At 46.7% G+C, this 121,896-nt stretch overlaps 2 protein-coding genes and 1 long non-coding RNA gene across 3 annotated transcripts; 1 reads left to right on the forward strand and 2 right to left on the reverse strand.

The window, feature by feature from the left end:
- Nucleotides 1-22,272: 22,272 nt before the first annotated feature.
- PROSER2 (proline and serine rich 2) lies at nt 22,273-63,133 on the reverse strand. The gene is made up of 4 exons (XM_036845098.1): nt 63,032-63,133; nt 44,696-44,915; nt 26,876-27,128; nt 22,273-25,167 (listed from the first exon to the last, which is right to left on the reverse strand). The coding sequence occupies exons 2-4, from the start codon at nt 44,831-44,833 to the stop codon at nt 24,194-24,196; spliced, it is 1,365 nt and encodes a 454-aa protein (XP_036700993.1). The 5' UTR covers nt 44,834-44,915; nt 63,032-63,133; the 3' UTR covers nt 22,273-24,193.
- Nucleotides 63,134-63,194: 61 nt separating this feature from the next.
- LOC118890817 lies at nt 63,195-102,282 on the forward strand. The gene is made up of 4 exons (XR_005018836.1): nt 63,195-63,727; nt 64,009-64,097; nt 67,846-67,899; nt 100,142-102,282. It is a non-coding gene; the product is annotated as an uncharacterized LOC118890817 (long non-coding RNA).
- Nucleotides 102,283-103,698: 1,416 nt separating this feature from the next.
- On the reverse strand, nt 103,699-121,629 carry ECHDC3 (enoyl-CoA hydratase domain containing 3). The gene is made up of 5 exons (XM_036843996.1): nt 121,262-121,629; nt 116,329-116,450; nt 114,847-114,944; nt 110,444-110,644; nt 103,699-105,269 (listed from the first exon to the last, which is right to left on the reverse strand). The coding sequence occupies exons 1-5, from the start codon at nt 121,429-121,431 to the stop codon at nt 104,958-104,960; spliced, it is 903 nt and encodes a 300-aa protein (XP_036699891.1). The 5' UTR covers nt 121,432-121,629; the 3' UTR covers nt 103,699-104,957.
- Nucleotides 121,630-121,896: the final 267 nt, after the last annotated feature.

Consider the following 121,896-nt stretch of genomic DNA (forward strand, 5'->3'; position numbering starts at 1 on the left):
AGAGGTGCTCCAGATGGCACCAAACCGAACTTGAGTCCACTTGCCTGGGGTGCAGCAGAGCCAGTCTTCACCACTGGGTTGTGGTGAAGGAAAGTACAGCCTTTATTTCAAGACTCCAAGCATGGAGAACAGGCAGCTCATGCTCAGAAGACCTGAACTCCCTGATGGCTTTCAGGGGAGGGGTTTTAAAGGTAACGTTTGGGGTGAGGGTTGCAGCTTGTGGACTTTCTTCTGATTGGTTGGTGGCGGGGTAACAGAGTGATGGTTCAGGAATCTTAATCATCAGCCTTCTGGTTCCAGCCAGTCTGGGGTCTGCATGTTCGTGTGTGTGTTGGGGGTCGGGGCTGGGTGTGTCTTAGTTTCTGCAGAACAACTTGAAGATGTGCATCAGATTGTTATGTGTATCCCTTGAGGAGGAACTAGGACTCTGTTTCATAGCTGAACTCTTGTCATTACTTTTCTTGCTTATCTGCTTTTCCTTTGTTTCTGCATTCGCTCACTTCCCTAATTAGTAACTGCTTGAGTTTGCTCTTTGGAACTCAGGGAAGGCCTAGGAGACTAAAGCCTTTTTCTACAAACAAGAAACGGAGTACATGGAGGGGTTTTTGTACCCGGGAGGGCTCCACTGGGTCCTGCTCAGTTTCACAGAGAGGTCTCAGGGCTGCGGGAGCCAGAGACCTGGCTTTAGAGCACTGTGGCCAGCTGTGGACCAAGGGAGTGTTACTTAAGATCGTAACCAGAGGATGGGTGTCTGTTAGCCAAAGGCCTTGGTTGCCTCTTTGGGCCAAAAGACGCAACCAGCAAGGTTGGGAAGGAGGTCACCAAACAGACATGGCAGTAGTGCTCGGCATAGAGGTGAGCTGGAGGTGGGGACGAGGGAGAGAAAAGACACAAGGAGAGGGACACTGCCAAACAGAGTCACCACCCCTACACAGACACACACACACACACCCTCTCTCTCTCCCCCCCTCTCTCTGATACCCCATCCCTTCAGCTCCTCATGGGCTCTGAGGAGCCCTCTGAGGTCTGGAGGCCTTTACTAGTGAAGAGATTGGGGTGGTGTCTGGGGGCAGGTGAAAGATGGCAAAGATCTACTCCTGAAAGAACGCTGTGGAAGCAGAAACTCACTGCCAGAGATGACATCGAAGACAGAGCCCCCGTAACCCCCAGAGGCAGGGACTGGGAGTTGCTGAGTTTCCCACTGGGGTTCCAGCCATCTTACTGACTCCAGGATGGCAGAGGGGAAGGGCCTGTCTGCCTGGGCTGCCATAACCAAGTCCCACAGACATTTGTTTCTCACAGTTCTGGAGGCTGGAAGTCCAGGGTCAAGATGTCGGCAGGGCCGGGCCCTGGTGAGGCCTCTCTCCTCGGCTTGCAGTCAGCCACCCTCTCACGGCCTTTCCTGTGTGCATCTGTGGGAGTGAGAGAGGGTGCTCTAGTGTCTCTTCCTCTTCTTATAGGGATCCCAGCCCTGTTGGATCAGGGCCCCACGCTAACAACCTCATTTCACCTTGGTTACCTCCTTCAAGGCCCTATCTTCAAATAAGGTCACATTGGGGATTGTTTGGGGCTTCAACACATGAATTTAGGGGGACATAAATCACTTGTAAGAGGGCCTAAGAGACCCTCTAGTCCAGCCCCCTTATTTTAACCCATGAGGACACTGAGGCTCAGAGAGGTTAAGTGGTTTGCTCAAGGTCACACAGTTGGCTGGCAGCATAGCCAGAACTGGAAGTCAGGCCCATCATCTTCCAGATGTGTGGGGGCAGGGACAGTGTCTTCTAGCTGTTGAGGGTGTGTGGTGAGGCCTGCGGAGGCGTGCCCTCCGGAACCAGCCCTCTGTTTATGTGAGACAGGAGCAGAGGGGAATAGGCCCACCCAAAACCAGAAGGATTTAGCTCAGACCTCAGAAAGGCTTCCTGTTTGAAAAAGTGGGGAGTCATTGCCAAGTATGGCCAGTGGCAGTTATGGGGCTTCTTCCTCTGAAAGTGGCAGAAAGCTGGGCAGAGGGGCAGGGGAATGGACTTATAACTGCTTCAGGCTCCTCCTAGACTTAGGATTCTTTGATGACAATTAGGGAACTACTCAACCGAAACCACTTGAATCCAAAAGTATTGGCAGCAGGAAATAGTCACCGAAAAAAATCTCCCTCTGCATACCTTTGGCCCAGCAGCCCGACCTTGGGGGTGAGGGCAGGGCCTGGGCCCTTACAGGGCTGTTTACCTTGGTTAGGCAATGCAGATAAGTGGCCTTGTTTGTGTTTGCAGGCGGGCCAGCATTTGGGTGGGCAAGGTCAGGCCGGAGCGGAGCAGAGCGGCGAGGAGCTGTGGGAAGCCGGCTGGGCTGGAGGTCAGGGGCTGAGGCTGGGGCTGGGGGAGGGGAGGAGCGGCCGCAGCCCGGCTGAGAGGCCCATCATCCTCTCCCTGTCCACCTTCTGCTCTCCTGGCCTGCTTGCTCTGTGTCAGTTCCCTCTCTCTCTCTTAATCTCTCCACAACCCACCCCTGATAACAACGTTCTGTACTGACCCAGACCCAAAAGGCTTTTTTTTTTTTTTTTTGAGAAAATGATGTCTTCATTGAAAAATGAATTTGGGCAATCCCTTTCAGACCCACAAGTGCCATTTTTAGGAAAATAGGGAATTCTGAGACCTGCCCTGTAGGGTAACAAAAAGAGCATTTGCCTCTCTGAGCACTGTCACTCCTGACTTGTGGTGGGAGAACACCGTCTCTGGAGAGGCCTGCTCTTAGTACAGCCTTATTGCGACCTGTGCGCAATGTTTTCTGGCTCCGTGTAATAAAGCCGTAGCCCCCTGGAGAAGGAAGAGTCAAGAAGGGCATCTGTGGTGGGGTGGAGGTGGGGAGGAGGGGGCTGCTGTCTGCTGCTGAGGTCCCCGCTCGCCCCCAAGCCTGTGCAGCCACAGCTAACATAAACCACACCTTCTCTATAAAGAGATTCCAAGACTTTTAGAACACACACCTCTTGGCACCTGTTACTGTGTTGGGAGAAAACCATGCTCTGTGGCACCCATGCTCCACCCCCCCGCCACATCCCCTATGGACCTGCCGGCCAGCAGAGGAACCGCCGGGCCTGGTGGGGTTGGCTGGCTTTATTTTGGCCGTGCCCACCCTTAGTGGGCAGGGGAGGGGAATGAGGAAGGGGGTGTCACGTCCAGTGACGGCGGGACCCAGGTTTTGGTTCAGTTCCGGCTTCAAACACTTGGCCCCATGGCCCTGGGAGGCAGCCCTGGGTGGAGACTGTTGATTTGGGAAGAGCAGTCAGTGGGCACGTAGCCCTCGTTCCCTGGCACCTGGTTTACTAAAGAAATGAGTGCATTGAAGACCAGAGGGGCCTCTGTGGATGGAGGAAGGCCCTGCTTCCTGCTGAAGCGGCAGAATCTGTTCCCATCCTAGGGCTCTCCTTTAACTGGGGTCAGGGTGCCTCTACGAGCAGGGTGTGACCTCGCCTTGGCCCTCAGGTCCTGTTCTGTGTGTCACTTAGATCTCAGGGCTGCTGGGATGGAGGCTGTAACCCCTTCTAATGAGCTCTTGTAAACCATTGACCTACATCTACCTAGCTGGGGACAGGATATTTGCGTGGTGCCCCTGACCTGGCCAGTTGACCTCGGACGTGGGGACGCAGCCTCACCAGCCTGTGTGTCCCTGGAGCCTCCTCATCCCACCTGCAGGGCACTGGGTGTGGGGGGCAGCAGGTGTCAGAAGATGGGTTTTGTGCCCAGTGTTGCCCGGTCACTTGCTGGCTCTGTGACCTTGGACCTTGGCCTCTCTAACCTTCAGCTTCCTCATCCTTCAGCAGAGATAATAAAGGAACTACTGCACAAGTTTGTCACAAGAAGGAATTAAGGTGACCCACGTCCAGACCTTAGCCTGGGAACTCCTGCCGGGTATTGGTCAGAGCGCAGCCCACCTGAGGTGGAATCACACCCGAGGCCGAGATGCCCGCTGCTTACTCGGCAGTGAAGACAGCGAGTCTGCGTTTGGACGTGAGGGGGTCCAGGCTCAAACTGTATGGCACAGTCTTACCTCCGAGGGATACTTGTTGGCCCTAAACAATAAACTCAGCTCGAATAAGTGGACTCCGTGCCCTCTCCCGTCACAAACTCAGCCAAGGGGTGTCAGGGAGGCCCCCTCCCTTCCCAACAGGCCCAAAGTCATCCTCAGCTGAAAGGGCTTCTGGGGTCCCGGCGATGCACGGGACAGGCTGCTCTAATCTCAGCTCGAGCCCCTTCCCGAGACCCCCGAGAACTGGGTGTGTAGCTGGCAGCCAGTGTAGCAGCCGGAAGTGAAGACAGCACAGGGAACATTCCGGCAACCCATCCTCTGGGCCCTAAGTGTAAATTCTCACCGCTGGGAGCATGATGTCATTTCTGGCCTGGCCTGGAAGTCACCTTTTGGGTGGGTCTGGCCACCCCGTATCAGGGCCTCCTGTTCCCTAAGGGCAGGGCCCTGGGCAGCCCAGAAGCTGAGAATTAATGTGGAGCCAGAGGTGCCTGGAGATTGAAAGGATCTCCCGGGCTGATCAATACTGTGGCCTGAACTCCCAGCCAGGTCCCAGCGGGTCTTGGTCTCCCTGGGGCTTCCATGCAGCCCTCTCCTGACAAGGGGCCTCAGAATGGAATGTTCTGGGGCCAGCAGGTGTGTGACAAATGCTACAAATGCTTGCTCACTGATGTCAGAGGATCAGGGCTGGCCCTGGGCCAGACGCAGAGGTGAAGGCTGACTTTGCTAATCCCAGCTTTCCTCCCTCCTCTTTGTACCTTCTGCTGCCCTTACACATCCTGGGCCTCTCTTCCTTGCTCCTCTTTCCTGACCTTGAAACTTCTCCTCTGGAAAGAGGAGTGACTACAGACTAGTAGTGATTTAGACTACAGTGTAAATGACTGGCAGCCCTTCAGTGCTCTGCCACCCCCCTTTCTCTCTATCCTTTTAACAAGCTCCACATGGCCTCAGTCTTGGGCTTCTGAAACTGGGATCGTGAATCCCTGGGGATACCTGGGGATGTTCCGGGGTGGGGGGGGGCAGACAAAGGCAGAGGATAACCTGCTGCACCTCCCTGGAACATCCATTTTATTCGACGACGAGAAAACAATTATCTATGAAAATAAACATAGGTGTGTTACAGAGTAGGAAAAATTTGCCTGGATTTTAAAGACAACACAGAGTCTACTCTCCAGTAGTTAAATTTGCAGTAGTTAAATGCAGCAGTTAAATTTGTTTCCTCACGGCTCGGAGGAGCACAGTTCCCACCTGATTACTCTAGCCATGGACTGTGGGAACATCGGTGATGACAGGACAGCCCCTCCCGGTCACTTACCATCTTGTCGACAGGTTGGTAAGTCTTGCTCTACGAGACTTACATGCTTCTCTGTACATTTAAAGAATATTTTTGAGATGAGGGTTAGACTTCGTATAAGTGTAAAACCCATGTTACCCTTACACAGAGCTTTTAGGGCATCCACCAGATTGCCCTGTGTTTCTGAGCACGTGTTTACTTAAAGGTTTAAAAGTTTTAAGAAGTACAAACATGACGGCACCAGGTGTAAAGCTCTGAGCAATCACAGGTGAAAACTGTTCATGAAACCTTGGAGAGCGCAGGCTACAAGGACAAAATAAAACTACAAGGAGCACGAAGGTGGACTTGAGAATATGAAAGAAAAAGGAGAACGCTTGGAAATTGGGGAAGAGGGCCACCACCAGCAGGTCACACAGAAGAGCTGGACAGGGAGAGCTGGGGAGCCGCGTGAAGGCTCTCAGCTCTGCAGCAGCCCGGCCTCCGTCCTCCTCCTGCCTCTACCCTCTGCCTCACGTACGCCCCGCATCTCTAAAGGGGGAAAGTTCCCTAGAGTCCAGCTGTCTCAAAGTCAAAGCCACAGCAGTTGACTTTTGAGAGAATCTGCTTCTGTTTTCCAAAGTTTATATTTGCTCTCCAATGACTTTTGCTGCAGTGAGATTGCTCTGAAGATTCCCAATATTATAATCAGTCAGTGGATGTTGGAGGAATGAGATGAATCACGCTGATGGTGAGATGGGTGAATAAGGAAATAGACACAGTAGTGTTTTGTTAAGGACTGCTTTCTGGAACCCGGGCAAGGATGGACCTCGCCCTTGGGGGCACTGGCGTCACCCTTTGGAATCCCCCCTCTTTCCTCCTGAAATCCCCTGGTGTCCCAGCGTGCCTCCGTTCAGTGCCCCTCGGCACCCGTGGGCTCCAGGACTGATGGTGATGACATTCCTCGTGATGCCTGAAGGGCTTCCCGGGCTATTGCTCTCCACCCAAACCCTTTGATTCTAGCGTGCACCAGGCACCCTTCCCACCTCCCTCTGTCCTTGGCTGCGTTCTGTCAGTCACGTGGGTCACGATTGGCCACAACACAGCATAAAGGGCAGGAAAGCCCCACAGACCAGTAAGGCCCTCGCAGAGCCATCTCTGGATTGAGAGCTGGTGTGAATTCTCTGGGGGGCAAGTGGGGATAATCATTTGTCTCCCTCCTATATGTAGAGAAGCCAGACCCAGGAAAGCAGAGAAGAGAAACGAAGGAGAACACGCATACACAGAGAACCTTCTAGAGATGCAAGACATTCACCCTCCATGTCCCTTGCTCAGCGTGGGAACGGTTTCCTCACCTACACGCATGAGGAAGCGGAGGCCCTGAGAGGTGGAGGAGTAGGGGTGGCTGGTGCTCACAAGGACCAGCCCACTGTGGCTCTCCTGCCCCGTCCCGTAGGCATGGTGATCTCCGTTTTATAGCTGGGAAACCCAGACATAGAGACACCAGGTGACCCCCCCCCCACAGGCCCAAGCTCATAAACGCTGGAGCTGGGACTGGAGTCTAGGAGTTCTGACTCCAGAGCCCGTATAGTTCACTGCCGTGCTGTACCGCCCTCCAGGCCACAGGGCTTTTAAACACAGGACTCTGAGTTCCCACGTCTCTGGCCTCTGCCAAAGGGGTCCTGAATGCCCAGTGTCTGAGGCCACATGGCGCCTCCCTCGTACAGAAGGATGCTCCAAGTGGCTCAGCCAAAAAACGAAGGCAGGGATGCAGCTGCCAGGCATGTGTGCAGCTGTCCCCTCAGCCTGGCCTCCGAGGGCAGTATCCCTGCTGTCCCCAGGCATCTGCCTGGGAAAACTCTATTCAAGCTTAAGGCAGATTGTCTTTTCTAAAGATGACTGCCCTCTTTGATTTGATTTCTCAAGTAGTTTGACTTTAGGGGAAAATGCTGTAAGAATCTCCAGCCTGGTGTCACATCTGTGTTTCTAGAGCCAGCCCGCCTGTGCTATCACATCCCAGCCACGAGACCTTAGCAGCTTTTCTTGTTTCTCCTTCTGAAGGACAAGCCCGGCACTCTGGCGTCCAGCTCCGTGTGAGCCGGGTGCAGTGAGGGGAAGTCGGTCTCATGGGGCCTGACCCCTCCAGGCACAGACAGGACGGTCTCTCATGGTCAAGGGCTAGAGCGGCGCGGGCAGCCTCCGTCAGACAGCACGTGTGTCTCCTCCTGTCTCCATGCCTGCTTCTTCCGGAGACGCCTCCCCTGAAATAAATGTCTTTGTCTCATTGTCCTTTCGTAGGTAATATCCACCTGTCTCCCGGAGCAGGCTTTTCCTGAGGGATTCCTTCTCCCCAGAGCTCTCCCCCATGGGCTGCAGCGGGAGCTTTTCTTGCTGGGAGGACCTTGAAAACGGGCAGAAGGTTCCCCAGCCGTCTGGGTTGAGCCCTGACCATCAAGTGCACACCTAACTCCTATTATGTTTTTCTTTCCTGCTTTCCATGTGGCAATTTCCTGGTCAGAAAAGGACTCCAGGGTGCAATGCAGGGTCAGAGTGGAAGCGGGGCTCCATGGAAAGGTGCGGGGTGGCCGCCCCGTGCTGTTCTCCCCACTGTCTCTTCCTCCAGCCCCACTCATGGAATGAGCGACCAAAGGCCCATCGCACTACCTGCTCTGTCAGAACCATCTTGTCTGCGAAACGGGGGCAAGAAACCCTTCCAGCCCCCAGGCAAGGGACCAGACTGTCTGATCTCTTGAGTTCCTTGCCATCTCTGAGACCTGCAGTTCTGTGAAGACTGATTCATTAGAAACAACCTCTCACACTTTTACAGAAAAGTGGCAAGTACGGTATAGATATGTTTCCAGAAGCATTAGGGAATAAACTGCTGACATGATGGCCATACCCCTGAATACTTTAGTGTGTATTTTCTACACACAAGGACATTCTCCTCCAACACCACCGTCAAATGAAGAAGTCAGTCTGTCCTGTTCCTACCATCCAGTCTTCCCAGTAATGTCCATTGTAGCAAAAGGGTCCAGTACAGGATCCTGTGTCCCATTTAGTGGTCGCATCTCTTTGATTTCCTTGCCTGGGAGGCGTTCCTCAGTCTTTTATTGATTTACATGATCTTAATGCTTTTGAGCATCACAGACTCAGTTGTTTATAGACTGTCCCTCAGTTTGAGTTTTCTGGTATTGCCTCATGCTTAGATTCAGGGTCTAAATCTTGGTAGGAACGGAAGTGGTACCTGTTCTCATTGCTGCACGATTTTCCATTTGTTCCATCACTGATGGAACCGACCCGACCCCTGATTAAGGTCTGTCTGCCGAGCTTCTCCACTGATGTTAGTTTTCGTTTCTAATTGTTAAGTGTTTTGTGGGGAAATACTTTGAAACTATGTAACCTAACCAGTTACTCATCAAATAATTATGGTTAATAATTAATTCTAAATATACAGGTAAATATAACTCATTAATGTAATTAATCAATTAACATACACGTGGACTTGTGGTTTCCTATTTCATCCAGTGGGTTACGACTCATTATTATCATTATTTATCCTGATGCTCAAATCATCCCAGATCTGGTCCATGGGAGCCCGTTCAAGCCGACCTCTATGTCTTTTTGACATGTCCCCATCACTCTCTGAGCACTCACTTCCTCACTTTCTGGCACAAGCATATGTTCTAGGCGCATCTTGTGGTTTCCAGTCCCAAGCTCTGGAGCCGGCCACTCCTCCCAGGAGCCCTGACGCTTTTTAGTGAAGAATGAATGGTGACGAATCTCCTCTGAGCCTTCTCCTCTGGGCTCGACTTTGGGCTTCCCTCTTTGTCCTTGGAGAATCCAGTTTGAGCAAGAACCGTGCTAGGTCAGTTTACCTAAATAGCCCCCCTTGGTATCTGGCCACCCTCACTATGTGATCAAATTCCTCATCCCTAACCTGGTTTCCTATCACCCAGCCTGCCTTCAGCAAGAGTTGTGTTGAGCTGATGTAGCCTGGACACCCCTGACGTTTCCCCTTAGTGATGTTCCGTCCTCTGACCCCCACCCTGCTCCTGGGGTATAAGCCGCCACTGGTCCTCGTTGGAGGTGGAGTTGAGTCTGTTCATCCCCCACTGCAGGAGCGAGTGGCTCACCTCCCATCTCTAACAAGTGTCATGAGTCATTCTTTCTTTCCCCATGGTGCCTGGGCGCCACGTGGACTCGTGGATACTGCAGTGTCCGTGGACTGAGCTCAGGAACGTATGTGTGTGTAAACACACGTGCATCTGCACGCAGTTACATCTGTGTTTATTCCTGCTTCTGTCGACATCACTTGAATACCTCAAGGGCACACCAGTATCTCCGATTCCGACCTGACACCAAAGGGTTCCTTACAGTTTTCTCAGCGCCTTCTCAGATGGCTCCCACTGTCCTTAACATAGCGACCTCCTCGGTCACTCTCGTTATGTGACCAGCCTCTCATCATAACACCGCTCCCCCCTGAGGATGCCACCCCCTCCCCGACCTCCCCCAGGCTCTGAGGCCCTGCGCTGGACCACCTACCCCACAGCGGCCCTCCTCCTTGCCAGCGTTGTGCCCCCTACCCGCACAGACACCTAACCTTGCTCAGCCCCACCCTGTGGCTCTTGGATGACATTGTGAGGGAAGGGAGAGCCTTTGGTAGCACAGAACATTCTAGCCGGGGTGACGATTTCTGAGACTTAGAAACCAAAGATGACCCCTCATATGGACTCCCTGGGGACTGAGGCTTTCCGGCTTGGATCTCCTGTGACCCCGTCTGTTCCTCTTCACAGGAAGAGTCGTTTACAGCCTTCAGGAGAGAACCTGGTCCTCTCCTCCTTCTGGGCTTCAAGCCACACGTGTGACCTTGAGAGGGTTACATTTTAATGATCCCACCACCTTCAGGTCTGGCAGGAAATTTTCCACATCTTCCCCTTGGCTATTCATGCTTTTTGAAAGCAGGCCGGTGCCAGCAGCTTTGGGCCTGCATGGCTGAGAGCGGCCCACACACGGGGCCCCACCCAGGGTCCCGGATTCCGGCGCTCCTCTCAGCAGTGGGCTGAGGGGGTGCCGGGTGATTGGGGGGTTTCCCTCAGACCCCCGTGTGGTTTCCCCTCCTGGGCTATCATTTCTCTTTCCCAGAAGAGAGACACACAATGTGCCAGTGACAGAAAGAATCCCGGAATCCCTCGCACAGATAATCGGAGACTGACAGCCCCAGAGGTCACCAGGGCAGAGGCCCGTTTACACGAGGCCAACAGAGCTGAAAACCCAGGGCCCCTCCCGGGCATGGCCGCTTCCAAAGCCTGTGTGATTAGTCATTACCATTTCATAGTCTTTGCTTTAAGGAGGGGCCCCCAGATTGTCTAAGCTGTGGGCCCCACCACCTGGCCTACCCTGGGTCCAAGGCCACGTGCACCACGACTTCCAGCTCCTGTGAGTCCCAGGGGGTGAGAAAAGACCAGCGCAGGACGCTGGGTGGGAAAGCAGTCAGTGTCATGAAGAACAACCCTGCCTGGGCTCGAATCTCAGCTCTGACAGTTACCAGCTGAGGGATTCCGGAAGTTACCTAGCCATGCTCCAGTGGTACCTGCCTCACCCCACGGGGCTGACGTGAGGATTAAATAAGTTCGTCCATATATATGAACTCTGTCTGCCTATCTATCTATCTATCTATCTATCTATCTATCTATCTATCTATCTATCTATCTATCATCTATCTATGAACTCTGTCTATCTATTCATCACATTCATCCATCATCCATCACAACTATCTATCTATCTATCTATCTATCTATCTATCTATCTATCTATCTATCTATCTATCTATCATCTATCTGTCTATGAACTCTATCTATCCATCCCATCCATCCGTCATCCATCACAACAGTCTATCTATCTACTCTGTCTATCACCTATCTACACAGAGAAAGGCACAGAGAGAGTCCCCAAACAGCACTCCAATGTATTATCCATCCATTAAGCTCTCTTTATAAAACGCTGCCATGAAAGTCACAAGTCACATGTCCCAAAGCCTGAAGAGCCCTTGATCCTCCCCTGTTGCTTCAAGGCCAAATATTGTTCCCTAACTTCTTTGCCTTATTTAGGGAAGGTTTGAAAGACTCTTAAGGTTTCAGAGCATTTCGATTCCGGAACCGTCCGTCCTGCACTGCTCACCCAGAGAGCAGTTTGGCCGCATCCTGCCACACGCAGGGCTCACTGCTGGCGGGTAGTAGGGGGTGGGGAGCAGGAGGCTGCAGCCTGGGCCCTGTGCTGCCTCCTGGCTCTGTCCCCAGGGAAGGGCCAGCCATCCCCTGTTCCATGGGGGAGAAAATGAGAGCACGGCAGGGCCTGGGAGGGGTTAGCGTTTTAGGCACTTGGGAGGGTTGCTGGCTGGGAAGAAAGTGAGGTGGACATGAACTGGCTTGTGGAAAAAACCACAAACGCAGCCTCAGAGTCACTGCCCTGGGAATTCCAAGCCGCCTACGGGAGATCGACCATGCGGGGCATTTTCACCCCTTTTGCCCCTGGTCCTGCCCACTTCTCCCTTGTTGTCAGAAAGCTGGGGGTCAAACGCTTGAATTTCACCCGCATTTACCCTTCTTCCTTCTCAGCCGGCTTGGTGAGACCAAGAGTGAGTAACAGGCACGCGGGCTCGGGTTCCCCTGGGGGAGGCCAGCCTGCCCAGCCCTGGGGGCCTCAGGGCTCAGCCCCTCCCGCACAGAAACTGTCTCTAGGTGCCAGCCCCGCACCTTCACTTGTCATCCTAGCCCCCCAGCATGTGCCCTCCACTCTCCCCACCACCATCTCCTTCCCTCCTGCTTTCTCCTCCAGCCTGGCTTCTCTGCCCACCAGCACTTTCTTGCTGACTCCTGCTCCAAACTGAGGTTCTGGGTGCTACCGAACCAAACTTGGGTCCCATCACCCGCGCGCAGCAAAGCCAACCTACTGACACCGGGTTGTGGGGAAGGAGAGTGCAGCGTTTATTGCAGGCACCAAGCAGGGAGTCCAGGCAGCTCATGCTCAAAAGGCCCAAACTCCCTGATGGCTTTCGGGAAGGAGTTTTTGAAGACAGGGTGAGGGAGAGGGTTGCGGGTGTGTGATCAGCTCGTGGACGTTCTTCTGAGTGGTTGGTGGTGAGGTTATCAGGAGTCACCAACATCAACCTTCTGGGTCTATCTGGTCTGAGGTCTATGTGCTTGTGGGCAGCATACATTTAACTTCTTCCACCTGGTGGAGGTTTCAGTATCTGTAAAACTACTCAAAGGATATGGCTCAGAATATTATCTATAGCCCTTGAGGAAGAACTGAAGGTCCTTGATGTTCGCTAAACTATTATTATTTTGTCTTGCTTGACTCTTTTCCTCTATTTCTGCATTTTCTCACTTCTCTGATTAAATTTATTCTTTGGAACTTGGGGAAGGCCTAGGAGGCTAAAGTTTTTCTACAAACAAGAGGCATGGTGGCGGGGGTGGTGGTGGTGTCTGTCCCAGGAAGGCCCCAGAAGGTCCTGCTCAGTTACATGGGGACCGAAAGGGCTACAGGTCTTCACCTGTTATCATTTTCATCCCACACGAGACGCTTTTGAAAATAAAAGGGGATGGTTCCAGTGGGCGAGGCTATGGGGTCACCCTGCCCCAGTGCCATCACCTCATACCACCCTGACCCAACTGATGCCCTCCCCAGGACTGCATGGTCTTCCTTCCTTTTCCTCCTGGAATACCAGCAACACTTGCTTTCACTCAGCTCAGGCAGACCTCCTGTCTTCCCTGACCTGCTCCTGGTCGTGGGCCACAGCCAGCTTCTCCTGGTTGACTGGACTGACTGTTAGATTTTCAGGAATTTTTTCAGGTCATCTGTCATCATCCTTTTTTTATTTATTTATTTATTTATTTATTTATTTATTTATTTATGGCTGCATTGGGTCTTTGTTGCTGCGCACAGGCTTTCTCTAGTTGCAGCGAGTGGGGGCTACTCTTCGTTGCGGTGCACGGGCTTCTCATTGCGGTGGCTTCTCTTGTTGCAGAGCACGGGCTCTAGGTGCGCAGGCTTCAATAGTTGTGGCACGTGGGCTCGGTAGTTGTGGCTCGTGGGCTCTAGAGCGCAGGCTCAGTAGTTGTGGCACACAGGCTTAGTTGCTCTGCGGCATGTGGGATCTTCCCGGACCAGGGATCGAACCCGTGTCCCCTGCCAATGCAGGCGAATTCTTAACCACTGCACCACCAGGGAAGTCCCCACAAACGTTTATTAAGTGTGGATTGTGTGTCAGGCATTAGGCTATTTAGATAGTAGAGTGAGTGTGTATAATATAACATGTATAGTATAATAGAATATGTTTAGTATTAGTATGGTATTATTACAGCATAGCATCCTATGTATAGTATAGTATAGATAGTGTAGTAGAATACGTGCCCTAGAGGAGAGTAGTAGCATAGCAGAGCATAGTACTCTTTTTGTCTTGTTCCTCCTGTGAGGGCTTGGCAATTTCCTCTTTCTTTGATTGCAAAGCGGGATTCTGGAACCATCCGGTTGAAGACAGAGCCCTGAGTGGCTGGGATGATGTGAGGGCTGAGCGCGCTCCTGCCTGGTGATGACAGCGCCTTCACATTCCTCTGCCCTGCCCATTCTCCTTGTTAGGCATTCCGCCCATGCCTTGTGCTTACCTCTCTCCCAAGCACTGTCCTTGGCTTTGTGTGGTTTCTGTCTCCTCAAGAGCAGGGTGTGTGTTGTGCTTTGTTTCTGTGCGGTTGTGTCCCCAGTGCCTGGATAGGTGCCCTGTGTTTGTTGAATGACTGCTAGACCACAAGGCCATATGGGCAGGGACTGCCTCCTCTGCTCTGAGGCCCCGCCTCACACGAGGTTTCATCCCAATCACTGTGGAGACCGACAGCCCCTCACGGTGCCCTCCCCACCTAACTGCTTTAGTCCCAACTTGCCTCTGGGTCTGCACCGGCAGTGCCCTCGGCCTACAACACTGCTCCCCTTGTAGTCCCGTGAGCCCTATGTGCCCTTCAAGTCTCAGCTTGGCCACCTTCCCTGACCACTGCCCTCTCCTCTGTCCCTGGGCCCCGGATTTCCACTTTACAATATTGCCTTCTTGCAGTTACCTTGCTTACTTGTCTGTCTCCTCCCTGTACTGCCAGCTGGGGAAGATGGCACCGGGTGTGCCCTGCTCACAGCTGTCTCCTCAGCCCCTGGGACAGCATGTAGTAGGTGCTCAAATACTCGTAGGATGAATCAATGGATGGTGATCACGACCAACATGTGACTACTTGATACACTCAAGGGACACCCCAAAGCCGCGTGGCAAGGATGCAGGAAGCGTGGCCTGGCCCCTCTAGGTGAGGGTTCCTGTGGATCATCTCCCCCGTGGCCGCCCTGGGCAGGACCAAGAGAGTGGCCCAAGTCTACTATTCTTTCTGTCTCTCTCTGTCTCTCTCTCTCTCCCTCCAACAGGATCACCTGCTTTCTAAAATTTAAAAGTAACATATACTCATTGGAAGACTTCAGAGCTCCTCCGGTCTTTTAATGTTCAAACACCTATTCAGTGTGAGAGCTGTTAACTGAACACCCAGTATGTGCCAGATGCCACACTAGGCACTGGGGATGGTCCCTACCCTCCAGGATTTCACAGTCCAGCACCTCTTCTGCATCTCCGCTCACTCCCCCACCTGTGCACCTTAGAAGATGGAGCCTGTTTTCTGTGTACTAGCCCAGGCCTCTGAATCACATGGAGGGCTTGTTCAAACCGGACTCCTGGGTCCCACCTCCAGAGTTCCTCGTTCAGTAGATCTGAGGTGACTCTGCTAATTTGCCTTTCTAACATATTTCCTGGTGATGTTGATTCTGCCAGTCAGAGGACCACACTTTGAGAACCACTGCCCTAGACTATATTGCTCTTAACAGTTTTTGGAAGTTTTGCACACCCATTATCTCATTTAGTCTTTCAAAATCTCTCACCTGAGCACCTTAAGTGCATACAGCTGGTGAGAGCTGAAGTCGAATCATAAGCCCAGGTCTTCCTATGGAACGCTGCCCTCACTAAGAGGTACCAGGTGGCATCCGAAGATCCCCACCGCCTTAGGAGTCCTGAGAAGGTGGTGATGGGTCTGGCTGGAGGAAGCAGGGGCTGAGTTTGCAGGGGAAGGCCCCAGGAGGACATTTCTGGGAGGGAGAGAGGGCCTACCATTCCATCCTGGAAGGAGACTGACTGGGAGCAATATGGGCTGAGAGCTGCCTGAGGAAGAGCTACTGGGCCCATCCACCTAGAACGTGGAGGAGGGTGGAGGTGGTGCTGCAGAGGAAGGGGGGCCACCCTGGGAGCCTCCTGACCTGAGGCAGGTTTAATTGGGGCCTGGATCATTCCACCTGCCTTGTGGGGGCTGCTCTGGAAGCTCTGGCTGGCGAGGCCACTGCCCTCCTTGGGGACGGGCTGGGAGTGTGCTGGGCAGGACAGAAAGTCCGAGGGCTCGGCCAGCCCGGCAACTCAGAAAAAGCACCTCCTCCTCGGCAGCCTTGTGGCAGCCAAGGGGCCCTGGCTGCACAATCCCCCAGTATTCCCTGGAGCCTTTCGTGTGCTGGGCTGGGCCGGGCACTTCCTCCTCTGGGAGGAGGCCCCGGGGGGCGCTGGGGGAGCCCAGCTCTGAGAGGAGCTCTGCAGGGAGAGGAGAGAAGACGTGGAAAAGTGTGAGCTTGGATGGGGAGTCCTCCCATGTGTATCTAAGCAGGAAGCCAGACCTGCCCAGCCCCGGAGAAGGAAAATAAACTGGAGACCTATTTTTAGAAAGTGGCAAAACCCTGTTTCTCAATAGGCAGTGGAATTTAAATCTAAAACTCACTCCTTTACTGAAGTAACCACTGGACTGCATGTAGGAATGGGACCATAGTGAATGGTAGATTCTGAACCAGGCTGTGAGGCCAGGACCTGCTCACCCCTCCATGCTGCTGGGCTTGATCAGAGCCATTCTGGAAGCTCTATAGGAATTCCCGTTCCGCCTTTGTGGTGGTGGTTTTGATGGTGATGATGGTGATGATGATAGTGATGGTGATGATGGTGATGGTGATAGTGATGGTGATGATGATGATGGTGATGATGGTGATGGTGATGATGGTGATGACGATAGTGATGGTGATGACGATAGTGATGGTGATGATGATGATGGTGATGGTGATGATGGTGATGACGATAGTGATGGTGATGATGATGATGGTGATGGTGATGATGGTGATGACGATAGTGATGGTGATGATGATGATGGTGATGGTGATGACGGTGATGACGATAGTGATGGTGATGATGATGATGGTGATGGTGATGATGATGATGGTGGTGTGTGGTACTTAACATATGTGGTCTCATTCACTCCTTACAACAACCCTATGAGGTGATTACAGTTCACCCCATTTTCTCCGATGAAGAAAGTGAGGCTCAGAGAGGGAGTTTAAGTCTTACAGCAATTGCAGGGCTGGGTCAGGTCAGGATAATGACAAAGCCTGCTCTATGTGAACCCATCATGAAATCTCAGAATTGGAAGGAGTGCCGCTGAGTGCAGTTCTGGTCGCTTTCCTCTGCAGGGCACTTGCCCCGTGTCTGCACACCTCCACGGAGGTGGGCGCTCATGCTCCTGTGAACCAACCACTCTTTGCGTTTTCAGTCGGCTCTTAATGCTATGAATTCCCCGTGTTGAGTGGAAATCTCTCGTGGTGTGATCTCTGTGGCCACACAGAACTATCTACTGTGACAGCTCTTAGCCTCTGGGGTCACTCTCACGGGCTCTCTAGTCTCTTCTGTTTGCGGGTTTGACACACTCAGCCCTGTCAGCTGTCTCTGCCCTTTGTAAAGCGTGGCCAGAGTCAGTGTGGAATCTGAATGTTACACTTAGAGCAAAATATACCTTTGAAGGTGGATCTGATTTCTAGAAACAGCCAATGGTCTTTAGGAATCAAGACTCTGTGAGGTGGATGATTGAGATGAGAAAAACTTTTGGTTTAAAAGATCGAATTGAGCAATTATAAAATCTGGCCCAAACTGTCACTGAAAGGATTTATTCCTAGAAGAAATTTACAAAAAAATAAACAATAGCAACATTATTAGATGAAGTGTAGACCCTCCCAAGGCAAGGAGATGCTCAGTTCTCTGAGAGCAGGCACATCCCAGTAAAATGTAGGCAAAAACTTCAAGAATGCTATTTATAAGTATTGGCAGAAGTGTCATAACTTATGACATGATTGGAGAGAGACCACCAGTTCGTGCTGCAGCTGTGTCCCAACTGCAGTGTGGCTGGGAATTTACGGTGGTGAAATAGTCCAACCCCAGCGGCACCGAGGCTTCCCCACTCTGAGCTGGTGGCCTGTTGCGGGGGTGAGGCCAAGGCCGGTGTGGGCAGCCGCCCTGCCCAGAGCCCCGTGGAGCCAGGTCCTGGACTTTCCCTGAAGCCTGGTTGCCTTTCCAGTAACAAGCATGACTTCAAAGGACTGCCAGGGAGCAGATGGGCAGTTACGCCAGTGAACTCACTCAGCCGCGTGCGTGGGAGTCTTGCGCTGGGGGGTGTTGGAAACTACCCCTGGCAATTCTGGGCTCCAGAACCAAGTCCCGAGGGAGGGGAAGGAGGCGGGATGCAGCCAAAGGACCTGCTTTGAACTTGATCCCCCAAGGCAGAGGTCACACGTGGTGATTCAAGGCACCCCTGCCCGGCTGGCAGGGAGGCAGGGAGGCCCAGGGATGCCACCTGCCTTACTTTCCTCTTTCAAGTCCCACGCAGCCCACTGGCACGCTCTTTCCACCAAGCCTGACTTCCAAACAACACAGGCTTTACCTGCCCACTGGCACGCTCTTTCCACCAAGCCTGACTTCCAAACAACACAGGCTTTACCTATCTCTCCTCTCATCCCCCAAGACAAGCCCCGGCCCTATGGGCTGAAACGTAAGGAGAGTACAAATCAGGATGAGCATTGTGAGAGCCGGGCACACGAGGGCAGGCCAGGGAGGGAGGGGAGAAGCGCTGAAGGAGCGAAAGAGGACGGTGTTCAGGAGAAGGGAAGGTGGGGGTGGGCGTGTGGACGGCATTGGCCGGCACAGCGTGGGTGGCTTCACAGAAGGTGGGGGAAGCAGGGGGTTTGCAGCCCGCACAACTAGGGCGGCCCCCGTGGCCCCCACGAGGCCCTTGTGAAGAGGAGAGGGGCCCGTGGTCACGAGGACTAAGTGATGTTTAGCACCTCCCGCAGTGTCTGTCACATTCAGTACCACTTGGGACACCTCCTAAGCTTCACAAAAAAAGAAAACGAGTTTCAGGTAACTTGTTTCACATTTATAAACACTTTCATTCAGTTCATTTGGCCATTAAGATGGGACTGACAAAACAAAGAGCTTTACAGAGTTTCACAAACACATGGACAGGGAACTGGGAAGAGCACGGTCACATGTGGCCGGAGCTCTGGGTTTGGAAATCAAGCCCGGGGAAGGTGAGGCACCTCGGCTGCTACTGCGTTACCTGCATGCACAGTCCTCCCTGCACCTTCCTGCTGTTTGAACTTGTCTTCACAAGACAGAGGTTATTTTCCCCAAATTCAAAATGCTTAGACACTGAATAAATGGTCCAGGAAACGGTTGCACAATAGAACTAGTTAGAAGCCAAAGAGACCCTTGTAGCACAGCCATCACAGCGATTTGTCAGGGATATGGTTCCATGAGGAATTATGTAATATCTTTAAAGGCCACAGAGGCCCGAAAGCATCTTTAGTAACAAGGGCAAGCCTCTTAGGCATGTCTCAATACTCAAAGGGAGTCTAGCCGCACAAAAGCGGCAGAGTATGCCAAGGGCAGAAGCCAGCCAGCCACTGAGAAGCCCTCGGGCACACACGTGCTCGAGCTGCCAGCTCCCTGGACACATGGAGTCCCTGTTGACTCAGCCCCACCCCTTAAAGGCATTTCCAGAACTTAGGTTACTACTGCCCTTGGCAGCTCTGCTTCATGCACAAATACTTGGAGGTTGAAGTTTACGAAATGTGACCTGTTTATCAATGACTAAGTTCCATTAACCTCAGCTTCCAAATGTGAATTCTTACCTCCGGCCCTGGTCGGACCATCGCAGTGGCCGCCTTTATTGGGGGCGGGCAGTGGGGCAGACGTGGGGGGGGGGTGCATCACAGAATCCTGAGCCTAAGCCACCAAGCTAGGGGCTCCCACACCCAGAAAGTAAACCCGGGGCCTCCTCAAAACGAGGATGGGTTTACAAAACGTTCCCTGAACTTCAGAAGTCCTGCTCAGCTGGGGAAAGAGCTGGCCTCAAGGATCCTGAAGAAGCAGTGAGAATCAGTAACGCCTACCCTGAACTCAACCGGGAGACAGGGCGGCTTCCTAGACCCTAGTGCGCCCCCCAAAGCAGGAGGGCTGATGGCGGCCTATGGCAGACAGATCCAGGGGGTTGCCAAGGAATCAGGAGGCAGAGGGCATCCCAGGATCACAGGATTCCCTGGGCACCCCCCGCTCCTTAGGGCGATTTATGGTTCTGCCCAACTAGGTCAGAGAATACTGGGTTTGTCTGGCGTTCAGGCTCTTAGGTTATTTCTGGAAACCACCACGTTACCCCCTCTTACCTTGTTGTTGAAGAGGACGTTCATGCAGTTTAGATGATAAGACGCGAGGCTGAAGTACATCATTAAGAGCCAGGCTTGTACCTGGTGGGGCAGCCTCACTGGGCTCCAGGGGTCATCCGTGCCCCCGCTAGAAGGACAGTAAGCAGGAGGGAGACGGAGCCTGCTGGTGACAGCAGTGACTGGCATCTCTGAAGTCTTACGAATTTGGAATGTGTAGGAAAGAGTTTTATTATATTTTTTTGAGTCAAGAGACATTTTAGAAGGATTGCAACCATCACTCACAAAGGTTTTTATGCTGAAAAGAGCGGGATGGGAGGTGCCCTTTGGCCACCGTCCTGTGGCCCAGCCTCTTCTCACGCAAACAGGTGGATTTGTTCCCCAACAGCGTGTTTTTCTTCTAGAGAAGAGGGTGCTTCTGGCCGGGGAGGGCCAGCAGGCGCAGGAGAGGACGTGGTCAGCGAGCAGGAGGCACGGGGCGCTCCCTGGCAGGGTCCAAGCAGGGCTCCGACTTTCCCAGGCCTCGGCAGCTGACAGCCCTGCCTTCTCTCTTCTCAGATATTGAAAGCGGGGCCTGTCCAGCGAGTAGATTAGGAAAGGATATGGGAACTCGTTCCCCATACTTTGAAGCAGGGAAAAAGAGCCTTGTTGTGAAGAGAAGAAACAAAACCTGTTCGGTGACTTGTCATTTCAATGAAGACACAAACCTCACACAGGTGAGCATTCCCCACGCGCCTCCCCTTCCTCCTGGATCACAGGTGGGGGGAAGAAAACACCGAAAAACTACCTCTGCTCCTTCAGAGGACATGGTGACTTGGTGACAAACGTTTCAGAAAAAGTTTCTTGATAAGAGTAAATTGTTTTCATATTTATCTTGTTTCTCTCTCTTCACTCCTCTTGAATAAACAGAAAGAACTGATTTCTTAGATCATCTGCATAAAAAACATAACCATCAAATCCTCTGAAAGGTCAAATTCCTCACAGCCAGAGCTGTGGGAATTCAGTAAAAAAAGAATACCATTCTTTGTATTTTTCTTTTCCATTATGGTTTATTACAGGATATTGAATATAGTTCCCTGTGCTGTACAGTAGGATCTTGGTGTTTATCCCTTCCGTATATAATAGTTTGCATCTGCTAATTGCAAACTCCCAATCCATCCCTCCCCTACCCCACCTCCCCCTTGGCAACCAAAGATCTGTTCTCTGTGTCTGTGAGTCTGTTTCTATTTCATAGATAAGTTCATTTGTTTCATATTTTAGATTCCACATATAAGTGATATCATGTGGTATTTATCTTTCTCTTTCTGACTTACTTCACTTAGTATCATAATCTCTAGGTCCATCCATGTTGCTGCAAATGGCATTATTTCAGAGAATACAGTTCTGAGTTTTTTTTTTTTTTTTTTACAAATAAAAAGGTCAGTCAATCCTCAGGGTTCCATAAGGCCTGACTTATCAACTCCATGAAGCTCTTCACGAAAACTTGTTTCAAATGGGGAGCCTACATTGGGAGCTACCCATCAGGAACTCTGAGTAAAGAATCCTGTATTGTTGAAGTCAGGGGGTGGGGGGAGGAGAGCAAGAACGCAGCTCTGGGGGAGCCCTCTGCATCTTGAGAGACTCAGAGACACTGGAGGGACACCCGCACCTCTGCCTTTTCTCCCCCACAAGCCTTATAAGAGGAGAATGACCCTGGGGAGAGAAAACCGAAGACCAACATTTCTACCGATTTTGTGAAGATAAGCACGCACGCTAGCCAAATAGAGGAGGAGGAGGAGGAGGGCACTGGACCAGACTCTGTTACCCTGGTAACTGCAGGGCATTACCCTTTGCAGAGGAGACTCTGGTTTGGCCATTTGAACATACCTGCCTAAAAGCAGAGGAGAATTTTTTTTCCTGATTTTAAGTATTAAGGTAAAGAGTTTCATCTTTATCTTAATGGAGACTAAAATGGACTGATTTACAAGCATCACTTGAAAAAAAAACCAAACTGAGCACTTAAGATTCATCTTTCCTTTTTGTTACAAGTTTGCTTTGAAATATGGTCCTTAAGGTTCCCTTGAAGATGACCCTTTAAGAACGTCCTATCACAGAGTTATTGCAAGGAAACAAATGCCCCTCAGAAAACGAATTGTTTTTGTTAAGGTGATACATACGAATATAGGTTAGTTCATTAGCAGCTATAATTTGAACCTTGTACAAAATATATGGCTTTAATTACTAGGGTTTTGGGCACAAGAAATGGCCAGAGTAACAGTCAGTATAATTATGAATAAGTAGGTAGAAAAGATTATGAACAAACAGAAGGAAAGGATATAACCATTTAAAAGAAAATACCTGAGAATAAGTATAGAATGCAAAAACAAAGTTGCTTATACTTAAGATCTCTAAATTTATTTTTCAAAAATGCCATTATGAGAACAAATATACTAACATATAGTCAAGTTCACCTTAATCACAACGAAGTCATAGGATAAGAAAAAAAGAAAGAGTCCTCAAATATAAGGGATATTTAAAATGTTAGCCATATCAAGACCCTCTTTTTAAACACTGTGTAACATGGCATCTCGCTATATAAAAAGGAAATAACAGGGCCCAAGAATCCTTTAAACAAATCCAACATAAACAGGAGTAAAATAAAGACTATTTTTAAGAACCTGTAAGATCAAAGCACCTATTTAAATTAAGACCATCAAGAATCTATGAGATTATTTCAACAGGACAAGGCCTGGGCAAGACACTAAATACTGTCGTTCTAAGGAAAACATTACAATCATTTTATGTAACTTACAAGGCAAATTAATACTATGAAAAACATCCTTCACAGCACATTTAGAAGTTTGAGTTTAAATAATACTCAACAGGAAAGAAACAGATTCTGTGACAGTGGCTGAGACATACAACAAAAGGGTGTGACTTTCAAGTGTGGTCCTTCCGGGTCTATTTTAAGAGGTTTTAGACTCCAGCCTAAAATAGTTTTGATAATAATGCTTGTGGTTACAACTCAGCATGTAAGACATTGTCTGGGACAAAACCAGTTCTTTTCATGCTGTGTAACTTAGTTTGCTGTTTTTTCCCTTTTAAATTAATCCTGAGATCTTGCTCACAGAACATGGGGGATGTTAAGAATCTTTTGTTTCTTCTGTTTAACAGCCACCTTGGAACATGCAAAACTAAAATTAGGTGATAAATTAAAATTAGGTGATAAATGACATCTTTAAGAGCATACTTCACTAACAAAGGAACACTCTTGCTTAGTTGGAAGCTTATTTGGACTATTACTTTAATTGGGAACAGAACACGTTGAGGAAAAAGCACTTTGGTTCCCCGAAAAGTTATGGAGATGTGTCCTTAAAAGACTTCCTTATTAGGAAGTAACAATTCCTGTGTCATTATCTCAATACTGAGATGGCTTGTGTATCAAAAGAATAGGAAGTGCTTGCATCCTGTAGTTATGTAATAGGGTTTTAAGAAGTTTATATGTAATAATGAATGTGTGTGTGCACATCATCTATATCTGTATATAACATATATGTACCTATAAACACATATTATGTACATGTATATACACAGTACATGCTCATATATGTATCTCCCAGTAACACAGACTCTGTAGTCTGATGAGACTTACTTTCTTAAAACTACCACCTTTTCCAAACTCAACCTTTCCATTCCACTCCCATAACTCAACGTTACAGTAAATCATACTCTAAAGGCTTCAATTTTCAATTAAAAAAAAACCTGGGCAAACCAAATTAGACCAAGAAACAAAGGCATATTTAGGCTAACATACTGTCTTTCACCTTTCAAAAACAAACAAAAAACCAAAACAGTATTTTAAGACACTATGAAAATTGAACAAGCACTTCTTTATTTTGTTGGAAAGGAGGGAACGGTCCCTTTCTTAGAGAAACGAGTATGAGAGATCTAAAGTGGCTTTCGTGTCATGCACTTCGGATAAAAGGTTAGATTAGAGACTCAATATCAAAAAAAATCAGACCCAATCCCCCTCCTCCTAGATCCAAAACACATAAGGCATTTACAAATCACTGAAACCTGTAGGTGTTCAAGGTTATTCTCCGAGCTCTTGGAAACGGGAAGATGTGGTGCGGGACGCTCTCGTTCGGAAGGATGTCCCAGCTCGGATGCGGGCCAGAGCGGGGCAGCCAGTCTGCTGACTCCCGGGCCCCCATCGCTCGTCCTCCACGGGGTTCCGCAGTCCGGGCTTTGCTACTGCGCTGTGCGCATGCGCACATCCATGTTCGGCCACACGTACCTGGTCACCCTAACTCCCCCAGCGCGGCCCACTCTCCGTCACAAGTTCTCCTTCAGGAGGCCGAGCTTCCGCAGGGCCTCCCGACGGGCCTCCTCCGTGGAGCCGCGGCCCGAGAACTGGACAGTGATGCCCTGGGGTCTGAACCCCACAGCCCGGGGGAGCGAGCTCGACCGCTTCCTGGCGTCCTGGCCGCAGTCCGGCTGCCGGGGCGCAAGTTTGCTGGGGAGGGCTGGGTCCGGACGGAAGGTGACCGTCTTCCCTGTAGAGACAAAGGGCCCGGGATGGCTCTTGAGGATGTCGTGGAGGCTCTGGAAGCCGTTGGCCATCGGCAGGGGCTGTTCTGTCTGCACGCCTCTGGACTGCTGGCCGCCGTGCGCCCCTGCCCGCGCGGGAACAGCCTCCCGGGCCGGGCCCGGCTGGCTCTGCTCCGGGGAGACACTTCTCCTCTGCTCGGCGGGCTCGCTCCTCTGGGCCTGGTCCTCCGTTTCCCCCACGGAGAGGAAGGAGACCCCATTGATGTTGGCCAGGACCTGGGCTTTGCGCTCCTGCACGTTGACCGCGGCCTTGGAGATGGTCTTATTGAAGGCCTTCCCCGCGCTGTTGGTCACGCTGATGTTGCTTGGGAAGCGGTGGATCTTGGGCGCCGGCTGTGCGGCGTGTCTGTGCCACAGCGAGTGTTCTCCGTGTCGAGGGGCCACGGAAGTCAGCGTCCTCCATCCTGCAGGCTTGCCCTCTTTGGTCGGGGATGTGGGCGAGAGCCCTTCGTTCCCTGCCAGCTTCTCAGACATCTTCTGGGCAATGACGAGCGGAGTGGGGACCGAGCGGGCCAGTTTGGGGTGCTCTGCTGGAGGAGAAGGGGGCTCTCTCCCGGGGTGGGCCGGGGCTGCTGCGGGGACAGGGCAGGGAGGCGGCAGGGGCAGGGCCTCGGGACCTGGGGGGTCTGGGGGGGGAGACTTCTCAGCATCCTCTTTCCTGAGGACACGGGTGTCTTCCTTTCCAACAGCGCCAGCCCCTGAAAAGTAGCAAGGATCCTCATAAGCTACCACCATATGCAGAAATAAATGCATCACGTTTCCTTTTCACTGAATTTACAAAAGTCTCAAAGGGATTCAATACCAATTTCAACAGTACCTCTTGTCAGCTAAACTCCCTCTACCCTATTCCCTGGACTAGCGAAAGAGAACATAGTATATGATTCTCATAATCACCTGACGAGAAAGAATGAATTAGCAGTGGTGAAAGATGTGCAAGCCAGAAACAGTCAGTACCTGGGAAGCATACGGTAAAAGCAAGTTTCTAAGGAGCCATCATCCTGAGACATGTAACAGGAGGAAACAACAGCTTACCTTACGGGGGATTTTACAAAGGGGAAATGGTGGCTGGGAAGTTTGTGGTACCCACCAACCCCTCCCTCAGGTCTTTCTAGATGAAGGATAATTGGATGTGTCACTTTCCTCTAGAAACAGAAATGTTTCCTGACAGCCTCCAGTACAGTTTAATACACCAGCGTATGATTCTTTACTATATCCTAACATACGTGATCACAGATCACCTAACACTTTTCTGCACTAGTATTTATACACCCGTGTCTGCTGCAAAATTGGGAGCTATGTATTATATTTATCTTTGTATCCTCAGAATCTCACACAACGCCTGCCACAGAGTGGGCACTTAAAATTGTTATGAAAACATCATGTTAGAGAATTGATGGGCAAGTGGCTTACTTTCAAAAAAATGTTTTCCTTGGCACAATTATATGATCTGACATTTTTAAGGGATCAGTGGTTCAAATTAATTTTGGGAACTAAACTTCAAAGAAGTGATAAAAAGGGGAAGTTCATATTAAGTCTCTTCTTTGAAGAGCTGGCTGCAAACTCAGCCCCATATTTGGAACATATAACCAATAGTACATGAAATTCTGTGTAATACACAGCCTTGCTTACAAAAAATAAAGGGGTGGGGATATATTTCTAGAGGCTTGTGACAAATGGAAGTATTTTGTAGTCAACAGAGCAAAGATATTTTCCCTCCTATTTTTCCCTCATCTTTTCCAATCCTTATCCCCTTGTCCACATTTCCAATATCTTTTCCAACCAGGAAAAAAAAAAAAAATTGGAAGAACGTTTTCACCTTGTCTATGTCCCTCTGGTTCTATCACAGAACTCAAGGGGCAAAAAGCATACCTCTCCTCTGATGCCACCCTGAATCAAGCAAACTTTACAAAGCAGATGCTGAGCTGAATTTTTGTTCTGGTCATTTTTGTTTTCCTGAACCAACTGACTTTGCAGTTCAAACACTCCCACCTTGGAATAGGGGTATAATCTTGCACAAGAATTGAGATTCAACCTCAAAGGCTAAAGTACAAATCCTTTGTATATTTTCTTTGTAGAATGGGATTGTTTCCTGAAGCCATTTCCAGTTTTCTTTTTTCTTTTATCCATGTATGCAATGTTTGTTTCCCCAATTAGTCTCATTCTTTATTCTCGCCCTTTTGAAATTTCCCTTCCATGTGTTTTCATCCTAATATGCCATGAAAGCACCTACTTGGTTGGACAATCAGACTACCAAGAGGATGCTTCTACCCTACAAAAATCTGATCAGCCCCACAAGCTACTATACTGGCTGGAAACACAGAGGACACGACAGAAAGGAGGGCCTCTGTGTCTGGTACCACACGACAAGCCACGTCAGAGGTGGGGGACCTGTTCTCTGGTCCTCACCTGCTGCCTCCGTCACATCCCGAGGGCTCTCGGGTTCCCCGGCTCCAGGGCCCAGCTGCACTAAGTCCACGACATCCTCTGGCTCGGAGGGACCAGAAGTGCTCTCTTCCAGAGACCGCGGAGAGTGGCCCTGAGCATCACCATCACACAGCACCTGCTCCTCAAAGTCGCCTTCCAGGGAATCAATCGTCTCTTCAAAAAACAGGAGGACGTCCTTTTCCTCATGTGTGAGGTACTTCAGGCTCTCATCATCCTGTACAAAAGGTTTGGACATGAGGAATAAAAGCAACAGTGGTTTCACTGAAGGGAAAAAAACCCCACAACAATGTAGGGATCAATACAGAGCCTGGGGTGGAATTCACGGCACCCTCCAATTTCCCGTCTGGGGAGAGTGCACCACCCAGGCAACCCCGCTGGCGCACCTCTGCCTGTGTGTCCCTCACCATTCGACCTGCATGAGAAAGAAGGTTGTCCAAAAGGTGTAGCAGATTACGGATCTTAGACACTTTTGTTCCTCGTGAGCCAATGACAAGAAAGCAATTCTTCAGTATCTCCTTGGAAGAGGTCTTTTCAACTTACTGCTAACAGATATGCTTGGTTTCCCCGTAATAGCAATGGGGGGGAATCTTTAGTTAAAGACAGTGGAGTGAACTCACATATTTATCTCCTCTCCCTCCAGAAACCTCACTAAAACAAAAATGGGCTTTATCTTTTTTTAAAGATACAAGTCACAAAAACAAATAGAATAGGAAATGAGGTGATAGCAACAACATTTGGGAAGGTAGACAGCAGAAGGACAGGTGGTGACTGACTCAGAGGATCCAAGAAAGGTGAATTTTAGTCAGCAGCTGGGGGTGGGGCCGGAATCAACCTGCTGTGGCATGGAGAGCCCTCACAAGGCTCAGCACAGCGTCGGGGAGGTGCTGGGCAGTTCTGGAAGTCTGGCTAAGATGACATTTAAAAGAGCAGAACTGGACGAGAGTCTCTTTCAGAAGCCATCAGGTCACCCAGGCAGAAAACTAGATGTTTATTCTTAACGAAGGTAAAGCCGGGGGGCATCAAGCCAAGTTCGTGGTAAAGAACCGTACTGAAAACTGGGAGTCAGGGAATCAAACTGACCCTCTGGACAGAGGATTGGAAGGGTCTTCTCTGGGGAAGTGAATGGTCCAAGAGCCAAGAGGTGGACACCTTGGGCTCCCCAGGGAAACAGCTCAGCAAGACCACTCTACCAGTGACATGAGCGTCGGTCAACAAACCCCAGCACAGAATTCTTAATCAGTTTCTTAACATTCTACTCTTAAGTGTGTTCATATAGCTAATGGTCACCAAGCAGCTGAGAAAAACCTTTAACATGAAAGACACGTCAAAACAAGATAAGAAGGAAAAAAAGGCAACTTACAAGAAACAAACTATGCAGGATGGTGAAAATTCCAAAAAGATGATCATGGACATCGTCAGAGGGATCAGAGGAGAGACTGAAACCATAAACAAGAATCTGATGCTATTTTTAAAAACTAGAAGACAGAAAAGAGCTCTTAGAAATTAAAACTATGAAAAAAAATGAAATAGAAGCCTAGAGATAAAGTAGAGAAACCGGAAAAGTACAATAAAAAGTCAAAAAAAAATTGTTTTAAGCGGAAAACTAGAGAATACGAGTGGGAGGGCCAACATCTGAATAATGTGTTCCAGAAAGAGGAATGAGGAAAAATAGAGGGGAAGAAATGATCAAAGTAAACAAGTAAAATTATTCAAGGAAATGTCCTTGAACAGAAGGATGTGAGTTTCCAGATCAAAGGGTCGTGAGAATAACCTGATGAACAGGAATAAAACAGACCTATGCCAAGGCCCATCCCTTGAAACTTCAGCCATGGGAGACGAGGCGAGATCCTAAAAGCTTCCCAGAGTGGAAAACGGGTCACATAACAAAACATCAGGAGTCAGAACAGCAACAGACTTCTCAGCAGCAGCTTTGGAAGCCAGAAGACAATGTTGTGATTCCTTTAAAATTCCAGATGAATTCAGAACTAGAATTCGTACATAATCAAGTTAAAGTTAGAGTAGAATAATGGTGTGTTGGGGTTTTTTTAAATTTATTTATTTAATTTATTTATTTTTGTCTGCGTTGGGTCTTCATTGCTGCTTTCTCTAGTTGTGGTGAGAGGGGCCTACTCTTCGTCGCCGTGTGCGGTCTTCTCATTACAATGGTTTCTCTTGTTGCGGAGCACGGACTCTAGGCGCGCAGGCTTCAGTAGTTGTGGCGCACGGGCTCAGTTGCTCCGCGGCATTGGGATCTTCCTGGACCAGGGCTCGAACTTGTGTCCCCTGCATTGGCAGGTGGATTCTTAACCACTGTACCACCAGGCAAGTCCCAATAATGGTGTTTTTAAGACACACAAGGTCTAACCAGCAGATCTCCCATGCATGCCTTTCTCAGGAAGCTACTGCAGGGGGGTGGAGGTAGGGCTGTTCCCCTAGACAAGGGAGGAACCAAGAAGAAAAACCTGGGAGCCAGAATATAGGAGAGAATGAGAGAAAGCGAGGGAACCCCAGGATAACGGTGCTGTCCCCAGGATGTCAGCTGTGCAGTGAACAACCAGCCTAGTTCAGAGCAAGCCATGGGGCCACACAGAACATGAACAAAGCAAGCAAATAAAACCAAAGCAATTATCAACCACAGGAAAAACTAAAGTTATGAGACAAAGCATGTATCTGTGAGTCAATTCCTCTATAGCAACACACACACACACAGACACAGGTATACTAATTATATCAGTATTTATGGTAGCAAGAAAATGAGAAACCACCTAAAATGTCCAACAATAAAGGTATGGTTGAACAAATCAGGGCACATTCACAGATGGAATATTATACAGCCATTTTAAATGGTGTTGTCCAAAGAATATAATGTTAAGTGAAAAAAAAATGCAGATAAGCAAGAGTTGCCTCGATTTAAATATCAATATATGCATACTTCATATATCCACAAATACAAAAAGTACTGAAAGGATAAAATGTCAATAGTGGGGGAAAATGAAGGTAAATAACAAACAGGATAGAGTTAAAAGTCATTGCCTCCAGTGAGTCGGAAATGGGGGGGGGGGGTACAAGTAAGACTAATGCTTTTTATAAACCTTATAAAAGTATTTGAGTCTCTACGATGAAAATAAATTTTGATAAAACAACAGGAAAAAATATAGTGGAAGCAAAGGTGACTAAGAGTTGGTCCATGTGGTATAGAATAATGCACTTCATACCATGATCTGAGAGGTCTTCAAATGCCCACCTATCCAGGCCCATCACAGAGCCTGCAGTGTCCAGAGGTTTAGAGACTTTTCTTTAGTTTCAGGCACAGTATATACTTGTCTGGGGGATGATTAGCACAAGAACACATGCAAATTTCTCAAACTAGCTTGGCCATGTTAGCTGAATCCTGAAGGAAGTCGACTCAGGAAAAGGGGACTGTCTATGGCATGGGTTCAGTAAACAGGAATAACAGAATATTGCTGGGGAGAGATACTACAGCATGGCTTAGGTAGCAGAACAGAACACTGCTGGGAAGAGAAGCAATATATACCTATATACAACTGCTGGGTCATAAGATACGTGTCTGCTTTGGTAGACATAGCCTAACAGTTCTCGCAAGCGGCTGGACCAACACACACTGGTTGGTGCATGGCCCTGCATGTGGTAGCATCTCCTTCTGATATTCAGTACATTCCCAAGAAGACAGCAGTGTTGAGATTCTTTTCCTCATAATACTTAACTGGCTGTTTGGAGATCCTCTTATGAAGTGCCTGTTCAAGTCTTTTGCCTATTTTTCTATCAAGTTGTCTTTAAAGAAATAATTTGTAGGAGTTCTTTTATGCATACTTGATACAAATCCTTTGTGGGTGTATTTATTGCAAATATTTTTTCCTACCCAGTGGCTTGCTTTTTCTCTCTGTTAATGGGGGTCTTCTGGAGACTAGTCCTTAATTTTAGTGTAGTACAATGTATCAGTCTTTTCTTTAGAGCTTTTTGTGTCCTATTTAAGACACCACTACCTACTCCATGGTCATGAAGATATCCACCTGCTTTTATTTATTCTAAAAGCACGGTTGTTTTTAAACTTCCATATTTAGTTCTACAATTCATCGGAATGAACTTTTGTGTATGGTGTGAGGTCACAATTCGCTGTTTCCTACAATGATACCCAACTGTTCCAGCAAAACTGCTTGAAAACAATATCGTTTTGGGACTTCCCTGGTGGCGCAGTGGTTAAGAATCCACCTGTCAATGCAGGGGACACAGGTTCAAGCCCTTGTCCAGGAAGATCCCACATGCCTCGGAGCAACTAAGCCTGTGCGCCACAACTACTGAGCTTGCACTCTAGAGCCCACGAACCACAACTGCTGAGCCTGTGTGCCACAACTACTGAAGCCCACGTGCCTAGAGCCCATGCTCTGCAATAAGAGAAGCCACCACAATAAGAAGCCTGCACACGGCAATGAAGAGTAGCTCCTGCTCGCCACAACTACAGAAAAGCCTGTGCGCAGCAACGAAGACCCAATGCAGCCAAATAAATAAATTCAAAAAAAAAAAGACTATCGTTTCCCCACTGCAGGTCCCCTTGGTTGTAAATCAGGTGACAGTGCATGAGTCCATCTGTTTCTAGATTCTCTTTTCTGTTCATTTGTGTACTTGTCTGTTTGTACAATGATAAAACACCATTTTAATTATAACATTATAGTATGCCCCAAGTTTGAAGCCCTCCTGTTTTGCTGTTCTTCTTTACGTCTGTGCTGGCCCTTTTTATTTCCAGTATCAGCTGGTCAGTTTCCATATACACATAAATATACACACACACCCATGCTGGGATTTTGATTGGACTCCATGGAAGTTCTTCAAGTTGAGTAGAACTGATGTCTTACAATATTTTTTCTATCCGTATGGTATACTTATTTAGATTAGGGGCTCTTAAAGTGTGGTCCTTCACCCAGCAGTGGCAGCAGCACCCGCGAACTTGTTAGAAATACAAATTCTTGGGCCCCATCTCAGATCTACTGAATCAGAAACTTTAAGGGGTTGGGCCTTCAATCTCTTTCAACAGACCCTCTGGGTAATACTGATGAACTAACGTTTGATATGCCTTGATCCGGTTCTTTATTTTCTCTCAATAATATCTTGTAGTTTCCAGTGTAGAGATTTTACAGATTTTGTTATCTCTCCTCCTAAGGTATTTGATGTTTTGCGATGCTATTAGAAATGGCATCACTTTTAACATTTTCTAAATGTTTCTGGTCTATAGAAATACAAGATATACTGACCTTGAAATAAGCAAATTTAACAAATTTGCTGCACAGTACTAATAGTTTATCTGAAGGTGCTTTTCGGTCTTCTACATAAACAGTGGTGTCTATAAATGAGAGGTTTTTATTTCCTCCTTTCCATGCCTCATGCCTTTCGTTTTCTTCATTCTGCCTTATCGTACCACCAGCGTCCTCCAGTTAGTTGAACAGAAGTGGCATCTTCGTCTCGTTCCCAATGTTGGGGAGAAAGCTTTCAATATTCCACCATTAAGCACAGTGTTTGCTGTAGGTTTTTAAAAGATGATCTTCATCAGATTAAGAAAGCTCTCTTCTATTCCTAGTTTGCTAAGTGTGTTTGTCTTTAAAATAATGAATGGGTTTTGAACTCTGTCAAAGGCTTTTTCTTCATTTATTGCAGTGGTTCTCAGCTGGGGATGATTTTACCCTCCCTGGGGCATTTGGCAATGTCTGGAGACAATTTTAGTTGTCACAATTTTCTCCCTTATTCTGTTAATGTACTGAAGTATGGTGATTGATTTTCAACTCTTAAACCAACCTTGCATTCTTGGAATAAGTCCAACTTGGTTGTGATGTTATTAGCCTTTTTATACAACACTGAATCTGATTTGCTAACATTTTGTTTAGAATTTTTGCATATATATCCACAAGACAGATGATAATTTTCCTTTCATTATAATCAGATTTTGTATGGATTTCCTTTTTTAAGTTTGAACTTAGGAAACAGTGTGCCCTTAGATTTTAGTTCGTGGCATATCTTTCTGTTCCACTTCTTTTGAGATTGGGTGGGGCTGGGGGGGAGGGAACAGAGTGATTTTAAGGAAAATTTTTCTCCAGTTCAAATTGTAACAGTTTCGTATTAACTAGATCTCTGTAAGTTTATCAGTTTACATATCTAGCAGTTGTGTAGCCCTTAAGAACTTCAATTTTTCCCTCTAATAAGAGGATCCGTGTGAAGGGACATTAGAAGAGTAGCAGGATACTACAGGGGAAAATGGGCACAAGGCATTCCTTATTTAATACTTTTTATTGAGCAATGAGCCAAAGAAGAGAGGAATAGGTTTTAACAAAAGAACCAGGGTTAAAATCTTATAAGTCCTTCATGTCTACAGAATATATGACTAATGGGTTTACACTTCATTCTGAGAACTCCAGGATCTGGCCCTACCTACCTTTTAAATTTATTTATTTATTTACTTACTTTTGGCTGTGTTGGGTCTTCGTTGCTGCGCACAGGCTTTCTCTAGTTGCGGCGAGCGGTGGCCACCCTACCTACCTTTTTTTTTTTTAAATGGTAGGTTTCTGCTTTTAAGATTATTTTTTTTTATTGATTGATTGATTGGTTGCTATGTTGGGTCTTCGTTTCTGTGCTAGGGCTTTCTCTAGTTGCGGCAAGTGGGGGCCACTCTTCATCGCAGTGCACGGGCCTCTCACTATTGTGGCCTCTCTTGTTGCGAAGCACAGGCTCCAGACGCGCAGGCTCAGTAGTTGTGGCTCACGGGCCTAGTTGCTCCGTGGCATGTGGGATCTTCCCAGACCAGGGCTCGAACCCGTGTCCCCTGCGTTAGCAGGCAGATTCTCAACCACTGCGCCACCAGGGAAGCCCCTACCTACCTTTTAAATGTCACTCCTACTCCTCTCCCCTTTATACTCTATAGCAGGGCTGGTAAACTTTTTCTGTAAATGGCCAGATAGTAAATATTTGGGGCTTTGCAGTCTTAGTGGTGGCAACTATTCAACTCTGTCAACGCAGTGTGAAAGTTACAGGTGATATGTAAATGAATGAGCTTATTAGCTTTGTTACAATAAAACTTTATTTACAAAAACAGGCGGGGGGCCACATTTAGTCCACAGAGTGGGGTTTGCTAATTCTTGCCCTATAATCAAATCAAATCACTTGCTATTTCCTAGACCTGTTTCTCTGTCAGCAATGCCCATGACTGCACAGCCACATCTCACCTGTCCTTCCTGGTCCAATTTAAATGTCACCACACCTCCAGCCTACTCCCATAGCACCCACTGAATCATGCATTCAAATATTTGAGCATCTAGTAAGCATCGGGCAATGTATATACGAGGGTGTAAATAATGTTCTTGCTGTCTGGTTTAGCCCGTCTAATGAGGGCTTCAGACAAGAAAGTAGACAAAATGGCTATGACAAGGTGACTGTGGCGAGTTAGGAAAACATAGTATGGGTGTCAATTCACACTTTTGGGGCAGGGGGTCTGATATGGAAAAACTCTGGAGATGTAATGATTGTCAGTAATCTAAAAGAAGTGGGCGAGAGTTAAACAAAAACGGACCAGGGGTAGTTAGATACGTATTTTGGAGAGATCACATTGGCTATAGTGTGGAAAATAGGAAACAGTATGGACAACTGAATATGGAAACAATTTAGACAAAAGTTAAAAGTCACCTAAAGTAGAGCCATGGTGATGGGAACAGAGAGAAGCAGATGGAGTTGAGGGTTATTTAACCGGAAGAATCGACTCTTCGTATAAAATTCTATTTTTTACTGTAGTTGTTCATCACTCATGCATTTCACCTTTGCTGGACTTTATATGTAGAGGAAAGAGCCATGTCTGAGGCATCTGTGAACTCTGCACAGAGCTGAGAGTTTGTCTCGTGTCCAGGATGCAGTCACTGTAACCGCAGTGTCAGCTGCCTCCTCACCATGTAGGTCTGTCTTGGCCCTCTGGCCACCAGAACATGAAACTTTCATAAAAAATCCAGTGACGCTACTCGTTTTGTGACTTTTCTAGACTTATTGCAGGTTGGCGGGTGGCGCAGAGCATCCTGCCTCCTCTTTCCTCCTCTTTCCTCTTAATCTAGCCTGAGTCTCGCTAGATTACCCCACGCCCATCATTCAGCACACACCACACCAACCCTGCTCCTCCCAGAGTCACCCTAAGACATTTTGCATTTTTCTTCTCTCCATGCAGAGAAGTTCAGCTCGGTGATTCAACCACCACCATGACAAAAAACCCTGCAAGTCTAAAATGAGTAGGGCTCTTAGCATGACAAAGATCCCTCTAGTTAATAATTACATCCACCATGGATGTTGTTAGGGTGATGTGATAATGGTAACAACCAGAACCAAAAAAGTCTTAGCCCCAACTATTTGTTGAATTAAACATCTTGGGGAAATAAATTAATGCTCTCTACCCTTTTCCTCCTACTTTGACCTTCCCAACTCAGTGTTTCACTAGGGTTATTCTCAAGATTTTAGATAATCTATTGATACTTTGGCTGGGTATAATGATTTCTCTTTGGTTAGACAGACAGTAGAATTAAATAGGCAACTGACCTGTAACACGCCATCAGCTTAAGACACACGCCCATTTCCCAATTAAGTGAGCGGCAAAAGTGAGAATGGGGTATATAAACCCCGCACGTCCAATCCAACCTCAAAGCAAGGAGTCCCAACATAAGATTTCATTTGGAAAATAAGCTTAGAAAGGGAAGCTCCTATTCAACCATTTTATGTTGTGCGACAAACTACAGGACTCACGGGCTGACAGATGCAACACTGAGATCAATCAGTCCAGCTCCCTCACCTGAAGGTGTGAAAACCGGGTGCAGAGGCAATGTAATGACTTTCCAAGGGTCGCACAACTATTTTGTAGAGCGGCCAAGGCCAGAACCAGTTCTCTGCTTGCTTTCTGTTCTGTTCTACTTATTTCCCTTTCTTTTTATAAATTTATTTATTTATTTTTGGCTGCATTGTGTCTTCATTGCTGTGCGTGGGCTTTCTCTAGTTGCGGCGAGTGGGGGCTTCTACTCTTCGTTGCGGTGTGCGGGCTACTCATTGCGGTGGCTTCTCTTGTTGCGGAGCACAGGCTCTAGGCGCGCGGGCTTCAGTAGTTGTGGCTCGCGGGCTCTAGAGCGCAGGCTCAGTATTTGTGGTGCACGGGCTTAGTTGCTCCACGGCATGTGGGATCTTCCCGGACCAGGGCTTGAACCCGTGTCCCCTGCATTGGCAGGCAGATTCTCAACCACTGCTCCACCAGGGAAGTCCTCATAGATCAGTTTTAACCAGGCTGGTCAGCGGTCAGAGTCCCAGGTCCTGGCAGACTCAGATTCTTGCATCGTCAACTATCCAAGGTGTCTCTCGAGCGTTAGAGGCTGGAGGACAGGCTGGGTGACTTGTTCGTGATCAGCCTGGCCTTGAGTCTTGACCTAAGGGGCGGGGCCAAACACGCCGTGGACTCTGTTGCCTAATTCCCCAAACAAGAAGCTGCCCTCCAAATGAACCCCGACTCTGCCTGTACCTAGGAGAGGAAAGGAAGCAGAAACAGAGAAAAGCTGCAGTGCCAAGGGCTGGTGAGCCAGGAATTCAGGGTCAGAAAAGGGGCACGTGGACCTTGGCTGAGAGAGGTCCTGTCTACACCTCTATTCCCAGGAGATGCTGCCACTGCCTCTCTCAGGCAGGGACGTTAAAGAGGAAGACGTGGGCCTCGGGGAAGAGGCAGAGCCTGAAGGGCAAGGCAGCGAGCACAGGCACGTCTATGGAGCCAGGAAGCAGATGAGAGGTTGCCCAGGGCCTAGGGCAGTTGGAGGGAAGCGGGGAGTGACTGCTAGTGGGCATGGGGTTTCTTTTGGGTGATGAAGATATTCTAAATTTGGTTGTGATGATGGTTGCACATCTCTGTGAATCTACTAAAAACCACTGAATGGCATACTGTAATGGGTGAGCCACAGGGTATGTGAATTACACCTCAATAAAGCTGTTACAATACATTTAAGAAAAAAAAGCAAGGCAGTGGCCCAGTGGCCCCATGTGAGGAGGGAAGAGAGCTGGTGCCCTGGCCAGGGTGGGCCCCGCTTGACCACTGGTGCTATTGGATGAGAGATTTGCTAACTCAGTTCCCAAAGAACTAAGCAGAGAGGAAATGAAGATAAGAAAACATAGCAGCTTTCTTGGAAAGGGGTGAATGGAAGAGAACGAACATTTGTCCCTATTATTTGGAAGGTAGTAGGCTAACAGCAGAAAAATTTTTTTTTAATTCCCTTTCTATCAATGAAGTTTTTAATGCGCCAATTTGGGATGTGGAATAAAGGGAAGTTCTTTAAGGCTACAAATCTCCTGATGCTAAAAGAACGGTCTAGAAAACCATCCCTCACCTGTGCTACCCAACCTACCATGCTGACTGCAGGTGATGTCTACAAGCCTCTCAGGGAAACACTGTTTTGCTTCAAGAACTTGGGAGTACATACATTTCTACCCTAATCTATGTATTATGATGGTGAAGAAATAATTTCTAATGTATTCAAACCAGAAAGTTCAAAACACCAAATCTACTGCATTTCTACCCTAATCTACGTATTATGATGGTGAAGAAATAATTTCTAATGTATTCAAACCAGAAAGTTCAAAACGCCAAATCTACTGCATTTCTACCCTAATCTATGTATTATGATGGTGAAGAAATAATTTCTAATGTATTCAAACCAGGAAATTCAAAACGCCAAATTTACTGCCGTAACTGGAACGCACGCTGAACAAGTCTCCCACCAGGAGGAGGACAGAGTCCCGGCCTGGTGCCATCTATCCTGTCCTGCAAAGATGACAGCAAAATTGTCCCTCTAGTCCCGATGGAGCTCTGAGAGGAACACGGTCCTGGCTGGATGACCAACTCTTACAACAAATGTGACCAGCAGTGATAAAAGTCAGCGATCCTAGACATACCTATGGGAGTACAAATGTGGGACAGGAGATTTGTTTATAGGCAAATGGCAGAGAGGAAAAAACCTTTGTTTGTTTGGCTGAACAAAAAAGTCGAGAAGGCTTAAAACACTCATACTAAAATAACCCCCGCCTAAAAAAGGCACTGAATTAATTCAGTTCTTAGGCTTTTTTCCTTTTGTTTCGCTTTTCTTTTAAACAAAGAAATTGGATTTAACGGCAGATTAAGACAACAGTGGTAACTCCTTGTGAAGGAGGAAAAAAAAAAAAGAACCAGCAGAACTTATCTGTATCTTCAACCAAAAAAAAAAAAAGAAAGAAAGAAAAAAAAATTTTTTTTAATAAATTAATTTCATTTATTTATTTCTGGCTGTGTTGTGTCTTCATCGCTGCTCATGGGCTTTCTCTAATTGTGGCAGGTGGGGGCTACTCTTCGTTGCAGTGCACGGGCTTCTCATTGTGGTGGCTTTTCTTGTTGCGGAGCACGGGCTCCAGGCACACGGGCTTCAGTAGTTGCAGCACGCAGGCTCAGTAGTTGTGGCTCGTGGCTCTAGAGCACAGGCTCAGTAGTTGTGGTGCATGGGCTTAGTTGCTCCGTGACATGTGGGATCTTCCCGGACCAAGGCTCAAACCCGTGTCCCCTGCATTGGCAGGCGGATTCTCAACCACTGTGCACCAGGGAAGCCCAGAAAGAAAATTTAAGAAAGATTATGATGGCTAAAAATATTTCTTGAGATGAGTCAAGATGTCTTAACCCCCAACTCTCCCAGGTAGGCGGCCTTGGGTATTTGTTCGGGCAGAATGTGAGTTGATGGTTACATTCTCTTTCTACAAACACCGAAATGATCTCCCTGACACTTGAGCAAGGCTTTATTGACTTAAAATCCCAAGGTGATGAGAGACGCCCCCCAGGAGCTGAAACACAACCTAGGGGCAGCGAGAAGAAAATAGGAATCAGCGTCTTCTGTGCTTCCGACCCCCCTGTGAATGCCACGCTTTACTTTGGCAACCTCATAAGAAAGACCATAAGTGCATGTGGCCTTTCCCACGGTTTCATTACAAGGGCTTAATTAGGGTTATTTCTAACTAGTCCCTGTTGTAATTTTTCACTATGGTTAACGTAAACCTCTACTTGTGGCCGGAAAGAGACACAGACAAGCCCGCGGGGGATGAGATATGTGTGCAGTTTTGGTTACAGATGGAAAGAATCATGGCTTTGAAGGACAACGCTGGGCTCCCTGGCCGCCTTAAACTTCTCTGAACTGGCAAGGTCATAAAGCGGTCCCGACCGAGACGGAAACGCCTTAAGCGCGTGGCGTCGTGCGTGAGACCCCACATAAGCTTGTCACACGTCCCAGAGCTCGGCATGGCTGTCGTGTCACTGAACTGCGAGTTCCCAAAAAGATGAAAACCGAGTTTTATTCCATCACCTATCCGATCTGGTATGTAGCAGCCGTTAACTGCATGTTTACTGAACTGAACTCTCCTCAGAGCAGTTTAGCTTTGTTTTAAAATAGCTGCTCTGTCCAGGAAGTTTCGGGTTCAATCTGGGGAAGAAGCCAGAGACGAAAGGACAATGTGGTTACTACTGGCCAGTCTGCTTCTCCTTCCCACGCCTCTGTTCTGTGTCTTCTCCTTGAAACTGTCTGGTGACAAGCATGTCTGATTCCTAGTGTCCTGCTTAGACTTCAGGCGGAGCCAGCCATGGAGACGGCTTCGCCCCCGCTCGCTTTACCTTCTTCTTCCACGACCTATGGGTGAGGCCAAACGACCTCAGAGGCTTTGGAGAAGGAAGGGGTGATCAGGAGCTGACGACCGCTGTCTGATCACAGGCTTATTATGTGACTCGAGGGCTATAAGATTTGTCTGCTAAGGGACCAGGCAGGGTTTCAAGACAGTTCACTGAATATCAAATCTCCAAAGACTCAGCAATGAATTTGGATCATTGGTTTTGCCCAAGTTAGAGATAAAAATGAATAGGAAGTACGCTTGGGGATTTGGGCTGTTTCCAATCCACCCTCAAAGTGGCACACACATTATGAAATTCCTTAATTCCTATGGGTATTAAGAGCATCCCCTCTTTTCAGCTAGTTAAATCATATTCTTTTCTGGAGGAAGCTTCAGGGTGCCTGCAGGGCAGAGCAGGCTTCAGACCATGTGCAGAAGAAGAACCTAAGGATCCTGGCATGAGGCAGTACTGGTCCCTGGCAGTGCACCCCGGATGTTTGATGAGATGTGTGTCTGAGATATTGGCCTTAAGAGCTTAAGAATATGTCACGTTATACCCAAAGCTTCCTTTGTCACCTTAAAGAGCTATCATTTATGAATGTCTCTAAATCCTTCCTGAACCTTTTATTTTGAATCCCCATCACCTCTCGAGGTGGTAGGTTCCAGAACTACACTACCAACTGTACTGTACTGAAGGTGTCCTTCTTACAGTTCAAAGGAAAAAGAGACCCTCTTAGTCAAGTATACAAGGATTTTGCCAGTTTGCTCTTTTTTTAAAAAAATTATTTATTTATTTATTTATGGCTGTGTTGGGTCTTCATTGCTGCGTGTGGGCTTTCTCTAACTGCGGTGAGCGGGGGCTACTCTTCGTTGCAGCGCGCAGGCTTCTCATTGCGGTGGCGTCACTTGTTGCGGGGCACGGGCTCTAGGCACATGGGCTCAGTAGTTGTGGCATGTGGGCTCAGTACTTGCGGCACGTGGGCTCAGTAGTTGTGGCTCGCGGGCTCTAGAGCACAGGCTCAGTAGTTGTGGCGCACGGGCTTAGTTGCTTCACGGCATGTGGGATCTTCCCAGACCAGGGATCGAACCCGTGTCCCCTACATTGGCAGGCGGATTCTTAACCACTGCACCACCAGGGAAGTTCTGGACAGTTTGTTCTAGTTCTAGCTATACATTTTGCTAGAAAATGTTCAGAGGAAGAATTCCTTACAAGAAAAACAATACACGTACACAACCACAACTAGCCTCTTGAGCGATAAAAAGTTCACATACTTCACCCTCCTAGAACAGCCTGGGTCATGACGGCGGCCATGTGGATAGCCACAACAAAACTACCTAAGCAGCTATTTTAATTTTTAACTTGTACTGGCTCAGGAGAAAGGTTTCTAAAAAGCAAAGATCTGTCATCTTCCAGGCCACACTTCAACTAGTGTTTAAAAACTTTACAATACTCTCATTTAACTTTAGGCATTAATGTTTTATCTTCTTTTTAAAAATAACCGTTGCTTAAAAGAAATACACACTTCTATAAATTGGAACTATCTTTTACTTAAAGAGCCCTCCAAGGGGTGCATTTAATCCCATACAATCTGGAGGCCTAAAAACACTGTTACTGACAAATCTTTTATGAGGTCAGGGAATAAAGAACAGGGAGTGGGGAAACTACTACAGTTGACTGTCGTTCTAAAAAGACAAGTCATAAAAAGACTGAGGATTTAGAATAAAAACATATAGACCCTCCCCAAATTTAGACTGCCTTTTACCATCCCATCTTTACTGGTCAAAGAAGGAAATTCAGAAGGCTACTGATAAGAGATGGACAGATGGGAAAGCATAGATCCAAACAAGATGATGGGGCAGGATGAAGTGGAGTTATTCTCTACCTGGGGCTAACAGGGCACTCACAGGAGCTTGTACCAGTAATTAGGAAGCACTGATTAGATGCTGGGCATTTCATCTCTACGGGTAACCCTTGAGGAAGAATTATTATCCCACTCACTCCCCACCCTTTTAAACTAATGAAGAAAATAACTAATGAAGAAAGTGATTAAGTTACTTTTCCCAGGTTCCAGAGGGAGGCACGATTGGATTTGAACCCGGGCATGTCTCCAGTATCCTGTGTTTATTACTATTCTGAGCCGATTTTCAGGATACTTTTTAGTATCAGTAAAGAAAGCAACTTGAAAAATGCATACGGATTTCTGGAAGGACTTAAGAGAAATTATAAATATCTTGGGGAACGTCCTTCTGATCTGTACTCGACTCCACTGTGGAACCTACTTAGCCCAGCACTAAGGTTCACAAAGCCCTTCCAGCACAGGCGGCTCACAGGCATAACAGTGCTCACCTCGCCCATCCTGACCTCCTGAGATTTACATGTGTAAGAGATTTATAGTCTTTTCTGTCTTTGAACCTAAAGATAATTCTCGTATCTTACCAAAAAATACATCCATGATAAAAAAGTTTTATAATAAACCATTTCTCCTTGTGACTCTGGAGCTGAAACTTAGTAGACCTCCTTTCAAAGAAGAGCTTTTGCCTCTGAAGATGAATTCCTGGGTCTGACGTTCTCACAGAGTCAAAATGATGCATATTCTCCAAATCTGCCAGGTGATGGAATGAACACCCCACCTGCCTAGACGGACACTCTGTGAAGAGCTGTATTTATATGGTGGTCTCTTGTAAACTCCCCGAATTCATTTCACAGTCTCGCTTCTTCTAGTTCAGACATCTTATAGCTGCTCTGGTGCCTTCGGTCCCTCTAAAAGGCTCTGTTCCTTTTCTCCTACACCTTCATGGTAGGGAGTGTGGTGCGCCCCCCAGGTCACCCTGGGGATGAAGGACCTGGTCCCCCATCTGTTGGGAATGCTGCTGGCAGGCGGCCCTCAGTCCCCTTTGGGGACTGTCTCCAACTGAAAGGAACTGTCTTGTCAAGGTCGTGCCTCCCTCCAGGGATGTCCTCATCCCAGGGCTGATGGTGGAGTGGGTATCCAGGCTCCAATCTCGGCCCAGCAGCGCCAGGGCCTCCTGAGGAACAGCTAAGGCCTCTGTCGGGTCTGCCTCACAGCCCAGCTTCTCTCTCTGCCCAAATCCTGCTTCCTCTTCCTTCCAGATGTTGAGCCCAGGAACAGCCCTAATAAGCCTCCTGTGCTGTAGCGTTGTCCATCTCAGAGTCTGCTGCCTGGGGAAGCAAATCTGCAGCCTATTCTGTCAGGGTGGACCACAGCCACTAGAATGCAAGCTCTGCCTCTGTCCTCACCTCCAAGAACAGTGCTTCAGTATTTGAGCAAAGGGATAAATCACCTACATAGAACAGATGGAAGGCAGTCCTCCATGGACGGGTTTGCAGAGCTCAATCAAGTCCTTTCTGTCTTTGGAGTATATAAGTTTGACCCACCACAGAGGATGTGGTGAGAGTGGGTATGAGTTGGTTCATGTGAAGAATGGACCCTATATGACTACAATGGAGATAGAAAAGTAGCAACTTTCCTGCCTCAAATTCAGCGCACTTGACACACCTGGGGTTATGGTCTCTCCCAGGAAGAGACAGAACAGGTATTACTTCAACTTTCTATCAAAAGAGACCATGGTACAAAGGATGTTAAGAGATTTGCCTCAAGTTCAATAAGAAAATGAATGTGAAAGGCAAGAAAATAATTCGAGCACTGACTCATAATGCACTATACCCATTTCCTCAGAGACCGAGGTCATCTGACGACCATTCTCGACTTTATTCCCTCCCCATGCACACAGGGCAGCCCTTTAGACTATGGTTCCTAAGTTATCCACGCCATGTTTTAGAAACACCCTCTACATCAGAGCAGAGCTGCTTCCTAACTGTGCTTTGGAGAACAGACCCCACTAATGACCGGAGTATTAATCTGTATGTCTTTCTACCTATTCTTTTAACATTTTCTTTTCTTTTTTTTTTTTTAATTTTACTTATATTTATTTTATTTACGGCTGTGTTGGGTCTTCGTTTCTGTGCGAGGGCTTTCTCTAGTTGTGGCAAGCGGGGGCCACTCTTCATCGCGGTGCGTGGGCCTCTCACTGTCGCGGCCTCTCTTGTTGCGGAGCACAGGCTCCAGACGCGCAGGCTCAGTAATTGTGGCTCACGGGCCCAGTTGCTCCGCGGCATGTGGGATCTTCCCAGACCAGGGCTCGAACCCGTGTCCCCTGCATTGGCAGGCAGATTCTCAACCACTGCGCCACCAGGGAAGCCCCTAACATTTTCTTTAAATACAGTTTTTAAATTAAAAAATTAGTCCCAAATTCTCTATTCTTAAGGATTTATAGATTCTCAGATATTCAGAGAGTAATTTATAATATATTTTTCCTTTGGCGAATCAAATAATATCTATTACATACTTACCATGGTGATTGAAAAAAAGAAAATATGCAAGTAGGAGCCTATAAAATTCTATTGTTACTATTAACTGCCCTCTGTACACTTCTTTCTTATGTTCAGCATAGCTGGGGTTAATTTTAGGGATCGGTGTATCTTTAGAAAATTTGTGCTCCCATTGAAGATGGGCTGAGATGAACAATGGACCATTATTATTGAGATCCAAGGTGGACTCTCTCCTGTCCTTCCCTCTACGAATATGAAGGTCTCCATCCCGAAAGGTGAATACCCTGAGGGGTGGGGAGGGCCAAAAGATCATCTCTTAACTTTAAAGACTTTTTGTGAAAGTTCCCAAAGCTTGTTGACACTTATGTAAAGGTCTGGATGCCGAGAGAAAGGGATAGGAAAGCATTTATATTTGTGAAGGACTTAAACATCTGTTTTAAAGTGAATTTGATGTTATCCTGTGAGGTGTTTCCCTTCTTCCAGTCATTGGACCTGAAAGGCAGGTGCCCTGGCCTGGGCTGGTGGCCACCTTCAGGCACGGCGTGCTCTGGGTCTTAGCAGCCAAGTTATCACTGCTCTGGATTTGGTGCAAAACTTAATACGATTCACACTGAAATGCCGCTTCAGAGAGCGAGTATTCCAAGACGTCAAGCTAGTTACCCCAAAAGAATGTTGTAAGATACTCCTGACAGGGGGGCGAAATCAGCCAACATTCAAGCACACAGAGCACCAGAGAAACAGGGACTCACCAGAGTGAGACTTCTGGAACGAGAGCTGCTGGTCCGACTCTCCAGACTGCTCCCTCTGCTCAGGTCACCAAGCCTGCAGCCGGGCAACAAGTCAGGGTCCATCTCCCAAGAGTCTGACTTCTGGTGATGGACAGGCATCCCCACAGTAACCCCAGCCGCTGGCTCAATCACAGGAAGTGGGGAAGGGGCCGGTGTCCCATGCCTAAGTAGTGGGTCACCTCTGGAGGAGTAAGCACAAGGTGACAAGGGTTAGTGAGCTCAGACAGCGAAGGCCTCATTCCCCCAGGACGAACAGGCGTCACGAGATACAGTCGGCTGGTCCACAGCCTCGACCATTAGGGCTAAGATAATTAGGACCCCTGAAGTCAACTTGTTTGGTGATGCTCATTTCCATTTCTCCTTTATCTCCTTCTCCATTATGAAGACGTAAGAATTATTTTTATTTTATTTTTTATTGAAGTATAGTTGATTTACAATGTTGTGTTAAGTTCTGCTGTACAAGCAAAGTGATTCAGTTATACATACATGTATATTTCTTTTTATATTCGTTTCCATTATGGTTTATCACAGGATATTGAATATATCAATATTTTCCTGTGCTGTACAGTAGGACCTTGTTGTTTATCCCTCCTATATATAATAGTTTCCATCTGCTAACCCCAAACTCCCAATCCATCCCTCCCCCACCCTTCTCCTCCTTGGCAACCACAAGTCTGTTCTCTATGTCTGTGAGTCTATTTCTGTTTCGTAGATAAGTTCATATATTAGATTCCACATATAGGTGATATCATATGATATTTGTCTTTGTCTGACTGTATGATAATTTCTAGGTCCATCCATGTTGCTGCAAATGGCATTATTTCATTCTTTTTTATGGTTGAGTAGTAGTAAGAATTATTTTTAAGGAAAGATGGGTGTACTAAAAATTTCTTTGGTGCTGAAAATTTGATGAAATAATGTTCTGGCGCCGTCCTCTGCTCTTCGGGTCTGTACTTTCACGCTCCGTCACACTCAGACTCAGGCTTTCCCTGTACTGCTTATAAATTCTATTCTTTTCTGCCTCAGACACCACAACATTATGGTTCCCTTTCCAGCCTCGTTACAGTTCAGAGTTGAGGTAAAGTGACAAGAGCTAACAAATTACTAATGGAAGTTTGGTTGACATCTCTGAAATTCCAGACTCTTTGGAGGCCATGATGCTACTGCAGTTTCTACATAAAATGCTAAGGTCCCATCAGTTAATACCATCGGGAAGTTCATGTTCCCACTTTCAGGAACAAGGACACTGAAACTGTCCCCCCCCCCCCCGAGCCCTAGTCTCATACAGTCCTCTGACTGTTCCAGCAGGAAATTCAGCTCAGTCCCTGAACAACAGACAACTAAGTTCAACAAAACCTTCCAGAAGACCAAAGAAGGCTAGTAGGGAATAAGGGAATATACCTCCTGTCCATTACATATGACCTGATGTTACGGCAAGTGAGGAAATAGATGCTCACCCCTCCCTAGACTGAAAGCACCACCAGGTGGCCTTATGAGCCCCTAAAGAATCCTGAGGGGCACGTGAGCTAAAACCACCATAGGTGCCATCTGGGGGGCGGGGGGGCGGGCAGTGAGTCTTCCCCTGACAACAGTGAGAGGAAACATGGGAAGCGAGGTACTGATTCACCTCCAGTGAGGGACCCGGGGGACCGTGTGCTCGGTGGGGCAGGACCTGGAACTTGGCTCCGGATCTGTGCAGTGAGACAGCACATGGGTCCCTCCGTGGGGCGGAGGGTGGTAACTGCCTACACCATCCAAGAGCACGCCTTTCTCCTGTGCTACTAGCATTTTAAAAGCTATTCTGATGCTGTAAAACTGTAGTGTTTAGACTTCTACAAATTATTCCCTTGAAAGTAGATGAGGAAGCTAATCAGAATTCTCCAGAAGGCAGAGTCTGTTGGGGAGAAAGTGGAAACCTTGGTTCAATATCCTTCACAGGCTCAAGCTGTCAATCTTCTTTCATCTCTTAAGGAATTGAGAACCAGGGGCTCCCTGGTCCTAGTTCCCCATGAGCCAAAAATATAGAATTGCGTGGGTGAGCCACTATGGGGAGTGGATTTCTGAGCAGGGGTGGGCAAGGTCTGCACTGGAAAGGGGAGAGCGTGAGATGAAGAAGCAGGAGCAGATCCGTCTGACAGAGCGGCCAGAGCCGTGAGTCTGTGAGGTCATGACCACCTCACAGTATCTAGTCTCCTTGCCCAAACAAGGGCTCACTTTTTGTGCTTGCTAACAGTGCACTTTAGAAAAGGGAGGCCAGGGTCAGACTAAGAGGGCTCCATAGATGAAGAAACGGACTTCTCCCAGAGGGCGCAGAGCAGGCTCACTACGGGGGCGCCACAAGCTAGCGCCACGAAGGGAAACTAGAGCCGCGTGTGCGTGTTTCTGTTTATTCTCTTGGGCTTCCTGTGTTTGTTGCTCGGTATTTACTAGCAACATCCTTTTCTGGTAAGGTTGAAGGTCACAAGTGATCTACAGTCTTGGTAAATCTCTGTCTGCCGAGCATGGCCGGTCAGGGCACAGCAGCCATCTGAGTTGATGGTGCTGGTGGAACTGGTGGAGCTGGTGGGGCAAGGGAACCTCCAAAGTGAGTGCACTGGAGCCAGAGAGGAAGGCAGCTCCTCCTCTTCATCCTCCCCTGTACATTCCAGAAAGACCTAGAATGGCCTGGATGGAAGACATCCAGCCCTCCTCCCAGTATCACCCCAATCCGTCAAAGTCCCAGATGGCCACAGTCAGGTCTGCAGAGCAGCCCAAGGAGCTAGGTCCTTCCACTATTCACCAAACCCCAGAGATGAGTCATCTTGTCAAAGACCCATCCTCAGGCACAGTGGCTTTCAGCCTCATCACACAAACAGCTTTGGGGACATCTTTGACCCCTCCCTGTACCTGCCACTCACAACCAACCAGCTGCCCAGCCCTGTTGAGTTTTCCTGCCCAATGTCAGTTGGATCCACTTCCTTTCTGGTCCCCCTCCCGAGTTCAGGACCATTTTTACCACATCTGACTGTTTTTGCTTTTTCCACTCTTGGCCATCCTTTTGCCATATTCTTCTGCTGGATTAATCTTGAAACACCACTGTGATGTCACCACTCTCCTAAAAGCAATCACCTTCAACCCACTCCCCACAGGCTGCAGAATCAAAGTTCGTCCTATCAATCAATCCTTGCTTCACTTAGAACCCTATATTCCTTTCTAGTCTTAGCATGTTCTTCTCTTGTTTACTGTTCTCCTACTTCACATGGGGCAGATTCCAGGTACTAGAGAAAGACCGATGGGTAAGAAGCATCTCCTCCCCAGAGGAACTTAACCCAGGAACGGGTCAGAACCAGATCTACTGAATACATCTGTGGGGGTAACAGCTGAGCATGTGCATTTTTATCAAGTTCCACAAGGAATTGTGCCACATGGCGCCAACTCTAATGGAGGACGGATGCATCACCGTGTTCAGCGCCAAGATAGGGCACATGGGAGCAGGGAGAAGGTGCCCATACTCCCCGGAGGGCTCAGAGACTTTCAGAAAGGCCAGCAATAAGAGATGTTTGAGATTTCAGGTTTAAACAAACCGTGCTGGGCATTCCAAACACAGAAAGAGAGTAAGCAACACATGGCCTTATTGAAAAGTCGTGAGTGGCTGGGGTGAAGCCCTGAAATGAGCTAAAGCACAACACAGAATGAGCTGGAAAAGGGAGAAAGTGCAAATAGAGACACACGGAGAAGTGGACCCGAGTGAGGAGGGACTTGAATCTTGAACTTCACCCACAGGTGATGGGGAGCCCTGGAGAGAGGCAGCATCACATTTACAGGTTAGAAAGATGACTCTGGCAACAGTTGGGAGGGCGACAGCACCAGAGGGGAGAACCTAAAAGCAATCAGGACAAGCGATTTAAAAGAAGGAGGAGGCCGCTCAATATTCTCCAGGACACATTCTGGAGTGTGGAAAGAGCTAAAGGACAGATCAGAGTCTAGTATACTTCCATGTGTATAGGGAAATAAATGAAAAATATCTATGTTTATGCTTTGATGTGCATAGAATCCTTCTGGAAGGATACACGAGAAAAATTCCAACAAAGGCTGCCTGTGGGGAGGGAGAAATGGACAGACAGGAAATAGCTGGAATCATTACAGTAAGATCAGACAAAGGAAACAAAGGCAAAAGTGAATTACTAGAAACAAAGAGGATTACTTCAAAATGATAAAAATTTCGATTTACCTGCATGTACCTCAAAGATAAATAACATGAGGTAATAAACCCACCATTATAGTGGGAGATTTCTGCACACCACTCTTAACAATAGATAAATCCAGCAGACTGGGAATAAAGAAGATTTAAACAACACAATTAACAAGTTTGATCTAAGCGACATTTACAACATACTAAGTGAAGCAACTTCTTAATACGTATTTTTTCATGTTCACATAGAATACTTATGGAAACTGATGGCATCCTGGGCCAGAAATCAAGTCTCAGCAAATTTCAGAAGACTGGTGGTATCAGAAAACACATTATTTTACTACAAAGCAATTAAATTAGAAATCAGTGACCTAAAGATAATCAGAAGAATCCATGTCATTAGGAATTTATATTTCTAAGTAACTCTTAGAAATATTATTAGAAAGTAGAAAGTATTTAGAACTACATGATAATAAAAATACTGCATATCGAAACCTGTGGGATGTAGCTAAAACATCACTTAACTGCTTACAATGTTAGAAAAGAAGGCTGGAATTTAATGAACCAAGCAAGTAATGTTTAAATTAGAAAAAAACCAAAAGAATAAACACAGAATAGACAGGGGAAAAAAAGAATGTGAAATTAGATAAATAGAAAAACATACAGTAGAGAACTAAATTTCAAAATTTATTGTTTTGAAAATGCTAATAAAATTGACAAACTTCTGGCAGAACTAATCAAGAACAAATAGACAAACAATATCAGAATGAAAAGGGAAACATAACTATAGATGCCACAGGTATTGAAAAGGGGGTATTATAAACAATTTTATGCCAGTAAATTTGAAAAGATAGATGAAATGAACAAATTCCTAAGAGAAGATCTCCTTAAACTAAAACCAAGAATAAAAGAAAAAATCTGAATAGTCATATAATCATTAAAGAAAATGAATCATTATATAAAAATCTTACAACAAAGAAAACAGCACATCCAGAAAGTTTTACTAGAGAGTTTTATGAAACATTCAAGAAATAAATAACTTTAAGTTTACACAAACTTTTGCAGAGAAGAGAAAAAGTAGAAACAAACTCATCTCATTTTGAGGCTATTGAAACCTTGATGCCAAAACCCAAGAATGTATAAAGAAGAAAAAATTATAGGCTGCTGTCATTCATGAACATAGATACAAAAAGTCCTAAACAAATTATTAGTAAGCTGGATCTAGAAAGCAAATAATGACCAAGATGACTTAATCCCAAGAATGCAAGGTTGGAATACGTTGATTTTCCAACATACAGTACAACATTAATTGATTAAAGGAGAAAAATCATACAGTCATCTCAATAGATGACAAAAAGCATTGGATGAATTTAATATTATGCATAATTTAAAAATAAACTTCACAAATTATGAAGAGAGAACTTTTTTAACCCAATAAAAGATATCCATAAAAATTATAGCAAACATCATATTTGATGGCAAAACATTAAAACCACTCCCATTACCACCATCCCATCCTCTGTTCTATATTGTATCTTAAGTCATAACCCACATATAAGGCAAGAAAAAAAATGTATAGGGATTGAAAAGGAAGATGTTATTATTCACAGATAATTACGGTCATTGTAGAAAACTCCAAAATTCTGTCAAATTATTAGAATCAGTAAGAGTTTAACAAAGTCACTGGGGATAAACCAATATACAAAAAAAAAAAAAATCAATTTCTATATACTAGCCATAAACAACAACTAAAAAGATACCACTAAAAATAGCATAAAATTGTACTTCCATGGTGGCGCAGTGGTTAAGAATCCTCCTGCCAATGCAGGGGACACAGGTTTGATCCCTGGTCTAGGAAGATCCCACATGCCGCAGAGCAACTAAGCCCGTGCGCCACAACTACCAAGCCTGTGCTCTACAGCCCAGGAGCCACAACTACTGAGCCCACGTGCCACAACTACTGAAGCCCGCACGCCTAAAGCCGGTGCTCAGCAGCAAGAGAAGCCGCGGCAATGAGAAGCCCACGCACCGCAACGAAGAGTAGCCCCTGCTCACCCTAACTAGAGAAAGCCCACGTGCAGCAACAAAGACCCAACGCAGCCATAGTTAATTAATTAATTAATTAAAAATAGCATAAAATAAAGATGCATATATGTATATATACATTATATTACTTGGGAAAAGATTTAACAAAAGATGAACTCCAAGAATAAGCAAAAACAAGGTAAATCTTTTACAATGGAATACTGTTCATCAGTCAGAAGCAATCAATTGGACGATGGCCTGGATGGATCTTGAAATGTATGGAGTGTAGCACAATCCATGTGTATACATTTAAAGCACACACAGCACTGTATTTTACATCCATAACCAGGGACACATCCCAGTGGTGCAGATGGGTGGATGGGGGGTGGGGCACACATCGACTGTACTATAGTCTACACCTGGTCTGCTCCACGACACTGTTTTCTTACACACCTCTTACTGCCCGAAAAACAATAAGGAAGATTTCCTGCAGGTTTGAATAATAATGATTTATCAGATCATTTTATCACCTGGGAAACTGTGAAAAGTCCAGATCTCAGGAGATGACACAGGACAGATGAGTTTGGATTTAATGAGAGAAGCAGAGGAGACACCCATAATCTAGAAACCCTGGGGCAATTTAGGAGGGAACCGCTGAAGGCAGTCTGGCTTAACTAGGAAGGAGAAACCCTGAATTTAAACTTTTCTTGGATCATAATTTAGCTCAAAATTAGCCAGGGAAAGGTTGACCAGATCCAATTTACCTAAGAATCTAAACTGGAACAAATAGATAAGTTCCCTTACATTCAACTACTAAGCTTTGTCCCACTTGGTGGGGGGAAGGGAATCACATCTTCTGAGACTTAGATTCCCTGCAGACATGCTAAACAAAATCACAAGGGTGATTATTGTCTTTGCAGTTCTGAAAATGAAGGGGAAAATGATCCTCCTTAACCAAGTGATGCGGAACTAATTTTGCTTAGCATGTCTGCGTTACACTTTAAAAAGAGAACTGCTCCAACTCACAGCCAAGGCAAACGCTTCACAAAAGGAAAGAAAGGTTGGGTCTTAGGGTTCTGAACCCCATGGGCTATGATCCAGGCTTAGAGACCCCGACTCCTGTCTAGACACCACTATGAACCGCCACAGCTACGGTACAGTCAGCAGAAGCACAGCTTAGCTGGGAAAGGAGGAGAAATGAGCTTTTTAAAAACACCCCCTTCTCATATTGGGCCATCCACAAGGGCCAGACCCATGTGCAAACCTACATCCCAGTCTTTCATTATCTCACTCTCCATTCACAGGAATGTTGGGAAGATTTGTTCCCAAACCTAGAAAAAGAATCTTAGGACAGAAATTACCTTGAAGACTATATCCTGAGAAATCCCAATATGATGATTTAACAGCCAAGCCTCTTTCAAAAAGATATGTTCTTCTTGACCTTCAAGGACATTAAAAATGAAGGAGCTTCCCAGTGGGAACTGTTTCTGAGTCATCACAGCTCATTACCACTCATGGGCTTTTCCTATGGTTAAGCAGTGTGCGAAAGTAAAGAAAGCCATTTTTCATGGAACGTACACACTCTTAGATGAAATAATCAGAAAACACAAAATAGCCATTGTTGGCCTTAATGCTGGCAGTTCTTGACAACCTTTGTTTGTCTGAACATGTACTGATGTACTTTGCTCTGATTTACACAAACAAAGAAGACAGGGGTCCTACTTTTATAGTTTTCTATAGCTTCTATAGTTTTCTGTCTGGTTCTCTGCTCATTCTTGTTTTTATGGGAGTCATGTGCATTAACAAAAATGAGTTTTATAATGAGAAATTACCTAGAAGATGAAGCTGTAATTGATGCCAAGACTCTTTTATATTGTTTTATTAACCTAATCCATAAGTTAAAAGGAAACGGAGTCCTGATATTCTTTCTTTTCTACTATTCAACTTAATTACGGCTTGAATAAAATTCTTAGACTAAATTAATCATTTCATTTCTCCCCCTAAAAATAATTTATAGATGAACTCCATAGAAATGATTGTGCTCTAGTTATGACAACACACCTGATAATGCAACACAACTCTCAGTCCCACCTCCCATTTCACACATAAAGGACAGTCTCTGGCCCCTCCCATCCCTCTCAGTACCAAAGATGCACATTTAGACACAAATGTACAGAGCTGACCTGGTAGGCAGGTAAAAGTCATTTGGGGTCCTGTAGTTCATTTTCTTCCAAGTTTTCTGCCCTCAAAAACTTTGTTAAAAATAAAACAGGGCTTCCCTGGTGGCGCAGTGGTTAAGAATCCACCTGCCACCGATGCAGGGGTTTGAGCCCAGGAAGATCCTATATGCTGTGGAGCAACTAAGCCCATGCACCACAACTGCTGAGCCTGTGCTCTAGAGCCCATGAGCCACAACTACGGAGCCCACGTGCCATAACTACTGAAGCCCTCGAGCCTAGAGCCCGTGCTCCGCAACAAGAGAAGCCACCGCAATGAGAAGCCCGCGCACTGCAATGAAGAGTAGCCCCCACTCACCTCAACTAGAGAAAGCCCGCATGCAGCAACTAAGACCCAATGCAGCCAAACACAAATAAATAAAATTTTAAAAAATAATAATAATTAAAAAAAAAAGATTCAGTGCAACATTCACCAGTGAATTGCAAAGACCTAATTAACCTTTCTGAAATTCTGGATTCCTTTTGGGACCACAGGCCTATCAAAGTGGGCACCGTTTTCATTTTCCTAACCAATCCTGCCAAGGAGCTGTAAGAACTTAGGGCTTTAAAGTGTGTCTGCAATCTGGCCTCACCTTGTCTCTTCACACTTATTCCCACAGTAGGCACCCTTTTATCCAGCCGGGTCTCCTTCAGGCTCCGCTCGGGTGTGAGCCACGTTTGGACTGCTTCCCTGTCCCTCTCCTCCCCATCCTCAAAGCCTGGCTCATGAACGATGGCAAACCCCATCTAGCCTTCCTTCAGGATGCTGCCCTTCGCCTGGCTCGTCCAGTACCTACTGCTTACTCTCCACCACGTGTTAACCACATGATGCCACCTTTGTCCCTCTGATACAACTCATCACGTCAGATTTCATTATGCTCGCAATTCCTTTTCCTCAGTTAGACTAGACTTGCAGGCAAAGCGCTCTCTCTCTTTTTCTAAAACTATAGCCACAGGATTTTGGAAAATATTTATCCCAAAATATTGACTTAGTATTTCTTACTTAACCAAAATTTATGTTTTATTTATTTTTTAAAAAAATTTGTATGGAAGTACAGTTGCTTTACAATATTGTGTTAGCTTCAGGTGTACAGCATAGTGATTCAGTATTTTTTGCAGATTATATTCCATTATAGGTTATTGTAAGATAATGGCTATAATTCCCTGTGCTATACAGTATATCCTAGTTGCTTATCTATTTTATGTATAGTAGTTTGTATCTGTTTATCCCATACCTCTAATTTGTCCCTGCCTTCCCCTCTCTCCACTTTGGTAATCATGTTTGTTTTCTGTCTGTGAGTCTGTTTCTGTTTTGTATATACATGCATTTGTATTATTTTTTAGATTCCATGTATAAGTGATATCATATAGTATTAGTTTTTCTCTGTCTTATTTCACTAAGCAAATACTCTCTATGTCCATCCACACTGCATCAAATGGCAGTATTTCATTCTTTCTTATGGCTGGGTAATATTCCATTGCATATATACCATATTTTTTTAATCCCGTCATCTATTGATGGGCACTTGGGTTGCTTCCATGTCTTGGCTATTGTAAATAGTGCTGCTATGAACACAAAATTTATATTTTAAAACTCTAAAACCATGAGAGTATCCTTAAAACAGACCTTTGATGTAGAAGAAAAGTTTGAACACGTAGGAGTCGTTTCAGACATGTTAACCGTGTTGCAGTAACTGTCCTTTATCCTTCTATCATATTCAGAGACCAAAGCCTTGAAATTTATGAGAAATTACTCTCAGTCAACCTTTATATTCCAATCAAGGGCAAATGTGGAGCAGGAGGGGAGTAACTTTAAACATGAATAATGATCTGTTACAAACTTGGCACCAATAACATCGGACACACTAAGCCAGTAATGCTTCCCGATATTAACATGTGATAAGTATCAGGATGAATGCACACACATGTACATGGACAGGTATAACCATGACCAACATTAACTTCTAAAATGGGCCTCTACACAAATAAACAGCTGAAGTAAAATAAATAAGTAGTAACTATTCTTTAGTATGGGCTCTTTCTCCGTGTCCAGAAAACAAAAGCCTTGGAAAGAAAAGAATGCTTCCAAAAAATACTCAGCAAACTAGCAAACTAGAACTGGATCCCAGCACAGAACATCAAAGGGAAATCTTTTTCAGGTAGAGGCTGGTTGTTGCTGGGAGAGCTGGGGGCGGAGGCTTAATTTTGTCTGGCGTTTTAAACGGTTGACATGGTCAATGGTTTAGCATTCCTTTTCCTTCGCTTTTTTCTCTGAATGGTTTTTTCCCTTACTTCTGAAAATGTCTGCTGCAAGAACTTAGGACCTTAAACTCTTAACTGGCACTCAAGGGTATTAAAGACAAACACTTCAAAGGCTGGTAGTTTTACTTCTCCAGAAGAATTAGCATGCTTTCATTTAGAGGTTATTTTTGGAAAAGCTCTTACTGAACAATGTAAAAAACAAGGTTGGTTTCAGATCTTCTCAATTGTGAATAGTTTCAACTATTACTAGGAAGCAGTAATTAATTTACTTAAGGCCGTATGCCACATGAAAGTAACTGATTGGCCTACTGGTAAGCAAACACTTTCACAGCAGAGGCCTCAGCCCGTAGGCTGGTTAACAGGCCCCAAGGGAAGAAGCCTCCCACCACCAGTGTACTACCACTGAACAGAAGATTCGGAAATCAGATTTTCCCAACGTAAATCCTCACCTGAAAAAACCTTGACCAGATTTGAGTTTTGTTACTAATAACAAAAAGTAATGACCCAGGCAGAAGCAAACAGAAAAGCATCAACAGGAGGAAAATCTAGTTACATCTGATGAAATGTTTGCAAAGGTAGACACTTCAAATTTTGATTTTTGGCTCATTTAAAAAAATTTACATTCTATATGCCTACTGCATTTCTGGATTGTTTAACAAATTAAAAAAAAAAAAAATCAAAGGAAAGATCCCAGCTTAAGTTGCTCTTGTTTCGTTAAACAAGCTTGTGTGCTTTCTCTTTATTTATTCAGCAAACATCACCAGAGCATGCACTATGCCCTACTCCGGGGAGCTAAAATGTAGACTTTCTTACTTGTCATAACAATTATACCTTATTGTTTTATAATGCTTTTTCTTTCTTCTGAGAAGCTCAAAAAAATTCTTAGCTGAGTTTTTCATTCCTCCTCACAGCAAAAATAAAGCTGACCGAGAGCATGTTCATCCTGCGCTGGTATTTACAACACCTGGTTAGACTGGAAGCCAAGATCTGATTTACATTTCTTATCTCAGGCTGAACAGATTTAAATCCAAACCAGAGGGGGGCAAATCTCCCGCAAGACCTCCTGCTGGGTCAGTCCACTGCGTCAGACTTTGAACCCCCTCTTCCCCAATCTCTTTGCCAGCCCTGTGTGTGCATCTCCAGAGTCTCTCTCCTCCCTCTTCCTGGACACCTCCTGCAACCCAGGAACAAAGCACTCAACTCCCTCCCTGCAAATCCAGGCCCTTGGGTGCAAACTCCTACCCAGTTTTAATAGAGGGGAAGAGACAAGGGGCTTTCAGAACTTTTTCAAGAAATGGGGGACTTCCCTGGCAGTCCAGTGGTTAAGACTCCGTGCTTCCAATGCAGGGGATGCAGGTCAGGGAACTAAGATCCCATAAGGTGTGGGGCGTGGCCAGAAAAAAAAAAAAATGGGGACAACCAGTATAAAACAGATAATCAGCAAGCACCTGCTGTATAGCACAGGGATCTCTACTCAGTATTATATAATAACCTATAAAGGAAAAGAATCTTAAAAAAAAAAAAAATATATATATATATATATATATATATATATATATATCTGAATCACTTTGCTGTACACCTGAAACTAACACAACTTTGTAAATCAACTATATTTCAATTTAAGAAACTGGAAAAAAAAAGAAAAGAAATGTGGACAGCCGAATGTTTGTTGAAAAAACTGGATGACTCTAACCAACAGTTAAGATGATACTGATGTCAGCATTTCAAGGCCCCCCTATCAGCCTCTCTGAAAGCTCAGCACCTTAAATGAATCAACAGTGGAATTTGATAATTATTCAAATTACTCAAAATTTGACAAAGACCTCTTGGCTATTGAAGCTGTCCGGCTCCTCACCACTTTGGAAAACAAAAACAAGACTGACATGAGAATTCGGTAGGAAATACAGTATTTAACACTCTGTATTTTTATGTGAATTTTCAAGTTCCCGGCAACATTCTTCTAGCGGTTGAGAAGGGAAGGGTCAGACCCCTGGCCCGCAGTTAGTAAATTGAATTGTATGAAGCTGCCATTGGCGTAGGTCAAAAATAGTTGAATATAGGTAGTTTTCTATGGTTAACCTAACAGTTTTGGAATTGAATTGATAATTAACATTGTAAAAGAGCGAAGTGTTCCTTGAAATGCAATTTTGGTTGCAGTATGGCTTTATTACACATTGATACTAAAATGCTTTTCCTCAGATGATACCTCTGAAATCACAAAGGAATGAATAGGGGGGGAAAATACACAACAGGTTCACCTCACACACACTTTACAGACAATCTGACTGATGAAGTGAAGCTGCCTGTATCAGCAGGAGCTCAGACCACAAATTCATTGGTTCTCTAGTACGTGTGGAGGACAAGTTACGTGAGGAAACTGAGGTCAGAAAGAGTTGGATTTAGGCTTTAGGTTTCCACTCCAGAAGAATGCTTTTTCGGACTTTTTCTGCACCAGAACTTCTATTCAACATCGGACATTTTCAGCGCCATCCCCTTGTCTGTACTGTCTTATCTCCTTCATCATTCTATCCTCCCTTCCTCAACCCTCAACCCCCAGCTCAACTCAAATTATTGCCTCAGTGGACAAACGTCTCGTCCACAGCAGAACACAGGCCACTCGCGACGCATCAGCGGTTCATGCCCCCAAACTCAAGGCTAAACTTCTTGGCATGATGAGCAAAGCCACGGTTCTACCATTCTGACATCCCACTGTCCTGCCCTTCTGGGCCCGGTTCCGTTACATCCTCCTGAAAGAAAGGGTACCTCTGTCCTCCGCTCCCTGAAGACCTGTGGGCCTCTGAGATAGACTCCCACTTGACACCTATATCTCTGTTACTAGATCACAAGATTCTCGAAGGCGGGGACCACACTCATTGACCTCTATGTTCCCAGTTGTGCCCAGCATGGAAGGAACTTAAATGTTCACAAAAGCTCTTCAGACCCTCTGAATCTTCACAAAAAATGTCAAATGTGCCATTCTGGAAAACAGCAACTGACCAAACTCACCTGTCTAGTATAAAGGAGCACAGGCATCTTTTTTTTTCCCCACACAAGATAATTCCTTTAAGTTTTACAAAATAAACTATTTTACATACACTCATTTGTAAGGGAGAGCTGTGGTGAATCGTGAATGTATAATCTCCAGTTTCAAGGTCTGAGAGGGCCTGAGAAGTCATTTAGTCCTGCCCCCAGTTTTACAGACCAGGAAACCGAGGTCCACAAAGGTAAAGTGGTGAACCCGATGGTTACACGGCTATTTGGTATTGAAACTTCTGGTGGAGAGAGTTAAGTACTGCTCTTTTTCCCTATGCCAGGCTCTATGAATCAGTTATTTTAAAAAATAAAATGTAATCTGCAAACATCCAAAAGAGAAGCGTATGAGGAGTAGTAGGTTTATATCTCCAATGACAACTCAGTGATCAGCACATGGTAGGTGGCTCAACAGCCTACAAATACTGCTGAATGAAGAGACAAATGGCCCAGGCCTTCGGACCAATAACTAAAATAGGTAGAATATTAAATATTAAAAAAGCACTAGTCAGACAACTGGTCTCCTGGAAGGAGCAGCAGAAGCTGGAAAGAGAAAGCAGAGAAAGAAACAAAACCAAAACAATAGAATGAGGGTTTGAGAAGGTACATACTATACAAACCAAGTCCTATAAAAATAACTATACTTACATGCAAGATGCTGGTGATATAAAAGCTAATACAAAAGAGAATCAAGTCCTTGAATAGACCTGTCTCCAGTGAAAATCTGGAAGTGGCCAACAAGCCCATGAAAAGATGCTCATCATTATTAGTCATTAGGGAAATGCAAATCGACACCACTTCATGCCCACTGGGGTGGCAATAAAAACAAAAACATGGAAAATAATAAGTGTTGGTGAGGATGTGGAGAAACTGGAAACCTCCAACATTGCTAGTGGGAACGTTAAATGGTGCAGCTACCGTGGAAAACAATTTGGTGGTTCCTCATAACTTCACTACTCACAATAACCAAAAGGTGGAAATGACCCAATGTCCATGAGCTGATGAATGAATAAGCAAACTGTGATACATTCCTACAATGGAATATTACTCAGCCATGAAAAGGAATGAAGTACTGATTCATGCTACAACAAGGATAAATCCTGAGAGCATCATAAGTGAAAGAAGCCAGACATATGCTGTATGATTCTATTAACATGAACTATCCAGAAAGGCAAATCCATAGAGACAGAAAGCAGATTAGTGGTTGCCAAGGCTGGAGCAGGGGGGAAATAGGGAGTGACTGTTTAATGGGTATGGAGTTTCCTTTTGGGGTGATGAAAAAGCTCTGGAACTGGACAGTAGTGATGGTTGCAAAACATTGTGAATGTACCTTTTTACACTTCAAATATGCGCAGTTTACTGAATGTCAATTATACCTTAGTAAAGATATTTGAAAGAAAATTTTTAAAAATGGGAAAAGACACATCAAGCAAATATTAACAACAGCAACAATTAAAAGATCACTTCTGGCTATACTACATCAGACAAAATAGACTTTAGGGCAAAAATCCTCACTAGTGATAAAAGTAACTATGTTATGATAAAAATTCAATTCCTATTAGACACTGCATGTCTAACAATATAAATTTACAAATGCATACTGTTAGATATTAAAATAGAAAGCTGTTTATACAAATAGTCTCAGAATATTTTTTAACTCAAGTACAAGGAGATATCGACAAAGATCCCATTCTAGTGGGATCTTTCATATACCTCTCTCAATTACTGACATGTTAAGCAGACACAAAGTTAGTGAGGAATGATGCAATTAATAAGGTTCATTTAACGGATATCTGTAGACCTCTACAGAACAAAATGAACGAAAACACATTCTTCTCAAACACATATAATGTGAATATACTTAATGCCACTGATTTGTACACTCTAAAATGATAAATTCAATGTTACATGTATTTTACTACCAAAAAAAAAAAAAAAAGAGAGAGAACCAAGTGTTTCCAGTGGTAGGGTCTTTGGAAATATCCAGTCTGAAGATATGAATTCATAAGGAGCAATCACATCCCTAACCAATAAGGCGGAATGTTCTGCCCTACACATTCCTCTGCTACCAATCCTGACTGCACGGATTTTAAACCCAGCACCTACTTTCTCAAAACAGGATTCAAGATTAATGCTGCGGGTCTGGGAGTGGGACAACGGAGTTACTGAGAAGTGCAGCTTCAGGGTGGTTCTCTACAGAGGTGGCTACAGTGACTGCACTGTACTGACGCCACTGTGTCAATGTGAACAGAAGCTGGACCCACTCAGATTCAAGAGGGGAAGGCTGCAGCGTCCCAGGGGTAGAGCTGCCCAGCCCATCCTCCTGAGAACACACAGGCAGCAGGGAAGCCAACAACACTGCCACCAGAGAGGGCAGTGGAAACTGAAACGAAAAGCCGCCTTCCACCAGTGATGGCAGCGGCTCAGGTTCTGGGATGCTTCTAGGATGCCACGGCACTACTGGCGGCCATCCACAACCAAGCGGATAAGACGCACTTGAACTCTTGTTCCAGAGGATGCCCTGTTCTCAGTTCTGCTCCATCCAAGCCTTTCCCCTCTCTCCCCCCAGGCTTCAAGGCTCAGCTCTGTCTCCTGTAGTTACTTGAGATGATCTTGACAATCAACACAGGGTGCCAACCACAGGCTCCTAAGGTGTCTGAGAACTTTGGAACCAGGGCCAGGTGTATCTTCAGCTCCTGATGAAGGCTTACTCGATCTGGTTTTAATCTGTTTGGGCCGTGTGGCTGTTATCTAGATGTGTCTGTATGTCCCTTGACTAGTTCAGCACTCAGCACATTGTAGGTGGTCAAACAGGCCTGAAAATACTGCTGAATGAATTAATGAACACGCAGGGCCTGCCCGAAAACAAGCAAATCCCGCCCTCCGCCACAAAGGGGGCCATCGTGGTGTCAAACACCCGCACGTTTTCTTAAAAGCATCTTTCCTCTTTCCAGCCTTCTCTAAATTATCTGATTTTGGCTTTCTGATTTCTAGTAATGGAGAAAATGTGTTACTTTTAAATTATCAGTATCCAAAATCCCCCCCCCCAAAATGTAAAAAAAGCTCTGAAGTGCTGTTACCAAGGCATATACCCAGTTCCTTAAAAATGGCTATTACTGGTCTGAGCAAGAAAATACACAAGATTCCATACATACGCTGTCAAGTTTGGCAAGAGAGATTTTAGACAACTTCCACCCTTCCCGCCCAATCCCAAGTAAACAGGGCATTTGTTTGTATTTCCACATTGGCCTCATAAACCAAAATACCTCCTCCACCTAGAAAAACAATCTGTAACATTCAGACACTGAGCTTTGAGGGCAGACTTTTCAGTGCATGCTAGAGCAGTAAGAATGTAGTGCTTAAAAAAAAAAAGTAGAAAAGCATCTTTAATAAACTTAGGCTCTCCTCTGAGCATTTTCCTCACGTTTACACTTACATCTGATTTGGTGTTTCTATATCTTTCAGAAATATAGATTTTTAAAAAATTGTTCTGCATGAAAATTGGAGCCAGAGGAACCTTCTTTCTATAGTCTCCAGCAACAGACCTGAATGTTCTACTGTGTTTAGGGGGAAAAGACACAAAAATCATTTTCCTTTACTCTAAGTTTTCGCTTTGCACCAAGTAGGTCCTGGCAAAGAGTTGAATGTTTTCTGATGTTAGTTCCTGCGGTTTAAGAAAAAAATAAAAAATAAAAAAATAAAAGGCTAGGTGCTTAAATTTAGACTCCGCAAAACAATACTGGGAAACTTTCAAAGCTTTGGAGAAATTCTGGAGTTTGTTTTATTTGCATCACATCGGCCACATGGCCTTCTCTTTTTTTAATCCCTCCCGCCCCTGCTCACCGGCTGACCCTACATGTTCCCGCGTGATTCAGTTACCTGTTGGGGGTCAGGGGTTGGGGAGCGGGGGTGGGGACGAAAATCTACTGGTCACTTTGCGCAGGACCCAAGTTTAACAGGTGGCTTCGGCCACCTTCTGCCAATATGAGGCTCCCGCCCTCCTCTCCGCGGGGGAAGGGACACAGCGCCCTGGGAGTTCGACGGCTGCGGCGGCAAGTGGGGCTCCGGGGAGAGCGGTGGGGACAGGGCAGGGGTGTTGGGACAACCCAGACCTCTCTGCGCGTAAAGCAAGAACCGTGCCACGGACCACCTTCGCCCGCCGCCAGGACAGCCTCGGAGTCGGAAAGCCTCGCGTCCTCCCCACCGCCCCCGAGCCGGACGCACGCGGACCCCCGTGATCCCGAATGAGGCCCCGGGTTTCCCGGGTGGGAGGCCACCGGGTCGACGACGGCCCCTCGGACGGCGCCAGAGCTCTTCCTAACTTCCAAGGGACGCGATGCGGAGGAGCGGGAGAGCGCGCAGAAGAGATCCCCGCCGGGAGGGCACCCGCAGGGACGCGCGGGAAGCGCAGGCAGCCGGCTCGCTAGGAAAGGGGATCGCCCTTCCCGCCCTGGACCCCACCAGAGCCCCGATCTCCCCCGACCGGCTGCAAACGTCGCCCGGCTCACCGACGTGCTGGACGAGGGGATCGGCTGCCAGGACGCCCTCCCGCCCTCCGACCCTGTCCGGGATCGAGAAGCCCGCACTCACCTCGCAGGAGCCCAGCAAGCGCCCACCCGGACCGCAAGCGGGAGCCGAGCCCTAGCGCCGCCCGTTCGCCTGTCCGCCCGCGCGCGCCTCGCAGACCTTCCCGGGCCGCCCTGCCGCGCGCTCGCTTACGCGCGCCCCCGCGCTCTGCGCCGCCCCGCCGCGCGCGCCCGTGCGCGCGCCCGACGGGGTCTCGGCTGCTCCCTCCCCAAACTCACGCGGCGCGCGCCCGGAGCATTTAAAGGGACAGGCCCCCGCGCCGGCGCCGCCCCGCAGCCGCCTCTCGGTGTCGGTGCGAGGTTTGAATTGCGGACGATCTGAGGAAACTCCAGCCCCATCTCTGAGTTAAACACTCGGAGGAAAAATAGGGATTTGCATCTGAAGCTCTGAATAAGACGGGACATTTTTTTCCCCTCCTTAGTCCGTTTTGAGAGATTATTTTACATTTAATGACAATCATGACTACCACGTATCGAATTCTTATTACCCTTGGACAAGGCATTTAACACACACATTATTTCATTCAATCCTTAGAACAACCCCCAATTTCTTATCCCCATTTTACAGAGGAGGAAAACTGAGGTTCAGAAAGGAGAAGAAACTCGTCCAAGAGGTTTTGACCCCATTCCTTGGTGCCATTTCTTCTTTATCACCGTGGAAATATCCACTGAGGTTAATAGCTGGTTGTGGAAGGCTTCTGTAAGTTGGTGGAAGTTAATGTTACCGGTGTTTCCATGGGGTGGGACAACTCTGTAGGAAAGGAGAAAACAAGAGTTATAGGGTTTTGTTAATTATAGTGTTTGATATATACTCAGATGGCAGACATTATAAAACCCGTATTGCAAAGTGCTGTTTGTGCTTATCCCCATTTTACAGAAAACTAAGGAAGTGGTTGGTGGCACAGGATGACTGATTCACTGGTGGCACTCGGGGCTGAGCCCCAGTTCTTTAGTCCTTATATCATTTTTTTGCTCTCCCAGGAGGAGATACCTGATTAAAGGGAAGAAAACTTTTTCACTAATAACACATTGGCCTCATCTAACTCCCTGCATCTTTTTTTTTTTTAAAGGTATGTGTTGTTTTTTTTTTAATATTTTTAAATTATTTATTTATTTATTTTATTTTTGGCTGTGTTGGGTCTTTGTTTCTGTGCGAGGGCTTTCTCCAGTTGTGGCAAGCGGGGGCCACTCTTCATCGCGATGCGCGGGCCTCTCACTGTCGTGGTCTCTCTTGTTGCGGAGTACAGGCTCCAGATGCGCAGGCTCAGTAATCGTGGCTCACGGGCCTAGTTGCTCCGCGGCATGTGGGATCTTCCCAGACCAGGGCTCGAACCCGTGTCCCCTGCATTGGCAGGCGGACTCTCAACCACTGCGCCACCAGGGAAGCCCCTCCCTGTATCTTTAATTATTGTTTACAAAGCACTTTAATCTACCGCACTTACTAGTTAATTAGGCAAGCATTATTATCCCCCTCTTTCTGAACCAAATCCAGGAGAGAATCAATTCTGTCAGTCCTTAATCCTCATTGAATAATGGACCTAAACTTTCTGTTCATGTTCTTTTTTCTCTTAAATTTTGTTGCATATAGCTAAACACTAATGCATGTATCATGAATTGGCTTAGTAAAAGTTAAATAGTATTAAATAGCCACAGGTGAGAGGTAATATAGGCAGCCCCTGTTTTTCACAAATTCAGATAAAGAAAAAAAGACATTATAAGTGCTTCCCAGAATTACTTTTCCTTTTTAGTAGTGTTCTTTTCGCTTGGTTAAGTTTTTATGATGTATAAACATATGTGTAGCTTAGTTCTTTAGCTTTAAAATTTTTAATGTACACATTATCTTGTGTGTACAAATTAAATTTTACACGGTATCTTTTCTTCCAGGTGAAGAGGAGATAGGGAGGAAGAAATTGAAGGATGATGGGATTAGGAAGGAAGAAAGGGAAAAGAAAAAGGCACAAAAAGAAAAAAAGGGTGGGGGGGTGTGGCGGACAGGAAATGAACAGGGAAGAAAATGAGACTGAGGTTTCAACCAAGGCGGTAGGGGGAGGAGGCCAGCCCTGCTAGCTCGTACCCGATCTTTGTGGGAATTGCGAACAGGTGGCCCTTCCGCGGGGCCGGTGCAGACCTGGCCAGGGCGCAGCGTGAGTACCTGAGCTCAGGCTGCCTTCCAGTACCTCCTGCACCCCTGCCCTACTCTGTGCCAACTGAACCTACCCAAAGGCACTAGAAGGTGAGAAAGGACATAAAGTGAGGTAAGAAAACAAGAAACGGCTTAGAGGGGGAATTTAAAGATTGTTATTCCTAAAAGTACTTAGATAACGTCGATGGAGAAAAGAACGAAGAAACATCTGGAGGGTCTTTGGACCTGCTGTTGTTACTACTTTAAAAATCCATGAAATTGACAAAATTTTACTTTCTATTCACTCGACTTGTTACTAAATTCTTCTGAGGCTGGTCTTTGCTAAGAAAATGCCGGTGATACATGGCTCAGAATATTAGACAATTATTCTTATTTACTTTGTTTAAGTTAAAATTTTTAAAGTAAACTTTAAATATTTAAGCTAAACGTATAATTATTATTGTATAAAAATAATTACTGTGTAAAATTGGCTTGAGAAACTGCAATATTTATAATGACCACTAGAGGGAGGTAGACAGGAAAGGAGAAAGAATAGCGAGTAAGCTTCCTGAGTTTACTAAAAATTACAGCATTTTAGAGCTGAAAGAGGAGATGTCAAAAGACATGATTTTGCTTTATGCCTCTTCCACTTAGAATATGTGTAACCTTGAGCTATTTATTCTTTTTGAGACTCAGTTCCTCAACTGTACAATGAAGCTATTAACACCTACCTTGGGAGGCTAAAACAAAATTATTTTAAAGTTTACTTGAACAAGTAGCAGATGAGAAGGGTTAAGAAGATTATGAAAATGAAGAAACAGATGGGAAATTTCCCTGTTTGTTAAACAGTATAAAATAATAATTTAAAGTATCAAAATAGAATATTAGTAGATATTGAATGATATAGGTAATAAAAAAGAATAGATAAGCCAGAATAAGCCAGTGTTGATATACTGTAGATTTTAATATGTGATGGAGTCATCTAAAATAAATGAAAAAGGGACAGATTCTCAATAAATGGACTTGAGAAAGCTAGTAATTTGAAAAAAAAATCATGTTGAGCTCATACATTTCATTATGTGCTAAAAGAAATTTCAGCTACATTAAAGAACTTTAAAACTAGGAGAAAATTTAGGCAAATATTTATGTAATCTCAAGATGGAGGAAGAAAAGAAATAGAAAAATCATAAAGGAAATCACCAGTAGACTAGATTACATAAGAATTTTAAAATTGTGACAACCAAAAATATTGTGAAAATAGAAAACAGAACAAATCTGACAGTTCTTTTTTTTTTTAATTTTATTTATTTATTTATTTATTTTTGGCTGCCTTGGGTCTTCGTTGCTGTGTGCGGGCTTTCTCTAGTTGTGGCGAGCGGGAGCTACTCTTCATTGGTGCGTGGGCTTCTCATTGCAGACCATGGGCTCTAGGCACGCGGGCTTCAGTAGTTGTGGCACGTGGACTCAGTAGTTGTGGCTCGCGGGCTCTAGAGCGCAGGCTCAGTAGTTGTGGTGCACGGGCTTAGTTGCTCCGCGGCATGTGGGATCTTCCCGCACCAGGACTTGAACCCATGTCCCCTGCATTGGCAGGCGGATTCTTAACCACTGCGCCACCAGGGAAGCCCTGACAGTTCATTTTATCCTCAATACAAGAGTACACACACATTGATAAGAAAACTCTAATAACTCAATGACAAAATTTCCTCAAAGAAAAAATAAAAACAATTAGTGTGTATATGTAATTATATTTTAAAGTGTTTGGATTACCCAGTAATTGAAAAAATTAAAATAGTAAGCAATATTTGCATCTATTAAATTAGAAAAAAATTTAAAAATTCTAACATTCAGTACTGGCAGGAGTGCAATGAAATGGGCAATTTTATATATTATAGTGGGAGCAGAAGTTGATATAATTTTACCAGAAAGTGATTTTGTGAAATATTTCAAGACCCTTAAAAATGTTTATATACTTTGGCCTATAATTCCATATCTAGGGATTCTACAGAAATAATCAGAAATGAGCACAAAGATTTGTGCACTGTCTCCTTTTTTGTAATGTCAGAAAATTAGAAACAACCAAAAAATCCAAAATTAGGGGGAAGTTTAAGTGAACTATTATGCAGCTATTAAAAATGAGGTATTTTTCATGAACATAAGAAAATACCTAAATATATTGTTAAAGGGGAAAAAAGAACATTACAAAATTGTGTGTAAACTATTGTTTCAGCTCTGGAAAAATGCATGTATATATTCAAAAACTAGAAGGAAATATATCAAAAGGATGACAGTTACTCTTTCTGGCTGTGATTATGTGATTCTTATTTATAGTATTGTGTATGTCCCAAATTTTCTGTTGTGGTTCTATATTTACTGTTATAAATCAATACAGACTAATACAAATTTTTTGAGACAATAAATGCCAATGTGCATAGCATAGAGTCTGGCTTATGTCAAACATTCAATAAATATTTGGTAGATAATAGAAGGAGGGAAGAGAAGGAGATTGATGGACTTCAAGGATGACTTGCTAGTGAAATTTATTGATTTTAAAAAAGAGATAATTATTCTACAAATGAGGAAATTACAACCTGGAGGTTTTTTGGTGACAAACTTCAAGAAAAACTTTAAAAGATAATACAGTGGTTCCATACTTCCTGAAAGCAAGTAGATAACATGCTACCTTGTCTGTATTCCAGGTCGATATTCTGAAGGAGAAATACATGTGGAAGAAACAAATGTGGAAGAAAATGGTAAATAATTTTATCTGAACTCAATGATAAGAGTCTGAAAGAGAAGCTAGGTTCTAAAAAGATCCCTGGTGAAGCAGTGCTGTTCATTCACGCTTTAGGGCCTGCCAAGTGACTGAGGTCCAAACAGGAAGAGAGAACGTATGGAGCCCTTCATTTTTCATCCAGAAATTACTTGTGGTTTCTTCTGTGCCAGGTGTTACTAGGGGTAAAATCCAGGAGATGCAACAGTGAACAGTATGGATAAGTTCCCTGTCTACAGGGAATTTATGGTCCAGGAGGGCTTGGCAGGATGCAGACAAGACTCAAATGATAAACTGGTTAGTCACCAACCATCTATTAATCCCCAGATGAAACAGAAGTGATTTTGTAAATAAAACAACGGTAAGTGAACCGTATCCCCCCAGAGATAAGCCTGAGGACTCAGGGGTGGTTGAAATTTGGCTGAGGATAACTTGCTTCGCTTTCGCTGATCTCTGGCTAGCTTTCGGTTTACAGATGGAGTATGCAAAGCCGACAGGGTCTTGGAAATGGCTCCAGGCACCTGCGGTGTCTGGGGAGCCGGGGGACAGGAGAGCCTTGGGAAGTTTCCTGTGCAAGTGTATTTTAACCCTGTCCGTCTTCCCACAAGCTTCACTAAGGCCTCCACTCCTCACGAGTGCTTTTGGAGTGAACCTTATTCTCAGGAGATTTGAATATGGGCTGAAACTGGCCTCAGGTGGGTCTTAGGTAAGAGCCGGGACCCAGTGAGAACCAATCCTGTTTGTGTCACAGACATTTGGAAGGAGAGATGAGTACAGTGCGTTGGAATACTTAACGTTTGTAGTTTGTGTTACCTTCTGCTAAGTTGAATTCTTCTAAACCCATTTCAGTTAAAAGATTTCATTACGCCAGATTTCTACGTTTGAGGGCTGACTTTTTTTTTTATACAATTCTGTTGTGACCCAAGACATAACTTCTTCTTTGAGGTGACCCTGAACTTAAGGATGTTAATTCCCTGATTTTGAGGGAGCAAAATGTGCCTAGTGTTTCAGTCAGAGCGACGGAGGGATCTCTGAGCAGGGTCGTTAACCACTTAGTGGGACCGTGGAGCCCAGGTCTGTCCCCAGCTTACAGATTCAATAACTCTGTTCAGTGCCACCTGGATGCCACCAGGTGCTCAGACAGTGGGTCTCAATTGTATTTCCAAGTTGCAATACTGGTGGAGGAAAGGATGGGGAAAATCAAACCGGCAATTCTTTCATAAGCTTAAAATGTTTTATTTCAATTTCTCGATTGTTAAATAGGATTAAAGAAAAAAAAACCCTCTTCCTACAGAGAATCACAATAGGAAAAGAAAAGGGAAATCACACCGAATGCTACCGTTCACTGGGGGTAATAAAATGTGGGATTTTTTTCCCTCTTGTCCTAAAATTGCCCTGAGGACCAAAATACCTACCTCTTACATTCCCCATTCAGGAAGTCACCAGGAACTAACCAGCTTCTCAGGACTTCCTGACGGTCAACACTTCTGAGCTGGCCCTACTGCCAGCTACACCCCCAGCCCCATTTCCAAACTAAGAGTCTTGCAGGTCCTAAGCTTTGTGGAGATGCAGTTAGTATTCACGGTGGGAGGCTGTAACAGGAGACTGGAGCGGGGCTGTGTTCCCTTTCTATCCACCCAGGACAATCTCCTTTCTAACCATCTCCAAGTCAACTGATTAGGGACTTTATTTTATTGTTTAAAAATATTTATTTATTTATTTTGGCTGCACCGTGTCTTAGTTGCGGCACGCGGGATCTTCCTTGTGGCACGTGGGATCTAGTTCCCTGACCAGGGATCGAAGCCCGGGGCCCCCTGCATTGGGAGCGCAGAGTCTTAACCGCTGGACCATCGGGGAAGTCCCTGATTAGGGACTTTACATCCACAGAATCCCTTTTGCCACATAATGTGACATAATCACAGAGGTGACATCCCATCATATCTGCAGGCTCCACTCACGCTTAGGAGGCTGGAATCTTGGGGGCCAGCTTAGAATTCTGCCTGCCACAGAGGGGAAGGGGTTCCTTTAATCCCCACAGCCAAGTCAGGGCGAGAGTCCTAAGACAATCACTCATAAAGATTGGGGTTCAGCAAAACGGGGAATTAGACTCTTGCTAGGGTGACCTCGTAGTTACCCCCAGGCCACGAGGAGCTGAGCGGGGTAAGAAGGTCACAGTGAGAATTCTGGGAGCCAAGGAGCATGGCACAGTGTGTCCTTCCCACTGAGGTTTGGGGACAGACTTGAAAGGCTTGTGACCTGCCAGGCTGGAGATTTCAGAGCGGTCCCTTCCCTCGGGCTTGAAGGGCTGCAAGCTCAGTGAGCCTGGAGGGAAGATGGGGCAGCTCCACCCACCCCACTCTCCAAGTCCATCCAAGCGTGTGGAAGGGGACCCTCCAGTTCTTGGGGCTCTATGTGCGGGAACATACATTACCCCAAGGGCAGAACCAGGAAGCTGCTGGGGGGCCGATGGGCCAGGCGACTGAGTTTGAGATGGAATGCCTAGGACTGAACCTTTAAAAAAGGTTTTTTTAAATTGTGGTAAAATATACATAGCATAAAATTTACCATTTTAACCATTTTTCAGTGTACGGTTCAGTGCTATTAAGTGCACTCACAATGTTGTACAACCATCGGCATCATCCATCTGCAGTACTTTTCCATTATCCCAAACTGAACCTCTGTCCCCATTAAATCCTCACTCCCATCCCCCAGCCCACACCCCTGGCACCACCGTTCTACTTTCTGTCTCTACGATTTCGACGACTCTATGGACCTCCTATAAATGGAATCACACAGTGTCTGTCCTTTTGTGACGACGTCTTTCACTTAGTATGTTTTCAGGTTCATCCATGTCATAATATGTATTAGAATTTCCTTCATTTTTATAGTTCAATAATAATCCTTTTTATGTATAGACCATGCTTTTTAAATCCATTCTTCTGTGGATGGACCCTTATGTTGTTTCCATGTTTTGGCTATTGTGAATAATGCTGAAGTGAATGTGGGTGCACAAAAATCTGTTCAAGTCCCTGCTTTCAGTGATTTTGGGTGCATACCCAGAAGTAGAATTGCTGAATCGTATGGTGATTCCATGTTTACCTTTTTGAGGACCCACCATACTGTTTTCCACAGTGGCTGCACCCCACCTGCAACGCCTGTATGTGGGTTCCAATTTCTCCACATCTTCATCAACACTTGCTATTTTCTTTGTCGTCGTCGTTTAATAATTAGAATTGAATCTTAAATACAAAAATGAGACTGGTCTAATAACCCGAAATCTTAGGCAGATTATTAAATCTGGCCAGTCTGATCGCTGGTGGGAAATGGGGATTCAGCAGAGAGCAGCTGCTGACAGCAATGAAACCATTCCGTGCTTACGTCCCCAACAAGGTGAAAATCCTCTGTAAACCAGTTACAGGAACAGAGTTCTTTTTCTTAAAATGCTTACTAGCTTTGAAAATGATTCACGTAAGAGTGCAGCAGCCTAAATACATTTACTGCCTTCTTCATTCCACCTCCATTCACTTCCTAAACCCTGGCTGTCTGGGTTCTGTTCCCACGACTGTTCTGAAGCTGTCTTCTCTGAGTTCTCGTCCCAGCTTACAGGCATCTAGGAGCTTGGACTGTCCATTAAATAGAAGTATTTAATTCCCAAAGTTGAGTCTTTAGCAGAGTTCACTCTGCTCTCCTTGGGCAAAGACATTCATCACCCTGGTCTCATATATGGCTTCTATGACCATGACCTGAACAATCTTCACCTCTGGGCATTATTTATTTCATTTAACAAACTGAGTGCCTCCTCTCACTGTGGTCAGGAACCTTGTTTGGAATTGTCTGCTGGGCATCTCATTAAATTTAAATTCATTCATCCATCCATCATCCCTATTGGGTTGTGAAAGGTGAGGCTCTCTGCTTAGGATGCTTGAGTTGCGAGAAGTATAGACACACACACAAAAAAGTTAAATCATTCTGCCTGATAGAGAAATAGGAGTAATCCACTGGTATCTCAAGAAGGGGGTCGGGATCCTGAAGAAGGAAATGGAAGAGTCTAGAGGAATGGGGGTGGGGAGGGCTAGCTAGAAACATGGAAGAAAACCAGGGCCTATGGAGAGATGTGGATATAAAACATTCTCTATGTAGAAAGTGATGGGACTTGGAGAGCGCAGCGATGTCTGACATTGGATTTGAAGTGTTTGCACACCGTGTGGTAATTCTCTCTGCTGCTCCCAAACCATGTAACGCCGGCAGTGCTTTGGGGGAACGGAAAGGGTCATATCCCATGATTTCAGGAAAGCAAGGACGGTTAAAGCGGGGCTGGGAGTTAATGGTTTGGAGTCAGAGGAAAGCAGGGAAATCGGTGACAGTGTGGGTGAGAAGGCAAACCCATGTGCTCTTGGATATGTTAGAGAAATAGATGAGAGTATTATAGATTCAGCTGTTAATGACTGCATTTCATTTTTATTTATTTATTTATTTATGGCTGTGTTGGGTCTTCGTTTCTGTGCGAGGGCTTTCTCCAGTTGCGGCAAGCGGGGGCCGCTCTTCATCGCGGTGCGCGGGCCTCTCACTATCACGGCCTCTCTTGTTGTGGAGCACAGGCTCCAGACGCGCAGGCCCAGTTGCTCCGCGGCATGTGGGATCCTCCCAGACCAGGGCTCGAACCCGTGTCCCCTGCATTTGCAGGCAGATTCTCAGCCACTGTGCCACCAGGGAAGCCCCAACTGCATTTCATTTTGATATTAAGTGAAAGAGTGACCTCAGGAAGTTGGAGGCCAGGGAGTTGCCTGGATTATAGAATCTTCACAAACAACACTTGACCTGGGGCACGAGGTGCCTGTTCTTCATACATGTTAGCATCCTTATGGGACCAGTGACGTGTGTTTTTCACGCTAAGTGTTTGGCCCTCATCTTTTGGGCTCATAATCTTCTCTCTCAGATCCCGACCTTCTTTCTTAAGCTCTTTTCAAGGCCTGGAGGGAATTTCCAGTGGTTAAGACTCTGTGCTTCCACTGCCAGGGGCCCGGGGAACTAAGATCCCGTAAGCTGCATGGCACGGCCAAAAAAAAAAAAAAGGCCTGGAGCCCCTCTTGCTCACATTTCAGGGGTATAAATAATAAGAACCCTTACATCTTTATCCCATTTCATGGTTGACAAAACATATTCACACACATTTGATCCTCTTGACAGTGATTATTCCCATTTTACAGATGAAACTGAGGCTCAGAAGGGTTCAGTGACTTTGCTCAATCTCACTTGTGTAGTAAGTGACAAAGTGGCTGTTCTAATCCACTGCTCTCTGCTTTTCACCAGAGCTGCCGTTCCTGAGTCTGTGTTGACCGGGTGTAGCAGTACTATTTCATGCATTTTCTCTCTGTAAAGCCAATTAAGGAATTTGTGCTCATACTGTTGACTATTTTCAAGGTTATTAAATTAGTATTGGGGGAAAGTACAAACTTTACGAGAGTTTTAGGAATAGTCATAAACATGAGAAGTGTGGAAATCTTGTCTTATAAAATATTCATCTGAGTGGAGTCAGCTGAGGAGACACTGAGAGGGAAGGCTACAGGGACGACAACAAAATAGAAGCTGTGTCTCAGCTAAAGGTTGAGAACGACATAAAAATCCATTATTTCGATGGAACGTGCCACAACATTTTCCCGAAGTGTTCCATAAAGAATTACTGAATGCCAAATACAAAGTACTATTATAAACTTGTGAAAAGATTCTGTGCTTCCATGTACCAAAGAAATCCAAAACAATAATTCCACGAGTAAGGCTAACCTACCTAAGGCATCACCTCCTCCAGCACAGAGTAAAGCCCTTCATTCAGGCAAGACCACAGAAGCTACAATAAGGTAAGGCTACAGGCTCATGCTGTCCAGACTTCATTTTTTTTTGCCATCTTCACGTCTTCCTTCGGTTTTATTTGGAAGCCCTTAGCCAGGCTGACAGAGGTGACAAAAATAGATTCAAGACCCTGCAGGTAAGGGGCAGAGCTGGCCGGGGAAGGGACGCAGTCTGCTTCACGCTGACTCTCCCGGGCAGGACAGATGGCCCATCCCTGCCAAACCTGTATTATGGTGGGAGAATAATTATGCCCAACAGGGTATCTAAATATGCCCATTTTCCAGCATCTATTTGAGGGGAACAGGGGTAATTGATATCCAAACAGCTCCATAATAGGTTTTGAGTTTTGTCTCCCATCAGCCCATTTCCCACATTTACTAAAAACAGCAAAATTAATTAATTTTCATTGGCTTTCCCTTCCCCTTCCTCTCCTGGGAAGAAGTGCTTATGAGCACTGAAGAGGAACAGGCCTGCTTAGATTCATAAATTGAATAGTTGAAGCCATTGAGGTCTGACTCTAGAGCTAAATTCATCTGATCTGATCAGCAGAGGGCAGAACAAATAACAAGCCACTCTGACTTAACATTGCGTTAAAATGTTGTATTAAGAAATTCCAAATGTTTGAGACATTTCTAAGAGGGCTACACAATTTTTCATTTCATAAATGGATTTACTAAAAGATATCTTTAAATTGTAAGCTCCTTTTGTGCGTTAAGAATATTCAGATTACACACAAGACCACTTCTGTGGCTTAAAAGCTACATCTATAGCTCTGGTCCTATAGCAGTTTTCACACCTCAATCTCAAAATATTTTTCAGATACTAATTCATTAACTAGATGACATTATATATCCCATTTTCAGGAGGAGAAACTGAGGCCCTAAGAGAACCTGCAGAAGGACATGGTTCTCGCTCCCCCATCTGTGGCCTTCTTCAGGAAAAGACCTTTGCAAATTCAGGGACACTGCCCAACAGGTGGAGTGGTTATAAAAGGAGGGTATTATTACAATAAAGTGGTAATAGAATAACACACTGTAATTTTTGGCAAAATAGCTTTCAGACAATTGAAGAAAGCCATAAACATTGGATTAGGGAAATAAAAAGCTATTTAAATATATTTTTAAAATATATAGCCTTTGTCCTCTGGCCCAGCAAAGACATAACCTGTAGGGTGGCATTGGCCGGACATCTTTAAATAAGTGAAAAAGTATCTAGTAACTGGAACTGTAGCATCCGCGGGTGCCAAGGCTGTGTGGCATGTCAGTGCCAGCTGTGGGCTGACCACCGCCCTGGGGTCTGATCACTATCTCCTGGGCACTGTCTGCTCTCTGAAAGCCTTCCATTTCACCCGTGAATACTGTCCTCTGGGGACAGGGCCTTCTTGGCAGCCATTTCCAGATAGTGAAGTGATGACCCAGTTCTCTTAGGAGACAAACTGGGAGGAAACCATGGATGTCGGGTGGAGGTAGGAAGGCACGGGGCTCCTCAGATCCTGCTGGAGCAGCCCCTGGACTTCAGAGACCCGCCCCTCTCCCCAGGCTTTGCTCACTTGGGCACAAGCCCGTACATTTTTCGTGGGAGATCAGAATGGAGACTTCTTTTTTTTTTTTTAATTTTATTTATTTTTTTATACAGCAGGTTCTTATTAGTTATCCATTTTATACATATTAGTGTATATATGTCAATCCCACTCTCAGAATGGAGACTTCTGACCCTGCTCTTGTTAAGATGCTGAAGTCAGTTACTCACTATGAGGCCACTGAACTATCTCCTTTTGTTTTTTCACAAGTGGGACAGGACCATGAGGCGTGGCATAACAGAACCTGGGGAATCTATTGTAATAATGACTCAATTTCTTCGTTGCTAATGAGTGGACAAGTTGGAGCGAAGCCCCAGTTTGTGATGTGTGAGTGCTGCCCGCTAAAGGCTCTTCCAGCAGAGGCCTGCTCACACACGCCAAGCTCAGCCCAGCCTCCTTGGCGCTGCATTCCTCTGCTTGGCCCCCAAATTCCCTCCTCACGCAGGCCCTCACTGCCTCTGTGGCCTGAATGCTTCCTGAACCTGCGCCCTAATCTGCCAGAGCTGCTCTCATTCTGGACCCTTAAAGATCTTGCTGGCCCTTGAAGCTCAGCTTGAGTGTGGCTCCTTCATGGAGATTTCTTGCACGTCCCCCCAAAATCCCCACCTCCTCCTTTCTCTCTCTCTCTCTCTTTTTTTTTTTTTGCCGTAAATATATATTTCTTTTTTTTTAAATCAAAGTATAGTTGATTTACAATATTGTGTTAGTTTCTGGTGTACAGCAAACTGATTCAGTTATATATATATGTGTGTGTGTGTGTGTGTGTGTGTGCGTATACATATTCTTTTTCAGATTCTTTTACACTATAGGTTATTACAAGATATTGAATATAGTTCCCTGTGCTATACAGTAGATCCTTGTTTACCTATTTTATATATAGTAGTGTGTGTATGTTAATCCCAACCTCCTAATTTATCCCTCGCCCCCCTTTCCTCTTTGGTAACCATCAGTTTATTTTCTATGTCTGTGAGTCTGTTTCTGTGTTGTAAATAAGTTCATTTGTATCATATTTTAGATTCCATAGGTAAGTCATATCATATGATATTTGTCTTTCTCTGTCTGACTTACTTCACTTAGTATGATAATCTCTAGGTCCATCCATGTTGCTGCAAATGCATTATTTCATTCTTTTTTATGGCTGAGTAATATTCCATTGTGTATATATATCACATCTTCTTTATCCATTCACCTGTCAGTGGACACAGGTTGTTTCCATGTTTTGGCTATTGTACATAATGCTACTGTGAACATTGGGGTGCATGTATCTTTTCAAATTAGAGTTTCCATCTTTTCCAGATATTTGCCCAGGAGTGGGATTGCTGGATCATATGGTAACTCTATTTTTAGTATTTTTAAGGAAGCTCCATCTTTCTTTCTCTTTCTATAGCACTTGAAACATTCTGCCTGGCGGCGTGGTTGTCTCTACCCCCATCTAACTGAGCATCCACCAGTGGGTCGGAAGATCTTTGATCTCTTAGGAGCCAGGCCCATGCCTTCCTCCCCCTGAGCCCCTGGCGCATGGAACACACCATTTTGAAAATTACGCTTATTTGGAGTAGATGGTAACCGAATTGAAGGGGGTTAAGGAAGAGACAAGGGGTCAAGAGGCAGAGGCAGAAGGTTGGCGGCCAAAGGAAGGGAGCAAGAAGATGACTGCTCAGAGGGCAGCAAGTGTGATGGAACCAGTGGGAGGAGAGGATGCGGTGGGAGGTTGCAGGGAGAGACGGGCTAAGTCCTGTGTCACTGATGCGTGTTGCTCCTCACGAGGGCCCACAGGAGCTTGGGGAGCGGCCAGAGCGCTAGCCTCTCAGAGCATCATGTCCTCAGGGGATGCACTATAACGAACAAAATGCAGGGTCAGTGTTCTTGGAATAGCTGAATGGTAAGAGTGCAGGCGCTGAGGAGGAGAAAGGGCACAGCGTCCAGGGCAGTCACGACAGAGGAGACGGTTCATGGTCCATCCCGGGGGTTCCCTGTGGAGGTGACCAGGGCTGTTTAAACCACACGGCTGGGTTCTGGATCAGAGGATCCCCCAGGCCCCAGGAGACATTCCACTCAGCCTCACGCATCCTCCAGCTACAACAGATGAACCTCTCCCCTATTTTTTTAATCATTATTATTTTTAAAATAAATTTATTTATTTATTTATTTATTTTTGGCTGCGTTGGGTCTTCATTGCTGCACGTGGGCTTTCTCTAGTTGTGGCGAGTGGGGGCTGCTCTTCGTTGCGGTGCGCGGGCTTCTCATTGTGGTGCGCGGGCTTCTCATTGCGGTGGCTTCTCTTGTTGTGGTGCACGGGCTCTAGGCATGGGGGCTTCAGGAGTTGTGGCTCCCAGGCTCTAGAGTGCAGGCTCAGTAGTTGTGCCGCATGGGCTTAGTTGCTCCGCAGCATGTGGGATCTTCCCGGACCAGGGCTCGAACCCGTGTCCCCTGCATTGGCAGGCGGATTCTTAACCACTGGTCCACCAGGGAGCCCCTCTCACCTATTTTTAAGGATTCCTAGGAGAGGGGATTTCGTTCCCTTCTTTCGCGGGGAATGGAAAGAGCATGGGAAGCTTTCTCTCCTGGGTGAGTTGAGGCCGTGGCTGTGAACGCCTCGAGGCTGCCGGGATAGTGTTTTGTGAGGCTCTGATTCAAGGAGGGTGTGTCAGGCTGCTGTTTGGTCCTGGATGCTCTGGGAGTTGGGACGTGGAGGGGACACTGCCGTTTGCTGGAGCCACTGAGTGATGTCACTACGTATAGAACTTACCTCCTGCTCTCTGGACTCTGAGACCAGCCCAGCAGCAAGGGTGGTGGGATGAAGCATGGGGGGAGGATGGGGGGATGCGAGGCTCTTTCCCAGAATCAGGTGGAGTCACACAGCCCAGAAAGGAAGGGCTGAAAGACCTGGAGTTGCTTTTCATTAGGGTCCTCAGAGTGACGCCCGTTCCTACAGCCTGGGGGGCAAAGAGCTGCAAACCCTGACTAAAGGCCATTCTTTGAAAGGTATGCAGCCCAGGTGACAAAACATGAAATAGAGCCAGAGGGGTGGCCCCCATCAAAGATCTGGGCTAATGCTGCCAGTGTCGGATTTCTGTAATCCCTAGGATTCAACCAGCAGAGGGAACAAGGACTTTTGGTTTTATTTCCATGGTGGTGCAATTTCTCCTTTTAATTCTGAAATGCTTTAATTGATAGTCTTCACCTGGGTCTACAGCTTCTCAGAAAGTCACAGGGTGCCCATCACCAAAGATGCCCAATCCAGACTAAAAGTCATCTTGTGGGTAATTCAAGATACCCCTGCAGAACCCACTTCTAATTCTGACCAAATAAAGAAACCCGTGAATTGCCTGCAGGGTTGGTCTCCCAATTTAAAGGCACTGTGTCTTGCCTAATGTTCTCCAGGAGAACTTCAGACTAGAAAATCCTGGATCTAGGAAACCTGCTCCGATAAATTTGAAACGGATGTAGGGGCAATGTTTCAGGATGGGAGTCAAGGGTCCTTGAGGGGACTCTTCAAAGTCAGGTATTGTTGTGTGCTGAGTTATGACCCCCCAAATTCACATGTTGAAATCTTAACCCCCAACACCTCAGAATGTGACAGTATTTGGAGATCAGGCCTCTAAAGGGGTAAGTTAAAATGAGGTCACTAAGGTGGGCCCTAATCCAATAGGACTGCTGTCCTTATAAGAAGAGGAAATTTGAACACAGACGCAGAGGGAAGACCACGTGAAGATGTGGGGAGAAGACAGCCGTCCACAAGCCAAGAGAGGCCTCAGCAGAAACCAACCCTGCCCACACCTTGATCTCAGCCTTCAGCCTCCAGGACAATAAGACGATAAAGTTCTGCTGTTGAAGCCCCCAGGCTGTGCTACTCTGTCAGGGCATCCTGAGCAGACGATACAGGTGTATTGAGGCGTAGCTGTTAGGGGAGCGGGCACAAGGCCCAGGAGAGGGAGGCGCAGCCTGGAGCCTGAGGGACTGCTCTGAAATGACAAGAGCTAAAGTGGACTCTTCTAGATTAGGGAGGAAGGCTCAGGGGGTGGAGAAGTACAGACAATTGTAGGTCAGGCTGGATTAAGACAATAGTAATCAGCTCGTCTAACCTCTGCTCCCAGCTTCAGCTCCCACGCTCACCCGCCCCTTGCCCAGCCGCCCAACTTGTTTCTCATTGGTCAGGGCCTTGACCGCCAGGGTCTTGTTATATCTCCCAGGAATATATGCAATGTATTAGGGGACCCCTGAAGTTGGCAGAATACCTGTCCCTCCCACAGTGCTCTCCGTTGGTGGAATTTCACAATAGTGGTGGAGAAAACATTTGGAGTAAAGGCCTTTCCTAGGTAGCCCTCAGATTATATCACTTTGGGGACTGCTGGCCATTTCTGCTCTTAAGGCTGCCCTGGTTAAAGAAGGAGAAGATTGAAAAGAAAAAAATTATGGACCGTGGGATGCAAAACTGAGTTGAAAAATTGAACAAAATCTTCAGTGTGGTGTCCCCAGACGGAGTCCTGTGTCTTACTCATTCTCAGATCTTGATTCCTCTCGTTTTTGTTTTTAGTACCTTAAAACAATCAGTGGCCCAACACAGGGACAATATTGGAAGTTTTCCTGTTGAGTGGACTCAGTGCTCCCCCAAAAGTGAGTTATTTCACTACTTAGAGTCTTGATTTTCCATGTGCAAAACTGGGGGTCGTGCTAGCCATTGCCTCCTTGCTCAAAAAACCATCAGGAACATTCAAGTTGAAAAAACTATTCAGGTTCTCAGGAAGTATTTGTTAAATTGCCAGCTCCAACATACTTACTAGAAGTGGGAAATACAGTGACCTGAGACTTAAGTTCCCCTTTTTAACTTTTGAGGTTGGAGGGAACTACTTATTGCTTTTTATGAAAAAAAAAACCCATTCATTTTGCTCATTAAATTGTTATAATTTTCTTTTTAATAATAGGTCTGTAATAGGTAGAAATTCCGCCAAATTGTGGAAAGTATGGCTTCTCATCTCACTATAATTTTGATAATTATAGCTAACAGCCATTCATTTAGTTGGCATCGTTTGGGAGAACCGAAACATTTCTTTGAGTGTCTTCATTGTAATAGTTAATGTTTTGATAGAATCTCTTCCAAATCCATTAAACATCCTTTTATCTTCCCAAACATTGTCCACTGGATACAGCTTGAAGGTTTTATCCCTCAGGGTCATCATACCATTCCTGTCACACTGAGGTGTAATGAGGGTGTCATCACTGTGCTGCTGTGTTGGTCTTTTTGCCCTGTGGCTGAATGATCATGTTCTTAGGCATCTTGTGTCTACTTGGTGCCATTGCCTGTTTTTGTCAATCTATCTGCTTCGAGTGCTGTCCACTTGCTGTGGGCTGGGAGAGCAGATAGGAAACTTGCTAGAATATGTCTACAGCTGGATAAAATCGGCTCTGAACTACTCTTCGGTGAAAAAAGGTACAGTGGGCATTTGTGAATGCCATCCCAGCTTGCATTACACCTTTCCAATTGTCCCTGATTTCTTTTTTTTTTAACTTATTTTATTGAAGTATAGTTGATTTATAATATTGTGTTAATTTTCACTGTATAGCAAAGTGATTCAGTGTACATATATATATATATGTATTCTTTTTCATATTCTTTTCCATTATGGTTTATCACAGGATATTGAATATAGTTCCCTGTGCTATTATGGTATGACCTTGTTGTTTATCCATTCTGTATATAATAGTTTGTATCTGCTAATCCCAAACTCCCAATCCATCCCTCCCTCACCCCCCTCCCCCTTGGCAACCACGAGTCTGTTCTCTATGCCCGACAGTCCCTGGTTTCTATTCAGGGATTCGTGCGTTTCTACCTGGGAATCCAAGGTTGGAGCACTTGAGCTCAGCTAAGCCAGTGAGCACATTGCATTCCCCTAGGCATGTGGTTGGCCCAGAGGTGAGCAATGGACCCACGCAAGTCTAATCGGAGTGCTCTCAGCATCTTTAGCTCATGATGCTCTTTCTTGGACATGAAAGACGAAGCACACAGCCTGCATCTATGGGCAGTCATCTTGCCACCATTAGTGAGTCAGCTTTAGGACGAGGCTCATACCAAGGAAGGCAGAATGGAGAGAAGACTCAAAACAATACTTTGGTGACATCCCCTAACCCCTGAAGCAACCATTGCTTAAAGCTCCTTCTACTTACGAATTTTTTAAAATTGAAGTATAGTTGACTTACAGTGTTGTGTTAATTTCTGCTGTACAGCAAAGTGACTCAGTTACATATATATATTCTTTTTTATATTCTTTTCCATTGTGGTTTATCTCAGGACATTGAATCTAGTTCCTTGTGCTATATGCAGTAGAACCTTTTTGTCCATTCATTCTATATGTAATAGTTTGCATCTATTAACCCCAAACTCCCAGTCCATTCCTCCCCACCTCACTCCCCTTTGGCAACCACAAATCTGTTTTCTATGTCTGTTTGTTTCTGCTTTGTAGATAGCTTCATTTGTGTCTATTTTAGATTCCACATATAAGTGATATCATGTGGCATTTGTCTTTCTCTTTCTGACTTATTTCACTTAGTACGATAATCTCTAGGTCCATCCATGTTGCTGCAAATGGCATTATTTTGTTCTTTTTTATGGCTGAGTAGTATTCCATTGTATATATGTACCACATCTTCTTTATCCATTCATATGTCGATGGACATTTAGGTTGATCCATGTCTTGGCTATTGTGAGTAGTGCTGCTATGAACATGGGGGTGCATGTATCTGCCTATGGATTTTTTAAATGAGACTTTATATGATAAATTTCCTTATTGTTTAAGCCACTTTGGGTCAGCTTTTCTGCTATCTGCACCAAAGAGAGTTCTAATTGACTGATAACGGGAAAGAATTTAGTACTTGGACTTGATAGAAGATCTATTTTGGTACCTCAGAATATATCATTGGTACACTTTGTGGTAATACATGGGTGTGCACTTATTCTTTAAAGTGTACATACGCATTGTATGCACTGTTGTATTATGATATTTCACTATTAAAAAGAAGATAGTTAATACCATTATACACCCATCTAGGCAGAATAACCAATAGCATCCATTCAAAAATATTTATTGAATGTCTATTATTTGTTAGACACATTCTAGGTCTTAGGGATATAGTTGCGGAACAAGAAAAAAATCCCCATTCAAAAGGATACAATTTAAAAACACAGGGGATCTATAGGAATGCCAGGTAATGATGTGTGCTATGGAAAAAGTAAAGAAGGTTAAGGGAGGGATGAACAAGTGCTGTTATTTTAGGTAGCATGGCTGGGAAGGCCTCTCTGATGAGGTGACGTATGAGCAGAGACCTGAAAGAAGTGAGGGTGAGCCTTGCAGATATTGAGGGATTCAAAAGGAGCTCTCCAGACATGGGAACAGTGTGTGCAGAGGTCCTGAGGTATGAGTGAGCTTAGAGCACTCAGGACATAGCACGGAGGCCAGTGGGCTGGAGTGCAGGGACTGGGGGAGCGGGTGTCAGAAAGAAAGCCAGGAGCACAGCCTCATATACAATGTCAGGGGCTCTGATTACCTTCAGAGAGAGGTGGGGTCTGTCTGGAGGATTTTGAAGGAATATTAGGATCTGACTCAGTATTCAAAAAATCGCTGTTGGGTGCGGAGAACAGTCTGTTGAGACTAAGGACGTGGGGTGCTTTGATGTTGCTTGCTTCAGCAGACTTCTATTTCTTTTTTTTTTTTTGGCTGTGCAGAGCGGCTCGTGGGATACTAGTTCCCTGACCAGGGATCGAACCTGCGCCCCCTGGAGTGGAAGCGGGGAGTCCTAACCACTGGACTGCTAGGGGTGTCTCTCAGCAGACTTCTAAATAGCAAAAAAGCACTGACCTGAAAGAGAACAACGCACAAGTTATTGCATTTTATTTTTGTCCCCAGAGTCCTTCTGCACTGTGGGTTCTGTCCTTCTGCAGGATGCCGTTCTCCCTGAGTGACTAGGGAGCCTGTAAATACAGCAGGAGTATTGGGAGCAGGTGATGACAGCGGTGCCTATGACTTTGCAGAACGTGGGAGTCCCTGCCCTGGGTGTTTGATAACCTCTAACCTCTGACCTCTGACCTGGGAGGCAGCCCTGGGCAGCAGAAGCAGCAGTGAGTCTGAAACCCATAGCCCTGCTGGACCCCTGGACTCTGCTTTTTCTCTTCTGTCAGACACATCTATACCTTAGCCTGTAGGCTGGTTCTCTGTAAGATGATTTCAAAATGAACACAACGTAATGTTCTAGGAGTTGAAATTAAAAATGCTCACTTAGGGACTTCCCTGGCGGTCCAGTGGTTAGGACTCTTAAGCTTCCACTGCAGAGGGCATGGGTTTGATCCCTAGTCGGGGAACTAAGATCCCACATGCTGTGCAACATGGCCAAAAAAAAAACGCTCGCTTAACTTAGCTAGATTCCTTCTCTGCTTTCCAAAAGGGAGAGGGCAAAGAAAAGAGGTTGAGAGGGCATTAATAACTCTCCAGATGATCTCTGAATACTCCTGTGGAAGGATTAAGGGTTCCTTTGGGGCATCTGGCCAAAACACCCCCCTGTAGTGTTGCATTGAAATTAACTGATGAGATAAGCTTCCTGTTTTAGTTTCCTGTCTTTGGTTATAATTGCTGCTGCAGCCGTGCTCATCATTTCCTGCAGGTTTTCCTTCTCTGGCTGTGATAAATATTAATGCCTTTAATTTTTCATTCCTCCCTTCGGCCTGGGATTCTGTGAAGAGTGAGATTTTCTTGTTCTTTAGTCTGCCTTTCTCAGCGATGAAAAATTTTCATTTTCTACAACAGATCTTCCTAGGTTAGTTTTTAATTCAGACCTTCACTTTGGTTTTTCTTTGACTATTTTAAAAAGAATGAGAAGCCTACAACAGCCAGAGCTGAATCCAGGGCTTCGAAGCTCATCATGGTCTCTTTTTCATTGTTTTCTCTCAAGAGTCCTTAACCTGAGGGTGTCAGTTCCCTGTGATTCTAGGCAACGTTTTGTATGTTTAGGAAGATGTGGTTTATTTCGCCTAGAAAAGATGTCATAACTTCATCAGGTTTTCAAAATATTCTTACTAAAATAAATTTTAAAACATTCAGAAACCCTGCTTAACCATTCTGGGGATCATTGCTTTGGGCAAATCTAGTGACTAATCCTTGTGATACATGGGAACAAACATAATCATATCTTCTAGAGATTGTAGAAAAAAGGTTCTGTCCTCCCTTAGAACCACAGGGCATTTGAACCAAAAATGATTACCACTTCCCCACCCCTTCTTCATTGCACAGATGCAGAAATGAATTTCTCAAATCTCACAGCACGGGAGTGGCAGAGCTGGGGCACGGGATTCTGTTTACTATCCACGTTCCACCAGCAGCAAGGTGACATCTAGCACTCCCTAGTATTCCACTTCCCAAACTCTTCTCTCTTTATTAAGGTACACTAGTTTATTCCCTCCAATGAAAACAATTTCATTCCAAGTACCAAAGTGATATTTAGTAATTGACAAGAAACCTGACAAATCATATAAAGGGTCTGTATGTCATAAACCTGAGAAATCATTTCTTGTCCTTCCCAGCCTACAGAGGACATCCCTGTGCTTTTTTTTTTTGGCCACACCATGCGGCATACAGGATCTTAGTTCCCCGACCAAGGATGGAACCCCCGCCCCCTGCAGTGGAAGCACAGAATCTTAACCACTGGACCCCCAGGGAAGTCCGTCCCTGTGCCTAAGGTGGACTCCAGCCATTGCGTTGTTAGTTATCTCTTTGTATCCATGCTCCCCATCTCCCCCGGGATTTTCGGGGCCTTGAAGACAAAGACCTTCTCTTGAATGCTTTTATATTACAAAGAATCTAGCACACAGGCCCGAGCACTATTTGTACATTCCATTGCACTTTTAGGACATTGTCTAGGTGTCACCACTGTGGATCATAATTCCTAAGCTCAGTGCCTTCAAGGGTGAGGCGGATAATGAAGCAGAACAAGTGTAGGACCATAGGGACAGTGGAAACAGCAGAAAACTGGGAAATTTGTGCCCCATCAAAATTAAAAATTAAAAAAAAAACAAACTTCAGAGGCCAAACTTCCAGCTATCGTGACATGAAATGGTCAGTAAATCCTCTCCTCCCCAGGCAGTATGAAACTGGACAGTATTGTCAGAATCAACCATTTCTGTGCTTTGGAAATTGGCCAAAGGCAGATAACAAATTGAGAAGCATTTACTCATGAAAAATGGATACAGCTTCAGGCAAGAACAGGTCTGTAGCCCTTTTGTCTGGTCTGTTTCCATCCCAGCCCTCTTCCCAGTTCTGTCCACTGTTTTATCAGCAAGGGGCTGACCAGAAAAAAATATCAAGTTTACTGCCAAAGGGGTCAAATCAATTTTGAGCAGAGGGTGAAAACCTATAGCACTGACAGCAACAGAGAACTTGGCAGGAAACAAATGGGGAAAACTCACATCTCTGCAAGTTTGAGAATGTGCTCCTGATTAGGGTAAGTGGTGAACCAGCTACAAATTTAACAGAAAATCTTGGAATGGGACAGCCAAAGGGTTGAGATGGGCTCTCCACACATCCCTGCTGGCTGGGAAACTATGCACATGTGCAGGAGAAACCCAGGAGAGCCCGGTAGAACGTGAATGCTGTTTCTCCAGGACCTAGCACAGTGCCTGGAATATAGGAAGTGCTCCGTTTATGTTGAATCGATGAATGCTAGTTGCCATATGCAGTATATCTGTCTATGAGTTGCCTTAACTGCTTTGCAGAACAAGACAGGGTATAAGTAGACACATTAATTAAAAGCTAATATTATTAAATAATATATGTTGGGAGAGGGCTCAGGAGAAAGGAGCCATTAAATACCTGAGAATCCAGGTACATGGGAGCAAATCCAGGGAGAAGCAATGGACATGGTAATGGACAAAGCATTTGCTCCCCTGGAAAAGTTCTTTCCCTGACACCCTAAATACACAGGCCTGACTCTTGGTACTTTTCTAAATGCAGGCTGGCTCCTTTGTGTTGAAATCTTGCTTGGGAGAAAAAAATGTATGTGAAGTGCTCAACACAGTGTTGGTAATGAGAAAACTCAGTGGAAGTGTTTGTTTTTAGGAATGGTATAATAAGGTCTTCTGGACATTCCTGCCTTGATCCAGATTTCATGGCTCCAAATAATTTTGCCAGGAATGATAAAGACCCAAATGTTAAGACACCTCCTCCATTTCCAACTCTTGGTCTGTAACTTCCTTAGGGAACACAAGTAAAGCCCATTAGACCAAAAGTTTATTCAGAATTTGGGGGCTAATTCAGCCTGGTCCTCGGGCAGAAGACTGGCTCCATGTGTGCTTTGCTGCTCAGGGCTTGTAAGACCAAGAAAGGCCTTCTCTTGAGGTTGGAACAGGGCCCAGGAGCATGTGAACGTTTGGGTACGTTGGGCTGGCATGAGTGACTGATGACCCCAAATACACCCCCCACTTCCCTCCTCAGGGGACAGTGGCTTCTATTTACAAGGAGGCAATGAACTCCCAGGAGAAAAGACACCCAGCGAACACCTGGTGGAAAGCACCCAGCTAGACTCCTGAAGAGCAGTGCTCCCTTCTTCAAGGCGTTGCCTGGTAAGAGAGTTCTCATCGTTCTTGGCAGTGTAGGCTTGCTTCTCTCCAAGAACCATAGCTCGGATGATGTTAGGTGTATTAGTCAGCTCAGGCTGCCACAACAAAGTACCACAGGCTGGGTGGCTTAAACAATGGACATTTATCTTCTCACATTTGTAGACTCAGTGTCGCAGATCAAGGTGTGGGCAGGGTTGGCTTCTCCTGAGGCCTCTCTCCTTGGCTTGTAGATGGCCGTCTTCTCCCTGTGTCCTCACGTGGTCATCCCTCTGTACCTGTCTGTGTCCTAATCTCCTCTTATGTCAGGATGCCAGTCCTGTTGGATTAAGGCCCACCTATACAGCCTCACTTTATCATAACCACCTCTTTAAAGGCCCAACACCAAATACAGTCACATTCCGAGGTACTGAGGATAGGTCTTCAGCATAGGAGTTTTGTTATGATTCAGCCCATCACGTTAGGTAACCGAGGCGCAGGGGCAGGGGCAGCTTAAGGCTGTAACTTACTCAGCAAGATTGGAAGAAAAGAAGAAAGAGTGTACAAAGAGGGGCTTTGAAGGGAATAAGGGAATTAACATTTGTTTATTTAGCCTCTACATACACAGGCAATATCCTAGATGCAGTTTAATGAAATTTCGCAACCATTTTTTTTTTTTTTTTTTTAATAGCTACTTTATTTATTTATTTATTTATTTTTGGCTGTGTTGGGTCTTCGGTTCGTGCGAGGGCTTTCTCCAGTTACGGCAAGTGGGGGCCACTCTTCATCGCGGTGCGGGGACCGCTCTTCATCGCAGTGCGCGGGCCTTTCACTATCGCGGCCTCTCTTGTTGCGGAGCACAGGCTCCAGACGCGCAGGCTCAGTAGTTGTGGCTCACGGGCCCAGCTGCTCCGTGGCATGTGGGATCTTCCCAGACCAGGGCTCGAACCCGTGTCCCCTGCATTAGCAGGCAGATTCTCAACCACTGCGCCACCAGGGAAGCCCTCGCAACCATCTTATAAGGAAATTATTCTTCACCTTTTAAAAAATAGTGTTACCTTCCTTTCGTCTTTGTTTTTAAAATCTTATTCTGATGGTGGTGGTTGAATCTGTGAAAAAACTTAAATTCCAAACGTTCAAACTCGTTTTGACGTTTAGCTCTTCTCTTGGATCCTCTGAGCCCTGGCAGAAATGTATATGAGCCTATCAGCTGAGCATTAGACTATTTCCCTGAAAAGCTATGAAATACCCTTCAGCATCCCTAAACGCTGGCCTGATCCCACCTGGACGTCAGGGGACTGCAGTTTGGTGTGGTCAGTTGTGTGAGGGGTAAGCCTGGGATTGTACATGTGTGTACCTTCATGGGGGGGTTGGGAGGAGGGTGGGAGAGAATTTTCTGCTGAATTTTGTCTGACTGAATGAATAGATAAAGAGATCTACCTCTTAAATGAGACGCTGAGCATTTTATTCCTTCTTCACCCTTCCTCCTACACAGACACAATGTATCCTACATGATACACCCGGAGACCAGCTACATGGTTTGAGGGGGCCAGTGCAAAATGAAAATGAGGGGGTCTCTTGTTCAAAAATTGTTGCTGAACTAAACTTGGATTTGCTTGCCTGATGCGCAGCAAAGCCAACCCACTGACACCGGGCTGTGGGGAAGGAGAGTGCAGCGTTTATTGCAGGCTCCAAGCAGGGAGTCTAGGCAGCTCATGCTCAAAAGGCCCGAACTCCCCGATGGCTTTAGGGGAAGGGATTTTAAGGGCAACGTGAGGGAGAGGGTCCCCAGGTGCATGATCAGCTTGTGTACGTCCTTCTGATTGGTTGGTGGTGATGCAACAGGGTGGTATTTCGGGAGTTAACGTCATCAACCTTCTGGTTCCAACCGGTCTGGGGTCTATCTGGTCAGCAGTTTCCACCTGGTGGATGTTTCAGTATCTGCAAAACAACTCAAGGACATGGCTCAGGATATTATCTGTAGCACCTGAGAAGGAACTAAGGGTCCTTTGTTTTATGGCTAAACTATTATTATTTTGTCTTGCTCAACTGCTTTCCCTTGTTTCTGCATTTTCTCACTTCTCTGATTAAATTTGCTCTCTGGAACTTGGGGAAGGCCTAGGAGGCTAAAGCTTTTCTACAAACAAGAGGTGGGGGACATAGGGGTCTGCCCCTGGGAAAGTCTCACAGGGTCCTGTTCGGTTTCAAAATGATGAATAAGTTTAAGATGGTGACAGCTGAGCTTGAACCCAACCGTGAGGTCCTTCTGGGTGGGGGCCCTGGGGGGCTGCCCAGGTCACACACACATGAGGCCGACCCTCTGACCCTGCCACTTGTCTCCTGGGGTCATTGGACCGAAGGGGACCCTCCTGGTTAATTATTATCCCTCTCTAGATGAGCAGCTGATACTTTGTCTTCACTTGCAGACTCTCCATCCCTCATCCCTAGTTACCATGGACGCATTCTCAGCTGGCTTTCCCAAGAGAAAGGAAAACCCGCCTCTGGCTCCAGGTATTCCTGTTAGTCTGCTCAGCACTGGGGAGGCGGATGGGGCTTGTTTCCCTGGCCATAGCTGACACCCCTCTGTCACTCTCCTCCCACCCGGCTCCTCCTCTCTGAGGCCCCCCAGCCTTCCCAGACTCTGCCCGTGGTGGTAGAAAAGTGGGAACACCTTTGGAATTTTATCATTTCTATGGCACTGAGGCTGGCAGGATTGCTGGTGCATGTTTTCCGGGCGGAGTCCTCTTCTGTTTCTTCTCCAGCCAACCCTTCTTGGCTGCGGGGGTTCTGAGTGGTCGGTGGAGGTGACTCAGCCGCTGGGCAGTGCTGGGCAGCCAGCCCTTCGCTGTCCCCCTGAGCACAGGCTCCTTTGCCCTGGCCTCACACAGACCTACTGACACCACAGCTCAGCCTGCTCCTCTCTTCCCTACGCTCCTCGTCCTGATTCCCTTCTTTGCTGGCTTCTCATCAGCACGGCTGGTGGGCATTTGTACCAGCCCTCGGGTTGCCCCCAGGGCCTTGCAGATATGAGGGGGCTTCATCCCACCACACTTAGGTTCCTGAGAGGTACCCTCAGGATAGCCAGCAGCACTATCGTTACACCCCCAGCCCTTTACCAGTGAGCCACCAAGATGCTTCCTGAACCTCAGGGGCCAGCCCCTTCCTTCTGAGGAGTGATGTAATGTAGGGGTGGTTACGGGGTAGCAGGGGTATACGGGGTGTGCACAGTGGTAAACCGCCACTTCAAGAGGAAATCCTCTGCTGCTGTGCAACCCAGCTTCTATCTCTGAACCTCAGAGATGACCTTGAACTCTGAGGAGCCCAAGGGGTAGTGAGAGCCTGAGAGCTATAGGGACACCTGGGCTGGGAGTCAAGGAACCTGGGTTCTGGTCCTCTGTAGCAGGCAGAATAATGGTCCCCCAAATGTCCGTGTCCTAAACCAGTGAATATGTTACCTTACGTGGCAAAAGGGATTTTGCATATGTGATGAAGTTAAGGATTGTGAGATGGGTAGAGATGCCTGGATTATCCAGGTGGGTCCAATATAATCACAAGCCTCTTTATAACAGGGAGGCGGGTGGGTCAGAGCCAGAGAAGATGTAATGCCAGGAGCAGGGGTTGGGGTGATGTGATCGCTGGTGGGAGTCACGAGACAGAGAACGTGGGCAGCCTGTAGAAGCTGGAAAAGACAAGGAAACTGGTTCTGTCCAGAGCTTCCAGGAGCAACACGACCCTGCTGACACCCTGGTCTTAGTCCAGTGAAAGCCATTTTGGACTTCTGACTTGCAGAACAGTGAGGTAATATATTTGAGTTGTTTTAAGCCTCTAAGTTTGTGGTCACTTGTTACAGCAGCGAGAAGAAATGAATACATCCTACACCTGCCATTAATGGAGCTACTTGACTCTTGGGTGGGTAATTCCTCTTTTTTGACCTCGAGTTATTTACATTAGGGAGTGTGATACACAATCGTTTTCAAACATTTACTAGGAAATTTAAAGGAGCAGGATGGTTTTATTAGTTGAAATCATGTGCAGAAGCCCAGTGTCAAGCAGGTGAGAGTGGAGCTTCTTTGGTGCTTTGGGACCTGCTGGGCAGTGCTGAGTAGTCAGAAGGCGCTGGCAGAGCTGGAGGTGGGCCCTCAGCGTGTCTCTTGTTATTGACTTTCCCTCTGGGGGGAAGGTGGGCACTTGCGTACTTGATTGGTTGACAACTTCTGACACACACCAAAAACTCATTGGAACTGAGTAGAACTTAAACTACTGTTGTTATTACTTTTTCTTTTAACGCTATGACCTTTATTTATTTATTACTTTTAATTTAATTTTTTAAAATAAATTTATTTATTTTAGGCTGTATTGGGTCTTCGTTGCTGCGCGCGGGCTTTCTCTAGTTGCGGTGAGCGGGGCTACTCTTCATTGCGGTGCACAGACTTCTCATTGCGGTGGCTTCTCTTGTGGAGCACAGGCCCAGTAGTTGCAGCGTGTGGGCTCAGTAGTTGTGGTGCACTGGCGTAGTTGCTCCGAGGCATGTGGGACCAGGGATCGAACCCGTGTCTCCTGCATTGGCAGGCGTATTCTTAACCACTACGCCACCAGGGAAGTCCCTACTGTTGTTATTAATGAGGCTTTATACACGTATCTTACTTGGGGTGCTCTATACAACTTATAAGAATAGATCTTATCTTCAAGGTATGTCCATTTCTTGCAAGATCCTCATTTCAAATCCCTGCCTGTTCAGGAGTTTAAGCAGGGAGGTAATGGCCATTAATACAACACATCATCTGGAAAGTTTGTCACTGTTATTGAAATTGATTTTTGCAGCCTGCCAGCATCCTCAGTGCCCTTGGGGAAGGTCCACTCTCCCTGGAGTTTTCCTTTTGCTTTTCTTCTGTTGCTCTTGAAGTCTAGCCAGGGTCCAAACTCGTGCCTCTATACGTGACTCTGAGTTTCAGATGTCTAAAGTTGGGGACCTCTTACGACATCGTGCTCAAAAAGTGGAAGGGATAAGTAAAGGGGGCAGCAGACTCATTTTCTCACTGGCACTAAAATTCTCTGGGAGGACGCCAAGGGCAATGGAAACCCAGCCCGACTGAGAAATCAAAGCAGCATTTAAAAAACAAACAAATAAGCTTCATGGGTGAGTATCTCAACTCCCTTAATAAAAGCAACTTTAGGACTAGACAAAACAAACACAGGAGTGGAGGAGGGTTATTAAATGTGAACTTGTGTGTTCTGTACTGGATAATTTTTGGTCTCTCTCTCTTCCTCTTGATATAATGTATAAGGATCAACAGAGGAGCTTGTTAAAATTGCAAATACCTGCATTCCTCCAAACCCAGAGATTCTGCTTCAACAGGTCTGGCATGAAACATTTCAGGTGGTTCTAACATGCATGGCCCTAGGAGGAAATTATGACAATCATTGACAATTGCGTCTGAGCTACCGAAGTGAAGATAGCTTTAAGTCCACTCTTGGAAACTCGAACAAGTAAGACCCTTGTGTATACTTTTTATTTCCTGCAGTGCCTCTTTCTACAAAATTTTTTTGGGTGACTGCATAGTAGTTCTCTAATAAAAAAACATTAATTGGGCTTCCCTGGTGGCGCAGTGGTTGAGAGTCTGCCTGCCAATGCAGGGGACACGGGTTCGAGCCCTGGTCTGGGAAGATCCCACATGCCACGGAGCAACTAGGCCCGTGAGCCACAATTACTGAGCCTGCGCGTCTGGAGCCTGTGCTCCGCAACAAGAGAGGCCGTGATAGTGAGAGGCCCACGCACTGTGATGAAGAGTGGCCCCCGCTTGCCGCAACTGGAGAAAGCCCTTGCACAGAAACGAAGACCCAACACAGCCATAAATAAATAAATAAATAAATAAATAAAAATTTAAAAACAAAAACAAAAAACATTAATTATCTTTGTTATACAACATTATGTTATATAATGCCAGCCCTAAACATATTGTAACCCAATACCTTTTGCATATAGCTGTCTAGTTTTCCCAACACCATTTATTGAAGAGACTGTCTTCTCCCCATTGTATATCGTTGGCTCCTCTGTTGTAAATGGACCATATATGCATGGATTTATTTCGGGGCTCTCTATTCTGTTCCATTGATCTAAGTGTCTGTTTTTATGCCAGTACCATCCTGTTTTGATTGCTGTAGCTTGTAGTATAGTTTGAAATCAAGAAGCATGATGCCTCCAGCTTTGTTCTTCTTTCTCAAGATTACTTTGGCTATTTGGGGTCTTTTGTGGTTCCACACAGATTTTAGGATTATTTGTTCTATTTCTGTGAAAAATGCCATTGGAATTTTGATAGGGATTGCACTGATTCTCAAGGTGTCTTTGGGTAGTATGGCCATATTAACAGTATTAATTCTTCTAATCCATGAGCATGGAATAGACTTCCATTTATTTGTACCATCTTCAGTTTCTTTTACCAGTGTCTTATAGTTTTCATGGTACAGGTTTTTCACCTTTGAGGGGAATTCTTGAGTTCCCATGCTTCATCCTTGCTTCTTTGCTTCTATATTCTCTCTCTTTCACTGTTAAGAATTCTTTCTCCTTGGCCTTGATTCCTTTTGCAATCCTCTCAGTGGTTGTAAAGAGCTCTCCAAGCAAAGCTAGAAACTGCTGAACCAAGATAAAAAGCCTCTCCTCCTTGCTGAGATCTTATTCATTCATTCACTCGTTCATTTGTGCATTCCACAAATAATGGTTGAGTGCCTACTTTATGCCAGGCATGTCCTTGAAATGAGAGGTACAGAGATGAAGAAGACAGTCAGGGTCCCTGCCCTCATGCAGCTTATATTCTCGTGCAAAAAAATAAACAAGAGAGGGAGGGAAAAGAAAAGAGAGTAAAGAAAGAAAATCAGAGTTGTAGGTGCTGAGAAGGAAATTAAAGGGAGGTGGTGGATGGCGTGACCAGAGGACTCTAGATTGGGTGGTTAGGGAAGATTAAACATCTGAGAATCATCTGAATGTCAAGAAATTATTATGCAAATAGAAAGAGGGGCATTCAGCCAAGCAGGACTATGTGCTCAGGGAATGTAAGATCAGACCAAACAAAACGCAATTAATGGTATAATTTTGTGCCCCCACTAAATACATTTTCAAAAAATCTTATTTCTCTTTTTTGTATATCCATTAAAATGGACTATTCAGAATCAGAGTCAACTGTGGAGAAGTGGAGCTTAGCAGAAAACAGAGACTACTGAAAAATGTTAGCTGCTGAATGGAATGGTCAATTCTGATAGAATTTCTTTCCACAGTAATTTGCCACCCTTCCTAGGCAGGCATCCTGCCTTTTCTTGTTCTCAGAGTAGAAAGGAAGAAGAAGAAACCCAAACCTAACCCAAAACATCCCACCTCATCCCAAACAGAAATAACGCCTATTACCCACCAGCTCCAGCCATGAAAGAAGAGATTGCCATCAGGATATGACATCATTATATTCTGCATTAATTGGAGCAAAGGAGCAGAGAAGAGGTGAGGTTTTGGGGAAGAATGCTCAAAGAACTACACCCTTCCTCCTTGATTGTTTAGAGCAGCCTTGCAATTAAATACTAAAAATATACCAGCTATAAATTGTTTGACCAACTCACCAGCTGTGGACTGGATTGTCACCGCCAAATTCATATGTCGAAGTCCCAACCCCCTCATGTGACTGAATTGGAGATGGGGGCCTTCAAGGCGGTGATTGAGGTTAAACGAGGTCATAAGGATGGCGCCCTGATCCGATGGGACTGGTGCCCTTATAAGAAGAGGAAGAGATACCAGAGATCTGTCTCTGCCATGTGAGGACCCACTGAGAAGGCAGCCATCTGCAAGTCAGGAAGAAGAGCCCTCACCAGGATGGGACCATGCCAGCACCTTGACTGGCATGGTCTTGGACTTCCAGCCTCCAGAACTGTAAGAAAATTAATTTCTGTTGTTTAAGTTGCCCAGTCCATGGCTGCCCAAGCAAACTAAGACATCACCCCACCTCTAGTTGGCACAGAGATGGCGCAGTAAAATGAGTGAAGGATCATGACTCCCCCCCATCCCCAAGTCTAGTGTTGGAAAAATATCCAGTGAGACCACGGTCCCTCAGGATTTAGTGTCAAATAAAAAAAAATCTCTATTTTTCATAACTTAGAACTAATGTATTGAATAGTATTTAAAGCAAAAGTTTAATAATATTTTAAATTTTTATTTTTTCATTTACAGCAGGCCATTTGAAGTGTTTGTTGAGTGAATAAATGAATCTATGAAAATGATACCACTGACCCCATAATAGCTAAGACCTGTACTTTTACATTTTTCCCCCAATGTTGAGGTCAGTTTTATGTTGGACCAAGACTGGCTCTGTATCAAGCAGGTGTGTGTCAGCTACACCCTCACCAAAAATGGAGCACAATGTCTGGGTGCAGGATGACTTTACGGGACCCCAGGCACTTATGCCTTGATGCGCTCCTTCCTCCATGAAAAAATCTTAAATTATATTTTATAATGACATTCTTCTGATTTTAAAAGAAATGAACACGAAAACACTTTTCCAAGCCCGTGAAAGCATCATGCGCCCTGACAGATGTTCCTTCTCTGTCTGGAGTCCAAGTCCTGCTTCCATCACTTTTTGGCTGTATGATTTTGGGGACAATCCCTCGGCATCCTCATCTATAAAAATGAGGTGAATGAAGGTGTAACAATATGGAGAAAAATCCTCCATGTTAGCAAGAAACTTGTTTGATGGGGGGATACTTTGATATGAGTCTTGGGATGGGGTGCGCTGGAGGAGTAATGGTTTTGTGAGGGGTGCAGGGTGAGCTGGGGCTGAAGACAGAAGAATTTTCCTCTCTACCCACCGGGCCTGGCAAAGGAATTTTGGGGTCAAGGACAGAAAAGTCAAAGGAAGAGTCTTAGGAAGAGGCTTGTCTTTGTCTCCTCAGGTCACCTTCAGGAATATTCCCATTTTCCTTTAATGCTTTCTGAGAGTTGAATCTGTTTGGGGAGAGTGGAGGGTGCTGAATTCTGCCCCGAGGTGGGCCTGGGTCTAGAACAGAAACTCTTAGCCCAGGGCCTGAAAAGCTCTCAGTAAACGCTGCCTTTTGATATTAACAGCCCAAGGCAGGCTTGAAAACATGGTTCTGGCCTCATTTGCAGCATCAATACTTTGTTTCGCTGATAAACTAACTGGCCCAGATAATCATCCAGGGCAGTGGTTCTCAACTGGGGTGATTTTGTCCCTCCACCCCCTTGGGGACATTTGGCAAAATCTGGAGACAATTTTGGTTGTCACAAGGGGTGGGGGGAGGGTATATTGGCATCTCATGGGTAGAAAGAAGCCAGGGATGTTGCTAAACATCCTGCAATGCCCGGACAACCCCACAACAAAGGATTGTCTGGCCCAAATGTCCACAGCGCTGAGCCTGAGAAACCCTGGTATGGAGCGTTTCCTCTGATGACCACCCAGGAATAAAAATGCAGGGAGCAATCTTTATAGCACACTATGAGGTCCCCTGACTCTATTATTTAAAAAAAAATAAAAGCAAACAATTATATTTATGAGCTTCTTCCTCTCCACTGCCTCAGATGAACTGACATCTAACTAACTTTACTAGTACTGAATCTGCTACATATGTTTCTTTTATTCTCAGGACTAAAAAGCAGATGTGATTTTCCAGTCCAGGTAACCTGGCAGCAGTTAGGCCGTGGCGATGTCCATCTAGAGCTAAGCTACCACTGCCCTCTGCTGGAGAAGTTTGGAACTGCAGCTTCAAGCGCTGAGAACCAGAGATTCTAATTGAACAAGGGTCTGGTGCCTGGTGGTCACCCTGGGACTCCCTTTGCTGGCATTCTTGGAACTCCCTTGGCCCCTCCCATGGTTGGCATCTCAGCCTGGGTTTCCCCCGGAAAGCAGAGCCTGAACCCCAGGTCTGCATGGAGGTAGTTATTTTGGAAAATGATCCCTGGGAACAGGAGGGAAAGACATCCAAGGGGTTGTTGTGAGATAAGAGAACATGTATATGCTGGTCTCTGTCCCCAGGTCCTGGCACAGGGCTCCTGAGACCCTTGTCATTTCCTGAGTGATAAGCGCACCAGGAGCATCTTTTGTCCTAATATTTGCTCCTTGACCGTGGTTCCATACACAGAGCTCCCAAATCCCTTGGAATTTCCTGGGTGAGAGCAGTGCCTTTCAGTTCTGAGAAGGTGACTCTGGGATCCACTTCAGAAGAGTCTGGGTGGGGACCGGGGGGGAGTGGGCATGGGGCAGGTGACACAAGATTGGCCAGGATGGTTGATAAACTATCCACTGAGGATTGTGAAAGCTGGGCCACGAGTACATGGTAGTTTATTACCACATTCTCTCGTCTTTTCCCTGTGTTTGAAATTGTTCAGAATAAAAAACCCATGTAAGATCAGACCCATTGGAAAAATGGAAAAATAGCCATTCCAGGCTAGATTCATGGTGGCAGGGAAGGCGGAGGAGGGTGTATGAAGGGTGAATGACAGGAGCCTCAGACGTCTCCAGCTGCTTTCCTAAAGCATCACCGTGTGCAGACACTGCATTTCAGGGGCGAGATAAACAGTCTGTCAGGGGAACCGGACACCTTCCTCCAACACCTGCTGGTTCCAGGCTTTTCCAAGGCAGACTTGTCATTCGTGGTGAGAACCTGTGGTCTCTGAGAAGTAAGTCCTAGTGATTATTTCACCAACAAGTTCTCCATAATTCATCTTTAAAAGAATCAGAGAATTAAACCTGAAATATGTCTTTATAAAGAGATGGGGAGGCAGCACGCCAGAAGCTGAGCGGTTCACGCCAGGCTGGCTGGTTGTCTGAGTTCAGTACACAAGCCTCGGGGCGCTGTCAGCCCGGAGGAGTATTTAAGCAGGATTACCTGAGCTCCTTGCTGCTGCAAAGACGGATGCTTTCTAAGTGGAACCTCTTCTCCTCACAGTGACCAGGCATGATGCTGAGTAAAATAATGGTCACAAGGAACATCACCAGGCCCCTAATGAGAAGCTGTTGACAGAAAAATTGCTCTAACCTTCATCAAAAAGCCAGTAAATGTCAAGGAAGGGACTAGAGATGCAGCAGCTCATAAATTCCTTCTCCAGGGGCCACGGGAGGGGAGTTTGGGGACCACGCACTTGCTCAGCCTTTTCCCTGAACGTTGCTAAGGAAACTTCCGGAAAGCTTGGATTGTTTATGGGGCGGCTCACCCTGACAGTCTCGAGGGGATGTCACCAGGAAGGGCACCCCAGCTTCTGGTCAGAACATCCTGCATTGAGTACCAGGGCTTGCTAGGTCTGTATCTTTTTAGTCATCTAGACCTTGTCTGTGTGATGTCACAGTTTGTAAGGGCGCTGAGATCCCTTCCGGCTTGAAAAGCTAAAGCTTCACGTAGAAGATTCCATCTGCTCATGAATGAACCAGAATTGATTTTTCCTCTTGGTTCCTGTAATACTTATTGCCTACGGTGTTCATTTAGCAACCGGTCAGATGGCCCCACTGTAACGTGTCTTCTGTGGCTAAATCTTGTTTCCACTTTTTTGTGAGGGATGGGGGGTGTTCCCTGAGTGACTGATGTGAATCTATCTCTTGACTTAGTTTGGGTTCCCCAAAGGTGGACCCCGAATCAAGGGCCCGTGTGAAGGCGGTTTATTTGGAAGGTCATCCCAGGAAGCAGAGGTGAGGGCGTGGGACCAGGTGAGGCAGGAAGGAGAAAAGCAGATGAAGTTTGCATTAACGAGCAGATCAGTGCTATGGGTGGTGGGCTCAGCCCTGCCGGTCCTGCCTGAGAAGACACAGCCCCGCACCTGAGAGCTTCGCCCTCCGACGGCCAGGGCCCGGGGCGGTTATCCACACGCCCCACCTGCTGTGTTGAGGGGTGTCCCTGGAGGCCTTACCTCCCCGCCACTGTGGGGTTTGTGTTGAAGGCTGAGCCTGTTACTGGAGGGCCAGCACCACCGCAGAGGCGGAGACCAAGTGCTTGGGGGCGGGTCTTAGTCTGCTCGCTGTAACAGAACACCTGGAGGACTGGAGGACTTAAAAACAAATGTATTTTCTCCTAGTTCTGGAGGCTGGAAGTCCAAGGTCAAGGTGTGGGCAGGTTTGGTTTCTCCCGAGGCCTCTTTCCTTGGCTTGTGGACAGCCTTTCCTCTGTGCATATATATCCCTGGTGTCTCTCCTTCTGCTTATAAGGACGCTAATCCTTCTAGATTAGGGCTCCATCCTTATGACCTCATTTAACCTTACTACCTCCTTATAGGCCCTAGTTCCAGATACAGTCCCATTGGGGGACAGGGGTAGTTCAACATATGAACTTTGTGGGAACACAGCTCATTTCATAACGGGGAAAGCTGTTATCTGTGGAAAGTGCCCACCACAGCTGCACGTGATATGGAGGTGGGTCACGGGGACGTGGTGGGGGTGGTCATCAAGTCTCATCTACGTAATCCTCCAGCCACTTAGGAGGCAGATATCACTATCATCCCCCTTCTAACCATGAGGAACCTGAGGCTCGTAGAGGTTAGATGACTAGCCCCACATCACACAGCGAGTCACAGGGCATGGGCACAGAGGCAGCCCAACTACCTGACTCCCGTGCATGACAGCTATTTTGTATTTGAGTTTTAACGTGGTCATGACTTATCTACTAGACTAAGTTCCTGGAGGGTCGGAATTGTCTTAAAAAAAAACCATCGCGTGGTGCCTCGCACAGTGCTCTGCAGTTTAGACTCAATAAATACATGCAGTGATGTTTTAAAATGCTTTCAACTGTTTCTTTTGGAAATAGACGCAGGGGAAAAAAAATCCATGCAACTGAAATAAAGGAAATTAAATCTGCTTTCACGGGAACATGGTAACTTGTGTGTGTGGGGTTCACCACTAGACTGGCAGGAGGACAGGTGTGAGGAGTCCCTGGGGTGGGTGGGCTGGGTGGGGTGAGGGGCACAGTGAGTGACCCTGGCAACTGTCCATCCTCCTTTAGGGACCGGGCGGGGTTGCTGATATGGGACTGGGGCCTTGAAGAAACTTCATGCGTGAAAACTGGACAGACTGGGTAACTTAACGGATAATTATCAAAGGATCAGAATAATATGACAGCAGTAACAAATGAGCCAATTTTGGTTTAAATAGGCATATTAACCATTTCAATAGAGTCTGTCAAGAGCAAATCAATTAGCTGTCTTCTCCCCTTGCCAACCAACCATATATTTTCTCTCTGTTCTATCACCAGAAGTGTAAGCATTTGGAGGCCAAAACATGCTTCAGCTGTGCTTTAAAGAAAGAAAATGGGCTTTTTGGAACCCTGGATCTGAATTCATCGAAAGTAACTCCTGAATACCGACCTACACAGAGACACCGTCAACTTCCACGGACCTACAGAGAAAACATGGATTTAATTCACGTTTTGCTGAGCTATTTAACTTTGCAAAACTGATTTAGAAAATGTGGTCTGAGAATTTTAAGAAATTTCTCATGTCTGTGTCACAAGCCTGGACGGGGTGAAGGTGTGTGTGGGGAAACTGCACCCTGGCTGCATTCAACTGGACCCGGAAAGTCTCATGGGAGATCTACGCTGTGCCGGGCAGTGTCCAGGCGCTGAGAAATAAACAACAGAGGACTGATGTGGCCCTGCAGGAACGCACACTCTTGTTCGGGGGCAGGGAGCATGATACACTAGACTGTGATTAAAAAGAACAATTCAGTGTGCTTCCTGCACAACAGAAGTGTCTACAAAGTGATGGAATGTCGCCGTCACCTCAAAGCCAGTAAGAGGGGCAGCAGGGTGGCCTGGGGTAGAGTCCGTGCTCAGAACTGGCCCCCCTGGATTTCAGACGTAGCCCTGCCCCCTACCGGCTGTGTGATGACAGGCAAGTCACTTAGTATCTGTGTTTTAGTTTCTTTTCTGTAGAATGGGGTTCATAAAGCCTAGTGCATAGAGACTTTATGAGGATTCATGTATTAACATCCAGAAAATGCTTAAACAGTGCCTGGCACAGAGCAATCACTACATCAGTCTAAGCACTGATATGCTTTAAATCACACTCCACTTTGATCAATACATTTTTTTTCCTGTTTCTAGATTCCTAGAAGTTTCTAAACGTGGCCAGTACCATCTCAATACAGAGTTAGGTAAGGTAAATATTGAAAACATACAACAGAAAAGGGAAAGATTTCTTAAATCTGTGAACAAATACTTGCAAATTGGGTCAGAGCTGAGATGTTCCCGGGCAGGAAAGGCAGCCTGGAAGGAAACATCGCTAGGAAAATCAGCGAGGACGTCAGAGGAGCATAAACCCCACAACACTGGACTCACCCGGCCCCCAGCCTCCCCGCCCCCTTTCCTGTGGGACAGCGGCCTCCCCTCCCCCGGGGAGCCAGAGGGCGCTGGCCCTCCCATCCTGCAGGCCCAGGACGGCCTGCCAGCTTCTCGGGGGGCCTCTGGTTGGGACCTGAAAAATACATTCTGGGCTCCAGAACATGAAAGAAAAACCCCTGCAAGACTGAAATTTCGTAAGTTTATTAACAGTAACAGGTGAGCTTCAATAAGGCTGATTTGAACTCTGGCCTCTTAACGACTGCCAGGAAAGAATAATCACTCATTGGTCAAATATTTTAAAACAATTTAAAAGCTTAGTGCAGTGGGTTTTCAGAGGACGGAGAGAGGAAAGGGGGCCCCTAGACAAAATTAGGATGATTGTCGATTTCACTCTGTAGGTGCTTCCCAGCCGGACATTTTAAAAAGGTTCAGGTGTGGCCCCCAGGCTCTGAGGCTCCGTAATGGATTTCTCGTGCTCCAATGTAATCAGGTGTTTTCACTGTTCACCACTTCTCGGGAAAGAGGCCCATCTCCTTTTGTAAAAGAGCATTTTCTCTGAGCAAAGCTACCTGTTTCCGGTTTCACAGCAAGTTTCCACTGCTGTAGAATCTGCAGTGTCAGAACCGGGAGGACAAGAGGGTCCCAGAAGGGGACCTGGGTGCTGAAAGAGGCTCCGTCACCTGCACCGTCACACAGCTAGATGGTGGCAATCCTCGGACTTGAACTCGGTGTTCTTCGAGGTTGAATCTGTGCTTCTCCTGCATCCCCTCGGTAAGCAAAGCTGTGTTGCCTTGGCTCTGCCATTTCTGACTGGTTTCCTTTGAGTGCATTGGTCGTCCATCTCTCCAGGCTGGAACTGTGATCTTTTCAGTACATTGGGAGGACTGCGGTGTGGTGTCAGAGGCACGGGATTCAGAGTCATATAGATGCTGGCTCAAGTGTGGCCAATGCCTTAACTACTCTGAGCCTTGCACATACCAGGGGAGCAGAGAGAGCTCCTTCCGAGGGCTGCCTGTCAAGAGTTTCGGCCCAATAAATCTCCTGGGAGGCCCCCCCATTTGTTGGTGTAAAATTAGTCATTTATTCCCGCCATCTGTTTGTTTTTTTGGGGGCCGAGGCCGGCCTTGGGAATGCTCTCTCCCCCAGACCGCGCAGAATCAAAGGCCCCTTTCACTGACTTTCTAGTCCCTGAATCTACTGGTGGGGGGTCTTCTGGGCTGAGCTCAGCAAAGCTCCCTGAGCAGTAAATGGTACAGAGGGAAAGATGAACACATGAGGCTTTCCAAAAGCAGTCATCTGTGTAGTGATCAGAAAGTTTTCATTCAATATCCCAGTGGAAGGAAGCAGAGATGCAAATTAACCCCCAATTTATATTTGCCTTGGGGGTGAATTAATATGACACTGGTGGTTGGGTAGCAGATTTTCCTTCTGGATTATTTTCTGCTCCAGCGATAATAAGATTTATAGCGAGTCCCTGAGGCACTTCAGCTCGCAGGTTGGGAAGCCAGCCTAGAGGCCAGAGGACTTCCTGATTGGAGGCTATGGTGCCACTCATACAAAAACTGGAAAGGCAACTTGGTTTTCCTTGGAACGTGTGAGAAGGCTTTGCTAGCTTTCTCCAAAGCCCAGAGTTTATAACACCCTCTCCTCACTGTGGGATCTATCAACAGCCACACAGCAACTCCCACGGGGGGCAACCCGCAGGGGCCCCCCCTGCGGATTATTTTTGAGCAGATCATGACGGCCAGTCCTTCACAGCCTGGGTTGAAATTTCAGACAGTTGTTTATCAGATTCGTGGTAAAACTCCACTGGTGATTTGCCAATAGTCAGATCCCACGTCCCCGGTGCACTGGCGAAGTCCTCCAGGGGGCACGCTTAGCCCAGCCCTGGGTTCTGGAAAGCTGAGGGGCAGGGGGCAGGTCTTCAGGCCGGCCTCCCTCCAGCCCAGGCTCCCCGACAAGGTGGGCAGCCGGGGGTGGGGGGGAGGGCATCCACGGCTTTATCCGTAAGCTGGAGGCGATGGTGGCCCCGCTCTGCTGGATTCTGGTGGTGACTGAATGAGGATGTACAGGGGGTGCTGGTGTATCCCAGGCTCCAGGGACTGGTGGCTCTGATGATCTTTCTTCTTCTGAGGAACATTCTCAGTAACAAGCTCCTCCTTTCCAAGAAAACATTCTTTTTTACGTTTATTTTATTTACTTTTGGCTGCGTTGGGTCTTTGTTGCTGCACGCGGGCTTTCTCTAGTTGCAGCGAGCGGGGGCTACTCTTCGTTGTGGTGCGCAGGCTTCTCATTGCGGTGGCTTCTCGTTTCAGGGCACGGGCTCTAGGCACGTGGGGTTCAGTAGTTGTGGCACTGAAGTTGTGGCTCAGTAGTTGTGGCTAGCGGGCTCAGTAGTTGTGCCTCGCGGGCTCTAGAGCGCAGGCTCAGTAGTTGTGGCGCAGGGCTTAGTTGCTCCGTGGCATGTGGGATCTTCCCCGACCAGAGCTTGAACCCGTGTCCCCTGCACTGGCAGGTGGATTCTTAACCACTGCGCCACCAGGGAAGCCCTCCAAGAAAACACTCTTTTTCACCTTTCTAAACTCTGGCAAAGAAAAAAAAAAGGCCAATCTCAATAGAAACCCACTAGGGGACCTCCCTTCCAGGGGCTGCTTGCCCCCGTGATTAGAATGAGAACCACTGGGTAGAGCCTCACGGGTGTCTGTCTTTGGTACTAATTACATTTACGGCCACTCTACTCATAGGTAAAAAAAAATTGGCCTTAAAAAAAATGATCAGCCCCAGGTGTGAGCTGGCGGATGAGAGGTCTAGGACATTTCTGGGGCCTAACTGGACCAGAAGCCAGAAAGTAAGATGTTTAGGTCCTAAACCACCTCTGGGGAACTCAAATGCTTGATGCTAGTCTGGATTCTCTACCAGAAGCTGAGCAGAGTTTGGACATGTTTCCAGAGGAGGTGATTCTTCATGGGGGGAGAATGTGTGTTCTGCGTCCCTCCTTTCTCTCCCTGATGCTTTTATCCTCAGGTTTAGCCCAGGGTCCGGGTTCCCAGTATCCTGGTGGCAGGGACCTTCATTACAGAAGCACCAGGCACCTACTAGACGTCCATCAGCACAGGCATCAAAGAGTTCATTGATTTTCTTCTCTCAACCAGCTTACAGTCTGGTTGGGAAGTTAAAATTACCAGTCTCTCTGAATAGGTAATCTTTAAAAGATCCCATAAGATTACCCCAAAGCCAGAAGCATGATTATTTCTCAATAGAATCAAGAAGATTTCCAGAGTGGAGAGTACCTCGTGGAGATCTGAAATGTTTCCCGTCGTGGGCAACCGGCACCACCTCCACCTTGGGGGCCCTTTCCGGTCACAGAGTCGGGCTGAAATCCTTCCTTCTCGCCTCAGTTTTATCTTCACCTTCTCCCCTGGTGGGGGCATCCCCTCCCCTAAGGTTCTGGGAAGGAGCATCACACACGGGCTTTCTTGTGTGCTCACAGCCCTTCCGCTCACGTTAGCACCCGACCCTCCAGGTCACCCCTTCCCCAGGGAGCGCTGGCTCGTAACCCAGACCCCGTGCACTGAGACGTGACTGATGCTGGAAAAGCAAGCTGGCTCTGCTACAGTCACGAGGCAGCGGTGGTGTCTGGGGGTCGGAAGGTCACGGGTGGGGCCGGTCGGGGGGAGCCCTGAGCGCTGCCCGCTGGGCTCGCGGCCCCCGGTTCCTCTGATGAGGCCGCTCAGTGTGACCAGACGGGCTTCCTCTTCTGGAGGAAGGCCTTGACCCCCTCCTGGCCATCCGGCAGGCCCAGGTTGTCCACCATGGTCTGGGAGGTGAGGTGGTAGGCGGTCCTGAGGTCCTGAGCCAGCTGCCTGTAGAAGGCGGCTTTGCCCAGCGACAGCACGGGCCGGCTCAGCGAGGCCACCTTCCTCGCGATCCTCAGGGTCTCCTCCTCCAGCCGCTCCTCCGGCACCACCCTGCTCAGCAGCCCGTGGAGCAGGGCCTCCCGCGCAGAGATGGGCTCCCCGGTGAAGAGCATCTCCAAGGCCACCTGTGGGAGGGGAGAGGGGCCGTTATTTAGGCACCGGCCGTCCTGCGACCCAGCGCCACCCAGGCCCCACCCGCCCCGGTTCACTCTGCAGAGACGTTTGTACCCAGACGCTCGGCCCAGTTACCTGCTCCTCAAACACCATGTCCCCCATCACCCCTGAGGTCTTCCATCCCCAGACTCCTGCCAGGGACGGGATCCATGAGCACCCAGGAGAGGGGGGGGGCCCTCCTCATCGCCTTCAGGTCACGTGTCACCACTCTACTGAAATCATAGCTCACACCCCAGCACCATCCCCCCTTCTGGCTGCATTTTCTTCCTTTGCACTTCCACCATTTACTATATATTTTACACATTCATTTTGTTTATTGTATTATCTCCTTTGTTGGCACAAAAACTTCACTAGGTCAGAGACTTTTTTTTCTTACTGTTCTGTTTATTTCTGTATCGCCAGCACCAGAAGAGTACCTTGCACATAGTAGGCAGCGCCAGGATATTTACTGGTGAGTGATTTAAGGAGTGGATGGATGGAGGCAAACAGTACAGGAGAGGTGATGCCGCAGTCCTGCAGAGGCCAGGTCAGAAGGTGACACGGCTTCCACTGGTTCTTTCTCTCCGGCTGTTCAGCCTTGGGGCCCAGCTGCCACGCCGTGAGGAAGCCCAAGCCACACTGAGGCTGTGCTGTGTGTGCCCCTGACCAGCCCAGCCGAGGTCCCAGCTGAGAGGCAGCCTCGACAGCCAGATGTGGGAGCGGGCGGGCCCTCAGACCACTGCCCCCAGCTGTCATGCTCCCCTTTCAAATCTTCCCGGCTGAGGCCACGGACCTTGTGGTGCAGAGATAAGCCTTCCTCTCTGAGCCCTGTCCAAGTTGCAGATTCACGAGCTAAACAAATTACTATTGTTTGGAGCCACTGAGTTGAGGGTGGTTTGTTATAGATCATTGGACTAGCTTGCGGTATCACCAGCACTTAAGTCATGGTTTTTCAACCTCAGGGCTATTGTATGTTTTGGACCAGATAATTTTTTTGTTGTGTGGGGCTGTCCTGGGCATTGTAGGATGTTTGTGGCATCCCTGGCCTCTATCTACTGGGCAGTAGTACCCCTGTCCCAACTTGTGACAATCAAGGCACTGCCAAATGGCCCCTGGCGCCAATATTGCTCCCAGTTTAGAACCACCGATTAAGGTGGTTTTTTCAATCATGAGACTAGATCGTATCACGGAGGGATTGGGCTTTGGTGGAGAAGGAGAGGCCAGAAGGCGGGTACAGATGCCATTATAGATACAGATGGAGCACAGCACACAGTGGACTGGACTGGCCACCAGGGACAAGGCGATGTTGGCCCCATTTTCTCCTCTGCAGTTAGGGGAGAGGACTAAATCCCAATGTTGTCCAGTTTTGGAAATTTCATGATGACATGCTGGAGGCAGCAGGAGCTACAAGACTATTTCATAGTTGAAGAGGAACAGCACTGTCACTGCAAAGCATGTCTGAAGTGCCTGTTTGAATGTGGAGCTAAACACCGGTGCGGCTGATCCAGGGCTGCTAAGTAAGATGCCTCTGAAGACTCCCAGCGAGTCCCAGTGAAGGGCAGAGGCCAGGGGGTCCGATCTGGGGAAGGAGCAAGAGAACACGAGAGTCACCCCCTGTCCCGGGCACTCATGTTCCTGGCCCGCCTTCAGCTTCCTACCTGGTCCTACCTAGTTCATGGCTCTCTCTCTGGCCATCAGTGTCCTTACCTGCCTGGTGGGGTAACGCTATTTAGCACCACATTGATTTATAGGGGTTGTACCCACACGGATTAGATAAAAGAAAGCCTATTTTATGGTGAATTAGCACAATCTTTACTTACTGTTTCCCCTGAAACTTCAGATGAGAGAAGAAAATACCTCCTCTCATCCTTTTCTGTAATCAACCCTTGTTAGGGTCCCCCTAACAAGGTGGTGATTTTATACTTCCTCTTCCCAGAGTATCTGTATTAAAAGCAACAAAAAGCGCTTGAAGTCAAGGCTGATCTTCAAGGCTGACCCCTGGTGTCTGATGTCCCCAAGTTCCAATCCCACTTACCAACCACACGAACTTAAGGGGGCAGTTTAACCCTCTGAGTCCGTTTCCTCATCTGAAAAAATGGGAGTAAAGATTCCCATTCTCCTGCAGAATTGTGAAGATTGGAGAAAGCTGTGTAAAACTTATACTACAGTGTGGGGCACCCAGGAGGCCCCTAGTAAATGCAGTGCCTGTTATTAACAGGCTTCTTCCTCCTGTAAATTTGTATGAATCTCCAATGTTGGCTTTAGGTATCAAGGCCGCTGATTATTTAAAGCAGAGGGGTCTCTGGGGTTCCTCAAGTCACGTGTAGGAGAAGAACTAGCTGGTGGTGCGTCAGCATTAGGTATGCGATTCGGCAGGACCAGAAGGGAAGGACCTGACAGGGGATCATGGGTTAACTTCATCAGCCGGGAGACCTCCGGTGAGTCATTGAGACCCCAGCCCTTCCGTGAGGTGGGCTGTTGAACATACGCCTGTGGTGGCCACAGCGTCACCATTAACATGCAGATTCTGATGCGGTGGGTCTGGGGGGTTGGGGCGTGAGACCCCCGTTTCCCAGGCTCTCTGGTGACCTGAAGGCGAGGTGGGTAGCAAGGCTTTCACTTAACATCCTCTCCATCTTGCAAGTTCTACTCTGATCTAATCAGACAATTAGGAATTCAGATTCCACAGATGCAGAGTTACTGTGGGTAAACTGGGGGAAGCAAGTGTTCCGGCGGAGACCTGACTCGTTTGGGAAGCCGGGGCTCTGGTCTTTCACATGCTCCCCCTGCCCGTGGTACCCAGCTTGAGGGGCTGGGCGAGACCAGCTCTGACGGGGAGGGAGCAGCTGCACCAGGCAGGTCGTCTACATGTTCAACGAAGATGCATATTTAACTCAAGCCGGGGGAGGGGGACACTTTGCACACGTGGTAAATGATTCACGCCCAGGCTCAGTCTGGCTGGAACCCGAGGGCTCCTCGCCACGGTTTCTGCAGGACAAAAGGCAGCGTCCTCCGCAAGCTGGGCAGTTACCGAGGGTGACCAGCAGAGGGCACTGGCGACACACACCTGCCGCCTCACCCGTGTGAAAGGGGCGGAGCTTCCCGACCGGGACACTTTGCAAAGGCATCTGCTAGTTTTGCTTCCCGGCGGATGTGCACGGGGACGCTGGCCTGTCACCCACGCAGTTGGCGGCCCGTGTATGGATGCGTCCCTGTGGGTGGAGCCAAGCACTGACGACAGGCGGGTGTGTTTTGGTCGGTTTTAGATTTTTGTGAATCCCTAGTTTTCCTCCTGGGGGGGCCACGCAGGTGAGATTTATGCAACATGGTTCTGAGAACTGGGCTTCCTGGGAATTTAAGCCCTGTTTTTGTCAAAAAAAATTTTCCTTCTTTCTTCTCAAAAACGAATTTAAAATTTGACACATATGATCAATTTGTAAGTTTCTGGGACTCAAGTATAAGCCTTGATTTTTAAAGTTTGTTTTTAAGATTTTTTTAAATGAGAATTTATTTTTAATTTTTGGCTGTGTTGGGTCTTCGTTGCTGCGCACGGTCTTTCTCTAGTTGTGGCGAGCGGGGACTACTCTTCGTTGTGGTGCTCGGGCTTCTCTATACGGTGGCCTCTCTTGTTGCAGAGCACGGGCTCTAGAGCGCTGGCTCAGTAGTTATGGCGCACGGGCTTAGTTGCTCCGCGGCATGTGGGATCTTCCCCGACCAGGGCTTGAATGCATTCCCCTGCGTTGGCAGGCAGATTCTTAACCACTGTGCCACCAGGGAAGTCCTAAAGTTTGTTCTGAGAAAGAATATATTCTTATCCGGAAAGTAGGGCTGATTTAAAGGTTTCAAATGCTTTAACATGTAACCTTCCAGAATGTTAGGTGTCAAAGCTGAACAGTGGCAGGTTGGCCAAGCAACCACCTTTAATGTGCAAAAGGCCTGGAGATTTGATTTGCACAATTATAAGATACTTCGTTCATAAGCTCTGACGATAACTTTGTGATGCATTTTAATTTAATGTGCTGGCACCAAGCAGGGACTTAAGAAGTATTTATTGAATGAATATATAACATTTAAGGTAAATGTGTATCCTGGTGGGATCCAGACACCCCCCTGAGTCTGAGGACACTGGAGCAAGCTGTTGTGTTCTGAGGGTCACCTTTTCCAATGCGGAGCCCACATCCAGCTGGTTTTCATAAGTGTGTGTGTTTGTAGGTATCTGTCACCAGAATTGTCTCACAAACACACATTTTTGTAAAAGCTAATGAGGAGGTGCATGAAAGGCAGGTGTGCTCCCCTGAACCTCTTGGTCCTGTGGCTTGATTTCCCTTGGCGCTCATTTCTATTGTGCCTCCGGCATATGAGCAACTGCTAATTTTCCTAGTTGATGCTAAAATGGTTAATATATTCTAGAAAGCAATTTAGATTCCCTACTTGCTATGACTCTGGCACCCCCTTTAAAAACAGATTTCCAGTTGAGAATAAGGATGTATTTTTCTAGAACAAGGAAACCACCGGTTTCCACTTCAGAGCTGTTCAGTAAACGTTCTTTATGACGTTATAGGAAGGAGGAAAGCTTTGTGAAGAAAGTGGACTTGACTCGGGTTAGCAGTGACAGAACAACTCTGGCAATGCAGCTCTTTCTGGGGCAGATTTGACACACCATGTACAGGACATTCCTGCAACCACTGCAAACCTGACACACTTGGTGTATCAGCTACTTTTAGTCCGTTCTGGAATGAGACAGATTGCTGGCAAACAGGAAGCCAGTGACAAAGTGTCCTAGCCTCTTATACTGGCATATGTCACCATGCTATTATAGCTCATGGGCAACCTTTCTGTGAAACAAAACTGTGTCTGAATTGCATTTCAAATAAGAGTGCAAAAAATGTTCACCTTTATGAAAACAAAGCATATCTAAAAACCTAACCAGCTGTATTGAGGGGTAGGCAAGAATGAAAAGCAGTGATTTACAAACTGACAGCCACTGGGATAACCTCCCAACACGAGACATTAGTACATTCAGCCAGCTCTGCTTTGGGCAGAATGTCCTGAATCAAATGGTACTTTCAACAAGAAAGTTCTGGAACTCACCCTCACAGGCACTGGAGGATCACAGCTAGCAAGGGGGTGCAGGGAGTTCAGTTACCTTTCTCGGCACCGCTCTCCCCAGGGCCACCCCGGGGGTGGAGCAGAAGAGCCCGATGTTCACGCCCGGCGCGGCAAAGGAGGACTTGTCACTCGCCACGGCAATGTCACAGCTGGCAACCAGCTGACACCCGGCGGCAGAGGCCAGGCCGTTCACCATGGCAATGACGGGGACCGGGTGGTTCTGGATCAGCACCATGACCTGAGGAGCAAACACACCTGCTTCACTTCCATCCAAGAGTGAGGTGCGACGTGAACACTTAGGATTTTATGTGACTTTACTGTTTTCAGAGCCCTTTTCCTATGCTATCAGTGTATCAGATTCTATGACAAAAGGGTAGGGGACGTCACAAAGAGAATAATTTTCATTAAATATCGACGGTGAGCCAGACTGTATGATTTGGTCTTCCTGAGATCCAGGAGGAAGGAACCAGGACACCAAGGGTCACGGGGGAAGTAACCCCCTAAGGCCACCAGATCTGCAAGGGGGACTATGGGGTCTGAGCCACCTCTGTCTGACTCCAGGCCCCTGGTCTGTCCCCCAGCATGACTTCTGTGAGGATGCTGTCCCCTCAACCACTCCCCTAGCAACCCTGCTGCAGAAGAGGGCTGACTTTGACCTCTGGGGAACAAGCAGTTCTGTCCCAAAGGTGCCTGCGTGGAGCTCTTGTGTTAAAAGTCTGAAACAGGTGGGAAAGGGCCTGGGAGGTAATTTCCTTAGTAATTACTTCTCCAGTTACCACCATGATACTCTCTCAATTCCATTAAGATGGTGGGGAATACCCTGCTGTCATCAAAATAAACAAAATTCCAAAATGCATTGGCACAGAGAGGGGAGCTGGAAACTGGCTCAGGTGAGACCCCCTCCCCCCCAAAATCTCCAGAACTTTAACTTAGTTTTGCAGCTTATGAAATAACTTGGCTAATTTCTCCATTTTTTTCCATGGCACTCTAAACAGATTGTGCTACTATGGTGACTTCAGTGTATAAATGTTTGCCCTTCGACCTCGGCAGGAGGGAGGGGAGGCGGGGACCTGGGCTTGCTTCCCACGCAGCTGCTCCAAGGAAAACGACCTTCACGGATTCCAAGCTTTTGCCTAAGGAACTTACTTTTTGTGTTCATGAACATTTGGTACTTGTCAGCTTTATTATAAAATGACCAATTATATATTTAGGGATATGATATCATATTCCTGACTTTGGGGGGGTCGCCTTTTGAGAATCTGGTAAATGCTAATGACCCTCCTCCAGAGGAATGCACATATATGTACCAGCACCCCAAACTGCTGGTGGGTATAGGCGGTTCGTGCACATACGTGAGGATGGGGAAGGTGAGGGGCAGCGCTGCTTCTCAGTGGATACAGTAGCAAGCAGGCTGCACAAGAGCGTCTAAGGTCTGACTGCAGAGACAGAAAACACTGTTTCAGCTCTGAGTGTCATTCGTCACCTGATCAACTGAAGGTATGAAGAGTCAGTTGGCTGTGACTTGGGTGGCACAGTCTGTCTCCTGCCTGTCGTCTAGGAAAGGCTGAGATTCCACACAAGCTGGTGGGAAATACTTCAGCGATCCAGTAGATCACCAACATTAAAAAATATCCTACCCTCGATCTAGGAATTCTAAGAAATAATCTGAAATAGGGCAAAAAGCTGTCTGGACAAAGATGGTCACCAAATCATTATTTTATAATAGTAAATACTATAAATAATATAAATATACAAAAATAAGTAAATGGCTATATAAACTAAAATATATTCCAATGCAATGGAATGCTACATTCTCATCACAGTGAAATTTTCTGAGAGAAATATCAGCATGGTGGTCTGGAGTGAGGCTGCTGGGGGCTGACACCCCATCTATCACTTACTTTCTGCCTATCCCTCAGTCTTCACATCTGTAAAATGGGTATAATTATAGTAACAACCTTACAGAACAGGAGGATTATGTAAATTAACATGTCTAAAGTTCTCAAAATATCACCTGGCACATAATAAGCATTCAATGCTATGATGATATTATAGAATTATACTGTATAATCACACCCATGTATGATCATTCAAACAAATGGGTACACATGGGAAAGGATGAAAAAGAAATACAGCAAAATATTATTTACAGTTCTCTCTGGGTGGTATGATCATGGGTGTAGTATCAGTAATTTATTTTTCTTCCTTTTGTTCGTCTAGATTTTCCAAATTTTCTATGAGAAGTATCTATTACTTTTATAATTAAAAAAATATTTTAAGTAAAGTTAGAGGGCAATTCAGGAAAGACAGAGGGAACCTAGCTAATACACCAGCTGGGTAACCAATCCTTTGATTGTCAAGAATGATTAGTCCTCCTGTTTTGCCTCCTGAATTCAGTACTTGTTTTGGTCCTGCCTACTCCAAAATGGGACATAAATTTAACTCTGCCCCAGTCTCACTGAACAGCATCACGGAGGGTTCTACGCTCGTTCCCAAAGCAAGTGGCCCTGTCCCTTTGTCACGTCAGTGGTGGGTGTGAGGAGGAGGGAAGACTCTTCCTGGACCAGGGTTTCCACCTTCAAACTTGAACGGGACAAAAGAAGAGACCAGGATGGGCCTCCAGCGAAAGCCCCGCACACCTGCCCGAGGAAGGTGACGTTTGCTCTTCCCTGACCAGGTGTTTCTTCTCATTCTCAGTTTGCCCCATTTCTGATTTGTAAATAACTAACCATCATGCGGCACTTGTGGTCTGTGACAAATCTGCTACAGAATTTAGATGCGGAGACAATCCAGATATTTCTTCCTTTCTACCATCACCTGTTCTCATGCATAAACTGAACGAGGAAACACCTAGCTCATTCTGTTCCAATCTGCCTGCTGATTACACTTGCAAACTGAAATCTCGCACAAGTTCATGGTGTTCAGATTTATCCAGGGCAATTTGATTTTCTTCAAAAAAGTATTAAAGAAGTCAGTGTACTTTCACTCCTATTTTACTACATCGGGGCGAGGTCCTGTTTGCGTCTTTTTTCAGTGAGTTGGAGGCATCCGTGGGGTGGAAGCTTCCAGAAAATCTGGCCTTTGTCCGGGGAAGAAACTCAGCTCCCCTGTGGCCCTTTGCTGTTTAGATCTCAGTTCATGAAGATACCACAGAAAAGTGACCAAAACAGGCCCTTTAGGGAGGATGGAAGGGCTCCACTGGTTCTCTACGATGATTTTCTATTTCGACCAAACATACGAGGTATTAGTAGAAAAATAACTTTTAAAGCACCAAGTCCTGGCAAACACAACAGCGGAATGTCCCATAAACATCATTAATGTGAAACAAAAGACTGAAGTCTTGGCTCTGACTTGCTTCCATCTCCATGAAGTCAAGTTGGTCACTTTTCCGGTTTGTCCCTCCACGAAATGAGAAACTATAATCTGATCTCCTAAGGGGTTTCTGGAAGGGCAAGGAAAACGAGAATGTATCCCAATCACCTTCCCCTTCCCCTCTCTGATGCTCACTTCTGTCTGGTCTACATTGAAGGTATTGCTAAATATTTGTTGAATCATTAATAACATTAATAACCAAAGAGATGAATGACTAAGTCAATGTATGAAGGAGAAATTAGGTGAAGTAATCTTAGGGTTAGGTTATGAAACTGCTTTATACGTCTTCCTTCTCAACTAGATTTCCAGTTTCAGGTCGGCTGGAAACTCTTTTTTCCTTCTGTTTCCCTCAGTATCTTGCAAGTATGCATATAGCGGGTGCTCAATAGATGCTCATTAAATGAACAATGTGTTACTTAAAGTTGGATTCTATATTTTTGATTATCTGGGTTGATTTGATGCATTTATAAGTCATCCCCAACTTTTGTTCTTCCTCCCCTATATCTGTTGTCAATTTCCCTCCTTAATGTGGTTAAAGAGACAGAAGATGGAGTAGAGGTAAAAATGAAGAAGTTAATTTTCCTACTTGGAGGCAGTGATTATAAAGGTTAGTTGAAAGAAGGGTTTGAAAATAATTTTAAAAGTCATTATTGTTATGAATGCTCTCTTTGCCGTTAACAGAGGTGTTTTAGTTTAAAATTTTAAAACTTTTAATAATCTTAGGTTCTTCCTCTCTAAAGATGTACCTTTCTGCCCTTTACCTCTTACTTAAGACATGGATACCAAGACATACCCCCTTAAGGTAGAGGTGGCAACTCTGAGTAGCAGCATATGTTTTCCTTTCTTTGGCCTATGGCAAGATCCAAAGCCAACCACGGTCACTTCTGAAAAGTCTACACCAAATAGTTGCTTGGATGAAGCGTTCACCGATGACCATAGAGGTTTCAGTAGTTCTGCAGTGGTGACGTCTCATAGCTTAAGACCTTATCTGTAAACTAGAAGCCTAATTCAATATTTAATACAGTTATCACTCTCAGGCTTGCAATGTCAACTGTCACCCTGGCTTACCTCGGAACAGGTTCGGAACACTTCAGCGTGATAATCTGGGCCGTGCTCATCCGTCAGTTCCTTTAAGTCATGCCCAGAAGAAAATACAGGGCCCTCAGCTGCAATGTTTCCAGTTGAGCAAAGAAAAGACAAAGATGTAAATAGCCAGAGCTGGGGCGATGAACGACTTCAGGGAGCGATCGTATGGACGCCGTGGACACTTAGAGAAAGTTAATGGCCCGATTTTGATAAGAATAATTCCAGTTCGCCTGAAAAGCTACAGCCAGTATTTTATGATGACAGTGCAGGGTGAGGCGTCTATTTTCTAAAAGGTCCCTGGTGGAAACCAGTGAAAACAACAATTGCAAAAAGGAGACGGCTCAGTGACCAAGGCGACGGTACTCTTTTCAGAGTCGTCCCTTTGGTGCCACACTTTTTGTTTTGGGACTTGGTCTGGCCTGAGTACACAGACTCACCCAGGGCCACATAAATCCACCCGGCCTTCAGCGCCCCTGTCATTTAGCCTGTAGACAACGGCCACCCCTGGGGCTGGAGTCAGGAAGGTCAAAGTGTGAAGAGAATCCCTTTATTTTATAAACAAGGGACCTGAGGACGTGGTTCTATTGTCATTGTTGTCATTAACCACAACAACAAAATGTAATTCCACTGAGAAGCCGGTAACACCTCTTCATATTTCCTCTTGTCCTGGCGGTTCTGACAGGCAGCAAGGGAGGAAATGGTGCCGTCTGGAAGTGAGCTGCCTTTGCTGCATCCGGGTTACGCCCCCCTGACTGCTGACCGCAAACAGCTCTATTTCTTTCCTCTTCACCACATAAAACAGTTGAAAATGTATATTCAACCACTGATAAGAAGGTCACATTCTCCGGAAACACTGATCCTTAATTTTTTTAAAAAAAGCATCACAGACCATCATCCATATTACTTGTCTGTGGATGCTTTAAAATACTGACATTGCTATTATTTATACCACTGCCATCAGCACCAGGTAATTTGGTAAAAATTATTACTGGAAAAAGAGCAAGGAAAGAATTGGGCAAAATATGGCACCCTTTCTGGCACCGTTGAAGAAGACTGCGCATCTCAGTTGAGAGCCTGGTAAGAACTGAAAGACAAACCAATCGAGTGTCCTAGCAGCCTGGTCCTAGCCGACTAGGCAGTCTACCAAAAGGATTGGCGATTAAACCCATCATATAAGGTCCATGAGGAAATCAATGCTCTGCTTTTGATGGGAAGACCAGCATAGCCACGAGTGGCAATGTTTACTATCCAACAGAAAGGGAAAGACATATTTTCACTGCACAGTAATCTTTGCCATAATTTCCACAGTTAGTAGTGTCAGGACCAAGGTTCCCACCATGCACAAGTTTAGGAGCTTCAAAACAATTCTCCCATTAAATGAGGGAATGCCCTAGTTAACCAAAGAATTTTGAGACACCTCTTCTGGGCTCTGCAGAACACTGAGGATGGACATCTGATCAATACCTGAAATAATAATGACCTTCAGATCTTGGCTTTCGGCTTCATGAAGAATGTCGTTTTGGAGAGATCTCAGCATCGCCAGTGACAGTGCGTTTCTTCTCTTTGGATCGCTCAAGACAATGCTCCTGCGAAGAACAGTTTATAATTACCGGGTCATGTGCCAGTCAAAACAAGTAAGGACCCCTTGCAATTCCTTTCTAATTTGGGAGCTATTTTTAAAACCCCAGAAAAGAGAGCTGTGGGCGCTCAGAGGCCATTGAGAGGGTTTGTTAACTCTCGGGAGTGACAGCTAAGTCAAGACAAGGAGACTACCTGAAATGCAGGTGGGGTTCTCTCTCTCTTCCCTTGGGTTGTTTCCCTTTTTCTCCAAGTTTGCTGTCAGAACCATTACTGCCACCTCCACAAAAAGGGCAAGACGCAGCCGTTCCAAAATCATCACCGCCCAGACTGAGTGGCTGCGAGGTTTGTAAGACAGCGGCGGGGGCCGGAGGGGTCTGACACCCAGTGCTACTTTCAACTGGCTTCTTTCCATTGTTCTTCAGAAAGAATAGGTTAGAGAAGGAGCCAAGAGAGAAAATACGGCCCCAAATCTCCTCCCACCCACCCCACGGGAGAAGCAGCTGAGACGCAGATGCCGATATGCATATCTGACAACACTGTCTCACCTTCTGTATAGTGACATCCTGTAATTCAGCAAAATCATTCCTGTTTGAGAATGGGGTGATACGTGAAGAACTGCGCAGCAAGAGGGCCTCCTGGACGTCATCCCCCAAAAGCTGGTGTTCAAAGGCCTGCTTGCTGTTTTAAAGTACCCCACGTGCTGGTGATAATTACCTGGATTGTCATCTTACTGCCCAAACACAGAAATGTCTTCTTTTTGCTCTTATACGGAATGGGCAACGAGCCAGACACCAGATGATTGTTATATATTTTCTATCTGTTTCCCATCCATCTCCGCCCACGTTTTCTGCCTTCCTCATTCTTTTTTTTTTAATAAGTGGCTTTTTTTTAAATATAAATTTATTTATTTATTTATTTTTGGCTGCATAGGATCTTCGTTACTGCGCGCGGGCTTTCTCTAGTTGTGGTGAGCGGGGGCTACTCTTCGCTGCAGTGCGCGGGCTTCTCACTGCGGTGGCTTCTCTTGTTGCAGAGCACGGGCTCTAGGCGCACGGGCTTCAGTAGTTGTGGCACATGTGCTTAGTAGTTGTGGCTCGTGGGCTCTAGGGCGCAGGCTCAGTAGTTGTGGCACATGCACTTAGTTGCTCTGCAGCATGTGGGATCTTCCCCAACCAGGGTTCGAACCCGTGTCCCCTGCATTGGCAGGCGGATTCTTAACCACTGTGCCACTGGGGAAGTCCCTCATTCTTTTTTGAATCTGATATTTCCACTGCTGTGTGTCAACTTGGATCCTCAATAAATAGCCTCTGTGCCACTGTTTTCTGGGAAACCACTTTGATGACTGAATTTATTTCAGTGCGTTATTAAGAATAACCATTTTCTTTGGAATGCCACTTCAGTTTTGCTGCCATCTTCAGGTGGCTGTGATAGCCGTTGTTTGGTTTCTCATAAACATGTTCTCTCCCAAGGACAAAAGTGACTGGTAGCTGATATGCTTATAGCCCCAGAAACCGTATTTTGGGGGTGGTGGAGAGAGACTGCTGATAAGCCTTCCAATAAAATAATGAGTGTGCTCGCTATAACAGACCTAAAAAGCTGCCATCCCATCGGTGACATATGCTTAAGTTAAATTCTAAGGCCTCAGGCAAAATTGTGTAAAAAGATGCCAGCCCTCAAATGCCCTTGATGTGTCGTGTGTCCCGTTAGTCCTTTGGCCGGAGTGCTCTGTCGGAGTGCTCTGAACTGCGAGTTCACCCAGGGTCACCAGGCTTCTGTGGCTGCCACTCCACCAGAGCTGGTGCTGCCGAGACTCTCCCAACTGCCAGAAGCAAACCCAGTGGTGCTGTGACCCTGCTCGCCTTCTGGAAACGCGTTCCTCCTCCCGTTCTTCTGGTGCTTCTCTGCTGCTCCTTCTCTCCTCCTGTGATGGGCTCCCAGCCCTCTTCTCACCCCCAGATGCCACGGTCCTCAGCGCCCCCTCTTTGGCCCTCCTCTTGCTCCACACACTCCTCCCAGGCGACTTCACCAGGGCCCTGGCATCAGCTACCAACCGCCTCTGTGCTGACCACGCCCAGTCCTGGCCCCACCTCAAACCTCTCTCTGAGCTCCAGACCCGCAAGTTCACCGGCCTGCTTCCTGGACTCCTCGACCGAGCCGCCCCTTGGGCGTCTTCCCCCAGTGACCCAACCGGCCCCTCCCCCTTTGCTTATCTCAGAAAGCCATCCTGGATTGCGGTTCAACTGGTTATTGAGACCCAATGGCTCTGTTCCTCATTCCACAGGATATCAAACCCAGTGGATAATACCTCCTCAGAATCTCACCCGTCTGAATTCCCCCAGTGGCTACCTTGGTTCAGAACATGGGATGTCTTGCACCTGGAGCTTTAACACCACCCCTCTTGAGAGAGGATCTGTTTAAGAGTGAGGTCACCACCAGGGCAGGTGATAAAAGTGTAAACTTTCCGGGGCTTCCCTGGTGGCGCAGTGGTTAAGAATCCGCCTGCCAATGCAGGGGACACGGGTTCGAGCCCTGGTCCGGGAAGATCCCACATGCCACGGAGCAACTAAGCCCATGCGCCACAACTACTAAGCCTGCGCTCTAGAGCCCGCAAGCCACAACTACTGAGCCACAACTTCAGTGCCACAACTACTGAAGCCCGCACACTTAGAGCCTGTGCTCCGCAACAAGAGAAGCCACGGCAATGAGAAGCCCGTGCACCACAACGAAGAGTAGCCCCCGCTCGCCGCAACTAGAGAAAGCCCGCGCACAGCAACGAAGACCCAACGCAGCCAATAAATAAATAAATTTATTTTTAAAAAAAGTGTAAACTTTCCATTCACGGGGCAAGAGATGGTCCCTGTAGATGCCGCAGTGAGCTGTCGGAAGGCCATCCTATCGGCGTAAACCACCAGAAGGTCCATGAGGCAAGACACTGCCAGATTCCCACACAGGGGAGACACTCAGCACGTATTGTTGACTGAATTCATGACCAAAAAGAGCATTTCTGTTTTTCACGGCCAGTTCCACCAACTGCTGTGGATTTTAACCTTGTCTAGTTTTTTGGCATCTCTTTTAAACCTAAGTGGCGAGTACCCTGAGATGGCACGGCAAGAGGACAAGTTTGGAGGCGGATGGGCCTTTCTCTGACTCCTGGCAACCCTACCTCCTGGCCATGTGAGCTAGAACAGGCTGTTACCTCTCTGTTTCCTCACTGTCGAGTGGGGATAACGTCATCTACCTAGTGGGCTGTAGTAAGGGCTGGGATAAGGAGTGTGGAGCACTGAGCACAGTACCCAACTCTGAGCTGGCCCTCACTACACGGCAATACTGTCACCGAGAGAAGCAGCTTTGAAAAGGGACACTTGAGTGAGTTGCTCCAGCTCACCCACTTAGTGCCTGACATAGTTCTGCTTTAGTGCTGGCCTCCGGGCTTCCTTCCTACTAAACCATTCCCAGCATGTATGATAGATTGTTCCCACCATTCCCCCTTTCTGATTCATGTTTAACTCTGGAGAATCAACGAGATCTTCTGTTGCCTGGCTGCCATGCCAAATGGGCCAGATTTGCAAAAACAGAAGTGCCCTTGAAAATGGGCAAGGGCCCCTGCCCGGGCCCCTCTTCTAGCAGTGCCCCTCCAGGTGAGCAAGGAGTCCACTGGGAAGTTGGGATGTGCCCACCTGGAAATCACCACCCTCTTCCACAGCCCGCCCCAGTCACCTGAAACCCTGGAATTCCCTGGCTCTGCAGTGGGCACCATTAGGCCCAGAGGGTGGCTGTGAGCAGCTGTCTGTGGGGGGTGAAGGATTAGACAGATTGTGGGCATGCTGCATGGGGTGTCTGCAGACCTGTGTGCCAAGCCCCTGGCAGAGCAGCAGGAGGGAGGGGTGGAGAGGTGGGGCAGGCAGGCAGCACAGGGTGGGAAGAAAAGAACAAAGCTGCAGGCTCTCCCTGCTTTGGGGGAGTTCCTAGGAGCCTGGGGATTGTAAATTTAAACACAGCCTTCCAGGTCTTATGACGGCCTACTTGTGAGGGGAGGAGAAGAAAACATATTTCACAGCTTGATTTGTAAGGTCTAAATACTCAGACATGCTACCTAGGCCTCCCTCTGCACTCTTGCCCTGGCCAGGCAAACGTCAGAGTGAGGCCTGGATGGGGCTGGGGCCTTCTACCTTCATCATGCCACCGTCCACTTTCAAGTGTGTGCCCTGGTATGTTTTTGTAAAAGGGTTTTAGGCTTGTTGAGCCAAAGGGCAGAGCTCAGTACCCTGTGTCCTTCAGCCTATTTATTTACCTGCCCTCACGTGGGCACTTCTGGATGAGGGCCAAGGAGCGGCTCGGCTATGCCTGAGCTCCCCTCGGAGCCAGGTCAAGTTTGTGAGGCACAGAACCCTCTACTGAAGGGCTTTCTCAAAGGTACAGCAGCGGGGGAGCCTCCCACAAGGCTGCCCACGCTGAGCCCAACTGCCCTGTCGACTTGGCCTGGGTTTAGGGGCAGTGCTGGAGCCCTCCCAGGTAGCCCCACTTAAATCCTCCGTGTGCGTCCTGCAGGGTCGCGAAGGCCACTGGGCCCAGGCAAGGGACGTCTGTAAACGCAGCATCCGCGGATTCCCTCCACGTCGGACTTCTCCGCCGGACCGATCCGCTGTGATGGATAAACTGGGCTCCGTGGCTGGCGGAGCTGACCCCTGACCGAGCCTCGCTGTACTCCTCATGGGGCGGCGCGGCCGGCAGCCCGGCCTCCTCCGCCCCTCTCTCTTCCCGGGTCCCGCCGGCCACCCTCCCTGGGAACAGCCCCGCACGCCCGCGGGCTGCTGACCTGATGCCGTCCCGCTGCCGCGTGCTAGTGGGGCGCGACCCCGGCTCCGGCCGCCCGATCCCGGCCGGTCCCCCGCTGCAGAAGCCGGCGGTGAGCAGAGGCCACGGGCCGCGCCGGAGCCAGCCCGACCCCTTCGCCCCCAAGGCCCGCAGGCCCGCGGCGGCGGCCATGGCGGCCAGAGACGCGCCGGGGTCGGACGCCGCTGAGCTCAACGCCAAGGACCGCGGGCTCTGGGCACTCCGAGGGCCGCGGGGGCGAGTCGGGCAGCTGCGCTTCGACCGCTCCGGGCAGCGGGCAAAACCGAGTCGGGGATCGCAGGCCCAGGTTTCGACCGGACTCTTCACCCAGACCGGACCCAGCCCCGCCGCCCCGCCCCCGTCACCTAGCCCCCGGGTCCCTGCCGCCCCGCCCCACCGCCCGGGCCCCCTAGTCTTCCGGCCCCGCCCCGACTCTCAGCACCCCCGTAACCCCTCCCCTGGCGCCCCGGCCGCCCTTGCTCCACCCCCGAGCCCCGCCCCCGATATCCCTACACCGTCTCTGATCCCTCCCCCCGCGCCGCCCCGCCCCCTGGTCCCTGGCGCCCTTCCCGGGAGGAGTTGAGGGCTTGGTTCTGGGGTGAACGACTCTAAACCTGC

Source organism: Balaenoptera musculus, chromosome 2 (assembly GCF_009873245.2).
Source record: "Balaenoptera musculus isolate JJ_BM4_2016_0621 chromosome 2, mBalMus1.pri.v3, whole genome shotgun sequence".
NCBI classification, from domain to species: domain Eukaryota; kingdom Metazoa; phylum Chordata; class Mammalia; order Artiodactyla; family Balaenopteridae; genus Balaenoptera; species Balaenoptera musculus.

Bases quoted from the DNA above. Each gene is read 5' to 3' on its own strand.
- PROSER2 (XM_036845098.1), bottom strand. From the start codon at position 44,833: ATGCCTGTCCATCACCAGAAGTCAGACTCTTGGGAGATGGACCCTGAC. The intron at 27,129-44,695 runs GTGAGTCCCTGT...CCTTTTGTACAG, and splicing joins GTTCCAGAAGTCTCACTCTG to GATGATGAGAGCCTGAAGTA. The intron at 25,168-26,875 runs GTGAGGACCAGA...GCTACTTTTCAG, and splicing joins GGATGTGACGGAGGCAGCAG to GGGCTGGCGCTGTTGGAAAG.
- ECHDC3 (XM_036843996.1), bottom strand. From the start codon at position 121,431: ATGGCCGCCGCCGCGGGCCTGCGGGCCTTGGGGGCGAAGGGGTCGGGC. The intron at 116,451-121,261 runs GTCAGCAGCCCG...TGTTCTTCGCAG, and splicing joins CGGCAGCGGGACGGCATCAG to GAGCATTGTCTTGAGCGATC. The intron at 114,945-116,328 runs GTATTGATCAGA...GAAACATTGCAG, and splicing joins GAAGGTCATTATTATTTCAG to CTGAGGGCCCTGTATTTTCT.